This window comes from Thamnophis sirtalis, unplaced genomic scaffold, assembly GCF_051295495.1.
Source record: "Thamnophis sirtalis isolate CommonGarterSnake01/CBP01778 unplaced genomic scaffold, rThaSir2_p1.2 scaffold_6, whole genome shotgun sequence".
NCBI classification, from domain to species: Eukaryota; Metazoa; Chordata; class Lepidosauria; order Squamata; family Natricidae; genus Thamnophis; species Thamnophis sirtalis.
The window spans coordinates 59961171-60083066 of record NW_028261386.1 but is presented as its reverse complement, the minus strand read 5'-3'; the positions used below and the strand labels follow the sequence as shown (position 1 = coordinate 60083066).

Sequence of the window (121896 nt, the reverse complement as noted above, 5' to 3'; positions counted from 1 at the left end):
CGGAGCCCTGAGATTGATCATTGTGTCACCGCGACATCAGCTTCCAATCCAATCATTAATTATTGTTGTGGGGAGAACAGGAGGATGATGTATTAAAATATGTTTGCCACCTTGACTTATTTGTAAAAATAAAAAGCAGGATACAAATATAAATTAAATGAATCCGGCTTCTCCCATTGACTTTGCTTGTCAGAAGCCGAATTAGAAGATTCCAAACCTCGGGATACTGCAACCATTGTAAACACTTGCTGGTTGCCAAGTGCCCAAATTTTGATCATGTGACCATGGAGACTGCAGTAGTCAGCAGTATAAGAACCAGACTTTTTTCAATGCCGGTGTAACTTTGAACAGTTCCTAAATGGTTACAAATCAAGGACTACTTGGGATAAGGGTAGAAATGCAAGGCTGATGCTAAATGGTCACTCATTCAGCATTACAGATTCTGTACACTTTATGGCATTTGTGATCACTGCTATAGGATGGCAACTCTCCACAGTGCAATCATGCAAAGTTTTAGCCCAGCAGTGGGACTATACAGACCACACTTGAGATGTTCCATCTCTCATATACGCATTTGAGATATTTTGGAGCACTACTTTAATCACTTGAAGTAGCCTGATTTTGTAGCAGAAGGCTACCTTGCCACTATTTGTAAATAAGTTACAAAGCACCATCACCAATGTAGATCCTTGCAAAGGGAGGGAATCAATTTAAGCTTAAAGGCAGTATCATCCCTTCCACCCGTGGTTGGTAGCATGTCCATCAGATCCAGGTATGGTCTTATGAGCTGCAGTAATTCTTCCAAAAATTTGAAAAACAAAAATGAAAACAAATAGCATAACGAAGGGATAGGAACTCGATGTCACATGTACCATTTTCTAAAAAGCAGAAGTCAGAAGTCAATATCCATCCAATCCAGATATGGTTACTATTAAATATTCTCTTCATCATGATTAGATTAAGCATTTATCTAGTCTTCCCCAATTCTGCCTGTTCTGAAGATATGACAAAATGACTTTACCAAATGACAGACTATGTTTTGCTATTGTTAATTTCAAGAATTACTATATGCCTGTAGAATTATTTCAAGTTCCAAGTAATGTCCTCTCTTACAAGTTTTTGTAGGATACAGTCACTTCATCTTATGAGCTGCAGTAATTCTTCCAAACATTTGGAAAAACAAAAATGAAAATAAAAAGCAGAATGAAGTGATAAGAACTATATGTTGCCTGTATTATTTTAAAAAGCAGAAGTCAAAGGACAGTGTCATTTTTCCAGTGCTTTTGATTAAATAATAGACAAGGAATGCATCTTGCCTTCAGAGAAATACCCATCAGGGAAGTTGTAAAAATATACATGCTGTATATTAGGGAGACTTCTAAAAGCAAAAATAATTGCTGACAATCAGCTAAAGCTTAAACTTGTTTTGAAAAGATATAATGGAGACTTAACAGGGTGAGCTATTATAAATACAGATGCATGACTTTAATCAATTACTCAATTAAGAATGTTTCACTGTTCTAAATGAGGCCTTCATTAAATGTTATTAGGTTAACCGAAGAAAACCAGTCTTGACATACAAGACTGTAGGCAAGATGCAGCTAATTGTTGGCTTCAGAAGATGACTGTGGGCATTTAGTGATGTACCTGATGAAGGTCCAATAGAAGAAACTGCTGAGAACCAATATCCATTTAATTTAATTCTTCCCTTGACAAAGAAGATTTACATAGTCTAGAAAGACAAAAGCAAGCACAAAGAATATATGCAGGAAAAGAGTGACTGATGCAATCCCAGTTAAATATACAGGGCCCATTAGGAAGGCTCTATCCACTCCACTTTGGCCAAAGTTGGACAGAGGCAGTTCTTCTGAAATGTCCTTGGAATCTTCTTCCAAAAGCAAATCTGCAGATAAGCCAATTACTTCTGCTGTGACTTTGTCCATTTATTGTGGTAACAGCAGCCAATGAAAAACAGGGTGAGCACACCAGTCTGTAAGGCTAGGTCTATGCAGCAACTAATTTGTTTGTTATATTCATTACAGCAGAAGAAATAGCTGGAATGTCTCTGGCAACTCTCTGAAAGGGAGGAATGCCGGGTCTTTCCAATGTATCCAGGATGCCTACAAGTGAGAAAATCAACAATCAACAGTAAACATTAGGCTGTTTGTACCAACACTCATCATAGTTAATTTCATATTACCTTACCTTTTTTGTTTCAGTCTAACATCTATGTACACATGGGTGGTTGGCTTACAATTGCAATTGGGAGTACAATTGCTGTCAACTACAGTTGTCACCTAGCAATAACAATTCCAGCAGTCCTGCATGCCATCGTTAGCCAAGTGGTAGCAACTTCCACATTGTGGGAATGTTACCACATTGACTTTGCTTGTGGGAGGCCAGGAGGGAACAAGGAAAACTGATCTCAGCTTGCCGAGATGTCATAATTATGAATATTATAAAGATGGGATTTATTCCTTTGGTAAATACCAGCAGTGCAAGAAACTGACAGCTTAGGTACAATGCAAGGCAAAGCTGGCTCCACTCCAATCAAGTTTTGTGCTAATACAGGTGGCCCTCAATCTACGACCATAACTGAGCCCAACATTTATGTTGCTAAATGAGACAATTGAGTTTTGCCCCATTTTACAACCTTTCTTGCCGCATTTGTTAAGTGAATCATTGCAGTTGTTAAATTAATAACATTGTTGTTAAATGAATCTGGCTTCCCCATTGACTTTGCTTGTCAGAAGGTTGCAAAAGGTTACATGACCAGGGACACTGCAACCGTCATAAATACTAGTCAGTTGCCAGACATCTGAATTTTGATCAACTGACCATGGGGATGCTGTAACAGTCATTGAATGTGAAAAACAGTAATAAGTCACTTTTTTCAGTGTCATTGTAACTTTGAATGATCAGTAAATGAATTGTGAGTCTAGGACCTGTACTGCTTCTTCTTAAGTTAAATCTGTCTCACTTGAATGAATGTATACATACTCTAGAAATAAGGGCTGCACTATCAGAGGACTATGTTAGAAGAGTCCACTTAGGCCACAACTTCTACAGACAGTGGGCAGTTCTTCCAAACTCAAAACACTTTAATTTCTTCTCTTACCTTCCACAACCTTATGATAAGCAAAGTGCAGGTAAAGAAGGAAGAGCATGTGCAGGGTAGCAAGTACTCCACACAAGATGAGTCGCTGGGTATGTCCCACTGTGCGTGATACCAACACAGCAACCTAGGAAAAATAGAAATCAGATTACAATCTCCGGATATAAAATCTGAACAGCATGGGGACAACAAAAATACCAATTTCTGTGATCCATTTATGTATATTTCTGAACCCCCACATCTGCTCCATTTTTCTTCAAAAGGAAGCTATTTTAGGTTCCAAATAATTTAGAATTTTATACACCTTCCTAGCCTTACAAATATCCCTTTGGAGATATGGTGACCAGAACTAAATATAGTATTCTAAACTTTACACAATATGCAGGATTCTTTTTATGGTTGCTTATTCACCTTTGGTTGCCATCTCTATCCTAGCTCTCACCTGTAGCTCCAAGTAGCTGTAGTAACACGGGCAGCAGCCACAGCGGCCTTTTGGTCAAACCAGGTAAGATTAGCCGATAGGTCTTGGACTCTCAGTGAGATAGCAGATTTATCTATCCCAGCACATAAAATCTGGCCCTCATAGACTGAGTGCCGGAAACTGATTAATGGTCCAATAGTAAAAAAATGAAGGCTCAGCAAGCATTGAGGGCCACTAAGAACACAAAACATTTAGATATCCTAATCTCCACTGCAGCAGGAGAGATCTCCAGTCTTATCCATTCCACTGGATTAAGGTCTCTTCTGCCAAGTGAGTGGAACTTTCCCCATACAACAGCTATTCCACTTAAAACTCCATTATACCCAGTTTTTTGCTGTGCAATTAATCATCATCTTTTTTTTTTGCTGTGCAGTTAATCATCATAATCACATGCAAATCATCTCAATCCAAAATCTAAGTTGCTGAGCCCTGTACTGATGAGGGAGTGTCAAAGCAACAGGTGGAAATGACCACTGGCAGGGTGGCCCTTGGGTCAGAGGTCATTCGTCTTAGTACTCAGGGCAGCAGGAGATGGGCATCTCTTTCTAGGATAGCATTGCCCAACCTCGCACGAGGCAGGTGCTTAGAAAACATTGCCTCTCCCAGAACTCTTCTATGCCTTGCACAGAGCCTCCCAATGACTCCTATAACTCACCATTCGTAGTGTGGAGAGACCACCAATTCCCAGCCAGAAAATATAAAAAAGAGAGTGAAGATGGATATTGTAGGTGACAAACAGGGTGACACAGTGCCCAAAAAGTCCATAGCCCTGAAATGAAGGAAGAAAGCATAGCTAATAAGAGCATGAAGGCAGGGAAATGTCTCAGGCAAAAATAACATCATTATATACATTCTGCTGTTCCTCCTGACACAGCAGGGAAAGAAAACAGAACAGATTATCAGCAATCTACAGATTACTAAAATAATATTTGGCTATTACAGCCAACTCAGTAATATCCATGCAAACTAATAAAAATAAATTGTTTAGAAATTGATCAAAATGACTGGACTTTAGCATCATTTGCCTCCATTGTCCGATTTACAGTAATGAAAGTTTGTGAACCCATGAGAACCAATTCTAATTCTGCAACACTGTGATCAAAGCATTAACAAATACATTTGCTTAAACAAACGATAGTTCAAACAATGTACTACATATTATTTTATTGAACATACCATGCCAATATTGACTGCCTTGTTTGGAAAAAAATATACGAATAAACTCTCTAAAGGGCATAAGTTGAATCAGGTGTTCCAATCAATGATATGGCAATCAAATGTACGTAGGAAGGATTTCCCTTATAAAAAGCATACACATATTGGTTGGCACCACTGGAATTAATTCTTTACAGCATAGACATGATAAAATTAAACGCCCGTGTTGAAACAGAACCCATTGGATTTCATAACGAAGATTGTTGTTGCTTATGAGAAGGGCTACAGAGCCACTGCTAAAATGTATCTCAATCAATCCAAGGACAGGAGGTTATATACAAATGGAATTACAGTACCACCATTTTAACTATTTGCAGAAATGGTCACCCAACAAAAAAAGTATCACTCTAATAATCTAGGAATTTACAAAGAATTCCAAGACAAAAGGCAAAAGTTGGATAGGCTATTCTTGCATTGTCTTGTAGCAGTGTTCGAGTCCACCAGAAGAACGCTGAGCAAGAATGAGTAGCAAGGATAAAATCATTGATCTCAGAAAACATGCCTGTTTCAAGCTTGTCAAAGACCACCTGGATGATCTAGCAAGCAATTAGAAAAATGGCCCATTGACAGATGAGAAAAAAATGAATCTATTGACCTTAATGAGAAAACTATATTAATAGAAAAACAAAACAAAGCATTGCACAAAAAAATGACAGTATTATGGTTTGAGGCTCTCTTAGGGTCTCTTAAGGTCTTTCAGATGAATCTCATAATCATTGTGAGAATGATGGATTATAGATTGTTAACTGCCAATTCAGGGGTTCTTTTTGTGAGTTGAAGTTTGAAACAAATGTAATCTAAAGATAACACTATAGCTGAATCTGATGTTTTGTAATGCCTGAATCTAGCAAGAACAGCGAATATTATAAATTCCATGTCACAATACCTTGCTTTGGTTTGGTTAAGCTCAAATCACGTTGTAAATCACAGTATTGCAAAAAAAGACTTGGGAGGATACAAATGAGTAATAAAAGCAATAAGAAACCAATCCAAGATGGATACCATGAACATTCAATTTGTACTGTAGGCTTTGGGAATATAAAGACTGCGTTATTGGCTCTAGGATTAACAGAAAGTTGTTCATCTATACTTGATGTGGATATAAAAACATCAGTTTACTCAAAATGGAAGTATACAGCGGAACTGTTAAACTTACTATCTTTAATTCAACATTTGCCAGATATGGTGGACTATCTTAACTACGTTGTTTTGAGGTAACTCTAGATTGGGAAAACTTGCTCTAGATTCCAATAGACTAGTCCTTGATAGAAAACTGACTTTGACTTACCAGGAGTGACAACATTTGGACCATAGTGATCTGAGCATTGCATAGGTATGCCAAGAAATATATGAAGGAGGAAACACCTATCCAGTAACCAAAGCAGGTGCCAATTGCTGTGCCCATCAATGTACCTTCCCTCTGCAGAAAGAGCAAGAGAATATCAGAAAAACATTCCAGGAAAATTGCAAATGGGGCTATCAACTAATACTTCCCATAAATATTCCATGTAGTGAAGTCTGCAGTAAGCATTAATTGTACAATTGTACTTCAAACAAATCTTTCTCCATCAATAATACACACACACACACACACACACACCAATGTTCCCTTGAATTTTTTTTCAGTGTGAGCAGAAAAGTATAGTGTTTGAGCGGCATATTTTCATGCCTGAGCACCTGAATTTTTTTCACAGATGTCACCTAAGACAACAATGAAATCAGTATTATTTGAAACTCAAAGTTATGTTTATTCAAGGTACCCACTTAATTAAAAGTGTTATATAATATCAGCATCACTTAACAACGCTCCTGCTTAGCAACCAAAATGTTGGCTCAGAAAGTCTGGCATTTGAAACAAAAAATAGCCTTTAAAGTTGTGGTGTGTTAGGAGCATTTTTATTCCTGCATTTTAAACACACACACACACACACACACACACACACACACACACACACGGAGAGAGGGAAACATAGGAACTTCGAAGGGTGAATAATTTGAAATGGTAGTTGGAGAAAATAGTGTAAGTAAAATAGTGCTTTATATAATTAATGAACAGGGTTTTTTAAATAGTTTCTTTTTACATTCATTTCTGTGTTCATTTTCTTGGGAATGAAATTCCTTGAGGCTAACTTAATTTTTGGAAGAAAAAAAATAATGCCTGTAAACCAGCAAGAAATTTAAGACAATCTTTAAAATTTGTATTCGAAGAATTTAACAAGAAGGCATTTCTGTTTGCATTGCTTTCAGCAAACATTTTGTATTTTTACTGCCTTTCATTCACCCACTTTTCACTGATATGTTTATACATATTCATTAAGTGACAGCATTTTGGCAGACAGCATTGCTTTTTCTACATTACTGTATGAAAATGTCCTGCATCTAAAAATGACTGATCTATGGCCTTATCACTGCTGTGACGAGCCCCCCCCCCCCCCAGAATAACTGCTGCCGCCTCCTCCTCCTCCTCCTCCAACAGCACCACCACATTTACTGCCCGGCGCTGCAGCTGAGGTGAAGCCGCCAAAGCTCCCGCTGGCACCCCTGCCCATGGCAGCAGCGGCAGTGCCTGCCTCTCCCTCCACTCAGAACACCTCACCTAAGCAGGGGTGCTGGCGGGAGCTTTGGCGGCAAATCCGGCAGTGCTGTTGGGGGAGGAGGAGGCAGCAGCAGATATTCCGTTCGAGCAGAAAGCAGGGCAAGGGATGATGGGAGGAAAGAAAAGAGCCTGAAGCGCCCGAAGCGATGGGCTTCCGGAAGGCGGAAAGTGGGGGGGGGGGAGATACCGGCAGGTCGGGCGTCCAGGAGAGCCATCTCGGAGCCGCTGAGAGGGGGGGGGACGCCAGGTGCTGGGCTGCCTCTGACTCGCCCTCTCCATGGCTCCCCTGCAGCAAACCAAGGACTTGGACTTGGACTTAATCTTCGTAAATGTCAACGTCCATAAGGCAGTGACCGTTGCATTGTGAAGGCCAGGGACAGGACGTCACGGATTACAGCACGCCATTGATTCCGATTTAGGACGGCTTGTTGGGCATCGGTTATCGAGAAATGGAGTGGTTGAAGATCGTGAGCCACTTGGGATATCCACGTTTTCTTTGGGGCATTTCGTGCGATTTTCCACCCATCTGGTCGCAGCGAGTTAATCGATCGGTAAGGTAATCGGCTATTGTCCATACGGCAAACGTGTCCAAACCATCTAAGTCGTTGTCTTCTTAGGTAAAGTTCGATTGTAGTTTGGTTTTTACACAGCTGCAATACCGTTTCGTTTTTCCATCGGTCCCGTAGAGTTATGTGCAGAGTGTTGCGCAGGCATCTTAGCTGGAATCGTTCTAATAGGTTCAGGTCGCTTTTAAGTAAAGTCCACGATTCCGAGCCGTACAGTAAGATTGTGCGGATGGAAGCATTAAATATCCTCATCTTGGTCGCAATCGTCACGTCATTTTGGCTCCACAGGCACTTCCTTAAAGAGGCGAATGCGGCTGTAGCATTGCCAATGCGGCTTTTGATGTCATTTGTAGCCACTACATGTTGGCTGTCGATGATCGACCCCAAATATTTAAACGTGTCTACTCTTTCGATAGGGTCCCCCCCCCCCCCAGCAAACCAAGCAACAAAGCGAGCTAGAAGGACCACTGTTTTTTTTAAATATCTCTCCCAGTCTGGGGAAGTCCTTTGCGGGCGGCCAGTTCTAGAAACTGCTGCGTGGGGGTTTCTTGCCACGTGCGCGGCCGTGCAGCCGCGCACCTTAGAGGGAACAGTGACACACACATATGACTGCAACATCAAGGAAGTTCAAAAGATACATAGAACAGATCACTGATCAGACAGGAAAGCAATTTCCCTCTACTTACAATGATAGTATCTGATGTCTTCATTCCATGCAACAAAATAGCCACCAGCGTAAAGACTAGCATGAGAGGGCCATAAAGCTCACCAGCTATCTTCTGGAAAATAATGTATGGTAGCCATTTATCAATGTTCAAAGAAAGTTATTATGTCAGCTAGTCAAATATATATTCAAAATCTCATTCATATTTTCTTAACATTCGCAAAAATACCGTATTTTTCGGAGTAAAAAGCGTATAAGACGCAGCAAGGTTTTAAAGAGGAAAATTAAAAAAAAAAGTTTTTGCACTCTGCAAACCTCCCAAAAATGCTCCCCCCCAAACAAGAGGCATGAATAACCCTTAGGAGGCTTGTAGAGTGCTCCTGGGGTTGGGGGGAAAACGAGCAGAAAATGGCCCATTTTTTTGCACAAATGGGCCTGTTTTTTGTCAAAAAAAAAAAAAAAAAAAGCGGGGGCATGGATAGCCCTTAGGAAGCTTGTAGAGTGCTGCGGGGGGGGGGGGGCAGGCTGTTTTTCACTCATTTCTGCCTTCCCCAGCCCCCAGGAGCTCCCTGAAAGCCTCCTAAAAGCTATCCACAGCCATTTTGGTGAAGGGGAGTAGTTTTGGGAGGCAAAAAATGCTGTATTCAGTGTATAAGACACCCCCAGATTTTCAGCCTCTTTTTTGAGGGAAAAAGGTCCGTCTTCTACTAGAAAAAATACAATAACAGAACTATTAGGGAAGAACTCTTACACTATTTTCATAAATGACAAGTTATTCTATGTAATTGTTTGGGAAATGATTCTGATAGTGTTCAAATGACTTGATATAATATGAAAACCCATGTTATAAAGTTCTAGATGAAATCAATTTCATAGTTTGAGTTTATTGAACTTGGAATTCAATTTCTACAATTAATTATGATGTCCTAAGCATTTGTCTGTTGGGACAATTACGTTTGAATGGCCTGACAAGTTTGGCTGCCCACTGTGCTGAAGGACTATTCACTAAATATAAACTAAGAGATGTGACAACATAGTATTGAATGAAGCAATGAAGCCATTACATTTTGAATATGGTCATTACTCTTTAGCATTCATTGTTTACTCTCTTCTATTTGAGCAGTTTATCAACTAGAAAACAGAGGGTTATCCTGGTGAAACGTAAGGTAGATATCACTCTGTCACACTAGTTTTATTGCTGAAAAGAAATGAAGTAATATAGGGATGATTTTGATTTTTACGATCAACCATCTCATCTAAATGACTTTGGGCAGCTCATATTAGCAATAAGCTTACCTGGGGAAAATTGATCATCTTGACAGGTATCATGGATTCCAGCAATCTAAATTAAAACAGATTGTACAGATTAATAGCTAGAAAGAAAACACCTGATTATTTAGGCAACCATCCCATTTAAACATTGTTGGTTTTCTTAGCAAATAAAATAGGTTATGAAAAAAAATGCCAGAACTGATACAACATAAGCAAAATGATCTCTCCATACATAATCTTTACATAGCCATGCTCATACCAATACTAAGCCTTAGGGTGAAACAAGGAAAAGAAGAGAAGGGTATAACTATTGCATAAAGTTGCATTTCTTATTGTTTTCATCTGATCAAGACAATGGTCAGAGAAGTTATGGGACTCAGAAATGAAATTTCTGACTTTTAATTATTAATAAAGAAAGGACCGATCGATAGAACTTTGAAACAACGTTTACTAGATAAAAGTGCTAAATCAAATACAACTGATAAAATTAATATTCAATAGTTTTGCATGTAATTCTTTCATCTTCTGTTTTTTAAAAACTCTTTGAAAAAGGAAAATAGAGCTAAGAATATCTTGAGTACCCTCCCACTTGTGAAAAAAGGCTTGAAATAGATTTTCAATAGAAAACAAAACCAAAACCACTTCTAAGCCTGAACAATATTTATGGAATCGAATGGCCTTTTTTTCCCCATTAGCAGAAAACAATATCATGGTGGATAACTGATTTCAATCACAATGACAGCTCTGTAATTAACACATTAAACTATTAATTGAACTATTAATAAGTAGCACCTCTATGAATGGCACTGATAGATAAGGCAGCTGATATTCTTATAGGCTTGCTTACCTGTTCCTAACTTGGTTTGGCTCAACGTCAAAGTAGGGCCTGAGGATATCAATATTAGCATAGAGATTGAAGGCTTTGGAGGCTTGTCTCTTTCCAGCCTGCCACATCTTAAAAAAGAGAAAATATTAATTAAACATTCTCTCCTTTCTCGTTCTGAAGAATTAGAGAACTTAAAAAAGAAACAATCTGCAAATCAAGGGCATTTCTACCACACCACATCAAAGCAGAATTACTTAGTATAGGATTATAATGCATAGAAAGATACTATAGGTCTAGAGTCATTCCGCCCCCCCTTAATACCATGAACAAGATTTATTTTACTTCTGAGATAAGGAAGTAAAACCAATTTTTCATAAATTAGTAGTAAGTATTGACTATGCAATTTTGTTAATACACTATGCTAAACCATGTTTTGATTAAACATAATTGTTTAATCAAACAATTGCCTGAGTTGAATGGTTAAGAATCAAATGATAACCTAACTTATAAATCACAATGATATCATTTGTACAGCATCATAAACATGGTATGACTCTTATTAAATTCCCAAGACTTTGGGTGGTAAAGATATCCCGTATATCGTTTATGTAAACCACATATTGTTGATGTAAAAAAGACAGGTATAAATTTAAAATCAATACTGCATTATGAAAGAAGAATCAGAACATTGCCCCCTTGAGGACTAGAATCAGAAGCATATTGGAAGCAGGAGTCTACCGAGTTCAAATGTCATCAAATTGGAGGAACACTAGTAAACCAATAAGAGCTCCATTTACCTGATCTGCTACCTGCCGACTCAACTGCCCCTTGACACCTTTCATTCCTAAGAATTCTCCATCTTCTTCATCTGCAGCAGCAGCTGCTTCTGCATCTACTTCTTCCTCTTCCTTCATGCGTTGGTGCATTTCTCCCATATCTTCAAAACTAGAGCCAGAGGTGTCATCCATGTTTTCCATATCAATTACAGCAGAGCCTGCACCCTGTGTAATGCAAAAATAAAGAAGCAGCTCAAGACAGGTACGCAGTTATCCGCTCTTAACAAGAACTATGGATTATCACCCCCCACAAAAAAAAACCCAAAGAAAAAGGATCCAGTTAGAGCAGGAAAAGGCACAGACTGTTACAAACATTAGAATAAGAATAATTAGCATAGAATAATAATTAGAATAGGATAATTAGAATGCATATTAATTTATGCAGCTAATGAGGACTACTCAAAGAGCACGAAACCCCCTATCTGTCACTATTTGCTACATTCTTCCATATATACAGAGTAAACTTAATATCAGGAAATAGAGATTATCATTGGGATTTATAAAGAAAAGCTCTATGTATAGGTGCAAGAGTAAGTATTCGTAAAAGTGCTGTTTTCAACTTCACCTTGGAAACTATTTCAATATAAAAATGTAACAGCCTGAAGAAAAGTTCAAGGTAAGAGACAACATTGTTACCCAGCTCAGGAAACCACAAAGTATCCTACAAGGGGTCTGGCTTAGAATCTGCAGGTGGTGTGAAACACAGCTGTGAGGCCACTGCCCACTGGGGATGGGATCCTAGCAATCATATCATTCCTATAATATCATTGTTGTAGCGTTTTATTAGGTCAAGTCTGGTCTGTTTCTGAGCTAAACTCAAAGTAGTATGCTTATTTTTATGTCTCTATGATGGCCTGGGCAGTAGACATAGAATAAATTCTGAGTTGTATCTACCTGAAAGGGAAGACACACAAACTCTTATCTGGGTAGATTCACCAGGACCTAAGAGAAAAACTTTTTTTCAGATATTCCACACATTTGGGATCTTTTGCCTAATCTCCACTTTTGATATTTTTTTAAAAAAAGATTAAACAAGCTGTATTTCTGTTTTCTTAGGCATTAGAATTTTCATTTTTTTGTACTTGTTAAAAATATCCCAATGGCCTGCTTTCTCAGCTGGGCCAATTGAGCTCCTTTCAGCAAATGAGGCTTCGCTCTCCTGCAATGTTTGCCTTTAGAGATCCGGACCCTTACCACTCTCCCGGCCTTCCATAAAGCCGTCAAGATCTGGCTGTTCCGGCAGGCCTGGGGCTGTTGATTGATATCCAGTCTCACTTAGATGGAATGGATGATGTGGACTTTTAATTGTATTTTTTATTCTTAAATTTTAAATGTTTCTTTTGTCTTGTTGTGAGCCGCCCAGAGTCCCAATGGGAGTGGGCGGCAGACAAATTTTATTAAACTCGAAACTCGAAACTTTATATGTTTAGTTTTTTCCTGTTTTTATGTTTGATTAAACTGAAATCACACAAAACACTCTGGAAATATCTCTTGAGAACGAAATGTAAAATTACACGACAGAAAAATAGATCTGTTACTGAAAAGAAAAAGAAAAACAAAAGATGTAGTTGATAGAATTATCATATCTTGACTGCAAAAATCCAGACAATTACTAAATGCAATCAAGGAGATACAGAATATGTTAACTTTTTTCTGCATCTGGCAGCTGCCCAGTTTCCTCAGCCCAAAATTATATGTTGGAACATATATCTTTAGACATAGTAGTTACCTTTAACTGAAAGAAAACCTGCTAAATTAATTTAGGGGTAAATTGCTCCATTTGCAAAATCAACAGTGAAATGACAAAATGCTACTACTTGGAATACTGCCTCCAATTTTGGTCGCCACAATGTAAAAAAGATATTGGGACTCTAGAAAGAGTACAGAGGAGCAAAGATGATTAGGGCACTGGAGGCTAAAACATATGAAGAACGATTGCTGGAACTGGATATGTGTAGTCTTATGAAAAGAAGGACTAGGGATGGCATGATAGCAGTGTTTCAATATCTCAGGGGTTGCCACAAAGAAGAGGGAATCCAGCTGTTCTTCAAAACACCCGAAGAAAGGACAAGAAGCGATGGATGGAAACTAACCAAGGAGAGAAGCAACCTAGAAGTAAGAAGAAATTTCCTGACAGTTAGAACAATTAATCAGTGGAACAATTTGCCTCCAGAAGTTGTGAATGCTCCAACACTGGAAGTTTTTAAGAAGAGATTGGATATCCATTTGTCTGAAGTGTTGTAGGGTTTCCTCCCTAAGCAGGGGGTTGGACTCAAAGACCTCCAAGGTCCCTTCTAACTCTGTTATTTTATTCTATACTATGGTTCTATTGAAAAAACATACGGTAATCATATCTTCCCTTTTAAACACATGTACTGTTTTTCTTTTGATTGTATGGTTCAATGGCAGTATACTGTGCATATACAGTTGATTTAGTGGTTAAAGCACAAGACTAGAAACCAAGAGTTTCCAGTTTTAGTTTTTCCTTAGGCATTAAAGCTGGCTGGGAGACTTTGTGCCAGTCACACTCTCTCAGCCCAACTCACCCATTAGGTTTGTTGTTGTAGGGAAAACAGGGGGAGAAAACAGTATCAGGTATGTTCACTACCTTGAATTATTTATAAAAAATAACATAATGGCTGGATAAAAATTTTTTTTTTAAAAAAAAGTGCCCACATTTTGATCATGTGACTGCAGGAGTGCTATAATGACTGCAATTTTAAGGACCAGTTCTAACTACCATGATTTCAGTGCTGTCATAACTTTCAGTGATTGTTGAATGAATGGTTATAAAGAAAGGACCATTTGTTTTGTATTGTATCATAAACTGCCCTGTCTTAAAGATACCGCTCTTCTCTCCTACTCTCCATGTCTCTTTCACAACATTGAGGCAGGTTACAACACTGTTAGCAAAGAATGCTGGGCAGGACACTTTACTACTAAATTAAAATGGAACACAGAATAAACATTAATATTTATTGCTTTGGGGAACTATAATTAAAGCTGCTGCTTTATATAGTCTGATAGACAATCTGTTAAACAAACATCTAGTGATAGTTACCCACTGAATATTAAATACTTCCTATAACAGGGCACGTGATAGGGAGCGATTGGTTACTGTAAATAAGCAATTTATGCAAAATCCCAGAAAAGAGAAAGAAATAATCAAAGATTTAAGGGGTATGGTAAGAAAAAAACAACAACCAAAATTTAGTTTACATCAATGCCATTTACTGTTTTACCACTTCATACTTTTTATCCTTGTAATTTTTTTTTTGTTCATACTCCCTGTGTACTGTATTTTATTGTGTAATACAGTGTTTCTTAGAATTGTTGGTCTTCTGGCCTGTTCTCAAAATTATGGATGATCCCATGTTGGTGTGGGTTATATTTATCAATATTTACTTATTAAAAATTAAAGCTGATCCATTTATACAACAGCTGAGTATTGAATCATGTACAAATAAAAATATTAAACTCATTCATTTTTTTCATGAAAACTTTTTTTTTTAACAAACAAAAAAATTTAACAAACAAAAAACTAAAACAAGAGTGGCCTTATTTTAATTAATTGCAAATATCTTCAAGATCTGGCAAATGATTTTGATTTTTGCAGAGCCCTCAGAGGATCCTGGAGTCACACTTTAAGAAACACTGCTCTAAGGCATTCAATATTATGGATACATTCTTGAATCCTGTGCAACTGTGTGTATAGCAAAGGCAACAGAAATGGACGACCCAACTGTTTCCAGAGCTTGGCTGGATTGGCAGAAAGGCTGATAACAAGCAGGTTGGACTCTGCCAAATGTTCAGTAAGTTTGACAAACAAATGGCCTGCAAAGAACAACAAGGGAATGCGGATTGCTGTCTTTTATTAGTCCAAAAACCAATCCAAGCACAAGCTTAAACTTAATGTTGTGAATATCTTTTCAGCCGCATAGCTATCCAAGTCTGCCTGGAAACCAGGAACTAATCTTACACAAGGTGCTTGCAAAAAAGAAAAGAAAAAAAGCTTAAACAGCAACTTGATGGATTGGATATCTGTGTCTGGAATCCCCCTTCTTCCTCACACAATCTGGCTTTGGGACCTTTCCCTTGTATTTATTTTGCTGTGACACTATTCACGTTTTTTTGTTTGTTTGTTTGTTCGCACTACACACAAGGATTCTCTTTATGGACTGCCTGAGTTCCAAGGGACACGCAGGGAGGCTCAGCTGTTTCTCCTCCATCCCACAGAGAACAGGGGCACATTTCCAGCCTTGTTGGGTGTTTTAAATTTATTTTTATTTTATATTTCTTCACCGCCCATCTCCCTCAGAGAATGGATGGTGTACTATATAATACAGGTAGTCCTCAACTTACAACAGTTCATTTAGCGACAGTTCAAAGTTATGACACTGAAAAAGCTAACTTACGACCAATTGTTCAAAGTTTTGACCTTCACAGCATTTCCCCTATGGCCCCTTGATCAAAATTCGGACACCTGGCAACTGAATCGCATTTACGACGGTTGCAGGGTCAGGTGATCCTCTTTTGCGGACCGCCTGACAAACAAAATCAATGGGGAAGCCAGATTCACTTAACAATTGCGGTGACTCACTCAGCAACTGGGGCAATAAAGGTCATAAAACGGGGCAAAAGCCACCTTAGGAAATGTTTCACTTAGCATCATAAATTCTGGCCTCAACTGTGGTCGTACGGCGAGGACTGCCTGTGTAGGTGTTTCCCAAAGCAAAGCCCAGGAACGGGGCGACAGAGGCTGCGGGGAAGGGAGCCCAATTCGAATTGGGGGGGGGATGGATCTCAAGAAGCGGGAAAGCCCCTCCCCGACCCCCCTTCCCTTTACCTGCATGTTGTCCTCGAAGGCTCCCCACTCCGCAGTCGCCGTCGCAGCCCCGCTCCTCGCTACCCCGGCGACCGGGGCTGCCCCAGGGCCGGACATTTCCCCAGCAGCGGCTGCGGAGGCACCGACGCCCCCGGCCGCGCTCTCGCTAACGGAAGAGCCGGAGGGGGCGGGGGAGGGCGCGGAGATCCGACCGAAGCCAGGCAGAAAAACCCCGGATGGAGCAAAGCCAAAGCAATCCGCGCTCGGGGGGGTTAAGGAGCCGCACCGGGGGACGTGGAGACTCGGGAGTTCTCGCGAGATTTCCCAGGAGCCGGTCTGACTACGGTGCCATCTTGGTTGTTCCGGCTACGCCAGACGAAACAGGAGGGACGGATAACGACGGGACAAACAGAAAAGAGGAAAAAATCACCAAGACGTTTCCTACACGTCCTCTTGACACGTGATTCTAAAACACGCCGACCGACCCACCCACCCACCCAAAAATGTTCATTTTAGAAAGCGCCACACACAACATGGCAACACACCGCCACCCATTTCCGTTCGGTGGGAAGAGCCGCTCAACCGGAATTCGAATGTCACGTGAGAGGGGACGCTTTTCTGCTCGATGGTAAAAGTTTGCGCTTGCGCACTGGGCTTGGCTGGACCCTATGTAACGCGTTTGCGTGAAGGATGGCAGCGCCCGGGAGCGTGGAAGAGATGCGGACCCGCGTGGTTCTGGGCGAATTCGGTGTTCGCAATGTAAGCGAAAGAAAGCAGCGGGATGGGTGGAGGGATAGTGTTGTCTGGCCACGAAACGGGGCTTGTAAATTATTTCAGTGGATGTTTCCTGGAGAGAAACCTGACATATACAACAATATAAATGTAATGCAGCCGAATGAATGAATGAAGCTCTGCTAACAACATTTCTGATGCAGAGGAAGGGATTTGCGAATTTTGTCTGGGATATTTGACAGTTTCTCTACATAAAAACAAGTTGCTGCTTGAAGATAAACAGATGCATGTATGCAAGATGGATTAACAGAGTTGGAAGGGACCTTATAGGTCATTTAGTCCAACCCCCCCCCCAATCCCTGTTCAAACAGGGGACCCTACACCATTTCTGACAAATGGCAGTCCAATCCCTTCTTAAAAATCTCAAGTGATGCTGAACACCAGTTGTCCAGATAATTCTGTAAAGCGTTTTTTAGTAGTCATCTTGGGTTTGAATTTGGAAACTCCTGTATGTTGAATTAAGTCGTTGCAGCTAGTCCTTGAATTACAAGTTTGTTTAATGACCATTTGAAGTTACAAGAGCACTGCAAAAAGTAACCTGTGATTGTTTTTCACATTTACGACTGTTGCAGCATCCCCATGGTCACATGATCAAAATTTGGATGCTTGGCAACAGACTCACATGGATGACGGTTGCAGTGTCCCAGGTCAAATGATCACCTTTCGTGACCTTCTGACAAGCCAAGTCAATGGAGAAGAAAGGTTCACTTAACAACTGTGTTACTAACTTAATAACTGCGGCAATTACGCTTAACAACTGTGACAAGAAACGTCATAAAATAGAACAAAATTCACTTAACAACTTTTAACAAATTTTGAGCTCAAGGTGTGGTCATACATCAAGGACTACCTGTAGTTTATTGAACACATACCCATATAGAGAACACAGGTTGGCAACTGTTCAGGATTTCAGTTCTATCCAGGGATTGAACCTGGCATAATCTGCATTTTCTATCAAAGAGTTACCAAGTGTTTCTTTCCTCTCCAGGTCCACACAACAGATTTTCCTGGGAATTATTCAGGATACGATGATGCTTGGGATAAGCAAAGATTTGAAAAGGTGAGAAGGAAGTGATTCTTTCTGTTAAGTAGTTTAAAGTCAAAAGTTGCCGATTTCCTTGGAACGGTGGTGTTTCTAACTGTACTTGATAGCAACAAATCAGTGCAAAACACTATTTCTGAATCTTATTAGCTTGTTTGTAGTCTGGTTCAAGCTGTAGTGTATTTTCAAATGTAGATATTGCTTGTATGGTGGAGAACCTAGTTCAATTTCTTGCTGTTTATGAAAGATTTGCACAAGCCATTTTCTATGCTCATCTGACTGGAAAAACTAGGGAGAATGTGAATTGAATAAATGAATATTTATAGAATACTGTAAAATACCAGAATTTTCAGCATTGATAATGACATACACATTTAATTACATGGTAAGACTTCTTCAACCAGGGTTCGATTTAAAGAGGCTACTGTTTGAATAGATTTGGTTATAAGGATAATTGTTGTTTTTACTATTTGTCAGCAAAATCTTTTTTTAACCAAAAGAGGATGCCTATAGATGCCTGTTTTCAAACTTTGTTTTCACAGAATTTCAGAGTAGATATGATCCATATGGATGAAAGTACTTTGGAATTTGACATGGTGGGGATTGATGCAGCCATTGCTAATGCTTTCCGAAGGATCTTGCTTGCTGAGGTATTGATTTCTTTTCCACAAAGTAATGCCAGCATAGTCATATTGCAGTGGTGGGATACGACTGGTACACCCCAGTATGGGCGTACCGGTGCCTGCTGGGAGCACCAGGTCCCATTCCAGTAGGGTGCTCCGGAGGGCCCACCTTCCCACCTGCCCTCCTTACCTGCATTTGAGCTGATTGGGGCGTATGCGCACGGAGCTTATGGTGCCTGCGCAATGCTCCTCCGAGCAGCTGGAGGGTCGTGGGCGGTAAGTACCACCACATGCTGTGCGCGTGCATGTAGTGGATGCCCAGCCCTGTTGCAATGTACCGGTTGCAACAGGATCTGGAACCCACCACTGTCATATTGGCATTTTAATGCTTAGGCATACTCTGAAAAATATCACAAGATTTGCATTGAGAATAGCAATAGCAATAGCAGTTAGATTTATATACCGCTTCATAGGGCTTTCAGCCCTCTCTAAGCGGTTTACAGAGTCAGCACATTGCCCCCACAGTCTGGTCCTCATTTCACCCACCTCAGAAGGATGGAAGGCTGAGTCAACCTTGAGCCGGTGAGATTAGAACCGCTGAACTGCAGATAACAGTCAGCTGAAGTGGCCTGCAGTACTGCACCCTAACCACTGCGCCACTTCGGCTCTGGATTGTCAAAGACACTGTTGTGAAAGACAAATTGTAATATGAAGTCTTCCGAACAGTTTTTTAAATGAGGTAGTTTATTAGAAAATAAGATTTGTAGAAGTTTAAACTACTTTTGTGTTGTAGGAAAAGAGCAAGTATTATTATAGATAAGGTCTTTGAAATTTAGAAAGCTGTTGTCCAAAAGGGCAAACCCATAGTTATCTCTCATCTCCATCTCTCTCCCTCTCTCACATCCCACCTTTATTATTTATTTAAATAATTCAAAGTGGCGAGCATTCTTAATACATCTCCCTCCTCCTATTTTCCACACAGTAACAACCATGTGAAGTGAGTTGGGCTGAGAGAGTGTGACTAGCCCAAAGTCACCCAGCTGGCTTTCATGCCTAAAGCAGGACTAGAACCCACAGTCTCCTGATTTCTAACCTGGTCCCTTAACCATTAGGCCAAACTGGCAGTATTGTTATATGTGCCTAGTAGGTATAAGCACATGAAGTGGGTACCTCTGGGATCTCATTTATTGTTAAAAATTGCTTTGTTCTTCTTCCAATTGGAGCTTGAAGAAACTTTTCAGAAATAAAGATCAGAGGGTAGTGAATAAATAATACAAGAACATTGGGGAGTCTACAAAACCTTTTTTTAAAAAAAATCCAACTTAAGACTTGATGTTTAGATCAGTATGTTAGGCCACCAGAATCCAGAAATTCATAAGATACTGAGAACCAGTGCTTTGATTAATTGTTACCTAGGTGCCAACCATGGCTGTGGAGAAAGTCTTTATATACAACAACACCTCCATTGTACAGGATGAAATCCTGGCTCACCGTTTGGGACTGATTCCTATTTGTGCAGATCCTCGTCTCTTTGAGTACAAGAGTGAAGGTAAGATATTGTTGGAGGTGTTTGTCAGAAGCTGAAGCTGGCTACTACTAAGTAGAACTTAAAGCAATGTGTGTGCATCTTACTTTACTTTATTCTTCCTTGCTTTTTTCAGAAGATGAATGCGATGAAATTAACACACTACAGTTTCGATTGAAAATAAAATGCAGCAAGAATCTTCAGGCGGCTAGAGAATCATCTGATCCTAATGAGCTTTATATCAACCATAAAGGTAAAATTCTTGCTTTCAAGTCATCCGTGGCTGCTATTCTATGTTTCTAATACAAATATTCTTTTGATATAATCTCATATTCAAGGCTTCTCAGTCTACCAAATCTTTCTCCTTCTTTAAATTGAAATAAAGAACCCAGGGCTTCATTTTGTGTGTGTGTTTGTGTGTGTGTGTGTGTTTGCCTTCCCCTCTCTTCACTTTGAATGTAATTGTTAAGCTATTTCCTTCTGATTGAGAAGATGTCCTGCTGGATTGGAGCAGCACATAAGGCCCTACAAATAATTGAATCATGCCATAGTTTTGTCTGTGTAATTGTAAGCACAACTCTTTTTTAAAATAGTCTTCTTATAGTTTACAGCAAACACATGGAGTGGGTACCACTAGGATCTCAGGCTGACAACATGAATGCAAATTTCCGACCTGTCCACGATGATATCCTCATTGCTCAGTTGCGTCCCGGCCAAGAGATCGATGTACTTATGCACTGTGTAAAGGGCATTGGTGAGACAGCTAAAGTTCTGATATAAATTTGGTAATTTCACTTCTTTTGGGGTGGTGGGGAATACTCATTGTGTGCCTATGGGTGATATTTTCTCAATAGATGCTAGATCTCAGTGATGGGCTACCTTTTAGAGAGGGTAAGGTGTAGTTGATTCACCACTTGGATTATTCTAGCTTGTTTAATAAGTCAGTGTTCTGTTGTTTATGGGCTAGCATAACTGGTCCACAGTACTTTGTAATTCTTGTCTTTGCATCGTAAAGAGCGTGTTTGAGTTTTGGATTAGATAAAGTCAGAGATGTGAAATGTAGCATCCCTGTTGCTATTCGTTTTACCGTTTGTGTGCTTCAGTGAATCTGTTTCAGTCGACAATTCATTTTTGTGAAGCAGCAAGTTGTAAAGATTGGTGATAGTAGGTTGGAGACAAGGGCTGAGGTAAATAGAGTACTGATAAGCTAATTGGCAATGAATTAGTGGGAAGACTGTTATGGACTATGTGGAATTCTGGGAATCTGCAGACCATAGTTTGAGAATCCCTGCCATATGCGTTCTCTGCTTATGCTCAGAGGCTTCTTTGGTGTAACCAGCATTACTGACAAATGTTACAAAAGTTTAACGGCCTATTTAGAAGAGTGCAACTGGTTTTTATTATCTATCTAGAGCAGGGCTGTCAAACTCCCAACCCGTGGGCCGGATGCGTCACGGGCTGGCCACCCCCATGCCTGGTTTAGCGAAGGCCCAATATGTCATGTGACGTCACTATGATGATGTGACTTTGACACCCCTGATCCAGAGGGTTGGACAGATGTGCAGAACAAATCCTGTTTGCTGCCAGCTTTCTCTCCCTCCCTCCACCTCATCCCATTCATGCCTGATTGCATTCATTTGCTTTTTAAAAGTCACTCTTTTTCTTTAGGCAAAGATCATGCCAAATTTTCTCCAGTTGCCACAGCCAGTTACCGTTTGTTGCCAGAAATCACTTTATTGAAGCCTGTTGAAGGGGAAGCAGCTGAGCGGCTGAAGAAATGTTTTTCTTCTGGAGTTATTGAGATTGAGGAAATCAGAGGTAATTTCTTTCTTCATTCCTTAAACGGTACAAAATCACAAATCATATTTTATTTCGACCAGTTTCTAACCTCCTCCCCCTGCCCACACACAAAATCATAGAACTTAATATCTTCTGTTTGATGAAATGCATATTTGCCTTCCTGATGGTCTAATTTTTGATCTTCCAATCAGCTCTTTGGGGGCTGTATTACAAAAAAATGGCAACATAGCCACAACAAAAATGAATCTTTGGTTGGATGCCTCCCTTCACTTTTTTTTCCTATTTGCTATGCAGAGACTAAGGCTATTTTCCTCGACTAAAATCAAGTGAATGCTTGATGTTGGGTTCTGATAAGTGAAGGCTGATTCCCACCCTTAAGAGAAGCTCAATTAAGTTCATTGAGGGGTATTTGGAAAAGTCTACATAGAATCAGACTGCTTGGGGGTGGGGGTGGGGCGATGGGGTTGTCCAGGTTAAACCAGCAATATAGATGGGCAAGATGTTATTTGGAATCTGTTTTATAGTTGGGTTGAAGCAGAGACAAATAAACATAATCGAAAAGTATGTAGAAAAGGTTCATTGAAGCTATGTTAATATTTTTTGAAATTTAGGTATTGGTTTTTTCCCCCTCCCTAGGAAAGAAAGTAGCAAGAGTAGCTAATGCTAGATTGGACACATTCAGTAGAGAAATTTTTCGTCATGACGACTTAAAAAACCTTGTACATTTGGCTCGGGTACGAGATCACTACATCTGTGAGTAATTTCCTTTTTAAAAAATTGATATTTATGGATTGTAAAATTGATACACGATTTTCCTTGAATCAGGAGCAATATTCCTTTTCTTGGAGGTAATAATTAGCAGGTGGTTTTTGACATGAGAATGTGGTGAATGTTTCACCATATTGGTTTTTTTTTTGAGGGGTAAAGGTTTGGAGACCTAGGCCTCTGAAAATCAAAGGGTTTTCATTCCTAGTATTTTTTTTAACTCATATCAAATTTGATGGGTATGATTTAGGACTGTTTTGGAAGTTGAAATAATAGAAATGAGAATTGTGGGTGTGGCTCAGCCTTATTAATTTTTAGATTTAAAGAAAATTGTGCCACCGAAAGCCAGCCTTTAGATAGGACTGCGTTGGAGAATGCCTGCACTAATATTATTGCGTAGTAGCTAACCACTAGCTTGGAAATGTCAAATTACTAAGCACCTTGTGTAATTTCCTTACTTTTTATTCTAGTTCTGTATTTTATTTTATAGTTTTAGTTTTTGCATCAAATCTCAGTAGAACCAAAATAGAACCAAATTATCTCAGTAGTCATTTTAACATCATTATGTAATTCTATCTTTAGATCATTTTGATCCAGTCTTTCATTCAGTGCTAAAAATCTGTAACCATTTATACAATGGTTTATACCATTTAATGCCTTATCTGCTACTTAACTGTTTTATACCGTATCTTGTTTATGCTTTGATAGTTCAAACTGAGACCCTTTTTTCTCCCTTCAGTCTCTGTAGAATCCACAGGCATCTTGCCTCCAGATGTGCTGGTGAGTGAAGCCATCAAAGTACTAATGGGGAAATGCCAACGCTTCTTAGAGGAGCTAAAATCCATCCAGAAGAAATAAATTTGGGAACACAAGAGACTCTTGTGGGGAAATCCCTACGTCTGATTTGAAGAACAAGAAGACTGCATCAGTCTGTAAGGCAATGACCCTTCTCTGAGATGTCAAAGAACAAACATTGCTGAACCATTACTATCATTATTTACACAACATGGACACAACTGAAATTCAGGATAACAAGTGCCCTGTGTACTATTTGTGGTCCGGCAATGGTGGATGCCATTCTTTGATAAGGCTTTGCAATCTGAAGCTCCTAGCGTGAACTGTACAATTTCCTGTGTTAGTCTTAGTTTTCATTACAACAGTGGGATAGAAATCTTACCTGTGTAGTCGATCACCTATAATATAGTACCTTTTTGCTGATCTGGTATTATATACTATGACAGTTTTTTGATTTAGCACCTCTACTCGAGGTCCATAGTTTCTATAGTCAGCAAAAAAAAATCCCCAAGTCAGTTGATCTGTGCTTAACCTGTAGTTTTCTGCTTCAATATCCATGAAAATACTTGATTCTTTCAAGAATTTAAATGCTGTTAACTGTCATTATTGAGTACATTTATATATAATACTGGTATTACATGCTGGTCTAAAATATTTACTCCTAACATTCTCTCACTACATTTATTTTAAAAGATTACTTTTTAGTTACTGGGACACATGCCTCTCTTCAAAGTAGGGAAAGACCACCTTGAATATTCCTCCCACCCCAAGTATAGGATTCCAATCGTTTTTAAAGTTAAGGAAGTACATTTTAGCTACTTTCTGGCAAAACATGAATATACTTCCAGTTTAATCAATTATTCACTGATAGAGAATTTCTAATTGAAACAGGAGATAAAATTCCTATTGATAAAATAGTTGAAGTAGAAAAATTAAGCTGCAAGAAATCATCTCTTAACTGGAATATTGTTATGTCTAAGTCTTTGAAGTACATGAGCTAAGTATATAACCTTTGGCAGCATATAACATTATGAAGAGTAGAAGGCACAGGGCAGGAATTGCTCTAGCTCCTTCTACTTTGTCATCAAAAATGTTATTTTTAATGTATTGAACAATCCTATAAGCCTCAAAAAGCTGGAGTTGCCCAACTTTGATAAGAATGTCTAATTTTTACCCCAAACTTAAAATAATGTATTCTTTATTGAGTATATTCAATAAAGCAAGGCAAGGCATTCATACAAAAGCTTGAAGGATTAAATCATCTGCAGGCTTTGCATCCTATGCTTATTTATTGTATGTGTAGTTTACTAAAGGTTTCTGTGAAAATACTTGTGCATGCACAATCAGGTACACCTTTTGAAGAAGTTGACCGGGAATTCCAAAGGATGCAACTGATTTAATGTGTTAAACAGGAGCGCTTCTGTCAGGGCAGCATGTTTTGTATTAAGTATGCAATTCTCATAATTGCAGTGTTTGACCCAGAGAACAGTCATGGTGGTGATGTTCAAAAAAGGTGTGAAAAGAGTTAAGGGCAAAGGAACAGCAATGTTTGTATAAAATGAAGAGACTTTTATTGACATTGATTTGGAGACATCTTCAGATACAACATCTCTACAAATAAAAAAACCCCTCGGTTGTTTTAAATGCATCTATTACGGGCACAGTAAATTAAAATGTAATTAAGACACAATAAATACAGTTAGGCTAGATTCCAAAGCTATTTTAACAGGGGAATTTGGTTTAAATAAATGTTACACTGAGATCAGGATTCTAAACAAGTTAGAGTGGAGTCTGGCTACTAGTGAGAATCCAAATATCAATATTAAGACCTGTTTTCTTTCATGTAACCAGATGTGTATACTACTAAGCCGCTTAACTGAAAATCTCCATTCTGTTATACCTGTAGTCAAGCTATTACAGCAGCCCCTAAGGAAAGTCCTATTTGATACTAATTCTTCAGACTGCAAATTAAATTCTGGCAAATTTATGCCCACATTCTATTGCTCTCTCGGATAAACAAACACTTAAGACCTGGCCTGTACGCATTCTGTATTATCAGACACTGAACAAAATTATCCAGAACTGTACTGCATTCTACATTCAGGGGGAGCGTTTCAGCATACGTTCTTTTAGACTGGTATAAAATGGTTCTGAATTCATTATGTTTAGAAAATTCTTACTTTTGACAGCTGAGAATTGATTGCAGCTAGAATACCTATTTCAACAATGTTTCTAGGGCAAAGAAGAGGATGTTTAATCGGAGGCTTCCTGAGGCTTGGTTGAATTTTAAAAAATGTTTTCACCCCCCCCCCACCCCCCCGTTTCTCAATGGTGCTTGGTTTGGTGGAACATACGACCAAGTGCTACTTCTCAAAAGTAATAAAACTTTTGAGTTAGCATGAGTTAAGTGAGTCATCAACGCCCAATATGCACATCTGCATTTCTTCATCCAAGCTGTCTTTTTCCAACAGGGAAGCAGGAGTCTCCTATTAGTGTCATGTTGAGGCAGCAACAATACAGGTGTCCTGAAGGAGAAGTAGCAGAGAGAATGAGAGGCTGCAGAACCTTCTCCTTTCCACGGTCAAGTACTGTATGCATGTATGAAGGGCTGTTCGTAAAGAACTGGACAAATGACAGTTGGACTGGAATGCTTGAGCAACCACCATCCAAAAGTAAAAAGATAAAAGTTATTCAGTAAAGCTGCAAATGGAGCTAGAAAATCTTCCCCATCTCCCCTCCCCCCTCCCCAAAAGGAGAATGAGGCCAGTGAGAATTGTATTAGGGCTCAGGAAAGGAGTAAACAAAGGAAATATGGCTACTGTGAAACAACACAGAGTGTAAAGGAGGAAAAAGTGGAATTGTCTTTAGCTTATGGCTCAAAGAGGGCAATGAGGATTTCCTCTTCATTTTTGTCAAAAACGTCTGCTCCTAGGGGTGCTTTCACCTTCTTGAAAAGAGATGGAAGGTTTCTGATGTGGACTTCTTTCCTGAATTGTTCTCCTAGGGGCTTCTGCAAGGAAACAAAGATGAATAGGCAAACGATGCATAGAAATATTCCACCAAGAATAGCCTCTGCTAAAATTGTAGAATTTCCTGCCCCCTCACTCCGTGGTGTTATGACCCCCCCCACATAATTGGGGGGGGGTGCATCTTGTTCCTGTATCCTAGATTGTTCAGCATGTGTTGAATTTAGCTCAGATCAACTTCAAGTCACTCAAAGCCAGAAACAAAATAGCAAATGCTATATATTCTATTGCCGTTAAGCAGAAAGTAGGTAATTAGCCAGGGATGGCCTGGTTCTGGAGAATATTTTGAATCATATAGAATAGTAAAAGCTACATGGTTAGATCTCCGTAAGGACCCAATGTTTCTACCATCACAACTTAGGATTTGTGTAACATAAGTCACAACTAATGGGCTGAACACGTAAGCTCTAACATTGGTTAAAGTCAACAGAGGGGAAGAAAAAAAAACCCCGTTTATCCTTCTGAGAAATGAGATGATTTCTCTGTTGCTTGACATCATGCCTTACCCCTATGCAGCCTGCAATTAGGCGTTTGAAATGGTCCTTCCGCCGTTTGTCTGCCGCCTTCTGAAGCGTTACGTTGAGTACTTTGGAATCAAACTGCTCCAGGGAATCTTTCTGGATTTCTGGGACTTGTTCCATCACTGTTTTCAATTCAGCATAGCGTGGACGCTTAAAATAACAAAGAGGAGACTCAGGAGGCACCTTTGCCTGAAGAGAAATGGCTATTTCCAAAAAGGGAATTAACCACTAATGGTATGTTCAGAACTTTGCATCCCACCAAAATGAGCCTTGGATTTGGAATGGCATTAAACAGCAAAGATGGCAGCAGACCTGGGACTGGATTATCTCCCCCATTCCTTACCAAAGCTTCATAGATCTGGAAAGCCAAATGGACAAGTGCTGCCATACACCCATCATGTTGTCCATGAACTTGTAACCCTTTCAGTACACTTGTGAAAAACCAGATCACTGCTTCAGGGATCATCATATTCTTTGAGAGCACCTATGGCAGAGAGATTGAAGTGAAGCAAGATGGGGAGAAGCGGCTGAAATTCTGATATCTACCCCTATCTTATTTAATGAAATACCCCTTTATTACATTCACCACTTTGTATCCTTCTAAACTGAGTATTGAGGTACCTGCTTGAGCAATGGCCAACAGAGGTGGGTGGTAGTTCTTTGACAGGACAAGGTATCCTTCCAGGAAAGGGATGTGAAGGCTGTAATTAGCAGAGCGGTACAGACATTCTTAGAAAAAAATAAAAAGAAAGTCAGATCAGTTACAGCCTTACAGGATTTTTCTGTCTTATTGTTATGGGGCAGAATTAAGAACTCAAGATGTTTCACGATATATAAGAACTCTCAATGTTTTATGAAGCACAGAAATAATACTTTGTCAGTTTAATCAAGTAGAAAAAGATGAATCATCCTATTTCCCCACGGAACTAGAATTGGCCACATATATCCATATCTTGTAAAAAGACGTTATTCATAATAAATGTTTTTCACAAAAGCAGTATCTTTTAAGAGCATATTTGATTGTTTTAAAAGCAGATCTGTGCTGAATATTCTGTGTGTAATTTCTAAGTTTACGGACATTTTTTTTTCTACAAGGATCCCAATCTCTCTAGGGCTGCTGGAATATAACTGGTAATGTAATGAGGTTACAGGAGAAAGAATCTTTTTTCTTTTCTTCAAAAACAGAAGAAAGGCCTTGTTGAATCAGGAAAAGAGTGTACAGATAGTCCTTTAAGTTATATTCATTAATTCAGGAACTTCAAAGTTATGATGGCACTGAGAAAAAGGATTTATGACTGATTCTCAAAATTTCTAGCCATTGCATTGCCTGCAGTCATGTGATAAAAATGCAGGCCTGCCTGCATTCAGGATTGCCACCTCATCACACCAGTTTATTTTTGTTATTTTCTTTGTCTAGGAAGAGGCAGGATTCCCAGGCAAGCAGGCCAGTGGTTGAGAGCTATGGGTAGGGTGGCTAATTCTGTGAGTGGGCACTAGGGAGCATGGGGCTTGAGACCGGCAGGTGCTGGGAACAGTGGCGTGGGCCAAGATTGCTGAAGGCCACTGCCAAGGAGTGCTGCTAGCAAGTCCCATGATCCCTAGCTCCCACAGCAACCCCTTGGCCTGTAGCCCTCATCCACTAGTCTGCTTACCAGGGACTCCTGACTCTTTTTACAATGAAGTCATGTGAAGTCCTCATTTAATGGCTTCCATGTTCCTGTGGTTATGGCAACTGGGACTGCTATGATTTCCACTGCTAAGAGAGATAATCATAGGATGTGACAGTTTATGACTGCATTTCTATCTATCTATCTATCTATCTATCTATCTATCTATCTATCTATCTATCTATCTATCTATCATCTATCTATCTATCTATCTATCTATCTATCTTTCGTCTATCTGTCTGTCTGTCTGTCTACCTACCTACCTACCTTCTATCTATCCATCCATCCATCCACCTACCATCCATCATCTATTTTGAACAAAGATGTTCAGAATTGCTCTTCCTAAATTTATTCTTAAAAAAAAGGGGGGGGGGGCTAAAAGAACAAATTCCCCCAAAGAATGTGAAACAGGAAGAAGTTATTATCAGATATTATATTTTCAAGAGTTAAACTGAACCCTTCAATTCTCACAAATAATATGAAGACAATATTGAACCAGTTTCCTTACCTCTTGTTTCATTAAGCATTTGCCCAATTCAGTGAGCTCAGAGCTGGCTGATGGAGTCACCTCTGTGGACATCATCTCCTCATCTATCAGGGAAAATAATGTGAACAAGATTCATTACTAACCATATCTCGATCAGAATATCTGTTCCTTGAACAAGGCACAGATGTATCAAAAATGCTGGCCGGACACACACAGAAATGTATTTCTTCACAATTCCATTTATCTTGAAGTCACAGTACCAGAAAGTGTCAAGAGGTGGCAGATGACCTATAGAACAGCAAGCCCAAATATGAATCTTTGGGGATAATCAATCTGAGAAAAAATCTGCAGTGAAGAAATACTATTCTTGGAGCCATGGATAATTAAGATTCTTACATCCATTTTTGGGCTGGGGTATTGTGTCACTGATTCCTGAAGTATGGCTTTGATTCCTTGCTAACAATTAAATTACTGGTGGTTAGCAATTCCAAAGGTATTTATAGAACAAGGAGAATAATCTTATTTTTTAAAGTAAGTTAGTCACAAAAATTTTATACATGTAGGACCAATTCAATTCAAATCTCAAGGGCAGCAGAATGACCCAAACTTTTACCTACCGTCTCCATCTGCAGTAACTGTATTATTCTGCTCAGCACCTTTTTTTGACACACAGCAAACAGCTATGAATACATCAAAAGAAGATAAATATCAGAGTCAATGAGACACAATGCCTTCCTTTCAAGAATTCCTTTCAATATCATTTAATTTTTATTTTGCAAAACTTTGAAATTTATCTTACACTTGAAAATCTCAGTTCATTAAAAAAAAGGAATGCAATCCTTTTTTTATATTAAGTGAATAACATAAAATGTGATCACTAAGCCTCCTCTGATATCACCATGGTTAAGAGCAAGGAATTCCAAGTGTTCAAGTGATTTGGACACAATAGTCAAATGATAAAAGCCAAGGAGGAAGGAATAAGGCCAGACTCTACATGAATGTGTATTTTGAGAAATTCCTTATTAAACTATCACACACTGCAGGACATACTTTCAAACAATTTTGATCTGGTATTTAGCAGCTGAGAATATGCTGTAGAAAAGGGCTGTTCTTTTCTTGTTATTTATTTGTCATTATCAATCTTTTCATCCTGGGGATCAAGATCCAAGTACAATGATTGAAAATAATTAGGCCTATCTTATTAACCTACCGCTGATAAAGGAACATGAGTGGGCACTAGGGAGCTCGGTGGGCGCTCGGTGAACACTCTGATGGAGCGCAGGAGTTCATGGCTTCCATGACAGCCATGGGCTTGACCCAAGTAATTCGGGGCCCAACCCACTCGGCGGGTCACATGCTCGACCTCATATTTCTTTCGGAGCAGTGGACTTGTGATCTTGGTCTGAGGGGTAATCAGATCGTACCCGTCGTGGTCAGACCACTACCTACTGAGGCTTGACTTTCGGAGACCAAACCCCCACTGTAGGGAGGAGGAACCGACCAGGTGGTTCCGCCCCAGGCGACTTACGGACCCTTTGGGGTTCCAGACGGAGCTTGGGGTTATCCCTGATACCCTCGCCCGCAGTCCGGCGGAGACTCTGGTTACTGCCTGGAATTCGGCAGCGATGGAGTCTCTTAACCGGATTGCGCCTCTACGGCCGCTCCGAGGCAGTGGATCCAGGAGGGCTCCTTGGTTTACTGAGGAACTCCGGGAGATGAAGCGCCGAAAGAGATGCCTAGAGCACCAATGGAGATCCAGTAAATCCGAATCGAGCCGAGCACTTTTGACAACCTGCGTCAGAGAGTACGTTAGAGCACTTAGGACGTCAAAGAGAAATCGTATTGCCTCTCTGATTGCGTCCGCTGAGTCGCGCCCAGCTGCCCTGTTTAGGATAACCCGTGCCCTCCTAAATAGGAGGGACTCGGTCGATCCGCTGCAGGGCAAGGCTGAGGATTACATCCAATTCCTCGCGGACAAGGTTGCTCGGCTTCGGGCAGACCTGGACTCCAATTCTGCAGACCCAGCCGAGGCACTAGGGGATAATCTGGTAAGTCATCGCTGGATTGAGTTTCCTCCACATGCGTGCTAGACCCGTGCCCCTCCTAGCTGGTTGTAAACAGCAGGGAGGTGACACGGGGCTGGATCCAGGCGGTCGTTACCGCCTCCCTTCGGGAGGGGGTCTTTCCCCCCGCTCTAAAGACGGCGGTGGTGAGGCCCCTCCTGAAGAAACCATCCTTGGATCCAGCCGTCCTAAACAACTATTGTCCAGTCTCCAACCTTCCCTTTGTGGGGAAGGTTGTTGAGAAGGTGGTGGCCTTTCAGCTCCAGCGGTCCTTGGAGGAAGCTAGTTATCTGGATCCATTCCAGTCAGGCTTCAGACCTGGCTACAGCACAGAAACCGCTTTGGTCGCATTGACCGATGATCTCTGGAGAGCCAGGGATGGAGGCCACGCCTCCATCCTGGTACTCCTTGACCTCTTGGCGGCTTTCGATACCATCGACCATGGTATCCTTCTGCGACGACTGCGGGAGGTGGGGGTGGGAGGCACTGTTTTACGGTGGTTCTCCTCTTACCTCTCGGGCAGGTCGCAGTCGGTGTTAGTCGGAGGGCAGAGATCGACCCCTAGGCCCCTAACGTATGGGGTGCCGCAGGGTTCGGTCCTGTCCCCCCTTCTTTTTAATATCTACATGAAACCGCTGGGCGAGATCATCCGACGGCACGGGATAAAATACCACCAATATGCGGACGACACGCAGTTGTATCTGTCCGCCTCGTGCCAACTCAATGAAGCGATGGACGTGATGTGCCAGGGTCTTGAGGCCATTAGAGACTGGATGGGGGTTAACAAGCTTGTACTCAATCCAGATAAGACCGAGTGGCTGTTGTGCTTCCCTCCCACTAATTGGCCCAGTGTTCCATCTCTCAGGCTGGGGGGTCAAATTATACGCCCCTCAGATAGGGTCCGCAACTTGGGAGTCCTCCTGGATCCACAGCTGACTTTTGAACATCACGTGTCAGCTGTGACCAGGGGGGCATTTGCCCAGATTCGTCTGGTGCGCCAGTTGCGCCCCTACCTGAACCGGGAGGCCCTCACAACAGTCACTCGTGCCCTTGTGACCTCTAGGCTGGAGTACTGCAATGTGCTCTACATGGGGCTGCCCTTGAAGAGTATCCGGCGACTTCAGCTGGTCCAGAATGCGGCCGCGCGAGTGATCGTGGGTGCACCTCGCTTCACCCACGTAACACCTATCCTCCGCGAGTTGCACTGGCTACCTGTTGCTCTCCGGGTGCGCTTCAAGGTGCTACTCGTCACCTACAAAGCCCTTCATGGTATTGGGTCTGGGTACTTGAGAGACCGCCTACTGCCAATTACCTCCACTAGACCGATCCGATCGCATAGATTGGTAGGCCTCCTCCGAATTCCATCAACGAGCCAATGTCATCTGGCAACTACCCGGAGGAGAGCCTTCTCGGTGGCTGCTCCGACCCTTTGGAACGAACTCCCCGTGGAGATTCGTACCCTCACCACCCTCCAGACCTTCCGCACTGCCCTTAAAATCTGGCTGTCCCAGCAGGCCTGGGGCTAAAGACCCTAACCCCACCAGAATGGTATGATTGTTGTGTTCTCTTTTAACAATGTATTGTTTTATGTTTATAACTTGTTTTGTCCTCCCCTTCCCCTAACTTATGAGCCGCCCTGAGTCCCCTCAGGGAAAAGGGCGGCATACAAATAAATAAACTATAAACTATAAACATCTTGATGAGATGAGCAAGAGCATTTTTGAAAATAAAAGAAAAATAGCGAATACTTAGATAATCTGGTAGTTGTCAAGTATTGTAATATCTAAATTCCTGTAAAAACTGTGAATAGCATTCCCCCCACTTAAAGAGATGTATCCATATATTACTCATTTCACCCACCAATTAGATCCATAACTTCTCGGGTGAGCAGTCTAACAAGCTGCTCTTCCAACATCTCTTGAGATTCTGGATTGTCATCTACTGCATCTTCATCACTGTTCAAAAATAAAGGAAACAGATATTAGGATGGCAACAGAAATCTGAGAGGCACAACAGATGCTGACTATTATCATATTACCAAGACTAAAATATTAATGAAAGATGGTTCATCTGATCCACATGGTGATGCCCAGCCTGTTCTAAAGGAGATTGCAATAGGATCAAGATCATAGCTTTGCGATATAATATCAGCAACATCTGTGGCATAAAATATTTTGTTCTTTTTTTAAAAATTCAACTTGTTAAAATTTAACTGGCAGGTAGGTTGCTGTCTAGGAGTAGCCACCAAGTGAAACAATCCTTTCCATTTTTTAAAAATGCTGATCTGTTTTTAAATCAATTCAGAAGGCAGGTTCAAACCTTTAAAAGCTCTAAATAGTTTGGGAATGAGGTAATCAAACATCTTCCAAATGAGTCGTTCAGGTAAGTCAATGTGTTGATAATCTTCTGGGGTTCCACAATCAGAGATTAGACAGAACATAATTAGGGGAAAGCTTCTGCATTATGCCACCTTAGTTTTGAGTAATTCGTGCAAGAACGTCTTGTCCAGTGCCAAAAGTCCTCTTGTTTAAGCCTTAGACTTACCATACCAAACTCCGCTGATTGATAACTTGCCATTTCTGAGACAGCCTCTGGCAAAAAAAAAAAAAAAAAGCAACATGACATAAAGGATTTAATGATAAGCTGTATGCTTGGAGTTTTGTATGATCTACATCAAATCATTTCAAACTCAAGTGACAGATCAAATTGAATTCAGTGACCTGTTCATACTATGACAGTCACCAAAGTTACCTAATTCATTCTCCTTTGGCTGTGCTCTATTCTTTACAAGAGTTATAAGAAGCACTGAAATCTTTATAAAACATCTCACTCAGCTGCATTTTTTCAGAGTTTTAAGTATTTTGGAGGTTAGTTTTATTTACCTATGAATTTCACTGGATATCCCAGTGGCCGACACTTCTCAATTTACTCTGTTTTATAGGGCATAAAGATGATATCAAATTCCACGTAAAACTTATCCAGAAGTTTAAGGCCCAAGAGAGAAAACCACCTGCTATTACTGATATCTCCAGTACAGAGTCTATTCTTAGGACCTGTTATGAAACAACAGTTCAATGCTGTTTTCAATACAATATATTTCTGGGTTGTCAAAAACTCTCAAGTATACTATAAGGAGGTAACAAAGGCTAAAATATTATAAATCAATAAGGTATGCATCCCAAATTAAGTTTGGGATCATCTTAAATCCTCACCAAGATCTGTTTCTATAAACTAAAGCTTTGAGCAATAGTAACTAGTATCTATTAACATAAAGATGTGGGGAGTATGCATTCTGTGATTGGGTTTGGGTCATTCCTAATGATATGCAAAAATATATCTAGGAATTTTGCCACAACATCACATCTAGCAAAATCCTTTGCTTAAAAGATGCTTTCAAGCATAATAGTGCTTGACAAGTACAAGGAAACTGAGAACAGATGTGATCTTGGTTTTTTTCTAACTAATTTAGCATTTTCAAACTTTCATCGCAAAAACTCACTCTTTCAGTATTCTCAGACACAGTATTTTGTTCTTACCATATGTAGGTAGGTGAACAGAGGTCCAAGTATAGGGCAGATCAAAGATTCATAGTGTTCAGGTGGGCAGGAGACAACCAAAGGTTTCACAAAAACACCTTGCATGAAACTAGTTAAAGAAGTGGAGCAGCACAAATACACATCTATATTTCCCCCACGGAAAACCATTAGATTCATCCAGTCATGGCAATTTCTGCTCTTGAACTGATAATTTTGCTCCCAGATACCTCAGAACAGGCAGATGCACTCATCTCTGAATTTTTCACAGATCTGATTTTTTCCAACACCCCTCCCCCAAAAGACATTAGATTCTCAAGGAAAGAATGAGAGAAATCTCATTTAGAAATCTAAATCAGGATTTTACAATGCACTGATATGGCCATAGTCCACTAGAGGCATCATGTAACAAAATGCAGTACATTATTTTAAGTGTAGGATGAAACAGCTATTAAGACCACACTTGCCTTAGTAGACTACAAGTTCTACAAGTCTGATTTAAATGGGATCTCTCTTTCCTTTTGGACAGTGAAAAACATTGGATCAATGGATGCAGATGTTTAGTAGGATCTACCCGCTGAACATCTGAATCTGTTGAATCGTGTTAGAATCACAGAAATGTCTGCTTTCATTCTGAGCTATTCAAATAGTTTAAAAACCTTGGGAGGCATATACCTTTATATTCTATTCTGATACAAGTAGTCCTCAACTTGTAACAGTTCATTTAGTGACTGTTCAAAGTTACTACAGCACTGAAAAAAGTGACATGATTATTTTTCACACTTACAACTGTTGTGACATTCCCATGGTCATGTGATCAAAATTCGAACACCTGGCAACTGACTCATGTTTGTGATAGTTGCAGTGTCCCGGGGTCATGTGATCACCTTTTACGACCTTCTAGCAAGCAAAGTCAATTGGGAAGCTAGATTCACTTTACAACCGTGTGGCTAACTTAACAACTGCAGTGAGTCACTTAACAACCATGGCAAGAAAGGTCATAAAATGGGGCAAAATTTAACAACCATCTCACTTAGCAAAATAAATTTTGGGCTCATTTGCAGTCGTAAATTGAGGACTATCTGTACTATCTAGATTGCTTTTAGTATTTTTTTTTTAACTAATTAGATCTACAATCTATAATGAATCTGGTCTGTTGCCGAAAAAGGGGTCCTAATTAAGAACAAGACTCAAGCTGGGACATTGTATGGAAATCAGAACAAATTTGGAAGGAGAACTATAAACAAAAACCAGGCAAAGGATACGAAGCATAGGGCGCAGTCTGTAGTCAGGAATATTGTCCAGATTGATGAAGGCTGAGTTGAGGAGCTCAGCTGCTAGACCCTCAACAACATAGAAATCTTGCTGCATGGATGAGCCAGCACTACCCAGAATGTGGAAACTGCAATTCAAAAAGCACAGTCTAGGAGAGCCAAAAGGTACTCTGCTTCAAAAAACTTCCTTGTACTTTATCCGTGCAAAATAAAATTGGCATTTTGGATCAGGCCACTTTCCATCTAGCCCATCTACATTCCTTTCTCTTTATAGCCGTTACAAGAACATACAAATCCAGCTGGGTCAAACAAAGTTCTTCCTTGTCCCATACTGGAAAAGTAGTAGAATGTCCACAGGTGAGGTAACATAGCATTATGGAAAATCTATAGATTTCTTACCAGTTGTCATAGAGTGTACAGAAGAACCCCTGCATCCTTTCTAAGACTGTTTTGTAAACAGGAGAATCATAAAGTTCCAGCAAAGGCTGGGGGAGACCTAACAAAAGAGGAAATACTATCAGTGGAGAGATTCATGTCCTCAGGCAGTGACCTGAGCAGTTCTGGCTACCAAAAGCACAAATTTACTTGTGGATGTTTGGAGTGGGTCAATTTGGAGCATGAATGCTTTTAATTTAAAAGTTGAGAGAAACAGCAGTAAAAATGTGATGTTTTCAGAGAGTAGTTATAAGCAAAACAATATTTTTCATGATTATTTTTACAAAATAACTAATTATAATCATGCTCGTGCAGACTTCTACCTGCTTGGAAACTAATGTAATTCACGATGCACTGAAATCCAAATAAATTTAGAGCAGAAGTATCCTCCAAACATAATATCTGTGTAATGTAAATAAATCTTTCCAGTCCGCATTATAAACTTTATATAATAAAAATTATTTGCAAAACAGAAGTAGCTTCAGATCCTTAACCCATGTACAATTAACTTGTTTAACAGAATGTATAGGTATACCATAAATATTTTGAAAGAACACTTTTGTGTGTTGAGTTTTTTGAAGACTGATCAAGTCAAATTATTTAGCAATTTCCACCTTATTCGTTAAAACAGATGGGGAGCTGGTATCGAATAAACACAATTTAAAAAATACTTTGACTAGGGATAAGCAAGTTGTAAACCATGTCCTTCATGAGGGGGCGGGGATAGGTGTTTTCTACGCAAACAGTGTTAATCCCCCAGAAGTTAATGCCCAGTCTCAAACCCCCCCCCCCCAATCTTTCTTCTCTTTGAAGAGAAGGGGGGCTGCTACTTTTGACTTGGCTGGTTGGATAGAGCCCCGCTCTAAATTGGCATCGATGTATTTCCTTAATTCCGCCATTTCTTTAGGGGTCATGGAGTACACCTTAGGCTTCGGTAGTTTTGCCCTAGGCATGAACTTTATTGCACAGTCGGTGGGTCGGGGAGCGGGGAGATAATTGCAATCTTCCTCACTAAAAACTCTTCCAGGTCCCAGTACTCTTTTGATTTTTGCTGGATGCCTGGAAGTTTAGTGTCTACTGCAGGAGCTGCAGGCTCTGGATTGTCTGCTTTGAGGGCCTCGATGGTCCCCGGATGGCCTTCCGGCTTCATGGGGGGTAGTGGCCAATGCCTAGGGTCAACTTTCGATAGCCGTCACATGCTGGTAGTGTTCATTTCTTTGCTACAGGCGTTTATGTGACTTTGGTGCAAATGGACTCCAGCAGTTTTCTCTGTAAAATTATTTTGCCAGTAGGCAAGAATAAATAGAAACACTCCTGAGAAAACCAGACAGAGCTGTAAATATATGAGGGGAGCTTGGCTTTAGTTTGAAAGGAAAGAACATCCCTCCAAAGGTCTTGGGATGGAGATCATTAAAGGCCAACATGACTATCAGCTATTCTAGTCTGTCAGTGTCTTAACTGCAAGAAGAGACCCTACAGAAAATGAGTAGACATTGTTGTCCATGCAAAGATGAATCAAGGACTCACCATTTTGCTAGACCAGAGTCTCCAGTTTTGATAACCAGTATAAATTTGCTAAATCTCTTCCTGTATAAAATCCAAATATAATACAAAATGGCAAGCAAGAATAGCAGTTTAGAGAAGTCAAGTTCAGGCTGAATTTGGAAGGAAAAGTCAGGATTTAAACTTGAATTCTAAAAAACCTGAAAGTCAGTAAAGGTCATGTAAAGTATGGCAAAACCTTGATTCAACAGGGCCTTGTTTAGTGGACATGAGATACAATGGACTACAATGTAGTCTGAATGAGGTATTTTTGCTAAATTGTATTTAGTTCTTTTGAATAAATTTGTCATTTGCATACTAATATCATCATGCAAGAGATCTATATCATCCCAAACGATGTACTTTGCACTGGTTATAAGCTGGCATCACAAATGATGCACTTTCAGTTTCTACGGATGTCCCCTTTCCTCAAAAGGTCCATTCAACAGAGGCCTTACTGCATGTGGTAACTGTGCTTGGATGACCTGGAGAAGGTGTAGGTGGATTAGTTAGATTGTGTTGCACTTGAAAGCAAGGAAAGCAGTGTTGGGGAAGACAGGGGCACATTTTTGTCATATTTGCCTTGCCAGACCATCTAAAATTTGTTTCATTCAAAACAGAAGAAAATCAGAGGCTCTGGGTTTTAGTTTGACTGGACAATAATTTACTCCAATTTGGGCCACCTTAATACTCAACTTACAACCATTCATTAAGTGACTGTTCAAAGTTACAACACCACCAAAACATCTAACTTATGACTGTTTTTCACACTTATGACTGACTGTTCGACATCCCCATGGTCAGGTGATCAAAATTTGCCTGCTTGGCACCTGACTCATATTTGTGACAGTTGCAGTGTCCAGGGTTCACCTTTTACAACCTTCTGACAAGCTGAGTGAATGGGGAAGTCAGATTCACTTAAATGTAACCCTTAACTTTGCTAATTTAATCACTGCAGTGATTCACTTAACAACTATCTCAAGAAAGGTCATAAAATGGGGCAAAACTCGCTTAACTGTCTCTTAGCAATAGCAATTTGGGGCTCAATTATGATCGTTAAGTCGAGGAATACCTGTACTAAATGACATTTCCACTCTGGGCTTCCCTGTAAGCAGCAGCTACTTACCAAGGATGGCATTCTTCTCCACTTCCAGCATATCAAAGGCCTTTGCAAAGGTATCTCCCAATTTAGCCACCATCTCTGGCATATACAAATTGTTGTGGGTCCTGGAAGAAAATGTGATATTTTACAATCACAAGTTGAATCTAACAGTTACCCTGACAGTGGAAGTCCGGATTCAGCTTGTAAACAGCTCCTGTATCTGGTGAGGAGGAAGGTGAGACCAAGCACTTGTGCATGGGATCCCCCTTCCTTGCCAATAAAAAACACCCCTGCCTTGGGCACATGGAGAAATCTCCAGTTTGTGTGGAGGATTCATGTTACTCCAGACAACATTTTGCTCCAATTTGCCTGGCCTTGGCCCTCTGAAGCGCTGGCTGCAAGGACCCATGCAGGTCACACTGCCTCCCTAAGGATGGGTCACGGTGCCTAGAATGGCAGGCGGCTCTGACAGAATGCAGCAGCTTATGAATACGCTCACATGCTACAAGCAACGTTGTGGCAGAAAGATGCCCCCCTTGAAAGGCAGGACAACTCTGTGTTAACCACACCATGCTGCCAGGGAAGAACCTCCATTCAGCCTAGGGTGACGTCTTTCTTGCCATCCAGGCTAAAGAGGGACCCTCAGCAGCTGGATGGACCATCTGAGTGGGGAGGAAGGGTCTCTGTCTCACCTACCTCTCTCCTTTTGAGACCTCAGACCTCCACTCAGGGCTTCGGTAACTGCACACAGCACAAATTCTGCAGCCAAGGGGCCCAACAGCCTTCGCCAAAACTGCCTCTGTGCCTGCTGCTAGAGGCGATCAAGGGTAACTCAGACTGTTCCCCCTAGAGCAGCAATCCCCCAAAGTAAGAGGGTGCAGGGCAAGAAAGGACTGGGTCGTTGGGTGGCAGGGGCAGGCCTCTCAATTGCTCTCCAGAGTCTCAGCTGTCATTTTTAGAAGTCTCTAAAAGAAGTCTCTATACTTGTGAAGAAACGGGACCAAAGTGAAACCAATTGCAGCGATGTCTGCCTGAGCTTGCAGAGGGCCTGGAACAATAGTTCTGAGGTGTGAACTGCCCATTCATTTCAAAGGGTGCTAACAGAGGCTGCAAGAAAGGAGAAGCATCACATTATGAAGAGAGAGTGACTATTTCTTTTGGTTAAGCCTTTAAGCACTAAAGTAGGGGCTTAAAATCATATTGCATTAGATAAAATGGCTTTTAAGCCAAAACTTTCTTTAAAAAAAGATAGATAGGTCTATGGAGATTCTCAGTCATCAGGTCATGGTTGCCCCAAAGGTGCTTTTTTTCAAGAGGCAACTGGACTTTCTGGTTTTTCTCTGAAGACGTTTCGCTTCTCATGCAAGAAGCTTCTTCAACTCTGGAGAAGTGAAACATCTTCAAAGAAAAACCAGAAAGCCCAGTTGCCTCTTGAAAAAAGCACTTTTGGGATAAAGATAGAATAGGGTTTCCAAACTTGTGGAACTAATCAACATTAGATTGGGCAGCATTGTAGCGTGAGTAACACTGCCTGCATTGGCATAAAACAATACATCCTGCTCAAAGCTCACTGGTAAAGCTATCCTCACAAGAGTATTGCTCTAGGGAAAATTGGAGGAGGGAGAGGTATGAAGAAAAAGCTCTCATCCTTAGATTTTTTTTGGGGGGGAAAGTCCTTAACGCCTTCCAGATTGGTGATAAGGGACACTTCTCTGTTATGGATATGGGTGGTTCCTTGGACAGCTTTCTCTTGGTCAGGTTTGGGTTATCATATATTTTAATGTTATATGGTATTGCTTTTAGGCTGTAAACTGCTTTGAACTTCACTGGATGGAACAGCATATACTGTTGCAAATAAGCATGTAAACCATCTTAGGTTCCTAGAGGACAGGAGGGGTGTAAACCTGGTAAATAAATCCGTAAGATACAGGAGTTTGTCATAGGTTAAGTTAAATGTGTCAGGGACAATTTATGGTCTCACGAATCTCTGTTACTTCTGGAGATGAAGAATGCCAAAGAGCTGAAAACATATTTTTAATGTTCTGTCAATGTGACTGACCACAACTTAATGCAGTCAATATTTTCAAACATATACTGGAATCAAAATGGCATGAGTGTGTCTGTGTGTATGATATTTTAAATATGAAAAATTGATACTCAAAAAGTTTTGTTATCTGAAATGAAAGTGATTATCTGAGTGAAAGCTGATGCATTAGCTCCTGGGGAAAGCAAAAGAACAGACACTGAAAGATGCCTTTCAGTGACCTGCAAATTCTTTCCCCATACTAGGCAGCACTCAGTGGATTATCTATTAAATTTGTAAGCATGGCAGTGAACATTTTGGCAATGCCATCAATGCCAATTTACTTGATGTGTTTACATGCCCCCAAATTGTGTCGGAAATGATTATGACACCACTTTGGATGTTTGGATATTTATCAAGATCACATATACAATGCCATTTTAAAATGTGCAATCTTGCTTGGAAGGCATTTCCTTATCCTTTTTATAGTAGCCTGACCCAGCTGCACAATCTTGCTGACCCCTTAAAATACCCTCTCCTGTTCCTCATCCAGTCTCCTCCGTTGCCCTCTTCCCTTTTGTTCCTGCATCTTCATAATATCAGAATGGTGGCTGCAGGAAGGAAAATCAGGGTAAAAGAGTTAGATTGCCTATGCAGGTTACTTAAAGAATAATTTGCATGGTGACCACACAACAATTCTGCATCTGCATGCATGTGATTTGATTTTCTGGCAGGCTATAAAAATTAGGCCTAGGGGGGGATTGTTGCTATACAAGATTCTATGAGCTCTGGGTAAGGTCCAAGTAACCGTTAATTTGGCCAAGAAAGTTCTAACTATAAAAGGTAAGGCACTCAAATCTGAAGCAGATGTGCTTTGGATCTGACATGAGTATCTCTGCTATTCAGGTAGTCCCCACTTAATGACCACTTGTTCAGCAATCACTCAAAGTTATGAAAGCACTGCATGACAGGTCTTCTGATAGGTGCTCAAAACTGCAGTTGTCACAGCGTCATGTGACCACTATTTGTAACCTTCATTGCTGGCTTCCATCAAGCAAAATCAATGGGGGAACTGGCAGGGAAGTGACAAGCTGTGATCATGGGACATCACACTTAATAACCGTGCTTGGTTCCTTTAATGGCTGCAACTGAAACTGTGATTGTAAATCATTATAGTCCTCCATCTTTTCAATTTACAACCACCTTGCTTAGTGATGGAATTCTGTTCCCAACTGTTATCATTAAGTGAGGAGTACCTGTACCTCTTGGTAGCTCTGTAAAGGAGAGGCAACCTTTCCTTGGCTCAACCATAGCTATGTAGGGTCACAGATATGCGCGCATGAGAAACAGAAATCAATCATGTGTTAATTAATTACTTAATTCAGCTGAGCATTTTCTTGAGCCTGGGTACTTCATACAAGCCCAAGAAAAGATGTGGTCCCTTTATGAGCTGTTAACATGTATAGTGAAGGTTCCATTCTGGAATGGAAGCATCTCTACTTGCTTCATGTCCAAATGCTGCATTAGCTCTCATTCTAGCAAAATAAAGCATGCAATAAGACAGCAATAACAAAACTATAAGGTGTATTCGAAATAATGAATTACTAATGATACGTTTTCTTCAGACCACAGAAAATGAAAAGACCCGAAAAACACCCAACAAGATGTGAATAAGCAGCCAACACAACAGTTCAACTAAAAACAACATTTGCTGCATCACAGTAGATTCCCTAAATAAAAAAGCCTTCACTGAGTGCAGCTTTGTGACGTGTATACAGTTACACTATTCTCTACCAATGACACAGCTGTGGAAGTTTTATATTAATATTTCTCCTTTTTGCAAATGTATTCACTTGTCACACAGAACACAAATTTCCATGTGAGAAACCCAAAGCAGAGCCATTTATTTAACTCTGCTATTCAAGAGAAAGTGATTTATGCTGGGAACAAGTTGTGGACAAACAGTTTACCTCCACAAAAGCCACCAAGAAACAGATACGAGGCATTTAAAATGAAAGAAGATAAATGCCTCTGTAGTTTAATTATGTAAAAAAAAAGCTGACATAATGAGAATGCAATGCTTCTAAATAGGGATAAAAACAAATTCTGAAAGAAGGCGGCTCTAGCTCAAACTATTCCCTTTTGCATTAGTTCTGTACTTATAGGGGGCCTTCTTTATAAAAGAATACATTATCAGGACACAAAATGATACAAAATTTTTAGCATGAAAGGGTCTATTCTAACATATTTGAAGTTTCCCAATTTACCACGTCTAAGATACATTTTTTTTACAAACATATAGGTGCTCATATTGCTTATTTCCTACAAACTGAGACAGTCAGGAATACTGAATTTTGCTTGTACTTTGTACCCTATAGTTACTGTGAATGATTATGCATCCTAGTTAGTGGGATGTAGGCAACAATATGTTAGTTAAGACAGATAAATTAGTTATTCTAGCTTTCATAGAGAAGTATAAATATATTTCGAACAAAAACTGGCTTTGACCGTGCTTGTGAAAAAAAGTGTTGAATCTGACCACTACTTCATCCTTATAGTTAACAGAAAATGCTCTCTGTGCCATGGGTCCAACTAAGAATGGTAATCTAATGTATACTTGCTTATTTTACTAAAATTTATTATATTAGAGCTACTATGGACAGCAACACTTAATGTTCCTGCTCACCTCAGTTGGCAAGATATAGATGATTACAACTTGGATTGTACAAGATATTCATGGTAGAGGATGTCAATGAATACATGTTAAGGAACAAAAATGGTATGTCCCATTTTTGTGAACCAAGGCAAGGTTTAAATTTAATTATGAATAAAAGAATTAATGTATATCAAATAATTTGAACTAGTGACATCTAGGTTGCTTGGTATTTACTCTGTTTTCCAGAAAATAAGACCTTCCTAGATAAGCCCAATTGGGCTTTTGAGCGCATGCACTAAAATAAGCCCTCTCCAGAAAATAAGCCCTCCCCCAAAATATTGCAACACAGCAGCAGCCATGAGGTGATCACGCTCGCCACCTACTGCATCTCAAAAATAATAAGACCTCCCTAAAAACAAGACCAAGTACTTATTTGGGAGGTCAAAAGAAAATAAGACCCTATCTTATTTTTGGGGAAACACGGTATGAAAATAGGAATTCATTGATTAGTGAAAATGCATGCTATATGAATCAGGGCATAGTTTTAAGGAAAAATGAATGGAGGCTAACCCAAATAACATCTAACTCCCAAAATTGTTCTGATACAATGAATGAATGAGGACAAGTACTGAAAATATGATTAGATCATTTGGCGATCCAATAATGAATAGTAAAGGTGATTATTTGGTATTTGTTTAGAAAAAAATCTGCTTCAAATATGCAGTTTATACTTAAGTCTATTCTTATGAAAAGATTAAAATAATTGGTAATTACAGGCCCTGAAAGAGGACTAGATCCTTCAGTTATATCTTTTCAGATGCCATCATGCTGAATTCAGTAAGGCTTAATTCTGAGAGTATACAGCAGGCTGAGTTTTGATTCTCAAGCTGTAATAGGACCATATGCAAAACTGATGCCACCAGGAGCCACTATTTCCAGATCAGTTCTCAAAGACTATTTATCCTTCACTTTAAAAATGCTGGGCCTGATACAGCAGCTTCCCTTTCACTCCAATATAGGCAAAAAAGGAAGTACATAAGCTAATACTATGAGAAGTGCAGGAACACTGTTCTCTTTGGGTCTGGTCACTCTAGCAAACTGCATACAAGTAAATATTGTTCTTCTGAATTAGGTTGGAATGATACTCTCCACTTCAAAGATAAAGCTATTTAATATGAGATTGTATTATCAGATCAGTACTGACATTTCATTTGATTATTCCTCTCTCCTTCAAGGTAAACAAACAAAAAATATTCCTAACAGAGAGGCACAAGACATTTACCAATAGTGTCACTGACAAGTTCCCTACTCCCTCAAGATAAACTTACAGGCTTAATACAGAAAATCCTTCTTCAACAATAGATACATGAGAAGCAAAAAGTTATCGTATAAGACTGAAGATATGACCTGACTAACGGGGTTCAAAATATATGAAGACTATTACGAAAAGCTGGTATTAATTTTATGTTATAGGAAATTGGAAGACTCTCACAAAACATACAGTCCAATTGGCAGGATAAGCCAAGGGGTTCCTTTTTCTTCTCTATTCTTTACATGCTTTCCTATAAAGTATTTCAACAGATGCCACCATTCACTTTAAGGGGAAGTATGGAACACATTGACTATGAAACAAGGATCATGTCATACTGACCCACCTTATCAGAGCAAGCAAGTTGTCAAAAAGTTTCAGGATCTGCACTGAGCAGGGGTTACGGTAGATTGGATTGCCATTAGGTGTATATCCCACCACAAATCCTCCAGCTTTTGCCTCTTCCAAGGAAGTGGGCCAACGAGCTCGTTTTATAACTCCCAGAATTGTGTATACACAAAAGCTTATCTACACAGAAAGACACAGAAGTTACTTGAAAAGTCAGTCTAAGTACACTGAAATTTAAAATGTCTCAAGAAAATTGTTTTAGATATAATTATGTCCCTAAATCGCAATAAAGACATTCTTAATTATATATACATAATCACATGTGATGAATGCATATACATATTACTGCATGTATCTTTGAGATGAATGGAACTGCAAATGATTTAAAAAAAATCTGTATAAAACTATTATTGTGTATAAATTATCCATAAATCCATTTTTCCCTGTCTTATTCTAGAGCTTTCTCTAGTCATCTCTCTTCTCCTGTTTATCATTATATTCCAGGGTCTTCTAGAATCTTCTCAAAACATAGCTGTATATAAATCGGTCATTTAAAAACCAAATTAACTGAGAAGGCCTGAACGTATTTAATTGATACAAAAAGATAACTACTTGTAAGAAAAACTGAGTGCCCTTCGGGGAAGCTCATATCTCAACTCTGAAAAGATCTTGTGGAACAACAAACTGACTGATGCAATCTTAATAGTCTATGCCAAATAGTATGTCATGAAGGAAGTAGCAAATCTAAGAGTTTCAGATTAACAAACTGAGATCTATTATGACCCATCTTGAAAGAAGCCAATTATTACTATGCAATAGGAAACATTTAGCATTTTAGGATAATCCCCTTCCAACTTCCAATAAGGCAAATAACTTTAAGATTACTTGGGCCCACTTAAAATTATGCAAACAGAAAGACCAAAACCCTACCCCCACCATACTGTGATTTCTTCTTGCCCAAAAGCATGAGTAGATCTCAGCACATCTGTGTTCAGATCACACATCATATACCCTATATGGAGTATAAGATGCACCTTTTTTCCTCAAAAAAGAAAAAAAGGGGCTGAAAATCTCGGTGTGTCTTATACTTCAAATACAGCATTGTTTTGCCTCCTGAAGCCCCGCCCCTTCACAAAAATGGCCGTGCATAGCCTTATGGAGGCTTCCAGAGAGTTCATGGGGGCTGGGGAGGGCAGAAATGAACAAAAAATGGACCATTTTTTGCCCCCCCCCAGCCCCCAGCAGCACTCTATAAGCTTCCATAAGGCTATGCATGCAATTTTTTGACAAAAAATGGGCCAATTTTTGTGAAAAATGGGCCATTTTTTGCTCGTTTTTGCCCTCCCCCCGGAGCATTCTGCAAGCCCCCCCGGGCCATTTTGGGGAGGTTTGCAGAGTGCAAAAACTTTTTTTTCCTCCTTTCGGAAAGCTCTTTAGTTAGAGTGGTTGATGAAAATTACACTGAGCTGCAGGTTGTCAGCGATTTCCTTCCCCAGCACATGGATAAATACACCTGGAAACATCTACCTACCTACTTTCTCTCTCTCTCTCCCTACCTACCTACTGTACTTCTCTCTCTCTCTATCCCTTTATCTACCTACCTACCTACCTTCTCTCTCTCTCCCTACCTACCCACTGTATTTCTCTCTCCCTCCATCCCCCTACCTACCTACTCTCGCTCCCTCCCTACTGTATTTCTCTCTATCTATCTACCTACCTACTCTCTCTCCCTACTGTATTTCTCTCTCTCTCTTTATCCTTCTACCTACTTACCTACTTACCTACCTACTGTCTCTCACTCCGTACCTACCTACTGTATTTCTCCCTCTCTCCCTCTCTATCCCTCTATCTACCTACCTACTTTCTTTTAAATTTGCTTCTTCAAAACCTTGGTGCGTCTTATACTCTGAAAAATACGGTACTTACTGTGCTGTTATTTCCAAGACTATCCACTATTCACTAAGGATAAATTTTCAGTGATATGGGCAAATCTCTTTTTCTGAATTCCATATTTTCTGACAACCTAATACTCACTCTGGAACGATTCAAACCACAAGGATCTTCCATGATGGGGTCTACAATCCTATTATCAGCACCAACATACCGGATAAAATCTTCAGGATTCATCAGAACTCTGTGTGTGATAGTAGAAATCAGAGCTATAAACATATTTTATTCCAAGAAACCAATTCAATCTAATGAGCTATGGAAGCTAGTTGTCATGAAACACTATTATTAAGTTAGATCCATGAATACTTGTGATATTATATCTACAGTGATAGATTAGAGCAAGCCAAGATAAAAAGATTTATACGTTGAAATCCAAACAAGCACCTCATTAAACTCAGTAGGACAGATTTCTAAATATGTATGCATAAAATGCTATTTGACATTACCATGTCTACAAACTGATCTCAATCTGAGTTATAAATGACTTTGCTACAGTATCTCACTTAGTGGACTAGTCTACATGCCATTCTTGCAATTTTCTGTGAAGATGATTTTAAAGTTGAAAAAAGGTGATCTCTACTGCTCTTTGTATAGAAGTCTGCTTTTTTTTTTGCATTTGCATGCCTCTTAATTTTACTTTCTCACATAAAAGATGAAAGATATTCATTTTTATTCACAATAGGTTAACCATTCATCTACTTAATCTAAATCCCACTTTAACCATGAAACCAGCTAGGTGACTTTGGGCCAGTTACTTTCTCTCAGCTCATCTCATCTCATCTCACAGAGTTGTTGTTGTGAGGAAAATAAATGGACAAAGGTATGTTGGATGTATTCGCTGCCTTGAGTTATTCATAAAAATAATAAAGGCAGGATATAGATAAAAATAAATTTAGACCGTATCACACTGTCAGTAGAAAAAACCCACGTACTATTTTTATCAACATCATCCATCGATATTAAGCACATTTTCTCTTCTCACTTTTAACTTTCAAAGATCTTTGATGCAGTTCACACCCATGGAGCTCATATATTGTATAAAGAGTGTGAAGTTGCTAGTAATTCTCATTTCCTGTAACAATATTCCATCAGAGGTATGACTGCCATGGAACTCTGTTGTTCTAAACTCTCCTGAAAACTGGAAATAAATGGTAATCAGAATAGCTGACTCGATTGGCTTCATTTCTGCATGTGCTAATTAAGTCAACTGTACTGTGTGGTGAGTTTTCCAAAAATGACACTGCCATGGAAAAGGAGCTGGAAGTTGTGAACTCAATGGGAGGAGTAGCAGCTACTTTCTTTGTATTAATAGTTTGTACTGAAGACATGCATCTCTTTCCTCTCTTGTACTCCACTTTATTCTGGAGGCAACCTACATATTTAGATTAGAAAAATCTCTAAAAGGACAAACAATTAGCAAATGCCATATTCCTGCACACTGAACTCAAAACAAGAAAAGGTTTAATAAATGCCTGCACAAAAGCACTTCTTATGCACAACTACAATGAATTAAAATAGCTGCATACATGTTTACTGCAAAGCTCAGCACAGATCTGTAGGTTTATAGGTGTGTGTATTTCTTTTGTCAAAACCTTTTCTCAAAACAAGAAAAGGTTTAATAAATGCCTGCACAAAAGCACTTCTTATGCACAATTACAATGAATTAAAATAGCTGCATATATGTGCAAGGCTCAGCACAGATCTGTAGATGTATGTGTGTGTGTGTGTGTGTGAAATAGATCTATATTAGTCTCCTTTTATTTATTTATCAGCAAAAATGCAACACACACAGACATATATATGAGTCTATCAGTGGACTTGATTAAACTTTTCATACCTTTTCATCTCATCAGATAACCAAAGTGTAGCAACAGGAGCCATGAGCTCTTCCAAGAAAGCTTTTTGCCGCTGATAATCCTTAAATTGATTGCTAATTAGGACCAAGGCTTCCATGAGAGCACACTTCTCCATCTGAGTCAGGAGTAGCTCATTTGATAGCAGCTGCTTCACATGGTTATATAGCATGTCAAAGTTGGGCTATAATCAACAGATTAAAGAAACGGTTGGTTAAGGGAAAACACCACACAAGATTAACTGCAAGGATACATTTTGCACTATAAGAAGTAATATTTCAAGATAAGGGTCACCTCCAGTTCCGTTCTGATGTTTTAGAGAGGGCAAAGAGTTTCTTTATGCTGATTGTGATAAAGATTGAAAATCAACTCTTTACATATTTTTTCTTTATTATAGTCTCATTTTTGTCTTTTTCTTTTTTTGTTTCACGTTTTATTCAGCTCTATTATTCTTTTAGTTTGTATTACATATTACTATTATAAATATTCTTAATAAAAATTATGCGCACAAACACAAAGAAGAATTAAAGTCCCTTATCACTATTACCTCTTGTTTCATTGAAAGTCTTTACAATCAAAGACTATACAATCACAGGGTTAGGTAAGAACATATTACCGTGTTTACGCAAAAATACGACAGGGTCTTATTTTCTTTTGCCCCACAAAATATGGTCTTGGGCTTATTATCAGGGAGGGCTTATTGTTTTGGGGTTGCTGGGTGGCTGCTCTCCCAGGGCACCGCCGCCGCCACGCTCCGAGCATAACTTCCAAACTCCAGAAATCGGCTGCCGAGTCTTCCAACATCGGCTGCTCTAGGAGTGCTCTCCATGGTGGGCTGGCTGCTGGAACTGTCTGGAAGACTCTCTGTCTGGCAGCCGGCCCACCATAGAGAACACTCCTAGAGCGGCCGATGCTGGAAGACTCAGCCCCAAGTTTTGGAGTTTGGAAGGTAAGCTTGGAGCGTAGCGACGGTGGGCGGCGGTACCCTGGGAGAGCTGCGCAAGGGCTTGGTGAGGCTGGGGGCGGAACAGGCACTTGCGGAACCCCCCTCTCCAGCTGGGAAGAGCTCCATGCACTGATCTAGGGGGTATCCCGAATGTGCCAAGCCATGGGAGCTGGGGGGCGGGCACAGCGCCACGTGGCTTGGCGCCTTAGGGATACCACCTAGGTCAGTGAATGGCGCTCTGCCTGGCTGGAGAGGGGATTTGCCGGGCGGCTGCTCATGAGCGTGATTACCTCATGGCTGCTTTGCCCCTGAGGCCGTGCCTGGCTTTTCGGGCACCCGCTTGCAAGGGAGCAGCCGCCCGGCAACTCCCCCCTCTGGCCAAGCAGAACACCATTCCCCAACCTAGCGGTATCCCGAAGACAGCAAGCAATGTGAGCGCCTTTCCCCCCGGCTTGGTGCCTTCGGGATACCGGTAGGTCAGTGAGTGGTGCTCTGCCTGGCCAGAGGGGGTGTGTGTCCACAGGGTTTATTTTCGGGGGTGGGCTTATATTTTTGCCCACGCGAAAAATGTGGCAAGGCGTTAGTTTTGGGACAGGTCGTATTTTCGGGGAAACACGGTAGGCCTTTGAGAACAATCTCCTGCTCAATGCAGGGATCCAAATTGAGGTATGCCTAACAGATGGCAGGCCAACCTCTGGTTGAACAAATCCACTGAAATGGAGAATCTGGGCATAACTGGTTCTGATAAGAACAGGATCAATTCATATTAGAAGCTTTCCCCCCTAATTTTTTAAATTTAGTTTTTAGGATTTTCTTCTAAGAAAATTTTGTGTCTGGAATGACAAACTGGGTATGACCTTTTTTTGTCTGAAACCTCTTCTATATTTAAATAGTGTTGCCACGTTGTTCATAGGATAAAGCATGTCTAGAAATTTATTATGGATTCCCAGTAACTAATTTCTAGTATCTAGCCATCCACCCATTACCATTCACATTGCCTTTCTCTAAATCAGTATTTCTTTGAATTTCTCTTAAAGTTTGGCTCTAGAACTGCAGTCTGCTGTTATAAAGCTCCATCCACATTTTCATAGATATACTGTATACACACTGCAATCTAAGATAATTCATAACTATGTACTTGCTATGAAAAGAACCAAAGTATTCTTGAAAACAAAAGTGGGCTGTTTCTCACTTCTGACACCAATGAAAGTAAAAAACCAACCACGATTATCTTTTTCTACTAAAACATACGAAGATCTATTATTTAAACTTGCTATGCTACAGACTACAAATAAAGATCTTAGAGAGCTCTAAACCATCGACTAAAAATGTGCATTCCTACCCCCAAAATAGCTTAAGTTTGAAAAACTGTTTCAAACTGAACAAAATGCAATTGAATACCAGAACAAGTTGAGGGTAATCCCGACACATCTTGATGATGGAGGAGCAAGCATGTCTTCTCACATTCTTTACTGCACGGGTTCTTGGTGCCTGGATAGACAAATAAAATTTAAAAATAGCATTTTTAGCTTTAGAAAAAAAAACCTTAGTTAAGTATTTAATACATTTTCAAGATATTAAACAGAATAATTGAAAACAACTTCAAAACAAAGCAATTTTCTAAAACTTCAGTAGAACTCTAGCACAACTGTCCTGTTTGGAAAACTAAGACAGCTTGGTTTCTAGCCAAACCTCTAATGGCAGAACTTTTAACATAATGCCCTACTCTTACCACTAATCATGACAGGGGTAGCTATTGAGGAATTTTTTTTATAGTGAATTCTGGTTTTGCTCTTAACAAGAAGGGAAAGAGAATTGCAAGGCTCTTAAAACCATTACCTGACAATTTCCCCCACAGAAACCATGCTAGTGTCTGAGATTTCAAAACTACCTACACAGCTCCTTGTTCTGTCCTTTTATGAGATTAATATTCCCAAGATACTTAACTGCATATTGAATATAAAAAATATCTGTTGTATAAAACTTGCTTTGCAGTGGAAATTCTATGAATGAAATTCGTTTCTATAAGTTTAGTATTACTGCAAAAATGACTACTCAAATTTTTGTTTTTATATCATGCCTTTATTTATTTAGTTACCAAATTTCTATACCACCCATTACACGTACATGCCTCTGAGCGGTTGGCAAATAAAAACTCTATAGTTTGTAGTGTCTCAATCCTGTTTTCCCTGGCTACAGTAGTCCACATAGAGTTTGGCCATTGAAATATCCTTCTCATTTCATAGTCTCAACAGTGTCTAAGACAGGGGTGTCAAACTCACATCGTCATGGCAGCATCATGTGACATATCGGGACTTTTTTCTCCTTCGCTATGCAGGCCGTGGGAGTGGCCAGCGCCTGATGCATCTGACCCGTGGGCCGGGAGTTTGACAGTCCTGGTCTAAGAGTTTTTATATAATCAAAATGAGCTTGTTCTGCAGTTTCATCAGGAAACATCATCCTCACATTTATGAAGTGACCTTACCTTGCTTTCTTCTTCAACTTCAAAGGTGACAGAGGCAAACAGCTATGAGAACAAGAGCAAAAAGTTACTAATCATTTCCTGGGAACATATTTTCTCTTTATGTGAGTTACTTGTAAAATACTGCCCCTTAAAATTATTTACCAATTAAATTATTCCTGTTTTTATTTTAGATAAGATGGTATATTACAAAGCCACATGCATGATTTTTTTTCCCCTCCAAGCAAATTCATAGAAATAATGAATAATATACTTCAGTGAATCTTTTCTAGCACTGCTTCACAGTTCCAAGGCTACACTGAAAAAGCTTTCTGCCTAAGTAGGCAACTTTAACCTCATTAATAAACCTAATAAAACCAGGAAAGAGGGGAGGCAGTCTCTGCAGTTATTTTATTTATTTAGCATACGGCACATGTTAGCAAGTGGCTGGCTGTCTCTGTGAAAAGAATTTTTTTCGGGTGGTGTTATCTTACCTGTGGGACACCTGAATACCAGTAGGCAATTGGGGAAGGCTCCTTTCCTATCCCTGCGCAGTTTATTCGCTCATGGGAATCGAGCTGCCGAGCTACCGAACTCAGTGGAGCGCTGGCTCAGCGTCTTACCACATGAGCCACCACGGCCCCCTTACACTCTTAAATGTAGCAGAATTAATATCTGCAGATATTAATTCGGCTGCACTCATTGCAATTCCAGCACCTCCTGTTGCAGTCATTAAACAATTTCATATGTCATTAAGCATACAAAGTCCTCTGTGCCTGTGGCAGGTCACAGGAACACATTGGGAAAATCAGTCATGTACTGTAAATCAAATATGAACACAGTACTATTTAAAAACCAGCACCTGGACTTAAACCTCAGATAAAATAATCAGCCGATTACAATATTGGCTACAGGGATTCTTTCCTTTTCAGTTCTCCAGTATATATTCAAAAACCCCTTTCCCTATCCTAGAATGCTGAAAAACATAAATGTGTCGTATGGAACATGGTCTACGTCTAGAATTAAAATAGCTACTTCTTTATTACCCAAGAAATTGTATATTTAAAGTTCTGCACCCACAAATGAAATTGAGTCCCATATTATAAGTTAACCCAATGTTTACTGACTGTAATAAAAAATTTACCTTAACAATAACTTCTGGCAGGTATTCTGGTCTGTACGTAACAAATGGAAAGAGTGCTGAGACATTAGAAAGGATGCAGGACAGAATCAGGGGGTCTTTTGTTTCAAAGCCAAGGACACATTGCAATAGTTCTATGCCTTGAGAAACTGGGATTTTCTGGAACAGGAAGAAAATGGACAGTGATCATGTATCTTTTTGCTTCATACAATATCAGTATTAATTTGTCAGAAAAAACTCACAGGTCTGACTAATTCTAACTGGACAGTTTTAACAGAAAGTAGAGTGGGTGCCTTGCACAGCTGTTAAGATTTAAGCCTTAAAATCTAAGGCACCCAGAATTCTTCAAAACACACAAAAGTTCATTTGTTGGCTATCTCTATGTAATGAGGCTCTGGGAGGCACAAAAAGATAGGGGGAGGATAGAGATGGGTACATGAAGTCTGATGTGGCATGATAAGAGAGTAGAAAAGATTTCAGAGGCTGCTGTGGATCAGGGGAGAAGATGCAAGGATCCAGTGTGGTGTAAGGCTTTTGGTGGGGTCTGAGGAAGGTGTGCAAGGATAAGTGAAGGTCTGGTGCAGTGCATTGTTTTTCTGGTATTAATTCCTGTTTACTGGGATTAACTCTTGTTGGTTTATCTCTATATATCTAAGCTATCAAAGGATACAGACAGGTCATCACATGACTAAGTCATCAGTAGAGACATAGAGATAAACCACATTTAGGCACCATTCAATAAAAAGGCTAAAAAGGAAACAAAACGAACACATCTTCTCCAGCAACCAACACCCAGATAAGCAGGGACTAACACCAGAAAAACAATTAAGCAGAAAACAATGCCCTAATTAAGGAATTACCAAGGGAGGGGGGGAAGCCCCATGCCCAGCAACACTGGCAAGTCAAGCTTCTGTATATAAATAGGGAACAAAGCCAACTATCCCTGATGATGTCTGCAAGCAAACAACCAAGCTCAGAGAAACCAAGGACTTCACAATGTCATTAGCACAACAAGCTTTAAATATTTTAAAATCAAAATTTTCCCATGGAAAATGTTACAAATAATATAACCTAAATATAATTAAAAGGCTTGTATTCCCCAGAATGTTTATCAAGAGACAACATAGTCACATTGTGTCAAGGATAACTGAAAGAAGACAAAAATTTGGGAACGTACTTCTTTATCCAGGGTTCGGAACATCGGGCTAACGATGCTTTCTAAGAAAAAGGTCATAGCATCCCAATGCACAAAGGAAGGAGAAAAAATGGAGTAGGATCTTTTATTTCTTTTAGCTATCAAGGAAGACAAAGTTAAGAAAACTTGAGAACATTCACAGTATCAGACTCTGCTTTTAACAAGAACTGATTGTCATAAAAAATGTCACAATGAATGCAGTTACAATAAAAATAGGTTTTGCTGGAAAACTGCTTTCACTATAAAAAGCTGTAATTACGACATTATGATTAATTGGAGAAATGTATGGATTTTAATCAAACACTGAATGATCATCATGTTTCAAGTATCCCCATCTAAATGGAAAGTCTAACTTGGAACAATTAAGAGAAACTGCTAGAGCAAAGCAAACAAAACTATGTTGTGCACCACTATTGAATACTGAGCATTTTCCCCTCCTGTTAAAGAAACTTACAATTTGCAGTTTCAGTATCCAGAGGAAGGGACAATTGGTATTTCAGCCATTCTCCAGCCATCTGGAAGCCAGTGTGAGGATCTAGGCGACATGCCATCCTTATCACATCTCCCTGTTGTGCACGGAAAGCTGGCAAAGAAAAACAATAAAAGTCTGACTTGCAGCTACCATAACTGAGAAGTACTCATGTAAGCAACTTGGATATAAAATCTGAAATTTGAAGTGTTTGTCCTGCAAAAATAAACTGTTTGAATGGTTTTATAGATTGCTCTCAGTTTCTGGCAAATTCCATGCTGCTGGTGAAACAAAAGCCCATAGATAATATTAAATTGGATAGACTGGAGGAACACTCATTCTTTCTTCAAACATTTTTTTCAGCTATACTTGAAAATATCTACTTTCAAAGGAAAATTTAAATATAAAGTGTAACAGAACTTTGCAATGGCTTTCTGCTCTGAAAGAATGAAATTCTATTAATGCTGTTAAAATCAAAATAAATTGAAAATCTTTTAGTTGGGTTTTGCTGAAACAACAACTTACAATTGAAGAAGCAATTGAAGTCTTCATCACTGTCAAAATCAAAACGAGAATATTCACAACTAGGGCATTCTGTCTTTGAAGGAAACCCCAACTATAAAAAGAGAAGGATGAGATGAGAGGTAAAAACATTATACACATATATTGTAAAATAAAGACTTTAGAGAATGATCTTAAAACAGATTAATGGAGATGGAACATATTTTACTGAATGGAAAGGATTCTTCTATCATCCAGTCATATTAAAGGTAGCTTGCTAGGAAAGAGGTTCAGAAAATAGATGATTCAGTTTGAAAACTTATTCTTTTTTCAAACATTCATATTTACATCTTATTACACTCTTAACATACCTTCACTAGATTAGTCATGCATGCCCGCAGATAACTTGGGATAATAGCCAACAACACAGGATCACGCGACAGGACTTCATGACGAAAAAGAGCACCCCATGTGATCTGGGTAGAAGAACGTAAGAACTAGGAAAATAAAAAAGTTAAAGGATCTATTAGATAGACATTACTATCATAAAACTAGAAAGCTATGTAATCTACATAATTTCTCTTGCATCTGCTAAAAAACCCCCACCAAAAATATTACTTAAAATACATAGTCACTTTCAATTACAAGGTAGATATTAGTAGTGCAAGGCACCAGACAATCACATGCGACAACATTTTCTAGATCTTCAGAAAAGGCCAAATGTCAAATATATTATAATTGAATAAACAGACTAATGCAGTTGTATTTGACTATGGTAACTTTGCCTTAAGAAGCCTTTCTTCATCTCAGAAAGGAATAATGAATTCATTTTAAAATATTTGTAATCCATAAGGTCATCACAAATACATACCACATACGACTAATCTTTATATTTAAGTACTGGAAATTATTTCTCTTCAGCCCTATCTATTTACCTGACTGGGATGGGTTGTGAAAGCTAGAAATGACTCAAGATATTTTCCCAAGTTGACAGGTATTTCTACATCAGAATCAGGACCCTGTTAAGAGAAGAATAGCAATGTGAATTTGGACCCAAACATGATTTAGATGACAAGGATGTTACCAGCAGAAAAGCTTTTTGCTGGCATGAAACTTTCTGTGGACAGGAGACTCAAGTCTGGAGTGTTCAACCATACAATTAAGAGCAGCATTTCCCTTTTTTTCTCACTTCCCTTTTTTTTTTAAAGCAGAGAGAACAAATCTTTAGTACAGGGGAAGATGCAAGACCTGATTCCTCTGGATGCATTAAAATTGGAATTCCCAGAGGTGCTGGGATTGTCACAGATTTAGGAGACTGAGAATATGCAATAAATTTTTGGCAGTTACCAAGTGGCTGTCTCTTCTTCCCTCCCACTCTCCCTCCCTCTCCGATTCTGATTCTCTGGCATCTCATCCAGGGGTCTCGCTGCCCAACAGACTAAAGCAGGAAATGGCGGGCAGCTACTTCCAGCCTTTGTTGGTGCTGGGCGTGCCTTGGACGTTTGGGGATACATACTAAATTTTATTGTGCTGTGCAAGGCGCTTGGGAGCAGTGGATAGGCCATGTGGCAGAGGCCATGAGGTGTCAGGCAGGCCATGAGGCGCTCTTGCAGTGCAGCACAGCAAAATTTAGCACCCTTCACAATGGGTGAGATAGGTCCCCTCCTTCCAGGACCCATTATGACGCGGATCCACAATGCGACCCTGCCCCACTCGCTCCTAGCAACAAGATGAGTGATAGGGACCAAGAGCAAGTCTCTTCTCTTCTCAGATCAGGCAAGTAGTGACTGGGAGGGGAGGGGAGACAGGCGGGCCCAGCCAGTGGTGAGATCAGTCGGAACTGCTGAAAAATATAAGTACAGGTGGAGTGACAGGAAGCTGCAGGAAAGAGGTAAAAGAGCCGCATGCGGCTCAGGAGTCACGGTTTGCCAACATCCAGTCCACACCATTCCCAAACTGGGCAAAAAAGCAATTATCTTTTGAAAACCAGGCTGTTTGGTAAGAAGAAGCAAAAAGAGATAATTTTTGTTATTACCACTCACCACTAATGCACACAGCTGGCTGCCCAAAGAACATAATACTTGGCAAAGTCTCTTCAAGAAAACATATTGTTTTTCTACCAAACCTTCTCCATCTGCAGTTCTGGAAAGTAAAGAAAAAAGCAGGAGTGATGTAGGTTCTACCACATAATTAAGAACCATTTACACATGAGATAACACTGTTGGTTCCACCACAAAAGCGCGTAGGACAAAATCGCGCTCGACAAAATCGCGCTGTGACGTCATCACAGCGCGACGAAAAAGTTCGAAAAATGTAAAAATAAAGCGAAAACCTTACCCTAAGCCCCCCAAACCTAACCCTAAACCTAACCCTAAACCTAACTCTTAACCTAACCCTAAACCTAACCGTTAAAGTAACGAAAAACCTAACGCTAACCCTTAACCTAACGCTAACGCTAACGCTCTAAAGCTAACCCTAACCCTTAACCTAACCCTAACCCTAAACCTAACCCTTACCTTTATGTGAATCGGCTTGGTTTAATTTAATTTTTATTAATTTTTATTTGAATTTTTCGATCTTTTTCGTCGCGCTGTGATGACGTCAAAGGCGCGATTTTGTCGATCGCGCTTTTGTTGTCCGCGCTTTTGACGGGTCACGACACTGTTTATAAAGAAATATGTAAAATTTCAAGCTGACACCTCATGATTTCATTGATACATTCATACATTTGCCATTATATTGTTCTAGGATATGTTTTTGATTTCCCAATCTATTCTATTCTCCTATTTTCCCTTCCAATAATAATCAGACCGAACCCTGCTTAATTTCCATGCCTACCACCCCCCTCAATTAATTGGGGGCCTGTTGACAAAATTGATTTTACTGGTGTGTAATTTGATATCTTCCATCCACTATTGTTGGAAGATTTAAAACCCCAAGTTAGGGACAGATCCTTGTTGAGAAAATCACTATGATTCAACAATTATTTGATAGCACATAATCATTCATGCATTTACAACAGCAGAGAATAGTACTTACTGGGCAGCAGAGAGAATATAGTGCATGGCAACATCCCCAAACAAAACCATTAAGGGCTTGCGGTCCTCCAGTTTTCCCTAAAATACATACACTTTTCATCACATTATTCAGAAACAATATTACCCACTGGAAGTGTATTAGCTAGCATTTTTACACTGAATGTTTTCTTCTCACGGTGATTGTTCAAAGCAGAACATGTAATTCAATATTCTGCCTTTTCGTCATTTAAAATGTTAGGAATGGTTCCATCAATACATAACAGCAAATTAAATTGAAGTAGTGAACTCATCCAGCACTCAAAGATTGGAAACAGGACATTGGTAATAGTTTTGGAGAAATTCTCTTCAATGACTAGCTTCTACCCTAACTGCCAGAGGGATAGTTCAAAATACCAAATAGGAGGACATTCATAATAAATAAGAAAGGACTTTACAGCCTTCCATTGGACGATCTTGTAATGTAGTGTATATGCCCAAAACATGCTTATGAGGAAGACAGAAAAAACTCACCTTTCTGCTGACCACAATCAAGAGGCATTCTGCTGCTCCTATTTGAAGCTCTGGTTCATTCAAAAGCAAGCAGAGCATCTCCAATAGCTTGCAGTTATCTGCTGTGATATGATTCATAGCCACCCAGTCAATATAACCAGCCAGAGTATTGAGTGCTGCAATTCCTACTCGACAATTTGCTTGTGCCTAGAGGGGGGAGGGAAGCAACAAGAGTCTACAGAATCACCCATCTATTGACATGTCATCTAATTTAAGTCTTAATCCTATTGCTAAATCACAGTGAAAATGTTAAATGCATTTCCCTCTTGTCGACATTTAATGTTTTTGCTCCTGTGAAAGTAGTCCTCAGGCAATCTGAAAATATTATTTCCTTTAGATGCTGGAAATCAGGCTGGCCAACCCACAGACTTGACCTTTCTTTTTGTTGCTTCTGGAACCCACCTCTGATTGATGAGAAATGTAATTATGGTTTTCTGCCTTTCTGAAATGGGGAGTACGGAAAACATTACTCTAAATCCTAAAATAGGCAAATTACCATTAAAATGATCTTCCCCTATTCTATCACATCCACATGTATGGTGCATTACTCTCTTTGCAACCTTCAGTATCTCTCCAAAATGTTAATTGTGGTCCATGGTTACCAAAAATAACCTATTCTGCTCTACATGGGGAAATACAGTGGGAGCAGTATCCAAGCAAAATTATGAACTCTGATGAACACTGTCCCTTATATTCTATCATATGTAATATGAATTTATCAAGAGGAGATTTAATCAACAAAACAATGAAAAAAGAATATTAGCATTAATGGTAATAGATGTTTGGAAAAGAATGACTATATCCTAAGCATTATGACCATGATAAATGTTTGTATTTATTAATCCTGGTTTCACTTACTTTTGATTCTTGAGCTGCATCAATTTTCTGAAAAGAAAAAAAAGTGAATGATTTATGAAACATAGTATGGTTTCTCAGTATTACATTACCTCCTAATTCTCTTTTTATAAGAGACAATCACAGGATATTTACAAAGCTGTATTTCCAATTTTAGCAATCAAATGCATATTTAAATGAGATGGACAAATGTCAACAAGGTTATCTTCAGTCCTGAGGTTTAAACAGCAATTCTGTCAGACTCTGCAGGTCTATAAATGAAAGTTAAGTATTACTTTGCTAGTTTTTCATGCAGTAATACATGAGAAAAACAATTCCATGATTGGCAAGATAAACATAGTGCTATGAAAGAGTTCCATAAAGCCAACATGTGGTAGGAGTGGATAAATAATCAACTTACACATTGTTCTTCTACAAAATGATAAATTGCTGTGAGCAATCCATGAATGATAAACAAAGAAAAATATTCAACTTCTTCTCATTCTAAACATGCCAAGAATTAAGGCTAGTCCATCCCTTTTTGTACATAAGGTCCAATTTTCAACATTTACTGATTTATTTTAAAAGATAAAATAAAAGCAATAAGCTACACATGAAAGTATGGTCTCTGTGGATTTTTAAATAATTATTGAGTCTTTATAAATCCATTTCATTCTTCAAAGGCTAGGTAATGCTTTCTGACACAAGGATCAATTTCTTTTTACTCTACTTCACATCACAATTCAACTATTATTTTTGCCATTCTTGAAATGTGGGACTATGTAGCTCTTACTAACTAATGGTATGTTCTTACCGCACATCTGTATTTATTAACATTTTGCTGTAGTGCATTTAGCAAGAAACTAAAAATTTTCTCCATATTTTGGGAAAGAGTTTGCTGGATATCCCGTCGTCTTTGAACTGGCAATGTCTGGAAAGTAACCACGTCCTCTGCCAGGCGCAGAAGTATGAACATCACTAACTCTGTCTGGGTTTCCTAGAGTGAAAAGCAAAACAAACTAAGGAAACAATTCCCATTGTCTTGGGAATAACATTTAATTTTCAGAAGGTTGCTTATGGATTGTACTAAAGGACTGTGCACATAATCAGATGCAATAAACTCAAATAAAATTATCTCCTAGAACAGGATTGAAGCCTCCATGCCATTCCCAACACTCCCAACCTATACTACTGACCATCATTATTAAAGGATAACAAAAATTAATATTAGAAATGGGATATATATTTTACAAGGTCAATGTTCCCACAAATCTATATTTTTATTATATTTTCACTTTTACAAATTTATTTGACATGATCTTCCTGAAAATCATAAAATTATATTCATGCCCTGTAGGGGTGGCCAATCTGTCCTACAAAAACAAGTCCAAAAGGGGTATAATAATGTCACTGTAAGATGCCCTACCCCTTCTTCAGACAGCGTGTCCAGTTCCTTCAGCAAATCAGGCCAGTGCTGTGGCCATTCACGTTTGATCATCTCTACCACAATGCGAGAGAGAACATCCTTAATGTGACTTTCTTCTTCTAAAATATTCTGGGTACCCTGTTAATAAAAAACTGAAAGATTACAAAATGGAAGATAGGACTACTATATTATTCAATACTCACAACTATCTTTAGAAATATACCGTATTTCCCCGAAAATACAACCTGTCCTGAAACTAACGCCTTGCCACGTTGTGGGCCGGTGACGGACAGAGAGTCTTCCAGCAGCCAGCCCATAACCATAGAGCGTACTCCTAGAGCGGCCACTGCTCGAAGACTCGGCAGCCGAGTTTTGTTAGTTTGGAAGCCGGAGAAGTTACGCTCGGAGCGCCGCCGCAGAGGTGCCCTGCAGGGAGAGCTAGGCCAGGGCATGGTGAGGAAGAGCGCCACATGGCTTGGCGCCTTAGGGATACCCCCTAGGTCAGTGAATGACGCTCTGCCCGGCTGGAGAGGGGGTTTGCCAGGGGGCTGCTCGTGAGTGTGGTCACCTCATGGCTGCTTCGCTTCTGAGGCTGTGCCCAGCTCTTCGGGAGTCCACTCGTAAGGGAGCAGCTACCTGGCAACCCCAAAACAATAAACTATAATAAGCCCAAATTTCGTGGGGCAAAAGAAAATAAGACCCTGTCTTATTTTCGGGGAAACACGGTAGTATAAATTTTTTAAAAACCCTTTAAATTAAATCAAGTAAGAACAGAATCCTACACTATTAAGAGTTTGGAATATTTTATAAAGTAGGACGAGAAAAACAATATTTTGATCATTTCTGTATAAAATGCGACAAGACAATTTATATCCAGACAAATGTAAAAGTCCAATCTCATACTGTATTGTCTGCTTTACTACATGTCCGAACAATATTGTTCAGACAAGCTTTATTCCTTGCTTTTGAGTATTGCACTACAAACAATTTGCAGTCCCTTTAATAGCTGACTAGTGCAGCTTTTCATCACAATAGCTATAAATACAATAGCTCTTTTGTCCAGAAAACAAATTATAAGGTCTTTAACTAAAGAATGATTTAAACACTAGAATCTTATTTTTGTGAAAAATACTGTACCATTAAAATAAAATTTAGCAGCTTAAGTTCAAGAAGAAGCGAGACTTACATTGGATATTAGTTCCATGACCTTGTTCTTCAAAAAGACTTTGTCAAATCGACCCATAGTATTCCATCGAAATCTAACCCCCCCAAAACACAGACATCAAATCTGTTATTCTGGTTAATAATAAGTAAACTTTCATAACATGGTTAGGGTTAGGGATAGGGATAAGAGAGAGATTCTGTTCTCATGTTGTCCTATCCAGCTCAACTTTCCCGTACCAAAGCAAAAGCAGTATAGATAGCCTTTAAAAGAATCAAAGCCAGTTCTCATTTAACAACAATAATTGGGTCTTGGTAAGCAATGCAGTCATAAACTGCTACAGTGTATCATGTGACCACATTGCTTAGTAATGGCAATCTTAGCAGTCTCTATTGTTGTTGTTCAGCAAGGATCTCATGTAACTGTAACTTCCTGTTGCCTTCCCACAAGTAAAGTCAATAGGAAAGCCATCTGGAAGTCACAAATCCTAGGGGGCGTGGGAGGGGGTAAAAAGCAGTCTGGAGGGTGGGTGAGTACTACAGAGAGAGGAGTGGACTATGCCCTATGGCAAGTGCCTGCAAGCTATTTCATTAACACCAAAATACTGAATATGAATTCCTTGCATGAACTGTCACCAGGTCATCTTTGTTATAAAGTACACATGTAATACTACTATTATAATTATATTATAATATAATTGCATCTATTGCTATATTATAATAAGACTGATGCAAATCTAATTTCTTAATAAAATCAATCTAAGGACCTCTGGGAACTTGCAATATTACACCACTTGTTGGAACTAAAAATTCTTACTTCACCACATGCTCCAAGATCTGAAGACCAAAATGCCTGACAATTGCAGTCTGGGATTTTTCTGCTAATTTCAATCCACAAGGAACACAAACTGGACTTTTTTCTTTAAATTCTTCACAAAACTGAAAAGGAATAATAATTTATTTTAAGCGCTTAAGTGTATAATTTGTCCACCAAGGTAATTATGAAAAGACCAACCAAATTCTGAGATAAAGTAATATTTTAAATCATTCCCACTATATTGTTTTGAAAATATGGAAAACAGCCTACTTATGTAATTTAGGATATGGCACTATACAGCATATTAACTAAAAGTGATGTGTATCACACTTATGAACACAACTTTCAGGATAATAGCAAGACTGGCTTGCCTTTCAATTTTCTAATTTGTGAATCAAAATGGATTACTTTCCCCCTCTTAATTATTGGACTATTTCCCTGATGATTTCTAGGTTACATAAGTACTATTCAGCATTAACGATACTATTATATTTGCTCATTGCTAACTTTTTCTAGTTTTCTATTTTTTAATGTCAATTTTCAAAGTTTACAATATTTTAACTAAAATTAATTTGTTCCAAACTTCTTTCTATATATAGTTATGGTTGATTTATTCTATCAAGCTCAAGTTTCTATATCAGATTATTTTGAAGGTTCTGTCTTCATTACATCTAAAAATGTAGCCCAACACATGCTTTGATATTCCTTTCCCCTTGCCTTCCTGTGTTTTAAATCTACCTGCTTGATGAAAACTTCTTGCAAACACAAACATGACCATCTATTTCATCAATGTTCAGTGAGACAATTAAAAATATTGCTTCCATGAGGAATGTCGATTTCCCACCTCATGGTTGACATAGCACTATTTTTGTTAGTCCTTTCTTGAAAACTTTCATATTTGCTACATGTTGTCTTCATGCTTTCACAGCCAGCAGAGCACTATATCTGGGAGTCTGAGAAAAACGGTACAGAACATAGAGTTTTTATTCCTGGAATACCACCGCATACAGGCAGCTATCTGGCCTGCTCAACCAGCAGTCAACCTTACAGAAGTAGGTTGTTTCCCATGTTTTCAAAACAATACACAGGTAGTCCTCGATTTACAACAGTTCATTTAGTGACCATTCAAAGTGGCACTGAAAAAAGTGATTTATGACCCTTTTTTCACACTTGCGACTTCTGCAGCATCCCAATGATGTGATCAAAACTCAGATGCTTGGCAACTGGTTCACACTTATGACCATTTCTATATCCCAAGGTCATGTCATCCCCTTTTGTAACCTTCTGACAAGCAAAGTCAGCAGGGAAGCCAGATTCATTTAACAACCATGTTACTAACTTATCAACCTCAGTGATTCATTTAACAACTGTAGCAAGAAAGGTTAAAATTCACTTAACTAATGTCTCACTTAACAGCAGACATTTTGGGCTCAATTGTGATCGTTGAGGACTATCTGTGGTAGGAATGATTTAAAATAATACAGGTAGTCCCCGACTTACAACAGTTCATTTAGTGACCGTTCAAAGTTACAACATCCCTGAAAAAAGGGGGGCTCATGACCGCTTTTCACACTTACAACCCTTGCAGCATCCCCATGGTCACATGATCAAAACTCAGATGCTCGGCAACGGACTTGTATTTACGATGGTTGCAATGTCCAGAAGTCCTGTGATCTCCTTTTGACCGGCAACGTCAAGGCGCAAGCCGGATTCGCTTAACATCCGGGTTACTCCATTTAACCACAGCAGTGATTCACTTAACAACCGGGGCTGTTAAGTAAAAAAAATTCGCAAAATGGAGCAAGGCTCCCTTAACACTTGTTTCACTTAGCAACACACATTTTGGGCTCCGTTCTGGTCGTAAGTTGAGGACTACATCCCTGTACTTCGATCTCAGAATAAGCGGCCCCATGAAGAACAGATCGTGACTGGGGGAGAGTGGGATGCGCTGCCCAAGGGGCGTCGGGGGCCCGAAGGCATCAATCAAGCCGACGAGGAGAGCGAGTCCCCACGTTCTCCACCCCGAACGACCTGCTCCAAAGGATGGCTAGGCGAGTTAATGGTAACGGCAGCGGGGAAAAAGGCCAGCGGAGGCCATGCATTTCCCTCCCACTTTACTTCGGGCCGCTGGTTTGCGTGCATGCTCTAAAGGGGCGTTCCCGCCCGTAACCGCTGCCGCCACGATACCTTGAGGGCCTCCAGACGGTAGCGCTGCGTGGAGGCCGGGTCCATCATCGCCGTCACCGCCTTCACCAGCTGCTCGCAGAGCGTGTTCACGGGGTCCCACGACATTGTGCCTGGACGCAAGGTCTTCCGACGGGGAGGGGGGAACGGGAGGGGGGGAGAGGTCCGTTGCCTACGGCAACCAAGCAACCGGGGGGAAAGCCAAGAAGCAACGGCGTGCCGGGTCCAACGGAGAGAACAGTCACAGTGCGCAGGCGCAGGAGGTCGGCTGATCTCTTCTTGAACGGCGGCCGGACAAGCTGGATTTAACTCTATGGTATGCGTATAGAGTTAGAAATGTAGAATACATCGTTTTCATTTGAGGGACTTCGGTTCTTTCGGGTTTCCTCTCTCCCCACCCCCCCTCCAAACATTGGACTTTCTCTTTCTTCAGAGAAAGTCATTCCACAAAGGCCAACCTGCAACAGGGAATATTCAGAAGTATATTCATATTGGTGAAACGACTTCCAGTTGTTGTTTTTTTTAAATGGACCTAAGCTTGACAAGGTTGAGTCTCAGTTTTTAGTTTCATGGGGGACTGGACTGGAGTAATAATGCATTGTCCAGGAGTCATAATAGCCAAGTTTCTTAAGCGTCTTAGGCAGAGGTTCTCAAACTTGGCAACTTTAAGACTTGTGGACTTCAATTCCCAGAATTCTCCATAAAAAACATGAGTTGAGCGATATTCGAAGGACATTACTTTAATGGTATGTTTCCTTTTAAAACTACGTTTCCCAAGGTGCCTTGAGTTTTGGGCGGAAGTTAGAAACCGTAGAGGGAGGAGTTTTTTTTTTCTCTGATCCTTCCCGACGGCGGGAACTTAACTCAGGCAGGGAGCTTATCCCGGATTCCTCTGCTTCCCCTTCTACTTTTGGCTTCGGTTTTGGGTGGCCGTCAGCGGAGCGCGATGGTTCGGGGGCAGGAGCGAGTGGTGGCTTTGGCGGATATGGACTGTTTCTATATACAGGTGGAGCGACGGCTGGATCCCCGTCTGCATGGAAAGCCGTGTGTCGTGGTGCAATATAAGACGTGGAAAGGTGGCGGGTAGGAAATGCCAGTCCTTGTGTATACTGGGAAGAAAATGGAAGTGTTAGATAATCGAGGCGAAGGAATGAAAAGCTTTAGAAAACAAATGAGCCGTGTCTTCTTCCGGCGTCGTTACAAGAAACGGCAACTTCGCGGAGACACGTTTTAACTCAATTCTACTTTTCTTTGAGCCAGTTTGGTGTGATGAGGGTACAAGCCGACTGGGGGACCTTGTCACTTTCGCACTAGGAAGTAGAGCAGGATTTGGGAAATCTTGCCAACAAAACTGCAGGGATTATAGTCCACGCAGTCAGTCCCCAGGACTCAAAAAGCCAATTCAAGGACATACACAAAAAAGTCTTCCTTCTGTTAATAAGCATATTATTTATAATAGCGGGGAGGCGGGGGAGCCTAATGTCTCCAGTATTTTGTTTTGCATATATATCTAGATTAAATAATACATTCCTAAATGGTAATGGGAGAAAATGAATGTTTCATGTATACATGTTTTTATTTCTGGACCAACTTCTGTAGTGTTCTCATTTAAAACTCTCTCTCTCTCAGATTGCTCCTCTAAAATTTGTTTGGTCCTTTACTTTTGTGTTTTATATATAGAACACTACTATTCTTGAGTAGGATAATTTTTGCTCAGCCTTGTCCCAAAATATGTATTTTTAATCTGGGGCGGGGCAGTGGGGGTACAGGAACCCTAGCACTGTGGTACATGCAGTGATTAAGTAGCTGTCAACTACCACAGGTTCACAGCCTCTCAATATCTTCTAAAAATCTTTAGGAATAAATGATCCCCATCAAAATGATTAAATATTCTATGGTTGAAGAAAAAAATCCTGAGAAGTATTCAATGTGTAGGTGATACTGTAAAACCTGTGAAAGTTCTCCTATCTAATGCTAAACTGGGGGAAATGAACATTTTGTCCTTTATGTAATATCAAATATATTTCCCCTTCATGGAATTCAGGATAATTGCTGTGAGCTATGAAGCACGTGCTTTTGGAGTTAAAAGAAACATGTGGGCTGATGATGCCAAGAAGTTATGCCCAGATCTTGAGTTGGCTAGAGTGCCAGAGGCCCGTGGCAAAGCAGATCTCACCAGGTAAACCTGGGATTGGTAGCTTTTTACAATTTCTCTTGTCCTCCACCCACTTGGGTGATTGTGAAACCATCTAAAACAAACAAACAAAAATGTCTCAGTATGGTTCTTAATCACAGCTCCTTTTTGGTGAATTTTCCACTTTTTTGGAACTTATGTTTGTTTTCCAAACAGTTTAAAGAAATACATTATGCTGCCTCTTAAAAAACTGGATGCAGTACGTTTAGTCTATTCTTCTTTCAAAAATATAATCATGTGGTAACAGTATTCAGGATAGTGATGTAGTAGTAGAACTAGGAATTAATTTAAGGAATTTGTGCATGTATGTATATGTGTGGGTTTTACCTCAACATTTTATCTCATTTAAAAAAATATTTAAAGCCCTTTGCATATATCATTTTCTATTCATTTTACTACTTCTTACTGAAAATCAGAACTATGATCACCATGAATAGTTTGTTGTTGAATGTTGATGTATAATTTCAGAGTTTCTCGATGAAGGTGTTTTCATGTGTCAAATTCTACATTATGAAAAAAATAATGCTACAGACCCATCACTTTGATGGCCAGATTTTTATTAGATTCTTGAGGGCAGGATAAACAGAAATATCAAAATTTATTTGGTGCCTTCATGTAGATATAGAGAAGCCAGCATAGAGGTGATGGAAGTGATGTCACGTTTTGCTGTGATTGAACGTGCCAGTATCGATGAAGCTTATCTGGACTTAACACAAGCTATACAGGAAAGGCTGAAAAAGATGGAGGGTCAACCTATTTCAGTAGAGCAACTGGGAACTACGTATATTCAAGGATTCCCAAATAGCCTTGAAAAAGAAGAAAATACGGACAACAAAGGTATAGTGGGGTGTGTGTGTTTGTGTGTATAGAGAGAAAGGGTGGGTGGGGAAGAGAGAGACTCCATTAATACTAATGTTTAGTCCAGTTATGTTTTCTGGGGAATTGAATAACATTTGCAAGCAGATTGGATTCTCTCCCCCAACTGCATTCGCTTGATCTTCTGTGATTTTGCTATTACTGTGTTTCCCCGAAACTACGACAGGTCTTATTTTCTTTTTACCTACAAAATGTGGCTTGGGCTTTATTATGGGGGGAGGGTTTATTGTTTATTGTATTGTTAATAAACATACATACATATTGTTTTGAGGTTGCCGGGCGGCTGCTCTCTTGCGAGTGGACTCCCTAAGAGCTGGGCACAGCCTCAGGGTCGAACGGCTGTGTTCCACTGTCATAGCAGCGCAACACAACAGCCATGAAGCACCATGCTCACGAGCAGTCACCCAGCAAACCCCCTTTGCAGCCGGGCACTGCGCCATTCACTGGCCTAGGGATATCGCCAAGCCACGTGAGCGCCTGTTTGCCGCCGCCCGACTCCTGCAGCTTGGCGCCTTCCAAATGCCAGTGAATGGCACTCTGCACAGATGGAGAGGGGGGTTGCGCGAGTGGCTATTCCGCTCTCGCTCACCCACCTCCCAGCTCACGATGCATGGCCCAGCTCTCATTACGGAACCAGGGCACTGCTGCTACTGCCACCATCCCAGCTTGGCTTTTTCCGCACCTTCCAACCCAAGTCTTTTGGCAGTGGCCGTTCCAGGCGCACACTTTATAGTTGTGGGCCAGCTGCCTGCAGAGCATACAACCATAGAGCATGCGGCCAGAGCGACCACTGCCGAAAGACTTGGATTGGAAGGCACGGAAAAAGCCAGGCTGGGATGGTGGCGGTGGCGGCAGCGGAGGTGCCCTGGCTCTAATGAGAGCTGGGCCATACATTGTGAGCTGGGAGATGGATGAGCGAGAGCAGAACAGCTACTCACGCCATCCCCCTCTCCAGCCGTGCAGAGCGCCATTCACTGTCATTTGTAAGGCGTCAAGCCGCGGGAGCCAGGCGACAGAGAACAGGCATTCATGTGGCTTGGCACCTTCAGGATAATGCTAGGTTGGTGAGCGGCACCCTGCCTGGCCAGAGGTGGGGGGTTGTCCAGGGGCCTTATATGCAAGGGGGGGCTTATATTTTCGTCCACCAGAAAAATGTGGCATGGCTGTATGATGAGGACATGTCGTATTTTCGGGGAGTTGAGATTGTTATACTGAAGCTGGAAAAACTTTCAGTGCTACTTTTCTTTTTATCTAAACTAAAATATATGGAACCAAAGACTGGTTTCCAAATTTCTTGTTTACATTTGGAACTAAAAGATTCATTCATGCATGTTTTTCTCACTTAAAAGTTTAGCTCACTGTGATATGTTTGAATTCCAGAAAAATCAAGATAGAATACCAACATGAAATGCTCATTCTGTGTGCTGACTCTAGGACTATGTTCTCTTTTACATACATACATACATACATACATACATACATACATACATACATACATACATACATTATACACATTCCAGCAAAGCTTGTTTGATCCAACTTTGGAACTTTTCTCACATCTATTTTTTTAGGAACCTTGCTCTGAAATATATTCTTCAAACTTTTATAATGATATTTGTATATGTTGTGTAAACTGAAATCTTCCTGAGCACACTTTTATGCCATTTGGTCTGCTTTGAATGAATCTCACATGCTCCAGTCACACAAATGCATTGTGTAAGGTTATATATTATTACTGTACCGTGGCATTATATAATGAGTGACATTAGGATGCTAAGAACAGTTTATTGGTATATTGGTATGTGGTTCATTAATGAATATGGTTACAAATGGTTAACAGTCTAGCAAGATCCTTACTTTGAATTGGTTTGTGTTCTTTTTTAGAGGAGATAAGGCAACGTGGTGTGTGCCAGTGGCTCAAGTCATTGCCTTTTGTAGATCCCAGCAATCCAGAATTGCAGCTGACAGTAGGGGCAGCGATCATGGAAGAAATGAGGGCTGCAGTGGAGTCTGCCACTGGATTTCAATGTTCTGTTGGAATTTCTCACAATAAGGTATTACTGCTTGTTTTCTAATGTTGAACTCATTCTACTATTCAACACGTAGAACTTGATCGGTCTATGTCAAAATTTGTATCCAATGAATGCAGGACATATAAAAGAGAGAAAGAGGAAAGAAAAGACCTTGAAGCACTTGGGAAAGTTCTGTTGGATAATACTGAGGGGATGCTGTTTCAATCAATTGGAATAGAGCTGGAAGGGACCTTTAAGATCTTCTAGTCTAATCCCCTGCTCAAGCAGGAGACACTATACCCGTGATGGTGAACCTTTGGCACATGTGCCACAGGTGGCACACAGAGCCCTCTCTGCAGGCATGCAAGCTGTTGTCCCGGCTCAGATTTGCCACGCATGTCATAGGATAATAAATAAGCCATCAACATAAAACATAAGATATAAGTAACACAGTTATAGTAATAAGATAAGGAAATAGGTAATAGGAAAGATGAGAAGGATAATAGTAATACAGCCCTACTAGATAGTTTGACAGTGTTGTGGGAACTAGTTTAGCAGAGTGATGTCATGGGAATGCCCTTTTGTCTAGTTGTTTTTGCCTGCAATTCCCTATAGCGTTGAATAGAACTGAAAGAAGAAGTTGAAACAGTTTTATGTCCAGGATGCAAGGGATTTATAGATATTTTCACAGCCCTCTTTCTGGCTCATGCCATATACAGGTCCTCAGTGGAAGGCAGATTGGTAGCAATTGTTTTTTCTGCAGTTCTCACTATCCATTGAAGTCTGTGTCTGTTTTGTTTGGTTGCAGGGCCAAACCTGACAGTTATAGATGTACAAATGACAGATTCAATAGTTCCTTTTTAAACTGTATCAGCAGCTCCTTGAGCCGGCTGAACTTTCTGAGTTGGTGTAGGAAGAACATTCTTTGTTGTGCTTTTTTAAGGGCATTTTTGATAAGTCTTGAGATATTATAGAACCCAGAAACTTGAAGGTCTCTACTGCTGATACTGTGTTGTCTAGTATTGTAAGAGGTGGTAGAATAAGAGGGCTTCTCCTAAAATCGACTCTCATTTCTACAGTTTTGAGTGTGTCCAGTTCAAGATGAGTCATCATCTGATTTACCTAACTGTTCCCAACTGAGATATGTGCCACACAGCAGAGTGGGCTGGGTGCTGTTCCTTCACCTCTGGGAAGAGAAATAGTTTCTGCAAGTCTAATATGAGAGAGAGAGGGAGGGAGGGAGGGAGGGGGAGAGAGAGGGAGGGCGGACGGACGGACACAGACAGACAGACTGACCCACTCCCAGGGCTCAGTTATACTCCAGGTCAACCTCCTCATCCATGGTCAGATCAAGGGTGAGGGAGATCTTATTTATTAACTTGGCATTTAGCAACAACACCTGCAGGCCAAAGGGGTTAGCTAATATGATTACTACAGTCCACCTACTGGAGGTGGGAGGGAACTGGTGCGGGTTATCTTGTATCTTGTCTCTCTTCTTCATAACCTGACCAGTTATTTCCCCCAAAAGTCACTTCCATCAGACTGTCTAACTGAAGTCACCTCATCCTTTCCCTTATATAATTGCAGAAATCTCTTAAACTCTTAGAAAGAAATAAAAGTTAGTGAAGTCTGAAGTGGCTTCCCCGATGAGGTCAACATTCTAAGTCTGCTACCCACTCAGGATTAGTCTTACTTCACTTCACTTTTCAAAGGCCTTTGGGACAAACTGAAATAAGCACCCACAAAATGGAACAATTCTATTCTGGACCAAAAAAGCAGGTAGCCCAAGTTGAAGCAAATGCATTATTCTCCAGGATTCTACAGTGCTGTGAACATATCATTCTATCCAAGTTTGCTGTAAAAGTTTTTGTAATTTTATACATCCTGGTATTAAGAATGAATACAATTCTATTGGGTGTTTTGGCCCCAGGATGAACTAAATACAAATATTTATGATAAATAAAAATGAGGGAAAACATACAGTATGAGAATTTATATTTTTGGACCAGATATAATTTCCTTTTGGTTAAGTAATGTGTAATTGTGTCCTTGAAATTCCACAATATAGTGATTATCTTTATATACTTTTGAGTAGTTGTATTTGCACTGTGTCCTATATTTTGATTTCTTTTGTTTTAACATTTGAATGTAGGAAATTGTTGCTGTTGCTAAACTAGCCGTTTGGTTCATTTCAGGTATTAGCAAAACTGGCCTGTGGCCTCAACAAACCAAATCGACAGACTCTGGTATCCCAGGGCGCTGTTCCTCAGCTCTTTAGCAAGATGCCAATCGGCAACATGTACGTAAAACTGAGGATATAGCCATGAATTTCAAAGTTATCCTTTTCTTCTGCATGTTACTACTTGGGCATATTTGTGCTTGATTCCTACTAGTATAGGGAGAAGCTGCTTATGCATTACTGTTTCTGTCCACATGCTTTAGCCATTTGTCAAATAGCAAAAATCCCGCAGTCCTTCCCTCTTTGGGCAATTACCTGAATACTTTTGCTGATTGGTACCCGGATCTAGTATCTTTTCTTTCTCTAACCAATTGGTTTCTTTTTCTCCTGCAGTCGCAACCTTGGAGGGAAACTAGGTGCTTCTATTACTGAATGTCTCGGAGTGCAATATATGGGAGAGCTGATCCAGTTCAGTGAATCACAGCTTCAGACACATTTCGGAGAGAAGACTGGGCAAGTCACTTTTTTTGAAATTTTGGCTTCTATGTGTGTTTCTTTTTGTGCTTATACAGTAATAGGCTGTTCAGTACTTAACTTGGAATGGATTGTGTAGAAATCAGGCTAGTTCTGCTGAGAATCTGAATCAGTAGGATCTGATGTTTTGTTTTGCTTATTCACTTAGTCCAAGGGAAAATAGACATTTTGGGAAATAATGAGAAACAAATGTAGTATTGCATGAAATATGTTCTGTTTTGAAATGAAGGGTTTTCAGTTAAAAAAAAATCAGCCAAATGTGATAACAAATACATCACAAGACTAGTTGATACAATGTGTTGGAAGAAATGTTCATCTGAGTTCAGTTCCAAGTGGGGAAAAAGACACTGGATTTATGGAAGGTGCTTGGAAAGAAGGTTTATTGATGATGGACAGGATCACGTGGTTTGAGGTCCTGGGGGAAAGGGGGATCACATGCCTTGCAGATCTTGAAGAAAAAGGGAATAGATGCTGGGGGGTGGGGCGCTGAGTTTCTGCCTCCCTTTTAGGGGGAATATTCTGCCCTTTTAATATTTCCAAAAATATTTCATTTTCCTAGGAGAGGTGCTAACTTCCTACAGTGCAAGGCTATTCTAACCCCTTGGAATGCTGTTTGGATTGACAAATGGGATATTCAATGAATGAGTGCCAAATGAAATCTTCCTCTAATAGCTTTCCAGCTAATATAGCAATGTATTGAATTATATCCACAGCTTCCCTTCAGCCACAAGTGTTGATCTCTTGCAGTCATCTTTTTATGTTTTTTATATGATATCTAATTTGGCCTTCTGTTTTTACTTTACTGAGTTCAGGGTAGAATTCATAGATGTCTTAAAATACAACACATGCAAATTGGAATACGTTATAGTAATGTAAAATAGATGGACAGAGATGGATCTTTAGGTGGTCAGTGTTACTTTTTATTTGTAGTACCCCACAAAAAAGAATTTATGATTTCCAGTGTTTCAACAATAGGAGCAATAATTCAGGAGATTTGTTGATGTAAAAATGTAGTTACAAATAATTTATTTGGATATCCAAAACTAAATCCTGTGTCAGAAACTCTGTGTTCCTTAATTCTGTATCTGCCTTTTTAAACCATTATTTTGGTGAACTTTGGGATCTATTGAGCAAAATGTGGCTTTAATGGAAATATATAAATGGTACTTAATGTTCGTTAAATTATCCATTTTGGAATCCTTTATTTTAAATTGATGCAACTTCCAAATATTTTGGATCATTAAACAAATAGCAAGATAAATCAACGATTAGTTGCAAACTTAGAGGTACTATTTATTTGGGCTTCTATGTATGATTTACAGATCCTGGTTATATGAACTGTGCAGAGGAATTGACTTTGAGCCTGTGAAAGCTAGACAATTGCCAAAATCCATTGGTTGCAGTAAGAATTTCCCTGGAAGAACAGCATTGGTTACCCAGAAGCAGGTAAAAAAGTGCAGAGAGAATAGCATGTGATTTGGACTGGCAAGGGTTGAGCAATTGGAATACATTTTGGCAAAAATTGTATAGGCTTATTGATTCAGAAATCCAAAATAATTGTCCCTTTATTAAACTCCTTAATTCTAGTGCAAACTACATAGAAATATTCACAGCCAACCAACTGCCTTCTCATTAACTGGAGTGTAACCTAATATCCTCCCATTTTAGGACGGCTGGATATTCAGGTTATTACTAAATTGGTAGAGACACAGAATGTCAACTTAGAATAGCAAATAGCTCTTCCATTACCATGGTGCATGGTAATTTGAATCCTATGCACTTAGATCTTCAGCACTCAGTAAAGAGACTGTTGGAAAACTTACTTTGACAGTTCAATCAGTGGGAATACCCTACAGCTCTTATAATATATTGAAATAATTTGGATTATAGATTTCTTGGACCATAAGCAGAAAGTTATTCTGCTCTGTATTTCAGTACTTTTCCAGCTGCATAGATTATGTGATATTGATTTTGTATTGCTGTTATGAATCTGATTTTGAAGATATGGGAATCTGACAGTTCCAAAAAGCCTGCCAGAAGTTTTCTTTTGATTTGATTTAAGTTAGCAGCATACTAATCATAGTCCTAAGATTGTAACTGTATTGTAATGCTTTCTGAAGGTGCAGTATTGGCTCTTGCAATTAGCCTTGGAGCTGGAAGAAAGATTGAATAAGGATAGAGACCAGGTAGGTATAGTTATCTAACCAATGTGTATAGAACTGAAACATATATGAGAGAACAGCTTTTATTATTTGATGGGATTTGAATTGTTTAATTCAGGGCTTTCTCATCAGTATTTTGCTGCAGAACTGATTACCATGCTCTTGAGTAGAATTTCTGGTGATAAATAAATGAATGTCAGCTCTGAAGAGTGAAAATGGTGAAAAAAAATCAGTGGGGTAGGCCAAGAGGAAACAAAAGATAGAAAAAAAGAAAGGTGACCATTTAAAAAGCCTGCTGAGGCTTTTTTTCTACAATCCTTGTTCCTTTATACTAGCTCAGAGTTTCCTGTTTCTTAATTCATTGTCCTATTTCTTAATTCAATTAATCCATTCATTAATGGATGCATTCTACTGCCTCTTGGCCCAGAAAGGAAAATAGAACTACGAGTGAGTTGGGAAGGGGCTACAGCCACAAACTGTAGAAGTCTTAGGTCCACTTTTCTTATGGGATAAAGTTCTAACCCTTTTCTGTTGACTATATCTTCAGTGATGAAAAAATTCAATAGCTTCATATCTTAAGTACCGTATCTCTTGTTAATGGTCTTTTATGGATCTATTTCCATTATTTAATATATTTATTTTTCCACAGAACAACCGGGTAGCTAAACAATTGAGTGTTGGGATCCATATGCAGGGTGGTAAACATACCAATATAACACGCTGCTGTGCCTTGTCCCAGTATGAAGCTCAAAAAATTAGCAGAGATGCCTTTGCACTAATCCAGAACTGTAACACAGCAGCAGGCCAGCAAGCAACATGGTAAGAATTTTACTTCTTGAATTTAAGAATAAGCTACTGTGGCGGGGAAAAAACGGTTCCTATCCTTGCTGCTTAAATTTTGCCATATGCAGTAAGAGTTAGGAGATGAAATACAATAATAGAATGAGATCAGTAGGAACTTTTTTCTTTGAAAAATAAGGGTTACCAAACATATGCAGGCTCTTCAACCAAAGCACATTAGAAGATTCTGTGCAAGATGTTGGCAAAGAAGCTAGTGGTATAGTGTGAGAAGGAAAATGTGCATTAAAAATGGGACAGAGCAAAATTTGGAGTGCTAGTTATCAGTTGGAAGTAGTGGTGTATCTTGCTTGGGTAGTTATTTTTTAACTAAAGAAAGAAAGATCTTGAAAGGAAGTACTAGCTAGAAGAAAGAGTATACAGAAAGAATAACCTTGGGACAGATTCTTCCATGCTTAGAGAAGTCAAATTACTGGAAAAATTATAGTGCAGTTTAGTTTTGAAAGTAGTTTTTTTTTTTAAAGCTTGATAATTTGCTTCTATCATTAGGTCTCCTCCTGTTACACTTCTTCAGCTCTGTGTGAGCAAATTTTCTGAAGTCTGTACAGTATCGTCTGTGGATATTACTTCCTTCCTAACTAATAATAGCCAATGTACTCAACACACCTCCACCATTACAGAAAGCATGAATGCAAAGTTCCTTGAAAGTCCCAAAAAGGAGACCAGCAAGAAGGCAGTTAATGCTATTGAAATGCTCTTTCAAAGGGCAGCAAAAAGAAAACAAGCCCAGGCTATTGCTGAGTATTTTGTTCCTGGTATAAATGATATCATAGTACCACCAGCTACTCAGATCAAGGATTCTCAAAATAGCAGCCAAGTTTCAGAAGGCTTAACGGAAACAAGCAACCCAAACGTGATGCAGAAACAGCAGTTGATGGAGCAACCTTTGCAAGACACCACTTTGACTGGTGAAGGTTATGCATCATCTTCAGAAATGAAAATCCTTCCTGGTTCATTTAAAGAAGAAAACGTGCAGACAGCTCCTGGACTTTTGCAGGAGGGAGCTGTGAGTTTGGCTGATCCCTCCTCAATGAATGATTGCTTGTTATGTGAGAAATGTAACCAAAGAGTGGCAGTGTGGGAGTTCAGTGAACACTTAGATTACCACTTTGCTGTAGAACTGCAGAATTCTTTCTCGGGGTCTAACTCCTTCAGATCAGTTCAATCTCTTGCCAGTCCAATGAAGGAGAAAAATAAATCAAGGGAACACAGAACCACTAGTGCCAAACGACCAAAGCAAGATGGAACGAGGACTTTAGATTTCTTTTTTAAACCATTGCCACCATAGTTGCTCACTTGACTAACGGTGACTTAGAAAATGTACTTTCCCTGATTAACTAATCCTAATAAATTATTCCTTAAAACGTAATCTTTCTGGGAGCTAATGAATGGGGATAAAAATCTGTAATAAAAGGTATGCTGTCTGCAGGGCCTTCTGTTACTTTATTGACAAGATGACAATGGACAACGTGACGATGAGATTACGTTCTGCTAATAGTTCTGTAGTTGTCCCATGGCTAGTTTTAAAATGGAGCTCTGTAAGTAAGAATTTATCTGCTATCTATCATGTAGAAGATTTGCTTATTTCAAAAGTCTTGCATTCATGTAGAGGTTCTAAGAGCCAGATTACAGTCAAGATTACAATGAGTGAAAATCATAAGAAACCTTGATATCAGACAGCACATAATTTTGGATTTGATTTTGAGACAGGATTAAAATCTAGACTTGCCACAGATGGTGGATTTCAACTTCTATTATCCTTTCCTATTGGTTCTGCTAGCTGGATTTGATAGCATTGAAGAGTCCACAACCTTTGGAAAACAACAGTTCAGTTCTTGCTCTCTTGCGTTTTTTAAAATTTCTTAAGAACCTTTCTATATATTTTCTAAACTTATGTAAAAAATCCTGTATTATACGTTCATTGGGGCCGCATGCCGAAAAAGGCAAACTTCTGGGTTCTAGTACGCATGACAATCAGCTGGCCGGCATGCATGCTGGTTTTTGGCACTGCCATACACAAAGAGGACAGCTGATTGTTGTGTGCGCATGCGCTCCAGAAACCCGGAAGACAAAACAGGCAAGGCCGCGCATGCCACGCAACATGGCTTCGCGTGCTATAGATTTGTCATCACGGTACTAGTGTATAAAATCAGAGCAAATCCACTTCCTACTAGTATTGATGATATTACCTAGTTTGGTATTGAAACACCTGTAAGAGAGCACCAAAAACTCCACAGTTCAACCCTCAGATACAAATATTCTCTTCTATAATTTGTTCTTTTTTATCTATGACAAAATTGCACAATGGCATCATCTTAATTTAATTAAAAATAGTTTACTATTGGATTAATCAGAGCTGTCAAACGTCCGGCCCAGAGGCCAGATGCGTCATGGGCTGTCCACATCCATGGCTAGTTTAGCAAAGGGGGAAAAAGTCCCGATGTTACTTGACGCCGTTGTGATGATGTGAGTTTGACACCCCTGGATAAATACTCTCTCATTATTTTGGATCCACTCATTAGGAAGAAGCTGTTTATAGCCTTTGCAGTATTTTGATATACCTTAGAATACCTCTTGGCATTACAATATATGCAACTTAAGTACCGTATTTTCACCCATATAACCCGCCCACGCAAATAACCCGCCCACGCGAATAACCCGCAGGGTTTCAAGATCGTGTAAAATGTTTTCCGTATACCCCGCCCACTTATATAACCCGCGACGAGTAAGGAAGAAGGGAAACTGCTGAGATCTGCCGCGAGGAAAGTGGTGGTCCCAAGCTCTCCCTTTACCGGTAGTTAATCTGTGTAAAATATTTTTCGTATACCCCGCCCACTTTTATACCCCGCGAGGGCGTGCTGTGTATGTAAAAAACGCATATAACCCGCGGGTTATATGGGTGAAAATACGGTATTTGTTATTTATTTGAATCTCGATCTGTTAATACTGCAATTGTCAGAAGAGCTGGAAGAATCATCTATGGGTCCTAAACCAGTAAACCTTCTTTGTAAGAGGTTGAAGGAAATTGGTGAAATTGATATTATTTACATGATCTTTTAGGGACGCGGTGGCTCAGTGGCTAAGACGCTGAGCTTGTCGATCAGGTTGGCAGTACGGCGGTTTGAATCCCTATTGCTGTATAACGGAGTGAGCTCCCGTTACTTGCCCCAGCTTCTGCCAACCTAGCAGTTCAAAAGCATGTAAAAATGCAAATAGAAAAATAGGAACCACCTTTGGTGGGAAGGTAACAGTGTTCCGTGTACCTTCAGTGTTTAGTCATGCTGGCAACATGACCATGGAGACATCTTTGGACATTGCTGGCTCTTCGGCTTTGAGATGGAGATGAACACTGCCCCTTAGAATCGGGAACGACTAGTGCATATATGTGCGAGGGGAACCTTTACCTTTACCTGATCTTTGGAATGCATGCTTAAATGTCGTCCTATAAACTGGTTGCATTAAATGTAAAATTAACTTCCTATAATCTTAAAATGAATGTAGTGCATTTAAAATTTGCTTTGTTTTATAAGATGCTCCAAATAAAATTTAGCAAGGATTGGTTAGTGTGCCTGCTGATGGAGATACAATTTAGGGGTTGGAGCATTTTCCCATATGGTTTGCTCTTATCCCATTATTGTTCTGATGACAACTTTGGATTAATCACATTATGTTAAATACACTTATATGCTTCTTTGCCATACTCCAGTATTTGGAATCTAGCAAAAAATGTGAAAATTTTGGGCCGGGAAGTTGGTTAAATGAATTTAGAGTAAGGAGAAATCCATCCTGGACTTGCAAAAATGGATTGCTATATTTGAATTAATATTTTTTAAAGGTGGCAAAGAATACTGCCAACCAATAGTATCAAAATTATTTGAATTCTGTTTATGACATAATTTTCTGATCTTGTGTATTTCTGTCTTGATTTATTACTCATTATTACTATGCTTACAAATTTTAAAATATATTGTTCCTTTAATGCTTGAATATGCACTTTTTTGTTGATTAGTTTAGCAAAATAAAACTTATTGCTTTCAAATACAATTCATATTTATATTATTTATAAAGTTTACATAGCATAAAGCGTGGTTACTGGAGTACTACCCGACACCCATAGCATCTATCCAGCTGATTTGAAACTACAGCAATGGCACACACCAATTCCTTTTGATTTACGTACATTCTCCATTGGGATCCCAGAAGCACACCTCTTCTGTAGCAGTACCTGATTTCTGGAATGAGATCTCTTCCACCTTGAGATTCATGCTGTTGTTTAAAGGAACTAGAAGATCTGGCTCTTTGCTCAGGACTTTGGCCAGAGAGAGTGAAAACATTTGTCCGATTAAAAAAAATTTTTTTTTACTGGTTATTGTATTTTTCTTTAGTTATTATGAGCCACCCAAAGTAGTGTGTGTGTGTGTGTGTGTGTATGCATGTGTAAGCCTGAAGTTTTTAAATAGAAATTATCGACTTCTTTGTAATACTGCTTCATTTTATTGCACTTCAGAATAACAGGAACTAATGTCGTGTAGCTGATGTTACATAACAACCATTGCAGCACCAATAAACGGGTTAAATAAAAATTCCTCTCACAATTAGGAGTGTCATTTATTAGAATAAAGAAACAAGATATATGATTGATGATATACTAGTCCAGTATTTATAAATGGTCTTGAACTTTTATTAGTCAAAGGATTTTTGCTTTTGCAAGTGACTTCAAATATTAAGTATAGTGTAATTTATTCAAGGCACTGAATCTATATCCTAAACTCTCATGAAATGCTTAGCACATCCTGTATTTGGTAATGTCAGATAAGCGTATACTAGCTTGCACACATGACCCTACAAACATCTGAAACTAACAAAGTCAGGGCAGGATAAGAGCACACTTTCAGAGCCAAAACTATTAAGGGACAGAGCAAATGACAGAGTTTATTCAGAGCAAACCACAGCTTTGTTTTCTCAATAAAGCATCTTTATTTTGTGAATTATACAGAAAGATGAAAACATCCCTCTCCTTTTAAGAAATCACAAACAGTGAATATGAAAGGCTTGGCACTGGGAACATACACACATAATAAAAGGGAAGGGAAGGAGGAGATCAGGAAACGCCTGGACTTGAGGGTAGAAAAAGCACCTTGAATGTTTACATTTGCAATGGATTAACTTAGCCATCACTGTAAACTGCAGAGAAAGCATATATTCCTACCACAGAATAAAATCTCTTGGAAGGTATCTAGAAAGCCAGTTTTTCAAAATGCTTGTGTGTAATTAAGGAGAACTTCAAAAGAAAAACTGCTTGTCAACAAATAGCCATGATACTTAGCAACTGTTTATTGGACTATTGGAAGGATTTTCTTTTATCCAGGGAGGTGAGTAAAGGCTTTTCTTAAAAGGCTATATTAAATAAAAATCTTTCTATATATGCAGACTTAACAGTAATATGTTATAGAGCAGTTGCTCTGAATAATCTAATCTCTGTACAACAGAGATGAAACAGCAGAACGGGGAATCGAGTGGAAGGATAAAAAGTCATATATTTTACTGGCCATGTTAGCTCGTTTATTCGAGCCCTTGATGCAACAGTGGTTAAAACATACAATAAAAATAACATCACTACCTTTAAAAATCTTAATAAAAAATGAAGGTATCTTTCAGTGTCTGAGACCATTCTATCGGATGGCCAATTCAAAAATTCTGCTGTACTTTCAATAAGTCATAGATTTAATCTTAGGTATAAAGTTGATTTTCTGCAAAAGATACTAGTTTAATACAAATGATAGCCGATAGCAAAGCTGAATGGGAGAATTAGAATTGCAGGAACCTTCCCAATATTGCAACAGCTAGAATAGCCTTCACTGGTATGACCATTGGCAATAAAGACTCTTGCCCCAAGGAATAGGTTGGACCTGGATACCCATATCTCAGAAAAGTTATAAATATCGAAAGAGACAGCAATCAAAATTGCCAGCCACCACTCACTTCAAGAAACAAGCAACAGGCTGATGTTATACTGGGGCAATCTGCTCGAAGAAGTTGCTTAGGTAGGGCACTTGCTGAGGAACAAATGGCTAACAAAATGGCAGGGAAATCTGACAATATTAAGAACTGAGCTGGAGAACTGTGGTTGCCATAAGGTCAGGGCTATTTTAGAGCAGCAGATGGGCAGCCTGTGTCCCACATGTAGCTTTCCATTGCATCACTTGCTCATGCTGGTGAAATTTGGTAGAACCACTGATTTTCAGTGGCATTTAAAAAAAAACAACATTTTTTGTGATGAGTATAGCTGCATAAGGCCTCAGAGAAATTATATGTATCCATTTACATAAAAGCTTCCACCACCACCACCCCCTCTCCAGTTTAGGCAGAACATTTCAACCCATCTACCCTAGCAATATCATTGCATCAGCAGCTATGGATTCTGTAGTTATAGGAGTGCCCATTAAAACAACAACACTACTTCATGGCTCTGGTCATGAAATTGTTACCTACCCCTGCATTAGAGGGATTTCTTCCTCCTGTATTCTCCCCTCTCTTTTTAAAGCGCTGGTAAGGATTTGCACACAAAGGTGGAGGGAGAAGAGAGGCTCTTCATTACTGGCTTAATGTGAAACCAACAATAATTTAAAATGATTAGAAACATCCTGAGCCATACTGTGGGAAGTACAGAACGTTAAGCTCTAGTTCCTAATAATAACAATTCATCTGCCATAGAAAGCCTGCAAAACCAGGCACTAGGACAACACTAATATCCTTCTGAACACAAACGAGTCCTCCACTGTTGTTTCCCAGGCAGCAGCATCCCAAAATTACAGTCCAACTTACTATGGTTATGCCCCTCTCTGGTAATAACTTCCCCCACAAAGGTCAACAAAAGCAGGATGTCCAACCTAGTCAAAGATGCAGCTGTTTGCTTGTCTATTCCAGGAAAAGCAGGAATATGGAAGTAGCAGGTGATGCACAAACAACAAGCTTAATTTGCTCCAGGAAGGGTGCTCAGTCCAGCAGGTAACTCTGGCTTCTGCAGTGCAGAAAAGATGTGCCTATGTAAATTGATTAGCCAACAGTGGCTCTGCACAATGGCACGAGATCTTTCCCTTATTCGGAGCACTGAGAAATGCGGTTGTGAGTCAGAAGCTGACTGGATCAGGGCACAGATTGTGTTCCAGGCCATTTTCTCCAGTGGTGATAGCCTGGATGGATGTGACATGTCCAATACCTTTGGTAACTCCTTCACGAAACAATAGTTTGGCTCCTATCTTCAAATATTCAGGATGTTTAATGAATCTGAAACGAACCACTGCCTTTTCTCCTGTTCGCAATTTGTCCTGCACAAAAGGGAAAGTACGTATGTTAGAATTTTAAAAGTTCAATTTCTTACTTTAGGGATTCCGGAAAACATGGAAAGCAACTTAGCATACCCTTGACTCTCTGAAATTTGCAGTGGGTTCATCTGTGAAGAATCCTTCTTTATTTTGTAATACTCAAAGTTGAATATGTAGTGCTCCCAACTTATATTTTCCACAAAACAGCCACTCCAATGGGTGGATTGGATTGAGAGACAGTGACTGATCCAAAGTCAGTTTCCATACCTAACAAAAGGGTTAGAACTCAGGATTTTCTGGTTTCTAGTTCACCAGGTGTCAGGCCTGGAAGCCATCTTTTACACTGAGTCTTTAGGCATGCCACATTTTTTTGCTGTGGGAAAATGGGAGGGGGGATTATATGGAGTATGGGAGATATATAGTCTAAATAACATTCCTTTCTCAGAGAGTCAAGGATATCTTGCCCTGCAATTGGAGTGATATGACTGGGAGGCATCTCCAGTTGGGACAGTGCATGATTGGACCATGTGATGGACTTGTGGGTGCGGGGAAGGGACTTGAACTTTCACTTGGGTGGGGAAAACCTGGAAGCTTTCAGATTCGGGTTTTCCAGATGTGCCAATATGACATCTCTAATAAAATGGAAGTTTGAGGAAACTCAACCCTCGGAGTCTTCTTTCATTGGGGTTGTTACTTGGAACCCTGACATTAACCAAAATATCTTTTAAAACTCAACCAGCTCCCCCGAATTGCGGGATGCTGTCTGAGCCCCAAGCGTCAACCCAAAACCGGGCGACGCGAAGACTCAGGGAAGATGGAGGAAGACAGGAAAACCATGGAGGGAGCCACAGAAGATGGTTCAGTGATTTATGTTGAGCATCTACACCCCTTCCCAAGCCATGGTGGAAGCGGAAGAAGCTGCAGAGAAGGAGTGTTAGCTGGGTGCCCGCCCCAAAGAACTGGTGCTCGAGTGGGGCTTGCAGCCGGACCTGACACAAGGGGCATCTCAAGGATAAGGCTTAAAGTGAATGTGACACAAGTGAGAGGACAATCAAGCAAATTTCTATTTAGCAAGAAAAGGGAAACTTACCTTCCCATGGATGTTTTCCACAATTGCTGTTTGCCGTACATTTCCAACATGTGCTGTTACTTGGAATCCTTTCCGGAAAGTTGTGGCATGGAACAGTAGAACAATTTCAGCTTCAAATACTGAACAGATAGTTGGGTTCATCTCTGGGCTGACCATCACCATGCCCTAAATGACAGCAAGATTGGGTAACTGAATTTTCTTGACAATGGTACTCACTCAACTCTTCAAAACTGAAGCACTACAGATTACAATCTTTCCAGAAAGAAATCCTCATTTATTGCCCCAAAAGCCAAAGAAAGAAGGGGAGATAAGAATGTGGATGGCAAGCAGAGATGAGTGGGAAACATCTAACAGCTGACTAATCCTGCTTAAGAGTTCAATCTAATTACTTCTTTGTTCTTTTGAAACTCAAGGCTATCACCTTAATGCTATAGTTCCCAGTTTTCTCATCTCTTGAACTTAAATTTTAAAACATAAACTGCAAAGAATTTAATATCTATAGCATTTTGGAATGTCTTCAAAAAGCAGATGGCCCAGAGGAACCCAGCCTGCTATTGTAAAGACCTGCCTGAGCTACCTTCCCAAGAAAGTAAAACTCTTGAAACAGTTTACATTTCAAGAGGGACATTTACTGAGCGATAATGATTACAGAGAAGTCAGGAGGAGTCTGAATTCAGGCGCGAAGTCTTAGTCTCAATTTCCCCCTCAACCCCCACCCCCCAATGTCCCATGTTCATCAGTAAGCAATAAGCTGCGGGAAGGGTGTTGTGAGAATCTCCGGGGCTGGATGGTGAGAAGAGGTTGTCCTCTGGGCACCATGACATTGAAAATCTAGCTGGAACTGACAGTGAGGGAGTCAGTGCAGATGGCCATTTCTCCCCCCTCAATTCCCAGTTACAACAAAGCGAACGCATGCAAACTATTCAGTGGTGAAATTCAATTTTTTTACTACCGGTTCTAAGCGTGGCTTGGTGGGCGTGGCTTGGTGGGCGTGGTAGGGAAAGGATATTGCAAAATCTCCATTCCCACCCCATTCCAGGGGAAAGATACTGCAAAATCTCCATTCCCACGCCATTTCAGTGGAAAGATACTGCAAAATCTCCATTCCCACCTCATTCCAGGGGAAAGATACTGCAAAATCTCCATTCCCACTTCATTCCAGGGGAAAGATACTGCAAAATCTCCATTCCCACCCCACTCTGGGGCCATTTAGAGGTGGCATTTGCCGGTTCTCCGAACTATTCAAAATTTCAAAGTTTCCCAGAACCTGTCAGAACCTGCTGGATTTCACTCCTGAAACTATTCCACCCTCGGTGCCTCCCCCCTACTCCAGAATGGCAGTGTTCAGATAAGGACCTATATTTCCCAATATAAGGCAGGATACTTTGTTTTCAGAAAAGATACAGAGGAAAAAGTTTGTACAATCAAAGACTCCAGAGAGGGATTAAGGAAGAGCTTACTTTGCGCAGCAGTGAGCGATCAAAGGATCCAAGAGCTAAGGTGGCAGCCTGCCCAGCTCGAAGAACGCGACATGCTGAACGATTTCGTTGGATACTGCATACTTTCAGTTGAAGAAACTTGCCATCATCTGTTGGACCAACAACCAAATTCTCTCCCTCTTTGCATATCCCACTAGAAAGGGCATGAAATGAAAAAGACCGCATTTAGCTGTCAGAAGGCAAGAAAAGCCGCCTTTTGTGCCTAATTGAGATAATTATCTTAATGCAGGTTCTTTGTTCTGAAAATATGAAAAATTACGAAAGAGAACATTTGGATCTGATATTCCACAGAATAAATATTTATGCTATGTGTTCAAAGAACATAGGATTCCTTTAGGGAATACTTTTTATTTTTTTATTGGAGTGCAGTTTTATCTTCCTTGGCTCATTCAGTAAGATATAAACTTTTACCTACATTTAGTACATTTATTTATAACAAGAAAAGGAGAATAAATGCTATTTCCTGGTCCTTCTTCTGGATCAAAGTAGTCTTTGACACTACTCCCTACCCATTCCTGGCTTTTCGTTACAAAATCCATATGTACCAACCTTGACAACGTTCCTCCAACAACTGTGCCTACCTCTGGCACAGTGTAAATTTCATCCACCTGTAGCAGAGAAAGAACATCAAATATGTCGTGCTGGACTGTAGTATTTCAAAGCCAGACTTAACAATTTTTATTGTTAGACATAACAATACAAGTTCTTGTATAGGAATTATAAGCCTATCCTTGAATGTTGCCTTCCTTAAACCAGTTACAAGCCTCAAGCATCCCAGTTCTCAGTGAACCAATTATATTCTGCAAACATCTCCTAGGTTTGTGATGGCAAACCTATGGCACGCGTGCCACAGGTGGCACATGAAGTCCTCTCTGTGGGCATATGAGCCATTGCCCCAGCTCAGCACCACCATGCATGCATGTGTGTATGCCTCCTGCTGGCCAGTTGATTTTCGGGTCTCTGCCGTGCATGCATGCCCCCCCTGTACCCCATTTTTGGTCCCAGGAGGCTTTAGGGAGGCCTGCTAGGCCCAAAACGGCCCGCGCTGGGGTGTGTGTGTTGCACATGCATGCATAGGGGGTGGGGCACATGGGGGTGTAGCGTGCACATTGCATTATGGGCATGGGCATGCTTTTGGCACATAAGAATAAAAAGGTTAGCCACCACTGTCCTAGGTGAAACCAGGGGTGGGCTACTACACGCTCGCCTGGGTTTGGGAGAACCCGTAGCTAATGTTATGGCCAGTTTGGAGAACCTTCAAATCCCACCCTTGGCTGGCCCCTCCCACCCCTCCCAGGAGTCTCCACACTGCCTATTTTGGATGCGAGGTAAGTGCAGGGTCCCATGGAGGCTCGGGGAAGGGGAAAAACAGGCTTCCTGGTAGTTCTGGAAGGCCAGAAATGGTCCCAGGGGAGGCCATTTTTGCCCTCCAAGAGGCTCAAGGAAAGCCTCCGTAGCCTGGGGAAGGTGAAAATGCCCCCTCCCCCAAATGGTGCAGGAGGCTGACTAGGCCACGCCCACCCAGCAACCAGGCAGAGAACCCGTTGCTGAAATTTTTGAAGCCCACCCCAGGGTAAAACTCATCAAAGAAATAACCAGGGAGTCAATTCAATGATTGGTAGGACATTAGCAATGAGATTAAATGAAGAATGGTGAAGACAAATAAAGGGGGAGGAAGAGATACGGTGGTTAGAATGCACTATTGCAGGCTGATTCTGCTCACTGCCAGGAGTTCGATCCTTACCAGCTCACGCCTAACTCGGCCTTCCATCTTTCTGAGATAGGTAAAATGAGGACTCTTGGGGGCAATATGCTGACATTGCAAACCACTGTAAAGCACTATGAAGGGTATATAAGCCTAAGTGCTATTGCTAAATAATAAATAGTGTTAATTTGACTTTGAATCAGAAAGTAATTACAATTACTTGGTTTTTATCTCCTCCCAACTCTAAATCCATGGATCAGAGAATACCCTGCATACTACGGCTGGAGACTCTCAACTGAGAAGAGACTGTTGTGTACCTGGAATTCAGTGAGTTGTTGCATCAGCTCTTCCTGTTCTTTGCTGTTTGTCAGAGGAGGAAGGATATTGAGAAATACTCTCAGGAGATCCAGGTTCTCTCCAGAAACACTGGACAAGGTGAAGATGGGAGTGATACTGCAAACAAATGAATGAAAGAAGCTGTTGATCCATGACTTTGTACATCTCTATTAGTACTGAATACAATAGGAATGAGATTGGCTTCCACCTGTGTCAGGGGAATGTGTAATTAATTAGGGAATAACAGTTTCTGCATCCAATAATTTTTACAGAATCAAAACTTGGTACAGGATAGTCCTTGACTTACAACTGGTCACTTAAGGATCAGTTAAGATGGATTTAAGGTCAATTGCTATCTGTCTTTAAAGTTACAACAGCTGCACTTCGTTCACATTTCAGATGTTTGGCAACTGGCCTGCATTTTTGACTGACTGAAGAATCCTGCATTTTACAATCTTTTTACCATTTTCCAGCAAACCTACTGATTGGATAAGCCGGATTTAGACATGACCATGTAAACTCACTTAACAACCCTCATAAAAAGGGTCATAAAATTGAATCAGGTCAGGTGGTGACTCAACTTATGACCGCAATGACTTAAAATTCCAGGCTTAGTTGTGATCGTTAAGTCAAGGACTACCTGTATGCCCGGAACTGTTCCAATTCTAACGATGTAGTGTAGCTGCAGATGATCAAAGGCATCTGAAGTACCCAATGTTTTCTCAAAACAATGAAGCAATTCTTGAGACAGTGTCTTTTCTTTCATACTTGTGTGCAATATCACAATATAAAGGGCGTGGAGCTTGCATCACAATGGCAGAGCACTCGTTTCATCACCTGTTCTCCTCCAATTCCATAAGTCACTTCTGCAGACTATCCATTTACTACGTGTAAGCTATACATACTATAAAATCAAAACAGCCCATTCAAAGTAGAGAGTGAAGACATAAAACCAAAGAGTATAATCACTTGAACTTTGCTTATTGTTCTTTGATATAAACCACTGCCGGTGCCTGACTCACTCACACCTTTTTTGCTAAATGCATCCTTTTGAAGGTGTGTTAAGTTTTAAACTGCATCCATACTCACTAATCGTCTTCCCTCCCATTCAAACAGCCCGTAATACGTACTTGGGAGATTGTGCAAACTGCTGCGCTGCTGTAACTGCATCATCATCGGAGGTTACTAGCAATGGTAGTTTGTTGCAGCCAGGCTGCTTCAGAATCCGCTCCAGCTGTTTCACTGTTCGCTCCACAGTGGCCTTTGAGCACAAGTCCACTTTGCTAATGACAATGAAGAAAGGCACCTTAAGTGCCATCGCCAAGCCGAGATGCTCCCGTGTCGTACCAGCTGTAAGAAATAGAAGACAGAGAAAATCAAATGAAAAAAGTAGGACTTCAGTGCAGCTAAAACACACAACTCAATGCCATGTGTTTGAAACTAATGGAAGCATTTCTATGTTACGGTGGATGAGTCTTGTTTTAAACTACTGGCACCCACTGGTTAACTAGAAGCATTATGTCACCCTTCTGGAGCCCCAAGGAGAAATCTGACCATCCACTTACCAATTCCAGTATTGGCACTCACCACCAGCATTGCAAAATCTGGACAATAGCTTGTAAGCCCAAAAATGGTGGTTTTTAAATATTTGTGATGGCCAGCTAAATCAATGAAGGTAATCATTTTGGAAGAGCTCTCGCAGATTTCTTCAGCTGTCCGTGAATCACTGTAGTTCACCACCTAAAAGACAGAAAATGCAGGTAACTGAGCTCTTATAAAAGGCCAAACAAAAATTCATACCCAGAGCTAGAAAATGATAAACTCGGTGTACAAATACTCGTACCTCTCCCTTACTGTTGAAACCAAGAATTTCAAAGCTAATGCTAGATGTTCTTCCTGACTGGATCTCATGCAAGTGCCGGAAGAGATTGAGTCGAGCTCGCCCTCGCCCATTATCCAGTTCTCCTTGCGTCAAGACGCCTAATAAGGTTGATTTGCCTGAATCCACATTTCCAAGCACAGCCACTCGCAGATCTAGAAACTTAAAAGAAAATTGAGGAGCTATTTTAAATTGTTAAAAAGATTATCTGATAAGTACAAGTTAGACTTGATTAATGCATTAGGGTACCTAACTCACAAAGTTTGTATAATTATAAGTATAATCTTTATTGTCATTGTACTTAAATACAATGAAATTGGATTGATAATTCTGAGGTATTTACAACAACTAATTCCCTAGCATTTGGAATTTACTACTTTGCATTATAAAATATACACAAGGTAAGACATTGGGTTTCAAAGTTTAACGTTTTCTATCAAGTCACTCCTATCAATTATAGTTCTTCAAAATCTAAATGAACATAGCAATCTATAATGAAATATCTATAGTTTTTCACTCATGATGTTTAAATCAGGTTGATTTTTACCTGTTGGTTATCTGGGACCTTTCGGACAAGAACTTCTGTTATCTTCCGGGGAATGTCACTGTCATAATCCACTTCTCTTTCTCGAAGCACAGTAATGTCAGCTCCTACTCTGCAAAGGGCAAAACAGAACACTGTTGGGGGTTAGTGAATCATCTGCAACCCACTGTAGGACAAATACCTGGTTATCTGATAATGCTGCTCAGAAAAGCCTCTCACAATTAAGCAATACGGAGGGAAATGTGTGTGTTTTCCAAATGATATGATTTTTATCCACATGAATGTGCATCTTTGCCAGTTTTGGGAGGTACCATTCCCCTGAAATATATTTGCACAGATGTCAAACAAGTTTCCCCATTTTAAGATCAGTAATAATTTGGCTTTATTTAGATCCCCAGATATGACAAATGTTCCACTAATTACATGTTGCCCACAGCAGGACAGGGTGAGATAAAACTTTATCTAAATAAGGCTGAAGCAGGGGAGGGCGGGAGGGATGACAGCTATAGTAAAGCTACATATATCTGTCATTACTGCTAAATCTAATTGAGGTAAATGCTGATTGTTTTTCTGTGTTCACTAGAAACATGTTAGGAATGGATCTCTCTCCAACATGAGCTAGCACCCCCACTCCCCAATGAATGAATGGGGACACTTCAGCCCTAACCTTCCCTTTTTGACACTCACAACACCCATGGTCATGATTGTTGATAACATAACTTGTCGTCTTGACAGGAGAAACTCACGAAAACTACAGAGACAATCTGTGTCAAAAAATTACGAAACACCAAACTCTGTCCTACCTTTATATTTTTAGTGACCCTGCTCATTTACAGTTCCCCGCCCCTCCTCCCAAATACGACATATGGCCTTTGCCCATCAAAAGGTTGCCCAATCCCAGTTCAGTGTAATGGCACATAATAAAATATGCATAGCCACACACTAACTTTTTACAACTGAAACAATTAGTAGGTACTGCACCGATGTGGTGGTACTTTGAGAAAAGTCTCTTGCTGAAACCATCTTCTCTGTTGGCTATTAGCTGACTTTCCAATATTAAGTCTACCTAAGACAGCAAAATAACAGAGCACACCATTGGCTAACTCTGGCCAAGAAGCAGGACAGATGCACATACTTCTCGGCCATCCGCCGTAGTGTTTTAAGAGAGGCGTGCATTTCTTCTTCAGACAGTCCAACAAGCAGCCCGTTGTCCTCTACACCAATCTGGTACACAGCCTCACCACGGCCTTCTTGTAGTCGCCACTTCATTTGCGTTACTAGATGTTCAAAGCGGTACTGAGATGGATTAACTAACTTCAGCTGTCCAAAGAAAGAAGTAATTATAATCAGCATCCAAGAAGGACTGATGGGGTTGAATATTTTTTACAGTATTTTCTTCACAATGTTCTAACATTTGTTAAGCCCCATCAAATTAAGCAAAGAAAGTTCAGTGGGTCAGAAGACTAACAATTTTTCAAAGGCATTCTAAAATAATAAAAGGGTATTTTTTGGTATAAACTTAATAATACCCAGGTTCAGTATTCAATTGTGAAATAGCTAACACATATATAAATAATGTTTTGGCAAAAATCATTTTTATTTTTCTGTTATTTATCTCTCTCTCTCTTCCTAGACATGGAACTTACAGAATCATTTGGCTTAGAACTCTTAAATGGCTTGCACGAGAGACTCACCTTATATTCTATGTTCCCATCTTCTGCCTATATACAAGAAGAGATCTTAAATTAATGGATAATGTGGTGTTCAACATTTCATATACAAAACCTGACATCTCTTTTGATAACTAAATATAGTTGCCAGAGAGCAATGACCGGCTAGTTTAAATTATAGTAGTTAAATCAAGTCAGTTAACATTATGGTTCTTTCATTATAAAAAAGATGACATTGCATTGGATTTATTTATTCAGTTCAAATATAATTAACAAGATAATATTTAATCTTAAAAACAAAACAAAAATACAAAATAAGAAAGAAAAGAAAAATATAAGAAAAATTATAAGAGGAAATCCATATTTTATACTTAATCATTGTGACTAGTTTACTAATGAATTCATTACTATATGACCAATACAAAATATTGTTCAAAGACCTCACAAACTCTCTGCCATAGTATCACATATTGTTGCATTCTTTGGAAAATACTTTTTCCAAAACAGATTAAATTATACATTACTGAAAACCATTATTTGATATTTCTCAATATAATTCCCTTAGCCACTCCCAGGCATTAAAATTATTATGTATCATTCAGTACAGTTCAAAGTACCATTTGTTTTATCTGCATCTAAAGCAACTTATGCACTAACGTTCATTCTTTCAAGAATTCAATAAGGATTTTAATTAAAATGTTTCTATCAACCATAATAAGGCAAATCATGCAGAAAGCTTCAAAATCATTATTTCATAAACGGCAGACAAGTTTAAATAGACTTCTGACTCTCACTCTGTTTTCATGAATCTCTTCCAAATACCTTTTGGTTAACTGTTCTGGTATTATTCACTACACATTTTCTTTAGAAATCAAGTAAAGCCACGGTGGTGCAGTGGTTAGAATGCAGTACTGGAGGCTGCTTCTGTCTGCAATTTGGCAGATCGAATCTCACCAGGCTCAAGGCTGACTCAGCCTTCCATCCTTCCGAGGTTGGTAAAATGAGGACCCATATTGTTGGGGGCAATATGCTGACTCTAGAGAGGGCTGTAAAGCACTGTGAAGCGGGTATATAAATCTAAGGGCTATTGCTAAATACTGTAATTGACATGCTTGCACATTGGTTTTATTGAATATTGGTTTTTACATCTCGTCTGTGGATTATGTTCTTTGGTTTTTTATATTGCTTTATGATTTTTAATATGTTTTAATACTGTATTTTGCAGTATTACTGTATTTTCGTATTGCTTTTAATTGTTGTAAACTGCCCAGAATTCATGCCTTTCAGGTAGGCAACGAAATAAATAAAAAACCTTATTTTGTTTCAGGCTTTAAACTCACATTAACAAGTGCACTAAAAAGTCTGGATTGGTAATTGATAAACATTTTATTAAATATTACTGAAGAACATCATAAAAAGGAAAATTAGAACTGACGAGAGATGAACAATTTTACACTTCATTCATCACTAGTCACATATTTGCACTAACATTTTATTTGGCCCCCTTCCCAAAGGTTCTCTGCTATACATTGTCAAAGAACTCTAGCAAATAACTAATGTTCCTCATGACCTGAACATAATGTTAAGTGAAAAAAGTAATGGTCAATGTGAATTATGTCATGGCAGATCTAAGGAACAATAGTTCTTCTAATTTTCCTTAACAAGTTATTTAACAATCTCATTTAATAAGATTACTCATAAAACCCATAGCAAGAAAGTCTATAATCTTTCTCTAAAAACAGGTATGTGACATTGATTCATATCCTACTGGTCCTGAACCAGGAGAGAGAGGTTTTAATATCTGGGAATGCAAAGGGAAGCACTGTAAATCAGATTAACAACAACATAAAATGTATCTACTCAAGTTTAATTTCTTTCTAAAATAATTAACCATTTCAGATCCAGCATCAGTCTCTCTTTAGCAAAACTCCCTTCCGATATCTAAAGTTACTTCCATGTAGTCTACTGTTTTCAAGCTCAAAGCCTAACTATGGTGTAAAAGGCTGGTGACGGGAAATCCTTAGCAAATATCCTGCAATTAGACACCCCCACTTTTGAGATTAGACTAAATACTAAATACTAAATAATAATTTATTCACACAGCACAAGTTTATTAATATGGCATTATTCTACAATGTATATAAATACACATATCCAAATTCATGAAAGTTAAGAAATTATGCCTACAATACAAATTAGCAGTGTTGAAGGAGCACTAATTATCCACTGGGTTGCTGTGGAAATCAGGAAGAAGAAACAGGTTTGGGCATGCCCAGCAATACTTCATGCTGTTAACTGAGGACAGAAAAATAGTACTGTAACACTGAAAACTCAGGGACAGTGTAAAGAATAATTCTTATTTTGGTACTTGGAAGAACTCAGTATTGTAAAATATAACACAAAAATTTGAATAAAAGTAGTTCTTTCATGTCCTGGATCACATAGAAAGTATAATACTAGTATAATTGTTGGCAAATCACCAAGAGAAATAGGAATTAAAAAAAATGAAAACACTGCTATAAAAGAATTCCTACCACACATTCACATCCACATAAACTATATATAAATAACAAAAAATCAGGCTTAATAGAATGGGCCTGTGATTATATTGGATTTGTGATTATATGAACTTTATTCAGCCTTTCATTAAATTTCATTTTCTACTTTCATATACTAATACTTAGTTTGCTAATTTGACTTTTTATATGACCAACTACCAAAGTGAGCCAAAGGCTACTTAAATTTAAAAATGACAAGTATGCTCATTTACACCCCTGTTCAAAATATGTGTATTCAAAGATTTTTAAAAGCTGGGAAAGAGTCATCTGTTTGATTTGATAGCCCCACTTTGCCACCAAATGAGTCAAGGAAAACCATAGGTAATAATTGCAAATTATCTCTATGAAGAATACCAACAGTTTTTATCTCACTCAAATATATTCTGAGATCTTAAATTTATGTGTATAGGATACAATCTTAGATTGCGGGGAACACACATCACATAACTTTTCTAGACATTCATATGCACACATGCCCAAATCTTATATAAATTCATAAAATCTTCTCCATAGTGATTATTATAATTTATTATAGTCTGTAGGTGTATAAAGATGCATTGTTTTCTAGTGAATCAGTCTATCGAACCATGTAGTTTGATATCAGCTATATCCATCTTTACCATTAACAGAGGATTGGTTTTGAGGGTAAGCTAGTACTTGCTTGTCCCACCATCTAGTAAAAAGCTCACTGTTCAGAAATATGTCAGTAATCACAACTAAAATTATCTTAAAAACGAAACTGCAATTTTGGAGTTTCTTCATTCCTTCTGTATTTGATTGGCTGGCTACATATCAAGAAACAACCAAAGATTTACAAAAATATGTGTCAATAATCTCAACTGAAATTATCTTAGAACCTAAATTTTAATTTTGAAGTTCTTTAATTCCTGCCCTGTTTGATTGGCTGGCTACAAGAAACAAGCAAAAACGTAGACATGTAAATGCAATTTTAGTAAATCAGCGTCAGCAAAAGGAGAAAGAAGGTCCTTTCGGGAAACAAAAACTGAAATCAACTCTTGCCTTCCCTGTTCAAATCATGGTCTCAAAATTTATTAATTCTCCCTTGAGCGAAAGCCAAGCTCAAAGTGCCTGCGATGTTTACTTAGAGCGCGGTTGGCGGCGGAGCTGTCAGAGGGAAGAGTTCTAATCCCCATCAGTCAAAGGACCCTGAATAGAATCGAAGAGGGGTGTGTGTGCGTGTGTGTGTGAAAAGATAAAAAACGAAACTCAGCGGTACGTTAACCACAGCAGCACCCCCGCCCCCCAAGTGGCTGCCCTCTCGGGACACGTCGTTTCTTCCTCTAAAACACAAATAGGCTCTTTATTTTGCCAGCAATCCCCTTGAACGCTGGCAGCTCCAGTCCCATTGACTTCCAACTATCAGCATCCTCGTCCCAGGCAAAAGCTTTGGAAGAAGGGCGGCCCTCCGCTTCGTGCTCGAAAACTCTCCTGCCGACCCAACCTCGGGCTCAGCAGGATGTTTCGCTCACCTCCGGAGGAAGGTAGGGCGGGTTGTTGGCCTTGCCACCTCGGTATCTCCCGTTCTTCTTCTTCCCCTTGGAAGAACCACCGCCGCTGCCTCCGCCGCGGCCTCGCAGGGCACCCCCATTGCCCACGGGCCGGCAGCAGCCCCCAAACAGCTCGGACACCCGCGAGTCCATCCTGGCGCCAGCCGGCAGGACCTCCGCCTCTGCGGATGCCTCTCAGCCCGGGACTGGGCTTTTGACGGCTACCTTCCACTCTGGCGCTTGGCGTCAGAAAGAAGCGCAGGGTACCACGGGAAACAGGGCCCCAGCGGCAACACAATTGGACTACAACTTCCAGCGTCCTCTTTCCCGTGGAAGGCAGCGCTTTTCGGACAAATGCGGAGGCGAATAGGACGGGTGCCAGAGCCTTCTCTGATCACTTTGCAGAACGAAAGGCCAGCTAATTTGTGCTGGCAAACCAACGGGGAGCCTGGTAGCATTGCAAATTGCCTTAAAAGGCATACGCTTCCGTGCCACAAGGCTCCTGTTTTGTTTTTTTTTGCTTTGTTTCCAATTATTTCAGCTCTTTGAACAGAACGCAAGGACTGCAACATCAAGCAATCTCGGGAGCGATTAAATTAATTTCGGATTTTGTGTGTGTAGCGCCTCGTATAAAAAACATCCCAATAAAATACTTCTGTCTGCTTCAGCTTTATTGTTGTATGCTTTACCGTAGGAGCAGCATCCTAAGATATCCTTCTACTTTGAAGTTCTAAGAAATGTGCGATTTATTATATTAATAAAACTATTTTCCACACAGAATTAGGTCACAATTTAAATTAAAACTATGTTTTGTGTTGTATCCTAAAAATGCAAGATTCGTTTCCTGCATCTGAATTCTAATCCTGAATTCAATTTTTTAAAATACTAATTGTCACAAGAAAGAAGAAAATGTTATTACATTTTAAATAGTAGACATATACATACCTGTAAATTCACGTCTTATATCAACTATATATGTTGAATTATTAGAGAGGGTCAGTTATCACACATATTTCAAATGACTCGCTTTATCATTTTGTTTAATTGATTCCTATTAAAATATCTCCATCACAAAAGCAGTTGTTGTTGACTTTCAACAAATAAGTAATTTTACATAATTTAAATAGCAAGGGGGGGAAACCTTAATTTTTCCAATACACTTTCCAGTGGAATAATGTTTTCCATTGTATATTCTTTGTTTTGTATTTTACCCCATGTTCCATTTTATTGAAATATTTGACTGTGCCATATAAATGAGTTTCAATTGCCTTGATAGCTAGCAGTAATACATTATAAACAGTACAACAGCATATTTTTACATTTATGGACAGCAATAACATTTCAGTCACAAACTAATATATCCATAAAGTTCAGATTTAATTTCCCAGTTTAAACAAAACAAAGCACATGTTTTAGCCTAGGAGTTGTTTAGTTACAAAAGCAGCTGAATGATAGGTTCTTTCATGTGGTCAGAACAGACGCTTGTCCCACTTCAGTTAGTGAACTATTTTACTTACAAATATAGTCACAGCCTTATGTAACACCCTCAATATGAGATTGCTGTTACTGGTAGGTATTGACAACATGTTGCATAAGTTGGAATGAATTGCCCCTTGTAGGAAATACATTGCATCAGATTCAGCTGACTATATACAAAAGACTGCATGATTAATGTATTATGACAATGATGTAGAAATACTGAAAGCATTACTCATAGATTGCCAGTGCAACTCAAGTTCAACTGCTACCTGGGTTTTCAGTTGCAATCACACCATCCTTTTAAAAATGCACAATGCTTTATAAAATTTCTCTTTTTTCTCAGAACTTGTCATCATAACGAAGTGATGGGAAGAATGTTCCAAGATTCTCCTATCCCGAAATATTTTAAAATAACGAATAACGGTATAACTCTCAAAATATTTCTCACACACAATGGTCTCAAGTAGCTGTTAAAAAGTTATATACATACAATGATTAACTTTCATTTGGGCAAAGCTATCCCATTTTATCTTTTAAAACGGGGAAGTTGAATTAAGTGGGGACATACAACGGAGGCAAATTCGCTTTTTATATTTGCCTGGAAACGGGGGAAGTCAGGTCATGTTACTTTCGGCAAATATTTGAAGATCTAAACTTAGCAACGAAGGAACAGTTCCACGACTAAGTTCCGCTTTTGAGCCACCGCCAAAGTTTAAAAGTTTGTTTGGGGGCGGGGATAACCAAGACAGTTCTTTTAAGGATCATGCAAATAGCTGCCCTTAGACCCATGTTGGATCCCCCGCGTAGCATCTATATTTTAATCATACTATAAAGTCAGACATCAAGAGAAGGCGGGCAAATGAGGCTGGCCAGCTTGACCATTTCAGAAAAAGTCGCGGAAACATACAATTTATCTAGCCCCGGGCTCTCCAATTTTGGCAACTTTTAAGACTTGTGGACTGCAACTCCCAGAATTCCTCGGCCAGCTTTGCTGAAGTCGAAGTCCAGAAGTCTTAAAATTGCCAAGATTGGAAACCCTTGAATTCTAGCCCATACAGGCAAGGGCGCACAACTTACCCGAGACAAAGATGGCGCCGGGAGACTCGGCCCTCGCTCCAATGACGTACGGGAGATATTCCCACGACGCTCCGTGAAGGCGGCCATTCAAAGCTGGCTGATGAATTCTAACAGTTGAAGTCCGCAAGTCTTAATGTGGCCAAAATTGGAAACCCCTGATTTCTAGCCCATACAGGCAAAACGGCGCTCAACTTACCCTAGACAAAGATGGCGCCGGGAGACTCGGCCCGCGCTCCAATGACGTACGGGCGATATTCCCATGATGCTCCGTGAAGGCGGCCATTCAAACCGGAGTAAAGGGAAAGGCAGAGAAAATGGCTGCGCCGATAGCCACGCAACGAGAAGGTGAGGCTGCAGCGCCACCCGGGCGCGGTTTCCCCCTTGTTCCTTTCGAGCCGTTATGCGGGGGTGGGGCTCTTCTCCTTGGACAAGTCGTCTTCTTTCTTCTCCTCGGGGCTTTTTCTCTAGTTCTCGGGCAAGCAAGATGAGCAACCGCACACCAGGGTTACCTCCTCCTCTTCCTCTTCTCGTTCTCTCCCTCTTGCAGCCGCCGACCTGCTGAAGGCCGCCGAGACAAGCCTAGAGCTCGGCGAGGCCGCCACCCTATCTGTGACTCTGACGACCCAGCCGGCGGCTCCGGCTCCTGGAGGTGCCTTCTCGTTGTCAGTCGTCTTCCCGGGCTCCGTCACCCGCGAGGGATGTTCCCGTTTCATTTGCGAGCTTTTAAAGCACGTCCTGTACCAGAGGCAGCAGCTGCCTTTGCCTTACGAGCAGCTCGCTTGCTTCTGCCGGATGCAGCTGCCGAAGCCGGCTAGCCAGGTGAGACGGCGGGGGCGGTGAACGGTGGCTGCTGCTGCTCCCTTTGCGTGGATGGAAGGACCGGCCGCTCCTTGCTCCACTGGCTTTCGCTTGAGACCAGAAGGAAACCGACATTGGGCCTGAACGATGGTTTGTATAACGGGGGAGTCTACAAGTAGACCTCGACTTACAACAGTTCCTTTAATGACTGAAGTTGGCACTGAAAAAAGTGACTTATGACCATTTTTCACACTTATGACCGTAACACCATCCCCAGGGTCATATGATTTACATTCAGATGCTTGACATATGATTCACATTTATGACAGTTGTGGTGTTCCCAGGATCATGCAATCTCTCTTTTGCGATCTTCTGATAAGCAGAGTCAATGGGGAACCACATTCACTTAACAACCATATTGCTAAGTTAACAACCACAGTGATTTGCTTAACAGTGGTGCGGTGGCCTAGAGATGGAGCTCTTGCCTCACAACCAGGAGGCTGTGACTTCGATCCTAGGTAGAGGCAGATAGTTCTCTTGGGCACAATGAGAATATATCTGCTGAATATAGCTCCATGTTGGTGACAGGAAAGGCATCCAGCCAGTAAACAGCTCCATTCAGTCGCCCAGACTCCACCCTGTAAGGGATTATGGGGTTGTTAAAAGATGATGATGATGATTATGAGTGATTCGCTTAACACATGCTGGAAGAAAATTCGTTATGCTCATAAGCATATATTGTTATGCTTATGCTCATAAGTTGAGCACCATCTCTATTCTCTGCTGCTTTTCCCCTCATAGAAAAATAAATTCTTGGACGCTAACATAAACTGGTGGTAGGAAGGTTAAAATTTTGAATTTTAAAAATGTGAAAGCAAGAAGGGAGATGTTTGCATGCAGAATCTAGCCAACACTGCCTGTTCTTATGAAAAAGTTTTACGCCTTAAAAAAGACTTCCAAAGCTGAGCCCATGCAAAAATATCAGGGAGTGCCCTGTTCCATAAGGTAGGTGCTGCAGTTGAGAGGACATGCTTATATCATCCCAGTAAATGGTACTTTTTAAGAGGGGGCCTTGAAGCATAACCACATTGTAATATTTATGGAATGAACAGAGGATACAGGTACTATTCAATTTACGACCACACCTGAGCCCAAAATTTCTGTAGCTAAGTGTAGTTTGTTACCTGAGTTTTGCCCCATTTTACTGCCTTCCCACAGTTGTTAAGCGAATCACTGCAGTAGTTAAGTTAGTAGCACAGTTGTTAAGTGAATATGGCTTCCCCATTGACTTTGCTTGTCAGAAGGTCACAAAAAAGTGATCATATGATCTGGGGACACTGCATCCATCATAAATATGACTCAGCTGCCAAGCACTTGAAGTTTAATCACATGACCATGGGGATGCTGTAACGGTTGTAAGTGTGAAAAACGGTGATAAGTGTCTTTTTTAGCGCTGAATAGTCATTAAGTGAACTGTTGTAAGTTGAGGTCTACCTGTATTGGGGAGAGCCATTCCTACAAAAAAACCAGCCTGAAGTATGTTCCTGGAAGTCCATTGGAAGCTAGTGCAGATGTTATATTTAGTAAAGCTGTTACATAAAGCTGTGGCATGTCAATAATTACTGACATGGATCAGTTGTAACATGAATGATTTTCAAGAGTAGCTCTATGTATATGCATTATGAGAAACCAAATGTAAGGTGGTTAAAGTATAAATGTTAGTAAGAAGGCTTTCTACTACTATTTTCCCTGCTATCTAGGAAGGAATCCAATTGCTGCAAATGATAGAGCTGTAGAAGGGCCTTCCTAGCTATGATAGCCACCTGGTTTTTGAGGAAGAGCCAGGAGTCTAGGAGGATGCCCAAATTGTATGCCATCTTGGTCTGCTCAGAGTGCTACTGCATTCAAAGCCAAAGATGGGTACTCCCGAACTCGAGAGGTCCCAAACCTGTAGCCACTCAGTTTTGCCAGAACCTGAATAGCCTGAACCTATTCCTTCCCAACTGGCCTTGAGACTTTTGAGGATAAGCATCCTGACAGCATCATTTGGCTGGTTTGAGTTGAGATGTATAATTGGGTATCAATATGCGGCTTTTTCACGCTTCTGATGGGCCGCTCATGTTTGTAGCCGAATGAGAAGAAAGACACCGGACAAATCCTTCTTGGGATGAAGCTTGGCCCCGAGCGATGCCCCGGGGGCTTCTTTTATTAGTTCCAAACAAAGAGAAGGTGTATACAAATTACATCAAAAGGCACATGATTCAGTAATCCAATAATAATATTGCAACGTGGCAATCGTCTCTGGGCAGGAGAGGAGAGATAGATGAGAGGGGAGGGAAGTGGAGGAATAGGGAGGGGGAGTGGGGGAAGAAGCAAACAGCTCGCATTCCTGCATCCCTTTGAAGTACTGGCTAACTGTTACATGCCAGATGCTGAAGGCTGGTACAGAGGAGCACACTAATTAATAGGAAAGCTTTTACATATTGCTAAGAGGAATGTTTTGTTCATCCATCTCTGGGCCTGTGTTTTCAGGCAGCCATAACTGCCCTATACACAGAACTGGTAATGGATCTCAACACAATATCCTACTGATGATATCAATCTTGTACAGCTGGAGGAACTCAGCCAATAGTCTTGTGTTGATGTTAAATAGGAGCAGGATGACAACTGAATAAATATGCATGTATCCATTTATCCTAGCAGTAGACGCTGTTATTCTATTTATCATATCAGTAGGTACCATTTCTTATAAGCTGGGAAGGGTTTCTAAATAATATGTAAATACTTTGTTTTGAAATAAAGTGTTTCCTTATTCCATTTATGCTAAATTATGCATCTATTCTCCTAATTTCATAGGAAAAAGACATGGTCAGAAAGGTCTGTCTGAAAGATCAGGACAACAAAAAGTGCCAGCAAGTGCTGAATGATCTTGAAGGTGTTTTCCAGCACTTAGAAATTATGTTCAGTTTGACACTGGTCCCACGAGTTCTTATTTTGCTTGGAGGTACAGCTGTCAGCCCCAAAGAGCTTTATGAAATCAATTTACAAGATATATCCATGAGTGGCACTGAAGAGAGTTTGTCAACCTCAGCCTGTGTTCGCAAGTTATTCCGTTCTCTTTTCATGGCAGATGTGTTCAGTGAGCTTCAGGCTGTTCCCACCATGAGTGTCATTGTTATGGCTCAAGGGCATCGCAACTGTGGTATTGACTGGTTCAAACCTAAACTAAACTACAAAGTGCCTACTCGAGGGAGGAAATTGACTGTTAACTTATCATGCAGTCATGAAAATAGTACAGCCCTTTCCACCTGCCAAGAAATAAACTTTGCCTCTGATGATTATATATGGTTCCAAGCTCCAGTAATAATCAAAGGCTTTAATTATTTTTCTTGATAAATATTTTTAACTAGCTATGTTAATCTTGTGTTTGTTTCATTGCAAAGAACAATTCCCCTGTTTAAAAGTTATTTTCCTTTCAGAAGTAATGTTAAACTCTGCAATACAGAGCTGAAAAAGTACATGTGTCTATGATGACAGAAAGTATCTCTGGAGAATTGATTCAATATATTGCCAAAGCCTTATGCAACCCATTAACCTGAATTCTGTGCTGCAGATTTTACTATAAAAGGATGCTTGAAAATATCTGTGCAGTATACGCCTGATTCAATACTGAATTTCCAGTGGGATATGTGCACCTATGCAAATTTGATGTATTCCAGTATTTTCCCCAGAAATATGGTGAAAGTTATACAAATTGCTTTTTTTCAATAGTGAAAATTGTCTGAAGTTTGATTGTAATTCAGGTCAGCATAGTTTCCCTCCCACTTGCAACAGTGGATGTATCATGATACTTTAGGTGCATTCCTATCTCAAGCAGCTATTCAGAGTGTGCGTTAGGTGATAGGTGTGATTACATTTACATACATGCTTATCTAAAATGTGAATGATCTCCAGTTTTCAATTTCAATATTCACTTTTGGAATACTAACCTGCCTCTGATTTTTATTAGTAGAGTTTACATTTTAAAATTACTCCTTATGGAATTAGAAGTTGTGTTCAATTGTTCCTATAAATTCATTTTAAGTTTGTAAAATTTGGTTTTTATTTCCTGTTCAGTTCAGTTTGCCAACACTGTCAGAAGTAATGAGATGGGTGAAAACGAAATCTTATTCCCCACTAGCTATTGCATGTGCTCAGATTGTATGAAGACAGATTAATATTGGACAAGCATAGGATAATATCTAATCTCATTTTGAAAGAAGCCTGATGAAAGAAGATAGATGGGACAATAGAGTAACTCTGAAAATGGATATGTTTCTTAAGTAGTTACTCTGAGGCACAGAAAGATATAAAGGACTTTTGGTGGCAGTCTTAAATATGTTCACACTAGAGTTAAATCTGGGCAGATGTAGCAATGACCAAGCACTCTGAGGCTGCGGCCTTTAAATAACAAGCACATTGCTTTAAGTGCATTGTTTTATTATATCTACACTATAAAAGGCTGTCTTCCTTTATGGCATTGTGTAATATACTGTAAGGGGACCAATCTAAAGATATAACTATTGTATGTTTTAATACTTCCTTGCTTAGAAAGAAGCAATACATCCTTGTTTAGAGAAAAAGTTACCATGTCTAAAAAGTAAAATTCAACATTTTTCCAGGTACTAATCAATTTGGAAAAATGTATAAAGTGATGTCTTTAATATCTGATTGTGCAAGTGCTGCTTCAATGAACTATAAAAAACTGTCCTATTTCATTTTGTATAATGAAGTAAATCTGAACAAGAACTGCTACTTTGTAGAAATCTTGTTTTAATGTCAGTATTGTGTTTTTTATATCTTATATGACTCTAACAGTCAGCTTCACACAAGAAGAAATTCTTTTTAATACTTGAACAGTAACAATATTTTGCTATAGGTGATTCAAGCTGTACAGAAACTTTATTGGTTGATAAAGCATTTTCTGAAAATATATTGCTACGTAGTTTAATTCAGACGTTCCACTTTCTTCACAAATTGTCTGATGTCTTCAGCCAGGAGCTCTGGTTCCTCAAAGGCCGCAAAATGCCCTCCCCTGGACATGTAGGTATAGGTGACAATGTTCTTAAATTGCTTCTTTGCCCAGGAGCGTGGGCAATGAAGAAGTTCATTTGGGAAGGCAGCAATGCCAGTTGGAACAGAAACTTCAACCCTGTGGTATAAGAGAACATATCTAACATATCTAGTTCATTAATTACTAGATGCTATTTTCTCTTAGTTACATTGGGGTCAGTATAGGTGCAAGATGGTTTGGAGAATCTATATTTTCACATATATAGCTGAATTATTAATCTTTTATCCCATTTTAAATGAACAATCTGCTCAATAGTAGCCTTTGAATGTCTTTTTAGAAATTGGGACTTAACATTCTCTGGGACATCTTATAGCAAGGATGTCAAACGCAAGACCCATGGGCTGGATCTGGCCTGCAAAGTGCTTAGATCTGACCCGGGGAGCCGTCCTGGAAACAGCGCAGGATTGGCCTCTGGTGCCTCTACCAGCAAAAGCAGAGCTCGGGAGGGCTGCGTATCGTCCTCCTGGGCTCCATTTTCGCTAGCTGAGGGCTGCAGGACATAGAGCTCCCCCCACCCCCGAGGTTAAATACAACCCTGATGCTTCCCTCAATGAAATCAAGTCCTACAGAATTAAACTCTAGGCATTCACAACAGGTTTCATATGAGCAAAGTAATTTTGATTATGGCCCTCACTTATCAAACCAGAAAGTTTCATATTTACATCTAACTTAGTTTCAAAGCCAGAATAATTTCTTCCTTCTTACTTGGCATCAGGAGCATTACTTGGATCCTGGGACATATTCTCTTTATAAAAACGCATTGAAGGCACAATGGAGGAAGTCACCCAATAAATCATGACATTTGTCAGAAGTTCATCCAGAGAGTATTTCCTGAAAAGGGGCATCACACTTTATTAGCAGATCTTAAATGCACATTCTTAGTTCACATGTGTAGAGCACAGAGAAAATAAATGCCCAGCAACCATTGGCTGATGCTAAGAGAATACAGAGGATTAAACAATTGCAAGTCATCTGATATAACTTGCGACTGTTCATTTTTCAGCAATATTCTCCAAATCATTCTAAGCCAGCAGTTATATTTGCAATTTCTCTTCTAATGTATAGTTATTATACATAATCATACCTTTCCAAATTCCCATCTTCCATGTTGAGGAATGATTCATCTGTCCATGTGGAAAACTTCTCTAGGATGTATGCAGCAAGACCTACAGGGGAGTCATTCAGGCCACACCCTAGGTGAGAAAAGCAGCACATTTACTTTCATATTACTTGCTTACATTAGAGTTAGAAGCTCTATTAAAAAGATTCGTGAGCAAGAATTAGGGCTTTGGATTCTAGCCAATTCTCATTTTTTATTACGGTGGCTTAACTCTTTGTAGGTATGAAACTAACTTGGCTGAAAAAACTTCTCTAGTATGAGAAATATTGAGTGTTGGGTTGCTGTTAAATACAGCATACTAACTCAAAGCATCTGGACACACTTCCCCTCCATGGAAATAAATAATATTTGAATAGCATTAATAGGTTTGAAAATGTTTTTTGACTTCCATTGTCTGGAGATAACATGAACATACATAATTCAATCTGTAATGTATTACCTACAGCTGAAATAATACAATTTCAGATTTATAGAACTCAACTTAGTGAATTAAACTTGAACAAGGATATCTAGGAGTTGTGAAGAATTGAGTTAAAAATGGCTTAGAAGCATCCCATCAAAGTATAGATTTGTTGCAGATCTTGGTATCTTTCCAATACTGTAGTCATAATGTATACTTTTTAATGTAACAAGAGTAAAATGTTAAGTTGTGATTTAAATTATATGTATTTGTTGTCATATTCCAACAATCAAAAAGGTGATTGCAATCCCTTGGTTTAGATTATGTGTATGGGACATGGAAGATAATATATATATCTTCTTGGGTAGGAGAGAAAATTGAAAATGCTTTATGACTGTGAATCTGCAATTTGGAATTAATTTTATTTAATCCAGCCAAATATTCAACATATCCTTTGTGCTTATATTTGGTTTCAGTTGTTTAAAATGCGTTATGAAAAAGATAAAGATTTCCCCTGTCCAGTCATGTCCGACTCTTGGGGGTGGTGTCCATCTCCATTTCCTAGCCATAGGAGCCAGGATTGTCCAAAGATACTTCCTTGGTCTTGTGGCTGGCATTACTATATGTTGAGGTGCATGAAAAGCCATTACCTTATCACCAAAGTGGTACTTATTTATATACATGCCTTTGCATGGTTTCAAACTGCTGGGTTGGCAGGAATGGGAGCTAATCCTATAGCAGGGTACTTGGGTCTTGAACTGCCAATCTTCCGGTTGACAAGCCTAGCATCTTAACCACTAGACCACCATGCCCCTTTAAAATTCTATTGCAAATACAAAAATAAACATGTCTTGATTTTGAATTTTGTTTTTTAATCCAAGATTTGTGGGTAGAACCACATGACTCTGAAACTTATGATTCATTGCTTCAATAGGTGCTTCTTGCTTTCCTTAAAAATGTTTTATACATTAAATTCAGATTTGTTTCATCTGATGTCTGAGTTTTTGATCTTTGATAAAGGATTGAGTTTACAAACCTGCTGTATCTGGTTTGGTGGCTTGGATGTGCATATACCCAGATTCACGCAATATATAAAATATGTGCTTAAAAAAAGGGAACATGCGCCGTGCGTCTTCTCTGGTTAGGCCCACCAGAAATGGTACATAGGCTCCCAGTAGTATATCTATCATGGCTGCCAATCCCATTTTCGATATAAAGATCATATTGACATGAAGCCCTTTTACAGATCTGAAATCAAGAAAATGAAGGTTATCCCAACTAAACTTACTGGGTGGTAATTGAGACTCATTAGTAAGTGTGCATAATATAGCACGTTTGAAACAGCAAAATAGGGAAGAATGTTAAGAGATGTGAGAAAACTGATATTGACAAAGGATGTAAAAGGCAACTAAAATTATTGTTTTGTTGTAATCTATATATATAAAAGGCAAATACCACTCACTCATCACGAAATCTCCAGAACCGTAAAGCTTATAAACTTGAAATTTGGCATGTATGTTCCTCTTGGCTTCTAGGTACTTGCTAAGAAAGGATTTTTTGAAATGACCATCGGATCATTAGTATTTCTTATACAGTAATTAACAAGCTTTGATGCTAAGGAGTTCTACTCCCCTTCCCCACCTGAAAAGAACTCTGTTCCAACTGCCAATTGCCTTATATTAACACGCTCAGATGCTAATGGGTTAGACATTCTACTCCCCCTCCCCACCTGAAAAGAACTCTTGCTTCAACTGCCAGTTGCCTCACATTCCGTTACCTCAGTTCAAACTGGCAGACGTTCCACTCCTCGACTCAGGAGTGGTCTGGGGTTCCTTACAGTACTAAACATTGATACCTCACCAAAATGTCTACGTCTTCCACCTATGGAACTGCTTCCAGACTCAAGGCAGCGAGAATTATATTCCCTTATGTGTTTCAATCACCGACCACCACTGAGCCAACGGGTTGTGAACCAAATTTATCCTGCATAGCCCGATCACATAGTTCCGTTGCAAAGCATGTGTATCCAGCTAGTATCTGATATTTTTCAGTTGCTTTTACTTATAGTTAAACAATCTAGAAATTCTTCATGAGGAAAAAAAAAATTCTTCGTGGGGCTAGAATCCCCAGTCCACTTTTTAAAATTATTTGTTCTGATAATTTAGCACAATATTTTTTTTCCAATATACTGTATGTTATCTCTCCAGGAATAGATTAAAGACTCACAACATAGAAAAACGGTTAGTACAGCTATATGATAATGGCTGCAATTTTAATTTGCATAGTAGATTATGCAAATTATGTAAATAATTATGTAAATTAAACCACCTGCTATTCAGCAGTCCAACTAAACTAAATGGTGAAAAATTGATAGTACATACATCATCTAATCTCCATACCATGGATATTGTAACATTCCAGTTCCTGTCATATTATATAAGTAAAAACACCAGAGTGAGTGACAGAGAGATTCCAACCACTTACTTTGGCAGCATCTGTGCCATGTTCTTGGTGATTCGGGAGCCCCAGTCTCCACCTTGCAAGTAATATTCTTGGAAACCCAGTCTCTGCATCAGCTTGTGAAAAATCCGAGCAGTAGCTACTGAGTCAAAACCTGTTAGTTGGGATAAATGTGATATTAAAATGTGTTTGTCTTGAACTTAAAAAATAAGCCAAACAGAATAAAATACATACCTGACATCAGAAAAGTCAATATTCAATAAGTGTATAGGAAACATTTCAAACTTATAAGATTCTGGAACACAGAAACTACTAAAAATGATTTTATTATGACACGGCTGAGTTTAATCTATGGCATGAATAATGATGTACCTTTTATCACTTGTAGCGCTTGTTAGTTCATAATGCAAGAATGTATGTCTCCCAAGAGCTATTACAGGTAGTCCTCGACTTATGACCATAATTGAACCCAAAGTTTATGTTGCTAAATGAGAAATTTGTTAAGCGAGTTTTACCCCATTTTTTAACGATCTTTCTTGCCACCTTTGTTAAGTGAATCACTGCAGCTGTTAAATTAGTAAGACCGTTGTTAAGTGAATTTGGCTTTTCCATTGGTTTTGCTTGCCAGAAGCTCACAAAAAGGGATGATATGACCCCGGGACACTGCAACCATCATAAATGTGAATCAGTTGTTAAACATCTGAATGTAAATTACATGCCCGGGGGGATACTGCAATGGTTATAAGTGTAAAAAATGGTCATAAGTCAATTTTTTCAGTGCCATTGTAACTTCAAACAGGCATTAAATGAATTGTAAATCGACGACTACCTGTATATGTCGGCCAGATGACCACTAGATGGCAGAAGTAGACACAAGAACTAACTCTGCTGCCACCTAGTAGTTGTGCAACATGGATTAAGCAACCCTAGTCAGAGCTAGTAATTTGCCAATAGCAATAGCACTTAGACTTACATGCTGCTTCATAGGGCTTTACAGCCCTCTCTAAGCAGTTTACAGAGTCAGCATATTGTTCCCAACAGTTTAGATCCTCATTTTACAAACCTCAGAAGAATGGAAGGCTGAGTCAAGCTTGAGCCAGTCAGGATCGAACTGCCAAACTGCAATCAGCCAGCAGTCAGCAGAAGTAACCTGCAGTACTGCATTCTAACCAGTGCGCTACCACGGCTCATAAATAGTCTGTGCCTTTTGCATTTCATTTCTCTCTTACCTCATGTCGATAATCATCCTATACCTGAAGAAATAGTCCATCCAAACTAAGGTCATAATAAATTCACTAACTCTTAAAGTGCTATAAAACCGTATTGACATACAGTTTGTCCAGCCACAGTGTGGCCAACATATTACTCCATGTTCCTCCATAAAGAAAAAAAAATCACACTAATTATAATAAATTAAAACCATTTGCTAGGAAAATAACTTACCCTTCTGGTGGGGAGGCTCAGAAAAGCCATAGCCTGGGATGGATGGACAAATAATCTCAAAGACTACATCTTCGCTGTTTGAAAGATGACTGGATGGGCCAGTAAGCAAAGGAATGATCTTGTAAAATTCATAAAAGGAGCCAGGCCAGCCATGCACCATCAACAAAGGTCTGACAATTTGGTCTTTTGAGATGTGAGATGGTTTCACATGAATGAAATGAACTTCTATCCCTGTTGGAAATTCAATACAATGAATAGTGAGTGCTATATTTGGTGTAGTGGTGAATGAAACTGGGAGACCATGAGTTCTAGGTGTGTAATGTCCCGCAGTTATCTACGCATTAATAATGATCTAGTAATATTTCCTTATACATTTTAGGGACTTTTCCTTACATAATTGGTATTTCTTTCATACTTTTGGATTCTAATTTCTGTTTCCGTTAGCTGGCAATTGCTAAAGCCAATCCCACATGAAAAAGTATTCAAACCTTCTTGACTTTAATTGTCAATTTATTTATTCCTGCACATTGTAATATTTATTCATTTACATATCTCTGTTTTTCCACTGTTGTGCAAACACAATTCCAGCAGCTGCTAACATGTGTAAAATTAAATATATATTATACTCCCTTTCAAATAGCCAACAAAATATTTCTGGTTTTAATTCCATATCTTGCTTTACGATTGCTTCTAACCACTAACTTCTGAATAGCTACTTGGACCGACCTAAGTACTAATTCATAATTTCATATCCAGTCACATGGGCGGCAAGCCACTCCCATCCGGTCATATGGGTGGCAAGCCACTCCCACAAAGGAGGCCACACCCACAGAGTAGGTTCCAACAATTTTTGAAACCCACCACTGGTTCTAGTCCTGCTTTAGGCACAAAGCCAGGTGCGTATCCCTGGGCCAGTTACTTCCTCTCAACCCTAAGAAGGAGAAATGGCAAACCACTTCTGGAAAACCTTGCCAAGAAAAATGCAGGGACTTTTTTCAAGCAGTCTCTAAGAATCAGACACGACTGAATGGAACAACAACAACAAAAACTGCCTACTGTATAGGAGAAGAAGTTTAATGTGAAATTCAGAAACAGGCAGGACACAAGATCTTTGTTCCATTACAGGAGAGCTATATGTAAAGCTCAGTGGGAAAGTATTTACCTTCAATAGTAGTTTTATAATGTGGGTACTGGTTAAGGATTTTAACTTGCTTCTGCCAGTCAAACTGATTTCTCCAATAGGAGACCACTTTCTGTAAATAGTTTGAGTTGAAACCATAATGAAAGGCAGCTCCCTCTAATGGTGGTGTATAGCGGGTCTGGTCAAGCCGAAGGTATAAATCCTAAAGAGAGAGACAGATAATATTTTATGGGGATGATATTATAGCAGATATTTTAAGAGCATGTTCTTGCTAGAAAAGGCAGCCTAAAAGGACAACTGTTTGTCATTTTATTTGAACCCATGTAACACTGGAAGAACTGCATGATATTCTATATCAGGGGTGTCAAACTTGTGTGGTCATGTTGTCATCATGCAGGGGTGAAATGCTACCAGTTTGGGCCAGTTTGCCTGAACTGGTAGTAAAAAAAATGCTTAAAAACAGTAACAAAAGTTCTGACGATCGCGCAGCATAGCTGATTGTCACAGCTGATCGTCTGAACCTTTTAAAAAACTCTTTTAAAGCATTTTTTTAACTACCTATTCACACGAACCGGTAGTAAAAAAAAATGCTTTAAAAAGTAAAAAAAAAGTTCCGACGAACAGGTGTGAGCTTGTTGCAAGGACCATTTTGTGTGAAGTCCAGCTGCTTTTGCATTGTGTGTGTCAGTTGTGTAGCTTTCGTGTTATTTTTGTATAAAGTGTGATAGTTTGGCCATGAAGCCATGCCCACCCAGTCACATGACCACCAAGGCATGCCCACCAAGCTATGCCCAGAGAACCGGTAGGAAAAACTTTTGAATTTCACCACTGTCACCACATGACATCTCTCAACTTTTTCCCCTTTGCTAAACCGGGTATGACACATCCAGCCTATGGGCTGGGAGTTTGACACCCCTGTTCTATGTAGTAAGTTATGGGACCCATAAGTAGGCATACAATCTACAAACTAGAATATATGCCTGATGTATATTCGACATGCCAAATTTAACATAGTTATTATATAGTGTGAGGTAAATGATGCACAATAATACACAAGGGCAGACATGTTGATACTTAAGTTGCAGTCTGCCACGATGGGATTGAAGCCCTGCCTTTTCCCCCCAGCAAAGAAAGGGGTTATGGGAGTTGGTTGTGCAGTGGCAACCACCATCTTGACTTCTCTAATTTTTCATGTGACTCATCACTCTGGCAGTGTAGTTAATTTTCAAAGTCTCTTGAATTTGCTCATGTTTGTTCATACCTCGATTTCTTTCTCAGAGGTTGTCACTTGGAATGGTCTAATGGTTTCATCTTCTTGACTTCTTGATGGTTTTTCACCTAAGCCCCACCATCCCTCTCCTATTTCTAGAGTCTTCGTCCTGCGCCTTGTCAGGAGCCAGTAAATCATGAGGCTTCCACCTCCTATAACACAAGACGCTGCAATCACATTTTGCTGAGATGTGTCATAAGACCTATAAAATAATCAAAATAATCTGAGGTAGAAGCTGAAAGGAGCTCTGATTAAAGAAGAAAAATGACATTTGCAGCCAGCCGCTGCAGATAAAACAACAAATTCGTGGGGGGGGGGGGAGTTTTCCATGATTTAAAATATAAGTTTCAAGATAACAGATACTTGAGATAGTACAGATTTTATCTGGGCAGGGATGTTGGAGAGCGGATCAAAAGGGGCAAGATGACAGCCACAGTCATGAGATCAAAGCTCTATACTTTTTATATATCTTGCATTGAACGCATGTTAGCAATGGGATGGGACTTCAGTCTTTTGGCCACTTTGTTTTTAACCTTTCTTTAAAGACATCACTGCATCTTCATACATTTCTGCCACCCTTTCATGCTGATGCTTGCTACACAACAGAAATGGTGAACCCAGTTTTTATCAGTACGGTAAGTAGTGGCTACCTGAGATAAAAATTGGGGAGGAGAAAACATACTGTGGATAAAATGTGTAAGTCCTGGGGTTTTTTTCTTGATTGATATAAGGACAGACAAGTTTGTTCTATTTATCTATACCCCTAATAAACCCAAAGCATAAAATAGCTTGTCCAAAATCAGAGTCTACAGATTCAATGATCAAAGAGCTTGATCATACTGAGTCCCAGCTACAGGCATTACCTAGATCAGGGGTGTCAAACTCAAGGCCTGGGGGCTGGATCCGGCCAATGGGGTGCTTAGATCTGAAGGACCAGCCCACAGTGCCTCTGACAGTGAAAACAGGCTCCCAATCTTCATTTTCAACTGGGACGGCTCCTGCAGCCCTCTACCAGCGAAAATGGAGTTCGGGAAGGCTATGTTTTCACTGGCAGAGGGTTGCAGGAGGCTGTCCCAGTCAAAAACGGAGATTGGGAGCCTGTTTTCTCAGGCAGAGCACTCGGGCCACCACAGTCGCCCCTGACACAAGTGATGTCAAGCTGGCCATGCCCACTCTGGTGACACCCACCCCAGTCCCTCTAGGTCAAACCGAACCCTGATGCGTCCCTCAATGAAATTGAGTTTGACACCCTAGACCTAGATTAGTATTTCCCAAATGTGACGACTTGTTGATATGTGGACTAACAAACTTCAATAGATATTAATCTGCACCTGTGTAGAACTTCAAAGTATTGGGTGTAGAAGCTAGCTGAGTAAAGAAACTTGAAAACTTGTAGTGATTTACAATGCTGTTGTTAGTTTATTAAAGGTATCGGTTTTAAAACTTTGGATTCCCACCCCCCTCATGATCAACACAGCTACTATGTTTTTTTTTCCTCCAAATTTTTAGTTAGCAGTTAGCAGTTAGCCTTATATACCGCTTCATAGGGCTTTCAGCCCTCTCTAAGCGGTTTACAGAGTCAGCATATCGCCCCCAACAGTCTGGGTGCTCATTTTACCCACCTCGGAAGGATGGAAGGCTGAGTCAACCTTGAGCCTGGTGAGATTTGAACCGCCGAACTGCAGATAACAGTCAGCTGAAGTAGCCTGCAGTACTGCACTCTACCCACTGTGCCACCTCGGCTCTTAGTAATAAAAGGTGAAGACTTTCAGTGGAAAAAAGCATGTAAATTTCAAAAAACAAGACTACAATCTTTTATGGACAATAAGTAAGTTACATATCATGGGGGCGAGTGTGGTGTGGTGAGGAGATCACCTACCTTAAAAAGAACCTTAACTAAATGAGTGATCTGTTAAAGCCAAATGAATAGTGCACATTTCATTTTTGAAAACCTTACTCCAGTATCTTCTGCAAGATCTCTTCAGACAACTATTAACTTGGTACATTCTTTTGGATTATACATTTACTTTTTTTGCAATAGAAAAAGCTTGAAACTACCCTTTGCCCTGGGATCAGTGGCATATGAAGGAAAAAACAACAAAATTATTTTAGTTTCCATCCAAGCAGAGAGAATAATTAATAGCATATCTTACTATTGCGTGATTGGGAATTTAAAATGTTTCCTCTTCTCATCTTTAAACTTAATTCTAAGGTGTTGCTATTATTCCCAAACTTTAATCGAATATAGGAAAGACAATGACTTATATAAGATCATTTTTAAAATATTATTTAGTGCCTTCCTGGCATAGGGAAGGAACCTTCTATTTTCTGTAAGGTAGCTGGAAATATTTCATGTAAGGGCACTTCTCTAGGGCAACATTTCCTTAATCTTTCCAAATCATTTTGAAGTTAGCAGTGTGATTGTCATTCAAACTGACCAATAGTGGAGGGGGAAAATTGTCATTTACTTCTCCCATTCCTAAATAATCATGGATTTTGGATTAAGAAGATTATTCTTTTCTCGCTTGATTTCTTTTCTGGTTTCCTGCAGGTTCAGGTTTTTCTTTTGGGGGGGGGGGGAATCAACCAAATATTGATCCATTGGTTGTGACAGAAATTGACCAACTGGTTTGTTGCCTAAGCCTGACATTATAGGCTGAGAAAGTGTGACTGGCCCAAAGTCACCCAGCTGTCTTTCATGCCTAGGGTGGTACTAGAATTCACAGCCTCCTGGTTTCCAGCCTAGTGACTTAACTACAAGAGAAAAACACTGGGTCTCTCTTGTCTCACTTAATATCAAAAAGATTTTTTAAAATATTAGTGTCCTCCAGAACCTATCCATATGGTTTGATTAGGAAGCTGAGTCCTACATGAGCTTGATATTTGTGGGTCCCGTTGCTAATCTTTATGCTGTCTCTGCTGCTTCTGTATCATTTCATTAATAAATTGAGTTATTCTGATTATGAAGTTAGTTTGAATATATAAAGCAATTGGATGGATTACCACCCTTTTGTACATTATCACCTGGCAATGAAAACATCACCCTCTCACTCTGTACAGGACTAGGTCTAACTACAGAACTCTGTCATTACTATGCTCTTTTCTATATCCTACCGCTGCATTCCATTTAATTGCATAAATTTCTTTTAAAAAGTCAATCACAAATGGAGCTAAGTCAGAAATAGAACTTTTACTTATGATACCTGCCTTCCCTGCTTTTCTTTTGACATATATGCAATAAAAGCTTATTTGCAAATTCCTTTGTACTACTTTCAGAGCCAGAGGGATAGGGGAGGGGTTGGTGTCATAGTTCCATTTTTACATGCTTTTGCCCTTGCACTAAATTGATAAGAGTTTAGGGAGGTAAAATGCTTAGCCCACTGAGCAGTTTAGCATTATTGCATAATTGCGATTAGCCTTAGCATCAGCAAGGCTCTATCAGTCTTTTGAAAGACAAGGGCAGAATGGCAGGTGAAAAAGCTGACCACAGATCAAAGGGGAGGTTCTGTGTATATTGCCAAAATATCCTGCTTTGATCTCATTCAACTAGTGAGTGCTGGACGTGGCCGCTGATAGCCCTTGGAGGCTCCACCTTCTTCTGCCATGTTTCTATGATGTTGTTTCATCTTACCACAGGCCATGAATAAATCAGGCTTATCATCTAGTGATGCTTAAATATTAAAGTGCCAATAGCAATCAATGACAAATGCAATGTATGCAGTTGTGGGATCCTGCTGGTTTAACAACTGGTTCGGTGATCATGTGGTTCGTGTGCGCGCTCTGCGCGCATCAGCAGTTTTAACAAAACTTACCTTCCATGTTACTTCTGCGGAGTAACACAGCTGAGGCACGGCAATTTGCTCTGCTGCGCGAATCAGCTGAGAGGATATAGGTAAGTAAAGCACAGGGATGGGCGGGCGGGCCAACCTGATTGTTGGAGCAAACCAGTTCGCTCCCCAGCTGATCTCCAGAGCTACCGGTTTGCCTGAACCGGTCTGAACCGGCTGAATTTCACCCCTGAATGTATGTAAAATCTGTTGTGCTCTTCTTTCCCCTGATTTGGCCTCACATTATCCTCAAAACTGAATAAGGTAAAATTAAACCCAAAACCTTAGATATGAGAATTCCAAAGGCTGTCAAGTCATAAGTAGTACTGTCAGGTTACACAATCTTCTATTGAGGACACTTCAATTTGAATTTTTACACAAAATCAAAGGTGGAGTTTGGTAGCCGCAACTAATTCTCTGATTCTATGACTCCACCTTTTTGAAGGATGTGCTTGAACCCAGGAGCCTGGAGGTATGATAAGGCAACAAAACTCTTAGTGGAAAATTGGGCTGTCCAAGGCTACACCTTTGTGAAAATAGGATAGAATAAAATAATATAAACCCGATTTTGTTCCAGTTTTTATTTAAAAAATTGTCATGTTATAAGAAAAACATAAGTCTCTTTTCTTCAAATGCACCAATATTATGTGGTTGGATAGATGCAAATATAGAACTGAAGTAATTCAAAGCTGCCAGGTAGAGGTGTCCACAGGGGAGCAGTTTTGAAGCTGGATACCTCTCACAATACTGCTAACGTAGTTGTAGATGGTTGAGTTAGGGAAAGAGAGAATGAATGCATATTTCAATTTATAGGATAGGAACAGAGGTGGTATTCAGCAGATTCTAACCAGTTCTGGAGAACCGGTTTCAAATATACAGGACTAGGGCTAGAAAAGGCTAGTTTAAGCTCCTAAACAATCCAATATTTTATTTTGTTTAATACGGATGTTGCTCAATTCCAATCAGCTCTCTGTGGCTCACAATATAGCAACATAAAACGTCTTAAATATTTTATAAACTGAAATGACTTTAAATGGATTCAAATTTCCTCAAACTTACTTCTTGAAAATTTAACACATGGTGTGTTTCCAGGTGCAATTCAAGGAACTGAACTGTATATTGTATTTTTTTCTTGTTAGAGTCAATTGTTCAAGACAAGCAGCCATAGAAACTGAATAAAGTATGTATGTATGTATGTATGTATGTATGTATGTATGTATGTATGTATGTATGTATGTATGTATGTTATGTCAAAGCACCTGGTATGCCCAAATATGGGAGGGAGCATACTGATTCCCTTAACACTTATTTATTTCCTTGGCTCAGCTGATAAGGGAGGAGAGCTTGTGGTTTAGTGGCTAATACAACTGCCTAACATGTACAAACAGCCCAGGTTCAAATCCCAGTAAGGGTACGGCTAGCTGATGAGAGCTAAATTCAAGACTTTACAAAACACGAACAAGTTTGGGCATATCCTAATCTCTGGAGGCTGTTTGTTCAGAAGGGTGGGAGTTACAGCTGAAAAGCCATCACTCTTAGCCAGCTAACATTACTTGGTTGTTGGAACCTGGAGCATGTCCAACCTGCCTAACCAGATTGGATGTGTAAAAACAATCAAGAAAAAACAATCCTTCAGGTAACTGAGTCCCAAAGTCACAAAATGTTTTGAACGTGACAACCAGAACCTTGAATTGCATCAGGAAACACACTGGTAACCAATCCAGCTCACGGAGTAGAGTCAAACATCCAATACTTTTTACTACCTGGGCAGCTGCATTGTGCACCAGTTGAAACTTCTGAAGGCTGTTGAAGAACAACCTCATGTAGAGCATTGCTATGGGTTACACACAAAAAATATCTCCAAAGAATTTAGCGGTTCAGAGTCCTTCAGCACCAAGGAATTTTAGGAATGTTAATTTGAAACTGACTGCAGGTTAACTTTCTCAATATTTTGCAAAGGGAAAACAGCGGTATGGTTCTTCCATTATATCCTCAATACAGAATGTACTTTCCTTTGTTCCATGCATATACTATATGCATGTTTCATTATATCAAGGGTTTCTCCATCATGGTTTCTATGCATGTTTACATAAGAGGCAAGAATTAAAAGATACATCTGTAGCCTGAAGTTGCAAGCACTGCAACTTCATTGCTGCATAAATAAAATCTTATCGTTTTTATCGCACCATTTCTGTCCACAACAATTAGGAGTGGCTGCCTTTATATTGAGGATCTCCCCTCCCCTCCAGTAGCAGTACAACCAGTGCTTCTTCACTACTGGAGTAGCTTCCTTAGTAGAAGTCCAGGCAATTGTCAACTGTCCGTCACTCAAATGCTACCCCCTCCCCAGTTTGGTTGCCGCTTTTTACACTCACCGGACAGTCTGCAGAAACTGCTGCCACATGTCTGCAACAAAGAAGAGCCACAAATGAATTCAATTTAGCTTACGCTGGGTTGAAGTAATTCTGGATACTTCCTGCTTCAACTGACCTCTGATATGTGGCTGAAGGCTATAGATTATCAAGTTAACAGTCTTTCAGCGCCACCTACCGTCTAAAACTTGCTTCCATGGTTGCTCACGAAGACACATCTCTTGGATTCTATGATTACCCATTTATTTCTCAAAGAACTTGAGCTGTATTTCTCAAAGCCACCACCAAAAGAGGAAGATAGGTTAGATTTAAGGAAGGTCAAGTTCAAATTCACCCTCAACTATGGAAATTCATTAAATAGCTTTGGGCAGGTGACTATCATTCAACTTACCCTAGCCAATATTTTGTTTTTGGGGGGAAAATGAAGGAAGGAGTCTTGATGAATCCCATTCATTTTGTTTTCTGGAGTAAATGCAATATATAAATCTAGCAAATAGATCAGCTGCAGGTGTCTATCTGCATTCTCATTCTTGGCTTTTGTACATCACCCAAAGTTGACGTTTTTTTTTTTTTTGAGATGGGTGGCTATACAAATTTGACAAATAAGGTCAAAAACACATTCTAATCTTGGTGTGTGTGTGTGTGTGTGTGTGTGTGTGTGTGTGTGTGTATATATATATATATATATATATATATATATATATATATATATATATATATATATATATCTATCTATCTATCTATCTATCTATCTATCTATCTATCTATCATCTATCTATCATCTATCTATCTATCTATCTATCTATCTATCTATCTATCTATCTATCTATCTATCTATCTATCTATCTATCTATCTATCTGGTGAAAGCACCTCAAAATATCCTACCCTCTTCTTTTAGACAAGGCATTTGAGACCTTTGATCATTTTGTTACCTCCCTTTGAACTTTTTAAAGTTTATATATATAGCACCTTAAAGCAACAGAACATGAAATTGATTTTGAAGGAACCAAATTAATCTCCAAAACTGAACACTTCAACAAGAGAATAATTATGGAAGCCATCAAAATAAAGAAACACCCCCACAACATGAATAAATGTGATGATGCCTCCCACCTACCAGACATCTGGAAACTAGTCCTAGTCAATAAACGAGTCCCAGCCACGAAAACCGACACCGGACCCAGAACAACACAGGACGCCACCACCAATCACTCTCACCAGACTCAAATCCAAACCCATCTCATAGACTAAATGCAACCACCATCCAGAAGCCAAACCACGGCGGCATTATCAACTGCTGCACCCCCCTCTGACCCCCACACAAAGCAAACTGGCACATGCCATGAACACATGGCCAGACCGCAAACTCAGAGCCAAACGAAAGCCCGGGATGTTACATCACAGCCATCTGCTCAGGACATTACATCACAGAACTCAGGAGGTTACAACGCAAAGGCTCAGGATGTTACAACGCAGCCAACCTCCCAGGATGTTGCAGCACAGGACTCAGGATATCACTACACTAGAGCTCAGGATGTCATCACACAGCCCATTGTCCAGGTCGTTACAAAAGACTAATGGGCACACAGCTAGTACCTCAGCCACACAGGATGTTACAAAACAGCCGACTAGTCTGCATACATTAACTCCATCAACTAATCAAGATGTAACAACACAGCCAACCAACCCACTTACAGAAACAAAGCCAGCACTCCCCACACACACACCAATATTTATAGAAAGATGGCAGCTCCGATTACGCTTTGCTCGCACAAGCACGAAGCCGAAGGCACCAGCCTGAAGATGGCGAGTGGGACCTCATCGAAAGGTCATCAAGATACTCTCAATCTTACATGGGAAAAGACCTGAATACGCCAAAACCTGCACGCACGCACACACACACACACACACACACACACACACACACACAGAGTCAGTAAATAAGGTAACCAGATCTGTACAGATTGTTTGAGATTCAGACATGTATTGTAATTTCTTTCTCCCATCTATTAGGGCTGTGCACCCTAAAACATAAAGTAAATCAGAAAATGCATCAGACTGTGATTCAGCAGAACCAAAACCCAGGACATTTTGGTTGTTGTAGGATTCATCACAAACAAAATCCAGTAAGAGCTTGTTGGGCAACTAAGGGAAAACTGGTTTATTGTCTCTCCCCAACTGACCAGTTTTCCCAATAATTTGCCTTTCCTCCTCACT

At 39.8% G+C, this 121896-nt stretch overlaps 7 protein-coding genes across 10 annotated transcripts; 3 read left to right on the top strand and 4 right to left on the bottom strand.

Annotated features, from left to right (window-relative positions):
* Positions 1–1672: 1672 nt before the first annotated feature.
* Positions 1673–16641, bottom strand: YIPF3 (Yip1 domain family member 3). Of its 3 annotated transcripts, none has more exons than XM_014057103.2 (9): positions 16418–16640; positions 11533–11736; positions 10757–10863; positions 9934–9979; positions 8660–8749; positions 6100–6231; positions 4252–4365; positions 3119–3242; positions 1673–2120 (listed from the first exon to the last, which is right to left on the bottom strand). In XM_014057103.2, the coding sequence occupies exons 1-9, from the start codon at positions 16511–16513 to the stop codon at positions 2005–2007; spliced, it is 1029 nt and encodes a 342-aa protein (XP_013912578.2). In that variant the 5' UTR covers positions 16514–16640; the 3' UTR covers positions 1673–2004. The 3 variants fall into 3 exon arrangements, with proteins under 3 accessions (XP_013912578.2, XP_013912577.2, XP_087574076.1); XM_014057102.2 differs by having other exon boundaries at positions 8660–8752; positions 16418–16636; XM_087717950.1 differs by lacking the exon at positions 8660–8749 and having other exon boundaries at positions 16418–16641.
* Positions 16642–17026: 385 nt separating this feature from the next.
* On the top strand, positions 17027–25576 carry POLR1C (RNA polymerase I and III subunit C). The gene is made up of 9 exons (XM_014057104.2): positions 17027–17155; positions 18177–18248; positions 18773–18880; positions 20270–20402; positions 20515–20631; positions 20983–21132; positions 22047–22196; positions 22815–22931; positions 23683–25576. Exons 1-9 carry the CDS (start codon positions 17087–17089, stop codon positions 23799–23801), a joined length of 1035 nt encoding a protein of 344 aa, XP_013912579.1. The 5' UTR covers positions 17027–17086; the 3' UTR covers positions 23802–25576.
* A 473-nt stretch (positions 25577–26049) lies between these two features.
* XPO5 (exportin 5) lies at positions 26050–66481 on the bottom strand. Of its 2 annotated transcripts, XM_087717949.1 has the most exons (33): positions 66253–66481; positions 64066–64187; positions 63274–63346; positions 62088–62225; positions 61476–61658; positions 60686–60712; positions 59789–59974; positions 59280–59356; positions 58283–58382; positions 57176–57259; positions 56612–56737; positions 56265–56355; positions 55725–55853; positions 55253–55368; positions 54079–54234; positions 52959–53000; positions 51875–51964; positions 49512–49711; positions 47759–47858; positions 45723–45904; positions 39413–39513; positions 36709–36805; positions 36301–36437; positions 35039–35136; positions 34047–34093; positions 33363–33457; positions 30057–30119; positions 29461–29543; positions 27907–28014; positions 27629–27769; positions 27271–27435; positions 26683–26748; positions 26050–26263 (listed from the first exon to the last, which is right to left on the bottom strand). In XM_087717949.1, the coding sequence occupies exons 1-33, from the start codon at positions 66355–66357 to the stop codon at positions 26234–26236; spliced, it is 3558 nt and encodes a 1185-aa protein (XP_087574075.1). In that variant the 5' UTR covers positions 66358–66481; the 3' UTR covers positions 26050–26233. The 2 variants fall into 2 exon arrangements, with proteins under 2 accessions (XP_087574075.1, XP_087574074.1); XM_087717948.1 differs by having other exon boundaries at positions 26050–26748.
* Positions 66482–67175: 694 nt separating this feature from the next.
* Positions 67176–79286, top strand: POLH (DNA polymerase eta). The gene is made up of 10 exons (XM_014057054.2): positions 67176–67332; positions 68294–68428; positions 69063–69280; positions 71204–71373; positions 73527–73630; positions 73904–74023; positions 75367–75490; positions 76165–76230; positions 76856–77025; positions 77554–79286. Exons 1-10 carry the CDS (start codon positions 67196–67198, stop codon positions 78350–78352), a joined length of 2043 nt encoding a protein of 680 aa, XP_013912529.2. The 5' UTR covers positions 67176–67195; the 3' UTR covers positions 78353–79286.
* A 2731-nt stretch (positions 79287–82017) lies between these two features.
* GTPBP2 (GTP binding protein 2) lies at positions 82018–97466 on the bottom strand. The gene is made up of 12 exons (XM_014057055.2): positions 97161–97466; positions 93137–93163; positions 92578–92762; positions 91446–91554; positions 90863–91060; positions 90585–90759; positions 90150–90369; positions 89001–89136; positions 87528–87586; positions 86940–87111; positions 85480–85644; positions 82018–84392 (listed from the first exon to the last, which is right to left on the bottom strand). Exons 1-12 carry the CDS (start codon positions 97329–97331, stop codon positions 84195–84197), a joined length of 1815 nt encoding a protein of 604 aa, XP_013912530.2. The 5' UTR covers positions 97332–97466; the 3' UTR covers positions 82018–84194.
* A 1995-nt stretch (positions 97467–99461) lies between these two features.
* Positions 99462–105363, top strand: MAD2L1BP (MAD2L1 binding protein). Its single transcript, XM_014057061.2, is given in 5 exon segments — positions 99462–99983; positions 99985–100044; positions 100046–100079; positions 100282–100553; positions 103389–105363. Coding segments are annotated over 5 exon segments (945 nt in total). The 5' UTR covers positions 99462–99941; the 3' UTR covers positions 103926–105363.
* A 91-nt stretch (positions 105364–105454) lies between these two features.
* Positions 105455–119809, bottom strand: LOC106541570 (epoxide hydrolase 1). Its single transcript, XM_014057060.2, has 9 exons — positions 119682–119809; positions 113471–113681; positions 112231–112411; positions 111069–111299; positions 109650–109779; positions 108202–108413; positions 106730–106838; positions 106351–106476; positions 105455–105723 (listed from the first exon to the last, which is right to left on the bottom strand). The coding sequence occupies exons 1-9, from the start codon at positions 119708–119710 to the stop codon at positions 105519–105521; spliced, it is 1434 nt and encodes a 477-aa protein (XP_013912535.1). The 5' UTR covers positions 119711–119809; the 3' UTR covers positions 105455–105518.
* Between the last annotated feature and the right edge of the window lie 2087 nt (positions 119810–121896).

Bases quoted from the DNA above. Each gene is read 5' to 3' on its own strand.
- YIPF3 (XM_014057102.2), bottom strand. From the start codon at position 16,513: ATGTCCGGCCCTGGGGCAGCCCCGGTCGCCGGGGTAGCGAGGAGCGGG. The intron at 10,864-11,532 runs GTAAATGGAGCT...CTCTTTTTTAAG, and splicing joins GTCGGCAGGTAGCAGATCAG to ATGTGGCAGGCTGGAAAGAG. The intron at 3,243-4,251 runs GTGAGTTATAGG...TATTTTTCCTAG, and splicing joins GTCTCTCCACACTACGAATG to GTTGCTGTGTTGGTATCACG.
- POLR1C (XM_014057104.2), top strand. From the start codon at position 17,087: ATGGCAGCGCCCGGGAGCGTGGAAGAGATGCGGACCCGCGTGGTTCTG. The intron at 17,156-18,176 runs GTAAGCGAAAGA...TTTCCTCTCCAG, and splicing joins GCGAATTCGGTGTTCGCAAT to GTCCACACAACAGATTTTCC. The intron at 21,133-22,046 runs GTGAGACAGCTA...CTTTTTCTTTAG, and splicing joins GCACTGTGTAAAGGGCATTG to GCAAAGATCATGCCAAATTT.
- XPO5 (XM_087717948.1), bottom strand. From the start codon at position 66,357: ATGTCGTGGGACCCCGTGAACACGCTCTGCGAGCAGCTGGTGAAGGCG. The intron at 60,713-61,475 runs GTAAGAACATAC...TTTTCTTTTCAG, and splicing joins TTAATAAATACAGATGTGCG to AAAATTGATGCAGCTCAAGA. The intron at 59,975-60,685 runs GTAAGTGAAACC...TCCCCCCTCTAG, and splicing joins ATGCAGCTCAAGAATCAAAA to GCACAAGCAAATTGTCGAGT.
- POLH (XM_014057054.2), top strand. From the start codon at position 67,196: ATGGTTCGGGGGCAGGAGCGAGTGGTGGCTTTGGCGGATATGGACTGT. The intron at 67,333-68,293 runs GTAGGAAATGCC...CATGGAATTCAG, and splicing joins AAGACGTGGAAAGGTGGCGG to GATAATTGCTGTGAGCTATG. The intron at 76,231-76,855 runs GTAGGTATAGTT...ATTTTTCCACAG, and splicing joins TGAATAAGGATAGAGACCAG to AACAACCGGGTAGCTAAACA.
- GTPBP2 (XM_014057055.2), bottom strand. From the start codon at position 97,331: ATGGACTCGCGGGTGTCCGAGCTGTTTGGGGGCTGCTGCCGGCCCGTG. The intron at 93,164-97,160 runs GTGAGCGAAACA...TCTTGTATATAG, and splicing joins CGCCCTACCTTCCTCCGGAG to GCAGAAGATGGGAACATAGA. The intron at 85,645-86,939 runs GTAAGCTCTTCC...GCTGTCATTTAG, and splicing joins ATCGCTCACTGCTGCGCAAA to GGCATGGTGATGGTCAGCCC.
- LOC106541570 (XM_014057060.2), bottom strand. From the start codon at position 119,710: ATGTGGCAGCAGTTTCTGCAGACTGTCCG. The intron at 113,682-119,681 runs GTGAGTGTAAAA...ATTATTTTATAG, and splicing joins CAGTTTCTGCAGACTGTCCG to GTCTTATGACACATCTCAGC. The intron at 112,412-113,470 runs GTATGAACAAAC...CTCTCTCTTTAG, and splicing joins CCTCTGAGAAAGAAATCGAG to GATTTATACCTTCGGCTTGA.